At 44.8% G+C, this 127,365-nt stretch overlaps 1 protein-coding gene across 1 annotated transcript; it reads left to right on the forward strand.

The window, feature by feature from the left end:
* The first annotated feature begins 4,292 nt into the window (after positions 1-4,292).
* Positions 4,293-63,837, forward strand: LOC138638522 (galactose-3-O-sulfotransferase 2-like). The gene is made up of 4 exons (XM_069727894.1): positions 4,293-4,546; positions 6,429-6,536; positions 55,544-56,030; positions 61,240-63,837. Exons 1-4 carry the CDS (start codon positions 4,518-4,520, stop codon positions 62,077-62,079), a joined length of 1,464 nt encoding a protein of 487 aa, XP_069583995.1. The 5' UTR covers positions 4,293-4,517; the 3' UTR covers positions 62,080-63,837.
* The last annotated feature ends 63,528 nt before the right edge of the window (positions 63,838-127,365 follow it).

Consider the following 127,365-nt stretch of genomic DNA (forward strand, 5'->3'; position numbering starts at 1 on the left):
ATTATCGTTAGGGTTAGTGATTAGGATTATGGATCGGGTTGGGATTAGGGTTAGGGGTGTGTTGGGGTTAGGGTTGGAGCTAGAATTGGGGGGGTTTCCACTGTTTAGTTACATCAGGGGGTCTCCAAACACGACAGCCAATTTTGCGCTCAAAAAGTCAAATTGTGCTCCCTCCCTTCTGAGCTCTGCCGTGCGCCCAAACAGTGGTTTACCCCCACATATGGGGCATCAGCATACTCGGGATAAATTGGACAACAACTTCTGGGGTCCAATTTCTCCTGTTACCCTTGTGAAAATAAAAACTTGGGGGCTACAAAATCTTTTTTGTGGAAAAAAAACTATTTTTTTTATTTTCACGACTCTGCATTCTAAACTTCTGTGAAGCACTTGGGCATTCAAAGTTCTCCCCACACATCTAGATAAGTTCCTTGGGGGGTCTAGTTTCCAAAATGGGGTCACTTGTGGGGGGTTACTACTGTTTAGGTACATCAGGGCCTCTGCAATCGCAACATAACGCCCACAGACCATTCTATCAAAGTCTGCATTCCAAAACAGCGCTCCTTCCATTCCGAGCTCTGCCGTGCGCACAAACAGTGGTTTACCCCCACATATGGCACATCAGTGTACTCGGGATAAATTGGACAACAACTATTGTGGTCCAATTTCTCTTGTTACCCTTGTGAAAATAAAAACTTGGGGGCTAAAAAATCTTTTTTTGTGGAAAAAAAAATATTTTTTTTTTCACGACTCTGCATTCTAAACTTCTGTGAAGCACTTGGGCATTCAAAGTTCTCACCACACATCTAGATAAGTTCCATGGGGGGTATAGTTTCCAAAATCTGGTCACTTGTGGGGGGTTTCCACTGTTTAGGCACATCAGGGGCTCTGCAAACGCAACATAATGCCCGCAGACCATTCTATCAAAGTCTGCATTCCAAAACGGCGCTCCTTCCTTCCGAGCTCTGCCGTGCGCCCAAACAGTGGTTTACCCACACATTTGGGGTACCAGCATACTCAGGACAAATTGGACAACAAATTTTGGGGTCTGATTTCTCTTGTTACCCTAGTGAAAAGAAAAACTTGGGGGCTAAAAAATCTTTTTTGTGGAAAAAAAAATATTTTTTATTTTCACGACTCTGCATTCTAAACTTCTGTGAAGCACTTGGGCATTCAAAGTTCTCACCACACATCTAGATAAGTTCCATGGGGGGTTTAGTTTCCAAAATGTGGTCACTTGTGGGGGGTTTCCACTGTTTAGGCACATCAGGGGCTCTCCAAACGCGACATGGCGTCCAATCTCAATTCCAGACAATTCTACATTGAAAAAGTAAAACGGCACTCCTTCTCTTCCAAGCTCTGCAGTGCGCCCAAACAGTGGTTTACCCCCACATATTGGGTATTGACGTACACAGGAGAAATTGCACTACAACTTTTGTGGTCTAATTTCTCCCGTTACCCTTGTGAAAATAAAAATTTGGGAGCAAAAAGATCATTTTTGTAGAAAAAATGCGATTTTTTTTATTTTCACGGCTCAACGTTATAAACTTCTGTGAAGCACATGGGGGTTCAAAGTGCTCACCACACATCTAGATAAGTTCCTTAAGGGGTCTAGTTTCCAAAATGGTGTCACTTGTGGGGGGTTTCCACTGTTTAGGCACATCAGGGGCTCTCCAAACGCGACATGGCATCCAATCTCAATTCCTGCCAATTCTACATTGAAAAAGTAAAACGGCGCTCCTTCACTTCCAAGCTGTGCGGTGCGCCCAAACAGTGGTTTACCCTCACATATGGGGTATCGACGTATTCAGGAGAAATCGCACAACAACTTTTGTGGTCTAATTTCTCCTGTTACCCTTGTGAAAATAAGAATTTGTGGGCGAAAAGATCATTTTTGTGTAAACAAATGCGATTTTTTATTTTCACGGCTCTACGTTATAAACTTCTGTGAAGCTCTTGGGGGTTCAAAGTTCTCACCACACATCTAGATAAGTTCCTTAAGGGGTCTAGTTTCCAAAATGGTGTAACTTGTGGGGGGTTTCCACTGTTTAGGCACATCAGGGGCTCTCTAAACGTGACATGGCATCCGATCTCAATTCCAGGCAATTCTGCATTGAAAAAGTCAAACGTTGCTCCTTCAATTCCAAGTTCTGCGGTGCGCCCAAACAGTGGTTTACCCCCATATATGGGGTATTGGCATATTCAGGAGAAAATGCATAACAAAATTTATGGTTACATTTCTGTTTTTACACTTGTGAAAATAAAAAAAATGGTTCTGAATAAAAATGTTTGCAAAAAAAAGTTAAATGTTCATTTTTTCCTTCCACATTGTTTCAGTTCCTGTGAAGCACGTAAAGGGTTAATAAACTTCTTGAATGTGGTTTTGAGAACCTTGAGGGGTGTAGTTTTTAGAATGGTGTCACACTTCATTATTTTCTATCATATAGACCCCTCAAAATGACTTCAAATGTGATGTGGTCCCTAAAAAAAAAAGGTGTTGTAAAAATGAGAAATTGCTGGTCAACTTTTAACCCTTATAACTCCCTTACAAAAAAAAATTTTGTTTCCAAAATTGTGCTGCTGTAAAGTAGACATGTGGGAAATGTTATTTATTAACTATTTTTTGTGACATATCTCTCTGATTTAAGGGCATAAAAATACAAAGTTTGAAAATTGCAAAATTTTAAAAATTTTCGCCATATTTCCGTTTTTTTCACAAATAATCGCAAGTAATATCGAAGAAATGTTACCACTATCATGAAGTACAATATTTCATGGAAAAATAATCTCAGAATCAGCGGGATCCGTTGAAGTGTTCCAGAGTTATAACCTCATAAAGTGACAGTGGTCAGAATTGCAAAAATTGGCTCGGTCATTAAGTACCAAATTGGCTCTGTCACTAATGGGTTAAAGAAAACCGAAGGAAAATGGACAACTGTTCTAGGTAAAAAAAATAGTAATTTTTATTCACAAAGTATTATATAAATAAGCAAATGCAATCAAGACAGCAACAATTAAAAACAGGAGACGACACCATAGTGCCACGTCCGTGCAGGAAATAGATAGCAATTAGTTGAAAAACAGTCTATCTATAACACTAGGCAACTCAATCAGAATAAATATAAATAGTAGTATTTCCATACTGGAAATATAAGAGATATTGGAGATAATATTCCATAAAAAGTTTTATAGGAAAATATATAGTATCAGTGACATAATGCTAGTCAATATACAAGTGCAAGAAATAAAACAAATGTAGGAACCTTGATAGTAAGAATGAGCTCAAAAATGCCACTATCTCAAGAACTTAGGATAAAGTGCCTAATGCCATAGTGCAAAAAGTAATAATGTATATAAGCATAAATGTGGGTGTCCAATAGGCAAATACAGAGTTCAATAATATATAAATGGCGCTATAATAATAAATAATAATAATAATATAAGCCACACATACAAACATTGCTGCACCAGGACAAAGCATGCACATAGATGGCCAACAGTATAGATCAGAATGGTGAAATAGATAGACCGACCTGCTGAGGACGTGGGAGAGAGGAACCCCAACGCGCGTTTCGCACTCTGCTTCTTTCCTGCACAGACGTGGCACTATGGTGTCGTCTCCTGTTTTTACCTGTCTATAAGGGGTTGCTCCTGCTCCCACCACGCCGGCGTTCTGACACCAGCATGTCTCAAGGTAATATCATAACATCATTTACAGCATGCATACATTTTTCCTAGGACTTGGGGTTTGCTGGTGCCAGTTACATCTTTATGCTCTGGATTTGTACACAGCTATTCATCTCTTCGGAGATATTTTTATTTTGCTGGGCTACCTCTTTGGGCATGTTATTGATTATTTTGTATCTTAATGCCCTCCTGTAGGGCGGCCCATTTGTTATTCTCCTCATATTTCCTATTTATGAGCATATTCTGGTGTGTTGGTGTAGCTAGGATGCTTGGATTTCCTGTGTCTTTCCCCAGCAGTTAGTTTAACACCTCATATGCTGGTGGGGTTTTTCCTGCTTTTTCCAATCGTTTTTTGTCCACGTGTATTTATTGCTATTTTTTGTATTTGACACTTTAATAAAATTGTTTTTGATACCTCTACCGCTTGGTTGTGGATTTTGGGATATATTTACAGCTTTGATAGGTTTTGCATTTCCTCATCCTTACCTTACCCTACAACCTAGTGTGTGTTTATAGGTTTACATATAAGGGGTTGCTGTTTATTGACCATTCATCAACAGTGAAACATTCAGTATAGGTGTATGTTACATTTCAACTGCTGGTCCATGTACAGAAGTTACTCATTAATTTTAATATTGACGTCTTGGTTGGTCAGTGATAATGGCATTATGACAAGGTGTAATCTTCTATCTGACAGTAAAAGGGTGGAGTGATCCAAAGGAAGGTACATGGAGATATAAGAATAAAGTTCAAAAGATAATATAAAGGTCACTCAATTTTTCTGAGAGACAACAACAGCATAAGAAGAACTGAAATTTTCTAAGGATACCGTTATGGGGCATGGCTGGAAAACAAGACTCAGGTAAATGTATTAAATCCTTATCATCTTTTGATCACACAGCAGAATCGTTACATCGGTAGCTACAGCATTAATCTCAATGACATTTTCAGAGATCCATGCACTTACTGCAGAAACAACACAAGATTTATGGAAACGCTATACATGAATCTTTAAGACTCACTTCTGGGAAAAATTCTGGGGCTTAAATAGATATGCAAATACATGTCTTGGTCATAGAGCCAGCTGTACTGACAAACATCAATAAAAGACATAAAACACCCTCTTTACCAAGGCAGTTCTCATGATTATAGCTTGGGAGTCAATGTTTTAAACAAAGTGTGCTAGAAATTTGCTTGTTTTTAAAAATGCCCATGGAATAGAATGTGTGAACAGCTCTGCAGACTGTGCCCACTTGTAGTTCCCCAAAGTCAGTTGGGTGGTTGGAGAGTTGTGACGCGGGGGGAAACAAGGGTATTTGGGGTGCCAGCTCTGAGGATTGTATTCTGTGTGATGTTAAGGTGGCAGAGGAAGAGGAGGAGAGGCCACTTGATACAGCCTTCATCTACAAGGCGTACCGCTGTGCGGCTGCCAAAGAAAGGGAGTAGCCGGTCCAGTAACAGATGTTGTCAGCGGTCTTTGGATAGGACGAGACGCTGTTTGTTCAGTAGAGCCTTCAGTAACATTACTACCCAACTCACATACACGTTGAACACCAAGCCTATTCCCACTTCCACCATGACCTCGCACTTACACTGGATGTACCCTTCCCCTCTTTTAACCAGCTGTTTCACAACCCTAGGCCCAGACCTGTCAGTCACTAAATTAATAATCAGTATGTATTAGCTGAGGTAGTGTGTCTGGACCTCACTATTAATAGAAAGGATTTAGAATCTGAAATGTGACCACACTGTTAGTACAAACCATTTGGATCCTATCTATCTGAAGTATCTGACTACTTGAAGCAGCAGGAGTAGCCTCTCTGCGCGGTTACACTGACAACATGGTGCAAAAATAACATATGCGTTTTTAACATGGAGAGGGACATGTGACTTCAGCAGCCAGCGACAGCCCTTGGGTCTGGACGTTGTGGATGGCTTCTGCGCCCTGATTTATTGCTGGAATGTCCACACATTAAAGGGAACCTGTCACCTGAATTTGGTGGGACAGGTTTGCGGTCATATGGGCGGGGTTTTCGGGTGTTTGATTCACCCTTTCCTTACCCGCTGGCTGCATGCTGGCCACAATATTGGGTTGAAGTTCATACTGTGTCCTCCGAAGTACACGCCTGCGCAAGGCATTGCCTCTCTATTGTTCCAAGAGTATAGAGTAAAGTTAAAGGGGTATTCCCAGCTCCAAGATCCTATCCCAGTATGTACTATAGTAGGTGTACATACTGAGATAGGTAGCTTAGGTATCCATGGTTACGACCACTCAGAACTGTCTTATCTAATTAAATGTCACTATATGAATGGTCATAACCATGGATCTCTAAGCTACTGCAATGCTCTGCACAAGGGGTAAGCGACATAGCGAATCAGAAGAACTATACTACATTTCTAAATGGAGGTATTTTTGCTAATATAATTAATCTTACACATACTACATATTGGGGTAGGATCTTGGAGATGGGTATACCCCTTTAACAGAGAAGCCTTGGGGGATAACAAGGGCTTAATACAAACAAACATTTATAATGCACTTTTCCTAACAATGGACTCAGACAGCGGAAGAATAAATTAGTTTTGATAATGTCCGATGTAATGGCAGGTTTGATATTTGTCTTTAATCTCTTTGATTAATCCAGGTAAGGCATGCCAAAGAGTGGGGTCTGTGCAACAAAAGGGTTTGCTGGATCCTGGGTATGCACACTATGGACATTAATACATTTTGGTTTGTCTTTCAGGTTTGCTCATAGTAACAATCAGCATCTGAAAATCTTCGGTGTCCTTTTACTAATAACAATAGTATTTTTTTTTACCTTGCAAGTGTTGAAAAGCAGCGAGTCAGAAAGGTGAGAGAACAATTGTATATAAAAGTCTAATGTTAAGATAAATATATACCACAAAGATAACACAACTATCTACTATATAATTGTCTAAGGGTCATTTCCCTCTGTCTGTCTGTCACAGATATTCATTGGTCGCGGCCTCTGTCTATCATGGAAATCCAAGTCGCTGATTGGTCGCGGCAAAACAGCCACGACCAATCAGCGACGGGTACAGTCCGATAGCAACATGGCCGCTCCTTCCTCCCCGCAATGCACTCTTTAGACCGGAGCGCGCGAGGACTCAGCGTCGGTAACTGCTTCGCTTGGATCCGGGGCTCCGGAAGGTGAGTATATAACTATTTTTTATTTTAATTCTTTTTTTTAAACAGGGATATGATGCCCACATTGCTATATACTACATGGGCTGGGCAATATACCACATGGGCTGTGCAATATACTATATGGGCTGTGCTTTATACTATGTGGGCTCTGCAATATACTACTTGACTGGGCAATATACTACGTGGCTGGGCAATATACTACGTGACTGGGCAATATACTATGTTACTGGGCAATATACTACGTGGCTGGGCAATATACTACGTGACTGGACAATATACTACGTGGCTGGGCAACATACTATGTGGCTGGGCAATATACTATGTCACTGGGCAATATACTAGGTTACTGGGCAATATACTATGTACCTGGGCAATATAGTACGTAACTGGGCAATATACTACGTGGCTGGGCAATATACTACATACTACGTGACTGGGCAATATACTACGTGGCTGGGCAATATATTACCTCACTGGGCAATATACTACGTAGCTGGCCAATATACTACGTCACTGGGCAATATACTATGTCAATGGGCAATATACTACGTAGCTGGGCAATATACTATGTGACTGGGCAATATACTATGTGGCTGGGCAATATACTACGTGACTGGGCAATATACTACGTGACTGGGCAATATACTACATGGCTGGGCAATATACTACGTGGCTGTGCTATATACTACGTGGACATGCAAATTCTAGAATACCCGATGCGTTAGAATCGGGCCACCATCTAGTTAATACATAATAGTTACCGTATGTTTATGAAGAGATATAGGGTGAAGCTATTAGGCAAAAATCTGGGGCAGTGGAATTAATAACTGCTAATGTGGAAAATTATTCAATTATTACAAGTAGGGTTGAGCGAAACGGGTCGTTCATTTTCAAAAGTCGCCGACTTTTGGCAAAGTCGGGTTTCATGAAACCCGATCCGACCCCTGTGCGGGGTCGGCCATGCGGTACGCGACTTTCGCGCCAAAGTCGCGTTTCAATGACGCGAAAAGCGCCATTTCTCAGCCAATGAAGGTAAACGCAGAGTGTGGGCAGCATGATGACATAGGTCCTGGTCCCCACCATCATAGAGAAGGGCATTGCAGTGATTGGCTTGCTGTCTGCGGCGTCACAGGGGCTATAAAGGGGCGTTCCCGCCGACCGCCATGTTACTGCTGCTGATCTGAGCTTAGGGAGAGGTTGCTGCCGCTTCGTCAGAAGCAGGGATAGCGTTAGGCAGGGTCCATTAATCACCAAACCGCTTGTGCTGTAGCGATTTCCACTGCCCAACTTCACCTTCGGTGTGCAGGGACAGTGGAAGCTACATTTTTTTTTTTTTTCCCCCTCAGCGCTGTAGCTCATTGGGCTGCCCTAGAAGGCTCCCTGATAGCTGCATTGCTGTGTGTACGCCGCTGTGCAAACCAACTGCTTTTTTCAAAGCACAAATCCTCTTGTTCCTTCCTTTCTGCACAGCTATCTTTTTGGTTTGTACACACTTTTTATTTAATTTGTGCATCAGTCCACTCCTTATTGCTGCCTGCCATACCTGGCTGAGATTACTGCAGGGAGATAGTAATTGAAGGACACTCCCTGTTTTTTTTTTTTTTTTTGTGGGAGATTAAGATTGACATTTCTGCTAGAGTGCCATCCCTGTCTGTGTCATCTCGCACTCAGTGGGCCATAGAAAGCCTATTTATTTTTTTGCTTGATTTGGGTTATAAAATCTACCTGAAAAAATCACTACATCAATCAGTGGGAGAAAAATATTGGCCTCAGGGCTTGTGTGCCACTCTTGACTCCTGTGTGCATCATCACTCACTCAGTGGGCCATAGAAAGCCTATTTATTTTTTTGCTTGATTTTGGTTCTAAAATCTACCTGAAAAAATCACTACATCAATCAGTGGGAGAAAAATATTGGCCTCAGGGCTTGTGTGCCACTCCTGACTCCTGTGTGCATCATCACTCACTCAGTGGGCCATAGAAAGCCCATTTTTTTTTTTTTTTTTGCTTTATTTGGGTTCTAAATTCTACCTGAAAAAATCAATAAATCAATCAGTGGGAGATTAATATTGGCCTTTGGGCTTGTGTGCCAGTCCTAAGCGTGCCATCTCTCTCTGTCTCTCAGATAGTGGGCCATAGAAAGCCTATTTATTATTTTTTTTATTGGGTTTATAAATTTTCCCTGGAACAAAAAAAAAAAAGTGGGAGATAAATATTGGCCTCTGGGCTTGTGTGCCATTCTGACTCCTGTGTGCGTCATCTCTCACTCAGTGGGCCATAGAAAGCCTTTTTTTGTTTTATTTGTTTTCTAAATTCTCCCTGAAAAAATCATTTTATTTTCTTTGGTTTCTAAATTCTTCCTGAAAAAATCATTTTATTCTATTTTTTTTTCCTAAAGTCTCCCTGAAAAAAACAAAAAAAAAAAAACAAATCAGTGGGAGATTAATATTGCCCTTTCTGCTTGTGTGCCAGTCTTGACTCCTGGGTGTGCCATCTCTCTCTCTCTCTCCAATTGTGGGCCATAGAAAGCCTATTATTTTTTTTAGCTTGATTTGGGTTCCAAAATCTACCTGAAAAAATCACTACATCAATCAGTGGGAGATAAATATTGGCCTCTGGGCTTGTGTGCCACTCCTGACTCCTGTGTGCGTCATCTCTCACTCAGTGGGCCATAGAAAGCCTTTTTTTGTTTTATTTGTTTTCTAAATTCTCCCTGAAAAAATCATTTTATTTTATTTGGTTTCTAAATTCTTCCTGAAAATATCATTTTATTCTATTATTTTTTTTTCCTAAAGTCTCCCTTAAAAAAAAAAAAAAATCAAATCAGTGGGAGATTAATATTTACATTTGTGCTTCAGTGACAGTCCTGCGTGTGTGGCATCTCTCTCATTTGTTGCCACCAACAACAGAGTGTGTAACATTGTGCCTGATTTTCGTTGTGGTCTCACTCACCTGTAAAGGGGTAGCTAAATCATACTGAAGTTATAGCTCACCGTGTAATTTGTGTGACAGCAACAAATACCGTTAGTTTGTTTACGTTTTTAAAACAATGAGGAAGTATGGTGGAAGAGGTCGTGGCCGGGGGCATTCATTGTCAGCTGGTAATGAGGGTAGTGGTAGTGGTGGAGCATCAGCTGGTCGTGGGAAAAAAAATATTGCACCTAAGTCTGGAGCTGTGGAGCCAGGTTCGTCGTCTGGCCACACAAGGCCTCGAACGCTCCCTTTTCTGGGAGTAGGAAAACCGCTTTTAAAGCCGGAGCAGCAAGAGCAAGTTTTGGCTTATCTTGCTGACTCAGCCTCTAGCTCTTTTGCCTCCTGTCGTGAAACTGGTAAATGTCAAAGCAGCGCGTCGTTAGTGGATGTTCACGGTCAGGGACAAGTCGCTTCCTTGTCCTCTTCAGCAAAAACAACAACAGAGAAGAATGCAGCAGGCGACACAACGGGTTACTCCATGGAGCTCTTTACACATACCGTCCCTGGCTTAGAAAGTGAAGCAGTTAACAGTCCATGCCCATTACAAGTTGAATCTGACATGGAGTGCACTGATGCACAGCCACAGCCAGACTACTATGCTGGTCCTTTGACTCAGACCACAACATTGCCCTCGCAGGGTGCTGATCAAGAATCAGACCCTGATGAGACTATGTTGCCCCATCACGAACGCTATACCACCGACCGACACGGTGACACAGACGAAGTTGCACACGAGCTACAAGAAGAGGTAATAGATGACCCAGTTCTTGACCCCGATTGGCAGCCATTGGGGGAACAGGGTGCAGGCGGCAGCAGTTCTGAAGCGGAGGAGGAGGGGCCGCAGCAGGCATCAACATCGCAACAGGTTCCATCTGCCGGGCCCGTATCTTGCCCAAAACGCGTGGCAAAGCCAAAACCTGTTGGAGGACAGCGTGGCCATCCGGTTAAAGCTCAGTCTGCAATGCCTGAAAAGGTATCCGATGCTAGAAAGAGTGCAGTCTGGCATTTTTTTAAACAACATCCAATTGATCAGCGCAAAGTCATCTGTCAAAAATGTTCAACTACCTTAAGCAGAGGACAGAATCTGAAAAGTCTCAATACAAGTTGCATGCATAGACATTTAACCACCATGCATTTGCAAGCCTGGACTAACTACCAAACGTCCCTTAAGGTTGTAGCACCCTCGGCCAATGAAGCTAGTCAGCAACGCAACATCCCTTCCGGCAGTGTAGGGCCACCATTTTCCGCACCACCTGCAGTATCTGTGCAGGTTTCTTTGCCAGGCCAAAGCAGTCAGGGTCAGGGAATCACCAGTTTCGTAGTAGGAAACACTGCATCTAGGGCACCGGTGGCAACAATACCATCTCCCACCGTCTCTCAGTCTGCCATGTCCACCGGCACCCCCGCTAGTTCCACGATCTCCAGCTCTCCAGTCCAGCTCACCCTACATGAGACTATGGTTAGAAAAAGGAAGTACTTAGCCTCGCATCCGCGTACACAGGGTTTGAACGCACACATAGCTAGACTAATCTCGTTAGAGATGATGCCCTACCGGTTAGTTGAAAGCGAAGCTTTCAAAGCCCTGATGGACTACGCTGTACCAAGCTACGAGCTACCCAGTCGACACTTTTTTTCCAGAAAAGCCATCCCAGCCCTCCACCAGCATGTTAAAAAGCGCATCGTCCATGCACTCAGGCAATCTGTGAGCACAAAGGTGCACCTGACAACAGATGCATGGACCAGTAGGCATGGCCAGGGACGTTACGTGTCCATCACGGCACACTGGGTAAATGTGGTGGATGCAGGGTCCACAGGGGACAGCAAGTTTGGGACAGTTCTGCCTAGCCCACGGTCTAGGAAACAATTGGCTGTAGCCGTTCGCACCCCCTCCTCCTCCTCTTCGTCCTCCTGCAGAAGCGAGAGCTCGTCCACAGACCGCAGTCGCACAACCACTCCATCCGCAGCTGCCACTGTTGCACACCAGGTCTCCCATTATGGGGCAGCTACTGGCAAACGTCAGCAGGCTGTATTGGCTATGAAGTGTTTGGGCGACAACAGACACACCGCGGAAGTTCTGTCCGAGTTCTTGCAGAAAGAAACGCAGTCGTGGCTGGGCACTGTAGATCTTGAGGCAGGCAAGGTAGTGAGTGATAACGGAAGGAATTTCATGGCTGCCATCTCCCTTTCCCAACTGAAACACATTCCTTGCCTGGCTCACACCTTAAACCTGGTGGTGCAGTGCTTCCTGAAAAGTTATCCGGGGTTATCCGACCTGCTCCTCAAAGTGCGTGGACTTTGCTCACATATCCGCCGTTCGCCCGTTCACTCCAGCCGTATGCAGACCTATCAGCGTTCTTTGAACCTTCCCCAGCATCGCCTAATCATAGACGTTGCAACAAGGTGGAACTCAACACTGCACATGCTTCAGAGACTGTGTGAACAGAGGCGGGCTGTTATGTTTTTGTGGGAGGATACACATACATGGGCAGGCAGTAGGATGGCAGACATGGAGTTGTCAGGTGTGCAGTGGTCGAAGATTCAAGACATGTGTCAAGTCCTTCAGTGTTTTGAGGAATGCACACGGCTGGTTAGTGCAGACAACGCCATAATAAGCATGAGCATCCCCCTAATGCGTTTGCTGATGCAAAGTTTGACGCACATAAAGGATCAGGCGTCTGCAGCTGAGGAAGAGGAAAGCCTTGATGACAGTCAGCCATTGTCTGGCCAGGGCAGTGTACAGGACGAGGTAGCGGGCGAAGAGGAGGAGGAGGACGAGGAGGATGATGGGGATGATTATATTTTTAATGAGGAAGCTTTTCCGGGGCCACTGGAAATTGGTGGCGCGGCAAGGCCGGGTTCTGGTTTTTTGAGGGACACAAGTGACGTGGATTTGCCTGAAACTGCCCCTCAACCAAGCACAACCGCAGATTTGAGAACTGGAACTTTGGCCCACATGGCGGATTATGCCTTACGTATCCTCAAAAGGGACACACGCATAACTAAAATGATGAATGATGACGATTACTGGTTGGCCTGCCTCCTTGATCCTCGCTATAAAGGCAAATTGCAAAATATAATGCCACATGAGAACTTGGAACTAATATTAGCAACCAAACAATCAACTCTTGTTGACCGTTTGCTTCTGGCATTCCCTGCACACAGCGCCCGTGATCGTTCTCACACGAGCTGCAGGGGCCAGCAGACCAGAGGAGTTAGAGGGGCAGAAATCAGAAGTGGCGTTGGCCAGAGGGGTTTTCTGACCAGGTTGTGGAGTGATTTTGCTATGACCGCAGACAGGACAGGTACTGCAGCATCAATTCAAAGTGACAGGAGACAACATTTGTCCAGTATGGTTACAAACTATTTTTCATCCCTTATCGATGTTTTCCCTCAACCGTCATTCCCATTTGATTACTGGGCATCAAAATTAGACACCTGGCCAGAATTGGCAGAATATGCATTGCAGGAGCTTGCTTGCCCGGCAGCTAGTGTCCTATCATAAAGAGTATTCAGTGCTGCAGGTTCAATACTAACAGAAAAAAGGACTCGTCTGGCTACCCAAAATGTAGATGATCTAACCTTCATTAAAATGAACCACAACTGGATTTCGAAATCTTTTGCCCCACCTTGCCCGGCTGACACCTAGCTTTCCTATGAAAAGGTCTTGCCTGTAGACTATTCTGAATGCCTTTTCCAATCTCGTAATTTTCTGCACCTGATTGTCCAGCATACGACATGTTTACACCTCACTAAATGGCCAAACTCCCCACACGGGGCCGTGGTATCGACACTTGGCGACAGCACCCGTGAAAGTGCAGTTTGTCTGAAGAGGTGGGTGAGCCCGCTTTTGGTCGACGGCACTGCCACTGGGTCCCTCCTAGTACAATAAAGTGTCTCTGGCGGTGGTGGTGCGCACCCAACGTCAGACACACCGTTGTAATATGAGGGGCCCTGGGCCTGTACCGCCGGCCACAAGACAGTTTCCCCCCACCCCAGCTCAAACAGTGCTCTCACTTGCAAAATTATCTCACAGCTCCACCAATGTTTAGTCTATGCGCTGACATCCTTCAATGCCTGCCACTGACAATACCATTGTATTGACATTTTTGTTATGTTAGGCCTTCGATGCCTGTCTGTGGTCACTCCTTCCACTAGGCCTCCACTGACCACATCACTGCTGCCCGTGTACCCCTGGAACCAATTTAAAATTGCCTACAGCCATGTGTTATTATTTTAGGCCTTAGATGCCTGTCTGCGGTGACTCCTTCCACTAGGCCACCACTGACCACACCACTGCTGCCCGTGTACCCCTGGAACCAATTTAAAATTGCCTACAGCCATGTGTTATTATTTTAGGCCTTCGATGCCTGTCTGCGGTCACTCCTTCCACTAGGCCTCCACTGACCACACCACTGCTGCCCGTGTACCCCTGGAACCAATTTAAAATTGCCTACAGCCATGTGTTATTATTTTAGGCCTTCGATGCCTGTCTGCGGTCACTCCTTCCACTAGGCCTCCACTGACCACACCACTGCTGCCCGTGTACCCCTGGAACCAATTTAAAATTGCCTACAGCCATGTGTTATTATTTTAGGCCTTCGATGCCTGTCTGCGGTGACTCCTTCCACTAGGCCTCCACTGACCACACCACTGCTGCCCGTGTACCCCTGGAACCAATTTAAAATTGCCTACAGCCATGTGTTATTATTTTAGGCCTTCGATGCCTGTCTGCGGTCACTCCTTCCACTAGGCCTCCACTGACCACACCACTGCTGCCCGTGTACCCCTGGAACCAATTTAAAATTGCCTACAGCCATGTGTTATTATTTTAGGCCTTCGATGCCTGTCTGCGGTCACTCCTTCCACTAGGCCTCCACTGACCACACCACTGCTGCCCGCGTACCCCTGGAACCAATTTAAAATTGCTTACAGCCATGTGTTATTATTTTAGGCCTTTGATGCCTGTCTGCGGTCACTCCTTCCACTAGGCCTCCACTGACCACACCACTGCTGCCCGTGTACCCCTGGAACCAACATCAGAAAATATAAAAATAAGTATTTTGCTTATAAAAAAGAAAATACTGGAGAGATATCAAATGCAGACATTTTAACATTAAAAACAAACACATACAACAAAAATCTGGTACAGTACTAAAAATGGCCACCAGCTACAATAACTTTCTCCTGCAAGTAGTTAACTGAAAGGTTTTTTCAATTTTAAACACAGATATGGCATCCACCGAGTGTTGTCCTGTCGCGTCTTCTTTATATTATTGCCAAGAAGATGCAAAACAATGAAAATAATAAAATCATTATTTACCAAAAAAATAGAGTAAGTCAAAACCACATTGCAAATAAACATTCATTACAAATGAAGAAGCAGGGCGCGTCCGAGGGTGAGTATATACCTAATAAGAATATAATCACCCTCGGACGCGCCCTGCTTCTTTCCGACAGCCTTCCTTCCTAAGAATCAGCCCTTCTGTGGTGTAGAGAGAGGGTTTGTTACACTCCAAGGTGTTCCCCAGGTTGCCTTTCCTGAGCTTCGATCTTCCGGCTCTCGTTTAGTAGTTGTTGGAAACTACGCTGCATTGGGCCTACAAATTGGGTATGGGGTGTAGAGAGATGGTGTGTTCCACTCCAAGGTGTTCCCCAGGTTGCCTTTCCTGAGCTTCGATCTTCCGGCTCTCGTTTAGTAGTTGTTGGAAACTATGCTGCATTAGGCCTACAAATTGGGTATGGGGTGTAGAGAGATGGTGTTTTACACTGTAGAGAGATGGTGTGTTCCACTCCAAGGTGTTCCCCAGGTTTCCTCGCCAATGCTTCGATCATCATGCTCTCGTTTAGTAGTTGTTGGAAACTACGCTGCATTAGGCCTACAAATTGGGTATGGGGTGTAGAGAGATGGTGTGTTCCACTCCAAGGTGTTCCCCAGGTTTCCTCTCCATTGCTTCGATCTTCATGCTCTCGTTTAGTAGTTGTTGGAAACTACGCTGCATTAGGCCTACAAATTGGGTATGGGGTGTAGAGAGATGGTGTGTTACACTCCAAGGTGTTCCCCAGGTTTCCTCTCCATTGCTTCGATCTTCCGGCTCTCATTTAGTAGTTGTTGGAAACTACGCTGCATTAGGCCTACAAATTGGGTATGGGGTGTAGAGAGATGGTGTGTTACACTCCAAGGTGTTCCCCAGGTTTCCTCTCCATTGCTTCGATCTTCCGGCTCTCGTTTAGTAGTTGTTGGAAACTACGCTGCATTAGGCCTACAAATTGGGTATGGGGTGTAGAGAGATGGTGTGTTACACTCCAAGGTGTTCCCCAGGTTTCCTCTCCATTGCTTCGATCTTCCGGCTCTCGTTTAGTAGTTGTTGGAAACTACGCTGCATTAGGCCTACAAATTGGGTATGGGGTGTAGAGAGATGGTGTGTTACACTCCAAGGTGTTCCCCAGGTTTCCTCTCCATTGCTTCGATCTTCCGGCTCTCGTTTAGTAGTTGTTGGAAACTACGCTGCATTAGGCCTACAAATTGGGTATGGGGTGTAGAGAGATGGTGTGTTCCACTCCAAGGTGTTCCCCAGGTTTCCTCTCCATTGCTTCGATCTTCATGCTCTCGTTTAGTAGTTGTTGGAAACTACGCTGCATTAGGCCTACAAATTGGGTATGGGGTGTAGAGAGATGGTGTGTTACACTCCAAGGTGTTCCCCAGGTTTCCTCTCCATTGCTTCGATCTTCCGGCTCTCGTTTAGTAGTTGTTGGAAACTACGCTGCATTAGGCCTACAAATTGGGTATGGGGTGTAGAGAGATGGTGTGTTACACTCCAAGGTGTTCCCCAGGTTTCCTCTCCATTGCTTCGATCTTCCAGCTCTCGTTTAGTAGTTGTTGGAAACTACGCTGCATTAGGCCTACAAATTGGGTATGGGGTGTAGAGAGATGGTGTGTTACACTCCAAGGTGTTCCCCAGGTTTCCTCTCCATTGCTTCGATCTTCCGGCTCTCGTTTAGTAGTTGTTGGAAACTACGCTGCATTGGGCCTACAAATTGGGTATGGGGTGTAGAGAGATGGTGTATTCCACTCCAAGGTGTTCTCCAGGTTGCCTTTCCTGAGCTTCGATCTTCCGGCTCTCGTTTAGTAGTTGTTGGAAACTACGCTGCATTAGGCCTACAAATTGGGTATGGGGTGTAGAGAGATGGTGTGTTCCACTGTAGAGAGATGGTGTGTTCCACTCCAAGGTGTTCCCCAGGTTTCCTCGCCAATGCTTCGATCATCATGCTCTCGTTTAGTAGTTGTTGGAAACTACGCTGCATTAGGCCTACAAATTGGGTATGGGGTGTAGAGAGATGGTGTGTTCCACTCCAAGGTGTTCCCCAGGTTTCCTCGCCAATGCTTCGATCATCATGCTCTCGTTTAGTAGTTGTTTGAAACTACGCTGCATTAGACCTACAAATTGGGTATGGGGTGTAGAGAGATGGTGTGTTCCACTCCAAGGTGTTCTCCAGGTTGCCTTTCCTGAACTTCTATCCTCAGGCACTCATTAAATTGTGGTTAAACGGAACAACTGCATTTGGCGTACTAGTTGGTTTGGGGCCTACTATCGGTGTCTGCCGCTCCTTGCTGTTCTCCTGGTTTCCTGTCCTGAAATTCCGTTTTCAGGCGCTCGTTAAGTAGTTGTTAATGTTAGACTGCATTTGGCCTACTAGTTGGGTTGGGGCCTACTATCGGTGTCTGCCACTCCTTGCTGTTCTCCTCCACTGAACAAAGCTGTGCCGCCTGTTTACTACTGTTGCCAATTTTGAACTGCATTTCGACTACTTACTGATTTGGGCCTACTCTCTGTGTCAGCCTCTCATTCCAGTTGTCCTCCACTGCAATGCCCCCTGATTAGTCCTGTGTTACCAATTTTGAACTGCATTTAGCCCACTTTATTCTTTGGGCCTATATCTGTGTTTCCTCCTCATCCTGCCCATTGCCCAGCCAGTGATAGATGAGTCTGCTGGTACATTGACCCATAACGCAACATTTCCTGTGCACGCTACACTGCAAGATTGTGACCCTGCTGAAAGTCAGGTCCCCCTTCCCGCATACCATACCACATTACACGGGGACAAACAGGAAGGTGCAGATGAAAGTGCAGGTTCCTTCATCAGGTGGGGGGAGGAATACTAGTTGGCGACGTCACTGGCACAGGGCCTCTCATGGTACGCAAAAGTGTTGCTGCCGGTGGGAGGCGCCCCCGCCGTGCAAACACACCGCTGTACTTTGAGGGGCCCTGTGCCAGTGCCAATGCCAACGAGTGGGCCCCCCCTGCTTGCTCAGGTTCACAGCACTTGCAAAGTTGAAAGACTTACCTCTCCCTGCTCCACTGCCGTGACGTGGTCCAGATTTCCTGGGCCCACTAATTACTTGAACCAGCCCTACCCACCACAACTTTAGCCAAATGACCCCCAATTTCAAATGCCTTCCAATTATTATAAGGTAAATTACGCTTGACAAGCTTCATTAAGAAGAATGGATGGTTTTGACATTAAAATGGGCACTCTAGGTGTTTTCCTGGCCCCCACTCACTGCCGACTATGCTGCCCCATTGACTTGCATTGGGTTTCGTGTTTCGGTCGATCCCGACTTTACGTCATAATCGGCCGATTTCACTCGACCCGACTTTTGAGATAGTCGGGTTTCGCGAAACCCGGCTCGACTCTAAAAAGGTCAAGGTCGCTCAACTCTAATTACAAGTAACAGGAAGCACAAACCTTTACAATGTAAAGTAGCATGTACAACAAATAAATTAGGCTATTAATGATTGTCTACATTTTCTGCCATGCTGAATGCACTTTGACAAATCATCAACAGCCACTGCTGGCAGCTCCCTTTGCTATTCTAGACTGATAACATCCTAAGACTATGTTCACACATTGATTTTTATTCTTCAGCCAAAACCTCATCTCTTGTCAGTAAAAAAAAGCTACAGACAAAAATCAGGTTTTGCTGGATTTTTTGCTGATTTTCTTTATGAATTTTTTGCTGAGTTTTTGAAGATCCCAAAGATTAGCTTTGCTTCCACAATTAATGTTGAGTGAACCAAACACTGTAACTGTACCTAACACCTAGTGTCCATGCACAAACCCCGATCTCAGACTATATAAAGATGTAATACCCTATGGATAAGAAATAGGATACCGATAAATTTTGAACAAGTTTTTTGAGCCTTTTATATCAACTAAATGTACCCAAGAATAATTAATACCCTATGGGTGATCAATATAATACTGATAAATATTTTACCAAGTTTTTGAGGCTTTTCTACCAACGAAATGTAATCCATACCACATAATAGTCTATAGATGAGAAATATAATACCGATAAATTTTGATCAAGTTTTTTAAGCCTTTTATATCAAGGAAATGTACTTAAGAAAATGTAAGATCCCATGAGTGAGCAATATGATAAAAATAAATTTGAAGCAAGTTCTTTGAGGCTTATATACCAACTAAATGTACCCAAGAAGATGTAATACCCTATGGGTGAGCAATATAATACCGACACATTTTTTGAGTTTTTTGAGGCTTTTATACCAACGAAATGTACCCCATACCACGGAACAGTCTATGGATGAGCAAAATAATACCGATAAATTTTGAACAAGTTTTTTGAGCCTTTTGTATCAGCGAAATGTATTTAAGAAAATGTAATATCCCATGAGTGAGCAATATGATAAATATAAATTTGAAATAAGTTCGTTGAGGCTTATATAGCAACTGTATGTACCCAAGAAGATGTAATACCCTATGGGTGAGCAATAGGATACAGATACATTTTGATCAAGTTTTTTTTAGGGTTTTATACCAAGGAAATGTACTTCAGACCAAGGAATAGTTTATGGGTGATCAATATAATAACGATAACATTTTGAATACATTTTTGTAAGGTTATATACCAAAGAAATGTACACAAGAAAAACTTAACCCCTTTACCCCCAAAGGTGGTTTGCATGTTAATGACCAAGCCAATTTTTACAATTCTGACCACTCTCCCTTTATGAGGTTATAACTCTGGAACGCTTCAACAGATCCAAGTAATTCTGACATTGCTTTCTCATGACATATTGCCCTTGAACCCCTCTACCCCCAAAGGTGGTTTGCGTTAATAGCCAGGCCAATTTTTACAATTCTGACCACTGTCACTTTATGTAGTTATAACTCTGGAATGCTTTAACAGATCCTGGTGATTGTGGGAATGTGGGAAAAAAATAAACATTTCACTTTTTTTTCACAAAAAATTTACTTCAGATCCAATTTTTTTTTAGAGTAACCTCAAAAAATGTAACCCAAGATTTGTTGCGTAATTTCTCCTAAGCATGTCAATACTCCATATGAGGGAGAAAACTACTGTTTGGGTGCACGGCAGAACTCGGAAGGAAAGGAGCACCATTTGACTTTTTGAATGTAAAATTTCCTGGAATCATTAGCAGTCGTCATATCCCATTTGGAGAGTCCCTGATGTACCTAAACAGTGGAAACCCCCCCCCTACAAGTGATCCAATTTGGGAAACTAGACACCTCAAGAAATGTATTTAGCTGTGTGTGGTGAGCAGCACCTTGAACCCCCAGGTGCTTCAGAAAAGTTTATAAAGTTGAACCGTGAAAATAATAAAATCACATTTTCCCCACAAAAATATTATTTTAGCCCCAGATTTAGAATTTTCACAAGGGAAACCAGAGAAATTGCACCATATAATTTGTAGATCAATTTCTCCTGAGTACGCCGATACTCCATTTGAGGGAGAAAACTACTGTTTGGGCACACTGCAGGGCTCAGAAGGGAAGGAACATCATTTGACTTTTTGAATGTAAAATTTTCCTGAAATGAGTAACGGATGTCATGTCCTGTTTGGAGGCCTCCTGATGTGCCTAAACAGTGGAAACACCCATAAATAACCCCATTTTGGAAACTAAACCACACAAAGAATGTATTTAGATGTGTGGTGAGCACCTTGAACCTCAAGGTGCTTCACAGAAGTTCATACCACTGGGCTGTGAAAATAGTAAAATCACATTTTCCCCACAAAAATGTTATATTAGCCCCAAATTTTGCATTTTCATAAGGGTAACAGCAGAAATTGCACCATACAATTTGTTGTGCAGTTTCTCCTGAGTATGCCGATACCACATATGTGAGGGGAAAACTACTTTTGAGGCACAGTACAAAGCTCAGAAGAGAAGAGGCGCCATATTGGAGTTCAGATTTTGCTGGAATAGTTTGAGGGTGCCATGTCAAGTTTGCCAGAACAAAAGAAACCCCCTATATGTCATTTTACAAACTATACTGCTCAATTAATTTATCTAGGGGTCCACTGATCATGTTGACACCACATGTGCCTCACAGAATTTTATACCATTGAGTGGTGAAGAAAGAATAGTTAAATTTCTTCCGCTAAAACAACCCAAGTTTTTAATTTTTCTAAAAGCTAATAGGACATTTTTTACAACAAATTGAGATCCATTTTTTCATGAGTGCATCGACACCCTACATGTAATTGGGAAATATTTTTCAGGCACAGTGCAGAGCTCAGAAAGCAGAGAGCACCATATTTTACTGTTATGGTTTGCAGGTGCCATGACCCAATGGAAGAGCCCATGAGGTGCCACAACAGCTAACCCCCCATAAGTGACCCCATTTTACTAACTATACCTCTCAATGAATTCACCTAGGGGTGCAGTGATCATATTGACAACACGGGTGTGTTACAGAATTTTATACCGATGGCAGTGAGGAAAAAATAACTACATTTTTACCACCAAAATATTGTTTTAGCACTAGATTTTACTTTTTCACACAAGAAGTGGGTAAAAATGGCACCAATATTTGCACTACATTTTCTACTGAAAGTGACAATACCCCATATGTGGCTGTACAGTACTATTTAGCCATATGGAGAGACTCAGGAGGAACAGAGCGCTATTTGCTTCCTCGCGATTTTTCTAGAACAGTTTGAGGACTCCATGTACAGAACCCCTAATTGCTAGAAGAACAGAATTCCCCCTCAAGTGACCCCATTATGGAAATTATACCATTTTGGGAATTTATCTACAGGTGTAGTGCCGATTTTGACTCCATGGGTATTTTTCAGAAACAAGCATCAATGAATGTTGACGAGTGAAAATTGCAAACTGACATTGTAATGACCAATTTGTTGTAGTAAGCAGTACGTTGCAGTCACCAGTACGTTATGCCCTGCCCGTGCTTCTGGAGGCATGCCCCCGTAAGATAGATGGGCTCTCATCGCTACAGAAATGCCAAACATGTGGACGCTATATGTGGTTTAGCTACACTGTGGGGCTCAGAAGGGCGGAGGCATTTGGATTTGGGAGCCGAGAATTTGCTGAATTTCTTTTGAAGGGTGAGGAGCCATATCACTTTTCCATAGCCTTTCTACTACCAGTAATGTCGAAGCCCCCTATTTATCCATTAACAGATGACAGACCTGAGTGGGGACTTGCTTTTTCTGTGAATTGAGTTGAAGCTTTTTGGGGCTAACATTTTAGTTAACATTTGGGATCACATTTATCCGGCGCTCTACACTGAGCACTTATTTTGGGGTTTCCATCTAAATCTCTGAGTGACGTGATTCAGATGAAACCTCCAAGGGATCCATTCACTATAATGAGGCAGCAGAGTTACTCTGGACTCCATCTGGCCTCTGTTCAGTGGTGTCCTTCTTTTCAGAAATGCATAAAATTGTGGCCTACAGCAATTCTATGCAATCCTAAAAAGACAGACACCGCCGGATCACAGGTCAGACGGCGTCCACAGTGCCTCCATCTGCCTCATTATAGGGAATTTTCTTCCAGTGGTTCCATCAGAATCACGTATTTCAGAGGTTTACATGTAAACCCCGGTGTAAGCGCTCAGCGCACAGCGCAGGATAAATATGCGCTGAGCCTTACTGCGATCTTTGGGAGGCAGTATGAAAAAATCAACAGCAGGTGAAGTATTGCTTTTATTTATTTTTTACGATGCTTCTCGTGCGGTATAAGTGATTAGGCAAATTTATTCTTCAGGTCGGTGCGATTACAGTGATACCAGATTTATATTGGGTTTTTACGTTTGGCTGCTGTCACGCACTAAAAGATGCTTTTTATTGCAAAAACTAGTTTTTTGCATCACCTTATTTTGAGAGCTACAATTTTCCATATTTTGGCAGACGGAGTCATGTGATGGCCTGTTTTTTGCTGGATGAGTTGATGTTTTTATTGGTACCATTTTCAGACATTTTTTGATCGCTTTCTATTCTGATTTTTGAGAGGCAGAATGTACATTTTCTTTTTTGGGGGGGTTGTGTCATTCCGCGTGTGGTAAAATTGATAAGGCAGTTTTATCATAATTAGTTTTGCATCGCTTTATTCTTAAAGCTATAACATTTTTATTTTTCTGCTGTTGGAGCTGTATGATGGGTTTTTTTGCGGGACAAAATTACATTTTCAGCAGTACCATGATTATTAATATCCTTCTTTTTTATCGTGTTTTATTCCACTTTTTGTTTGGCAGTATGATTATAAAGCATTGTTTACTCCCTTTTTTTTTTATGGTGTTTACTAAAAAGGTTAACTAGTGGGACAGTTTTATAGGTCAGGTCGGTCTGGATGCGGCGATGCCAAGTATATGTACTTTTTGTTTGTTTTTTTCATACAAATGCAGCTCTGGTAAAAATGAAGAGACCACTGAAAAATATTCAGTTTGTCTGATTTTTCATTTTATAGGTATATTTGTGATCTTTTATTCTATAAACTTCTGACAATATGTCTTTGAATTTCCAAGCAATAAATTTAGTATTTTTTTCTGAAAAAGAAAATTGATCAAAATTTTTAAAAAAATGCTTTCAGACCTCAAATAATGCAAAGAAAACAAGTACATAATCATTTAGAAACAACGATACTAATGTTTTAACTCAGGAAGAGTTCAGAAATCAATATTTTGTGGAAAAACCATGATTTTTAATCACAGCTTTCATACGTCTTGGCATGCTTTCCACCAGTCTTTCACACTGCTTCTTTTAATTTAAGCAGTTCTTCTTTGTTTGCTGGCCTGTGACTATCCATTATCCTCTTGATTACATTCCAGAGGTTTTCAATGGGGTTCAGGTCTGGAGATTGGGCTGCCCATAACAGGGTTTTGATGTGGTGGTCTCTTAATTTTTGCCAGAGCTGTATTTATTTATGGGTACAATATTTTTGATTTTTTTGGTACAAGGCAGGGGCACAACACCGTGAGAAAAAGTGGTGGCTGGGGACCGAGTACCAAGAGATGGCTGTCGTCAATCATCAGCAGAAATCCTCCTTGTCTACCAGCCTAAATGAACATTCCACTACCACCCTCCACTACTCTTCTGTTGTTTGAGGTGCACTTCGTCCGCATCTACTCCCCCTCCAACCTCCAGCTGGCTGACATCTACCAACCCCCAAAACTAGCCATCTCCACCTTTCTTGACTACTTCACCACCTGGCTACTTCATTTCCTTTCTGCTGACATGCCCACTATCGTCATGGGTGACTTCAACATCCCCATTGACACTTTCACCTCACCTGCTTCTAAACTTTTATCACTGACTGCCTCCTTTGGCCTCACTCAATGGTCCTCCGTGGCCATTCACAAAGATGGCCATACACTGGACCTTATCTTCACCCGCCTCTTTTCCCTTAATAATCTCACTAACTGACCCCTCCCCCTGTCTGACCACAACCTACTGACATTTTCTTCCCTCTCCTCTCCTAGTGCGCAACCCCCACTCCATAAACTCACACTTGCAGAAATCTCAAGCACCTCAATTTACACTTACTCTCTGAGTCCCTTCTCCCTCTTACAGACATTACTTCCTTACACATATGCTGCTGCCACTATATATAACACCACAATAACAGCAACATTTGATTCGGCTGCCCCCCTCATGCACAGCAAAACTCGTACAATCAACAGACAACCCTGGCTGACCAGCCTGACCAAATAACTGAGATGGGCTTCTAGGGTTGCTGAGTGGAGATGGAAGAGATCCTGTTCTGCCAAGCACTTTATCGCATACAAGCAGTCCCTCGCCAGCTTCAAATCCACACTCACCGCCGCAAAACAAACTTCTCAACTCTCATATCTTCTCTGTCTCACAACCCTAAGCAGCTTTTCAACACTTTCAATTCTCTACTCTACTAGGGGAGAAAACATGCTATATATCAAAAAAAGAGGGGCTATACAAACTCCTTAAATTGGTGTTGGTGCTGTGTGGTGGCCATTGTTGCTGTGGTTTTGTGCATTGCCTATGTGACCTTGGTCGGCGTACGGCTCCGCTCCGGTTCGCCGTGAAGTGGCAGTGGGCTTCATACAGTCTGATCAGAATATTAAACTAAAAACCTCATGTTCAGTTATATATAAATTTTTGCCTAGCGGCTTTAGATCAATGTATGATTTTTGGAGGTACGGTTCATGCTCTTTTTTGGGTTATAAATATTGTGAAAAAGTAATTGTTAAAGTGCTGGGGGGAGATAGGTTTCACTGACGCAGTTAGTTTCAGTGATCTGAAGACGTTTGTTCCATTACCCTATGTGTTGAGAGGGTTTAATTGGCTATTTTAAGCACTTGGTTTTTGTGGACAACTATAGAGTAGGTGGGAGGTTGTCCACCTTATTGCCACCCCAGGGTGTGGTCTGGGGTTTAAATAGTGGGACTCCTGAGGCATTCAGTGTTCAGTGTGTCTGGAGGGGCTAACTCCAGAGAAGTGTTCGTGCTAACCTGAACCATGTGTTTTGCTAACCATGAGCGGGCTGATCCCAACTACCACAAGCACTGTACTTTGTTTTGTTTTCCCCGTTTTTGCTCAAAGGGCCATGTTTATTTTTTATGCCGCATACATAATAAACCAGTGACGATCTTAGAGACAGTGTACCGTGTTTACCTTCGTGTACAGCTGAGTGAGACGATCTACCACTATACACTATGTTCCAAATAATTATGCAGATGACATTTTTCTCGGATTTTCCTAAATGGTCGGTGCAAATGACAGTCAGTCTAATAAAAGTAATCACCCATTAGAGTATACATCGAATTTTATTGAAGAAACCTCCCAATGATAACAGTATAATCTCCAAAATGAATAAAAACTCAAAATGCACTGTTCCAAATTATTAGGCACAGTAGAATTTCAAAACATTTGATATGTTTTAAAGAACTTAAAATGCTCATTTGTGGAATTTGCAGCATTAGGAGGTCACATTCACTGAACAAAAAAGCTATTTAACTCCAAAGCATCCTAACAGACCAAGTTAAGGTACCTTCACACTGAGCAACTTTTGAACGAGAACGATAGCGATCCGTGACGTTGCAGCGTCCTGGATAGCGATCTCGTTGTGTTTGACTTCGGCATCATTGGTCGCTGGAGAGCTGTCTGTGTGACAGCTCTCCAGCGACCACACAACGACTTACCAACGATCACGGCCAGGTCGTATCGCTGGTCGTGATCGTTGGTAAATCGTTTAGTGTAACGGTACCTTTACATGTTAACATAGGAACCCTTCTCTGATATCACCTTCACAATTCTTGCATTCTTGAGTTTTTGGAGAGTTTCTGCTTGTACATCTTTGCATGAAGTCAGAATAGCTTCCCAGAGCTGCTGTTTTGATGTGAACTGCCTCCCAACCTCATAGATTTTGTGCTGGATGATACTCCAAAGGTTTTCTATAGGGTTGAGGTCAGGGGAAGATGGTGGCCACACCATGAGTTTATCTCCTTTTATGCCCATAGCAGCCAATGATTCATAGGTATTATTTGCAGCATGAGATGGGGCATTGTCATGCATGAAGATGATTTTGCTCCTGAAGGCACGTTTCTGCTTTTAGACCATGGAAGAAAGTTGTCAGTCAGAAACGCTATTTACTTTACAGAGGTAATTTTCACATCTTCAGGAACCTTAAAGGGCCCCACCAGCTGTTTCCCCATGATTCCGGCCCAAAACATGATTTCTCCACCTCCTTGCTGATGTCGCAGCCTTGTTGCGACATGGTGGCCATCCACCAACCATCCACTACTCCATCCATCTGGACCATCCAGGGTTGCTCAACACTCATCAGTAAACAAGACTGTTTGAAAATTAGTCTTCATGTATGTCTGGGCCACTGCAAACGTTTCTGCTCATGAACACTGTTTAGGGGTGGCCGAATAGTAGGTTTATGCACCACAGCAAGCCTTTGAAGGCTCCTACACCTTCAGGTTTGAGGGACTCCAGAGGCACCAGCAGCTTCAAATAACTGTTTGCTGCTTTGTAATGGTATTGTGGCAGCTGCTCTCTTAATCCAATGAATTTGTCTGGCAAAAACCTTCCTCATTATGTCTTTATCTGCATGAACTCTGTCTGTGCTCTGTTTCAGTCACAAATCTCTTCACAGTATGACAATCACAAAGTTTTTGTGAAGTATCTAATTTTTTCATACCTTGTCCAAGGCATTGCACTATTTAACGCTTTTCAGCAACAGAGAGATCCTTTTTATTTCTCATATTGCTTGAATCCTTTGGCCTGCTTAATAATGTGAAACATCATTTTTAAGTAGCTGTCCTTTAATTAGAATCACCTGGAAAACTAATTATCATGTGTTCCAGATTGATTTCAGTTATCTATTGAACCCTGGGACACAATACCATCAACAAGTTTATTTGAAAAACAAAACAATTAAATCTTTATGACACTTAAATTCAATTTGCATAATAATTTGGAGCACAGTGTATATATATATATACAGTGCCGTGCAAAAGTATTCGGCCCCCTGGAAATTTTCAACCTTTTCCCACATATCATGCTTCAAACATAAAGATACCAAATGTAAATTTTTGGTGAAGAATCAACAACAAGTAAAACACAATTGTGAAGTTGAACGAAATTTATTGCTTATTTTATATTTTTGTGGAAATTCAAAAACTAAAAAGTGGGATGTGCAATATTATTTGGCCCCTTTACTTTCAGTGCAGCATACTCACTCCAGAAGTTCATTGTGGATCTCTGAATGACCCAATGTTGTCCTAAATGCCTAATGATGATAAATATAATCCACCTGTGTGTAATCAAGTCTCCGTATAAATGCACCTGCTCTGTGATAGTCTCAGGGTTCTGTTTGAAGTACAAAGAGCATCATGAAGACCAAGGAACACAACAGGCAGGTCCATGATACTGTTGTGCTGAAGTTTAAAGCCGGATTTGGATACAAAATGTTTTTCAAAACGTTAAACATCCCAAGGAGCACTGTGCAAGCGATCATATTGAAATGGAAGGAGTATCATACCACTGCAAATCTACAAAGACCTGGCCGTCCCTTCAGGGGGACGAATACTTTCGCAAGGCACTGTATATATATATATATAGAGAGAGAGAGAGAGGGAAAGAGAGAGATAGATAGCATAAACACTGTTCGCTAAATAAGGGGAACACTTAAACAACACAATGTAACTCCAAGTCAATCACACATTTGTGAAATCAACCTGTCTAGTTATGAAGCAACACCGATTGTGAATCAATTTCTCCTGCTTTTGTGCAAATGGAACAGACAACAGATTGAAATTATAGGCAACTAGCAACACAACCCCTATAAGGGAGTAGTTCTGCAGGGGATGACCACAGACCATTTCTCCATTTCTCTGTTCTCATCCTGTTTGGCTGTTGTTTTGGTCACTTTTGCATTTTGGCATTGATCTCACCCCTAATTATACTGCACAGTAGCATGAGGCGGTGTCTACAACCCAGAAGTTGCTCAGCTCATCCAGGATGGCACATCAATGTGAGCTGTGGCAAGAAGCATAGCAGTGTCTGTCAGCACAGTATCCAGAGCATGGAGCAGATACCAGGAGACAGTCCAGTATACCAGGAGATGTGGAGGGGGCCGTAGGAGAGCAACAATTCAGCTGCAGGACCACTACCTCCTCCGTTGTGCAAGGAGGAACAGGAGGAGCAGAGCCAGAGTCCTGCAAAATTACCTCGAACAGGCCACTGACATCCATGTGTCTGCTCAAACTGTCAGAAACAGACTCCATGAGGGTGGTATCAGGGCCTAACATCCACAAGTGGGTGTTGTGCTTACAGATGTAAGAAAGATAAAATAAAATCCAGGTCACCATGATTGCAACTTGAGGGTGTTCGGAGCCCAGAAGCACCTTATTAAGATGTGGAAAGTGTAAAATGAAGAGACTCCAGTTCCACAAACTGTGATTCTTTAGTCACATAAGCAATTCGTAGGACATACACAGTCAGCGATACAAATTCACATTACCAGCATCAACGCGTTTCAGGTGTCTGCGCATGCGCACCCTTAATTGTGCAATCTGATTATAATCGGATCATAAGTATAGTTGTTTGCTCAAGCCTGAAAGGTGTAAAATGATCTGAAATGAATAATTCTTAATATGACTTTTTTACATGACAAAAACCTGTCATTTAAACAGGGGTGTAGAGTTTTTATATCCTCTGAATGTATGTATACACAACAGCTTTCTTTTATTATTATTATTATTATTATTTATTATTATAGCGCCATTTATTCCATCGCGCTTTACATGTGAGGAGGGATATACATAATAAACAAGTACAATAATCTTGAACAATACAAGTCACAACTGGTACAGGAGGAGAGAGGACCCTGCCCGCGAGGGCTCACAATCTACAAGGGATGGGTGAGGATACAGTAGGTAGGGTAGAGCTGGACGTGCAGCAGTTTGGTCGATCGGTGGTTACTGCAGGTTGTAGGCTTGTCGGAAGAGGTGGGTCTTCAGGTTCTTTTTGAAGGTTTCGATGGTAGGCGAGAGTCTGATATGTTGTGGTAGAGAATTCCAGAGTAGGGGGGATGCACGAGAGAAATCTTGTATGCGATTGTGGGAAGAGGAGATAATAGGGGAGTAGAGAAGGAGATCTTGTGAGGATCGGAGGTTGCGTGTAGGAGAGTACCGGTACGAGTACGAGGTCGCAGATGTATGGAGGAGACAGGTTGTGGATGGCTTTGTATGTCATGGTTAGGCTTTTGTACTGGAGTCTCTGGGTGATGGGGAGCCAGTGCAGGGATTAACAGAGGGGAGAGGCCGGGGAATAGCGGGGGGACAGGTGGATTAGTCGGGCAGCAGAGTTTAGAATAGATTGGAGGGGTGCAAGAGTGTTAGAGGGGAGGCCACAGAGCAGGAGGTTACAGTAGTCAAGGCGGGAGATGATGAGGGCATGGACTAGGGTCTTTGCGGATTCTTGGTTTAGGAATGTGCGGATCCGTGAAATATTTTTGAGTTGGAGGCAACAGGAATTGGAAAGGGTTTGGATGTGTGGTTTAAAAGAGAGATCAGTGTCAAGTTTCTTTTGACGTCTCCTAAACCCCTACTCCCCATTAATAGTGCCCGAAAACCCTCCCTCTTTCTGTGCATGTGTGCTTTTTCACTATACTGCACTGCAATGTTCACAGATACATTAACCCTTAATTTAGTGATGGGTTGTGTGTAAGAAAATATTAGCAGCTGCAATGTTCTCACCTTGTTTGCTAATATTAGATTACGCACCATCATACCTCGCTGAAATAAAGGCTGAAAGGAATGGGTGCATGTAGGTACCTTGCTCTGCACCTGTGCCCCACAAGATAGAGAAGGTCCCGCCCACTGGGGGGGGCATTTTTAGCACAGGGATATAGGGGAAAGTTGGTTCAACTACCAATGAATTCGCGTCACTGGCATGGTCACAGCAGTACATCTAACAAATAAAGCCTCCATCCATATTTAAGTAGTGCGGTAGATCAGTTCACTCAGCTGTATACTGAGGTAGACATGGGAACACTGTCTCTTTAAGAACTTTCTTTGGTTTATTAGCTCTTCCATGCTGTCTGTTGTCAGTTCCTGGCTTATGACCGCCTTTATCCAGGACATGCAATTTGATCACCGCTGCTATACGTGTTCCTGGAACACTTCCATATGCAAATTGCCTCTTCTGAGAAAAAGAGGACTTAAACTCTATAGCGCCACCTATTGGAAGTAGCAATCCTACAAGTCACAATCAACTCTTTAACAAGTCGTGCAATATGACTTAGGATTAAAGCCAAATCAGTATCTCAATTCGCAGACACGGTGTTTTGGGCTGTTGGCCCTCGTCAGTGCGAAGCATGAGAACTGATTTGGCTAGGTGAGAGGCTCTGGACTGGGGTCTAAGGGGTATCGTTTCTCCTTGTGGAGAGTGACATACCATCTCTGGCTTGTCAAGGTAAGGAGGCTTATTCACCATGCAACGCTCCTCTGGGAAATTAAATATGCAAATTGCCTCTTCTGAGAAAAAGAGGACTTAAACTCTATGGCGCCATACAGTTTAAGTCCTCTTTTTCTCAGAAGAGGCAATTTGCATATGTAATTTCCCAGAGGAGCGTTGCATGGCGAATAAGCCTCCTTACCTTGACAAGCCAGAGATGGTATGTCACTCTCCACAAGGAGAAACGATACCCCTTAGACCCCTGGAACGCTTCCCGCATTTGAAACACCACCTGTGGTAGATCGGCTCACTAAGAACTTCCTTTGCCTCCAGCGACCACAGGAGATATGGTCCTTAAAACTTGACGTTTATTTAGCCATCATGTTAAAAAGCACAGACATTCAGAGATGAGCAATCCCAGTGCAGGGAACGAATCCTACGCAATCTTAATCATGGATAGAACTTCCTTTGGATTACTATATGTGGCATAAACCAAGGTGAAGTAAAAACAAACACGGCCATCTGGGCAAAACAGTAAAATACAACGAAATGGTAGCACAAATCACAGTCCTTGGGGGATCCTCCGGCTCACAGTTACCAAAACAAACAGGCTAGTTAGTTCAGTTAGTTTCAGGTTAGTCCCAACACAAAACACTTCTCTGGAGTTAGCCTCTCCAGTCACACTGAGCAATGACTGCCTCTGGAGGCCGACTATTTAAGCTCCAGACCACATCCTGGGGTGGAAATAAGGTGGACCACCTCCCGCCCACTCTATGGTTGTCCACAAATACCCAGCCCTTCAACAAAATGGCTACTTAACTCCTCGCAACACATAATGTGCTGGAAGAAAAACTTCTGGGTCTTACATCACTAAAGCCATTAGCTTCAGCGAAACATATCTCCACTCCGGCACTTTGCAAATGAATTTGTCACAGTAGTTCTTATATTTAAAGGAATTTTCCATCCTAATCCAATGTATAGTAGGTGTAATAATAGTAATATTAGCAAATATCTCCAATTAGAAATTTAGTATAGTTCTTCTGATTCGCTATGATGCTTACCTCATGTGCAGGGCATTGCAGTAGCTTAGGTATCCATGGTTATGACCACTGATATAGTTGTAAGGAGGTTGCTTTCCCTGCTCCTTACCTGGAACCACTTAGTCGGACAGCTGGGTTGTTGGGGGGAGGACTTTCTGCCCTGGACAGAGGGGACCATGTGACTGCTGGGGGCAGAGAGGAAAAGAGGGGGTGTGGTCAGAAAAGAGCGGAAGAGCAGAACACTTGAGACGGAGGGGACAGCGCACCAGAGAGAAAGCAGGCTGCAGCGCCGCGCTCCCCAAGAGAGAGTGCTCCCCGTAAGGGCACTGAAGCTGAGATACCAGCCGTAGTGAAGGCTGGATGTGAGGGTGTGGACTTGGAAACCTCCGTAATCAGAGAAAATGTATTCCCTGAAAGTGACCTAAGAGCGCAGCCCCGGTGACCGCAGTGACAAACCAGGACCCCTGAGTGTGACAAGTAAACTGTTCAGTGTGTGTGTAGCATTGCTACTGCAGAAAGACTGCCAGGGTAATATACAGAGACTGTGCAGCAGAGTGGCTGTGTTACAATACTTCCTGCTTGCAGCTTCACTGGGAGAAAATACTGCAAAGACTTAACCCCAGAGTCTCCAGTTCCCAGGAGACAGAGGAGAGACTTCAGGATCTCAAGCACTGCTGGTGATTGCACCCACGTTGGAATAAGGACCCTCCAGTCAGGACCTCTCTGGACTGATCAGTTACAAGAACACTTGTTAACCATTTAGATTCCGCTAAACTGTTTACTGTTTGCTTTATCTCTATTAACCCCCTGTTTACTCCCTGCGAGGAGAATCTTACTCCTGTTAATAAATTCCCCTCAACAGTTGGTCTGTCTGTTCCGTGGTGACATACTCAACCCTGCACCCTATTACACTTGGCGTAGTCAGCAGGATGTCACATGGTAGCACGGAAAGGGCAGACCAAGCAGTTGGGGGAGGCCCCAGGTCTAGCATCTCCCTGGGAGCCATGTTAGTTAACCTGCCAAAATTCTCGGGGAGTGATGCCATGTTGTGGAGTTGGATGGAGCGTATTCGAGGGATGATGCGGATGCATCCTATGATGCCGGCTCTACAGGCGGAAATAGCTGTGATGGCCCTAGAGGGGGATGCAAGGGACTCTGTTATGCTCAGACCCCCCCCCCCCAGGCGAGAGATACCCTGGACAAAGTATTACGTATACTTGAGGAGACACATGGGGACCCCACTGACATAGGGGAGCTGCGCATAGTTAGTAAGTAAGTAAGGCCGTAAAAAGACATTTGTCCATCCAGTTCAGCCTATATTCCATCATAATAAATCCCCAGATCTACGTCCTTCTACAGAACCTACTAATTGTATGATACAATATTGTTCTGCTCCAGGAAGACATCCAGGCCTCTCTTGAACCCCTCGACTGAGTTCGCCATCACCATCTCCTCAGGCAAGCAATTTCAGATTCTCACTGCCCTAACAGTAAAGAATCCTCTTCTATGTTGGTGGAAAAACCTTCTCTCTTCCAGACGCAAAGAATGCCCCCTTGTGCCCGTCACCTTCCTTGGTATAAACAGATCCTCAGCGAGATATTTGTATTGTCCCCTTATATACTTATACATGGCTATTAGATCGCCCCTCAGTCGTCTTTTTTCTAGACTAAATAATCCTAATTTCGCATGCGACTGTTTCGCCGGTTACAAAGAGAGAGGGAGACCGTGACGCAATATATGAATGCACTGCAGGAGCTTCATGCTGCCATTATATGGAAGGATGGCGTAGGTGTGGGTCAATTGATGTTGTGCTGCGAGACCAACTTGTGACAGGCTTGCGAGATGTGTTGATGAAACAGGCCCTGCGAGAGCGCATGCGCGTAAAGCCAGATATGACCTTCTCTGATGTAGGGAGTGAGGCACGCACACGCGAGCAAGAGCAAGGGGTGGTAGTGCCAGTGGGGAAGGTATGGAGCGGGGAGGTAACAACCCCTCAATGGGTAGAAGACTTGAAGAAGGATGTTAAGCAGGTCCGTGAGGAAGTGACTGAATATAAGAAGACCCCTGCTGCAGAGTCCAGCCCTCCGGTGCGAGAAAGAGAGACCGCCCCCCAAAGTGAGACTAGTACCGCTTGGCGAAGAAGACTGCCAACATGCTACAATTGCGGAGTGCATTTGAACAGCAAGGTTGATTGCTGTTGAGGGGAAATAGAAAAAAAAATCTATAAATCTTCAGCATAGCGAGTGTGAGCGAGCTGAGTGTGACCAGAGCGTAAGTGTGGACGGCGGTAAGTGTGACTTGTGATTCAGTGACTTTGAAGTCAGGGAGTTTCCAAGGGAGGAATTACTGAATTGCTGTCTGTTTTGTATTAACACTTTGTATTTATTTATTTATTTATTTATTATTTAACTTTTCTGTCTGGTGCAATCCCCATTAGGAAATGTGCTCCACGATTGTTAATGCCATCCAGTGCACATCTTGCCACATGTATGCAGTCCTTGAGCAGCCGATCGAGGGTGCATACTGCTGTGCGAGATGTGAGCACGTTGTGCATTTGGAAACCCAGATTCTGACTCTAAATGTGCAGCTGGCAACACTGAGATCCATAGACAATATGGAGAGGAGTCTTCTGCTCACGGAGCAGACGCTCAATGGGACAGATGAGGGGGGGGGATGGTAGGATGGAGCTGCAGGATGGTGAAGTAGCAAGCTGGGTGACAGTTAGGAAGCGGGGTAGAGGGAAGAGTGCTAGGGAGGCTAGTCCTGATCTGGAACACCCCAATAAGTTTGCTAAGTTGGCAGATGAGGGGGGTGCCAGTACAGGGGTAGCACTGCTGCAGCCAGGCATGTCCTCTGAAAGCCGGGGGAGTGACTGCTCCAGTAAGGAGGGAAATAGGAGAGCAGGGCAGGCCAGACAGGTGCTGGGAGTGGGGGACTCAATTATTAGGAGAACAGATAGGGCAATCTGTCACAAAGACAGGGATCGTCGAACGGTGTGCTGCCTACCTGGCGCTCGAGTCCGACACATCGCTGATCGGGTGGACAGATTACTGGGAGGGGCTGGTGAGGACCCAGCGGTCATGGTGCACATTGGCACAAATGACAAAGTTAGGGTACCGTCACACAGTGCCATTTCGATCGCTACGACGGTACGATTCGTGACGTTCCAGCGATATCGTTACGATATCGCTGTGTCTGACACGCAGCAGCGATCAGGGATCCTGCTGAGAATCGTACGTCGTAGCAGATCGTATGGAACTTTCTTTCGTCGCTCGATCTCCCGCTGTCATCGCTAGATCGGTGTGTGTGACACCGATCTAGCGATGCGATCTAGCGATGCGTTCGCTTGTAACCAGGGTAAACATCGGGTTCCTAAGCGCAGGGCCGCGCTTAGTAACCCGATGTTTACCCTGGTTACCAGCGTAAAAAAAAACAAACAGCACATACTTACATTCCGGTATCTGTCCCTTGCCGTCTGCTTCCCGCACTCAGTGACTGCTGGCCGTAAAGTGAAAGCAGAGCACAGCGGTGACGTCACCGCTGTGCTGTGCTTTCACTTTACGGCCGGCAGTCACTGAGTGCGGGAAGCAGACGGCAAGGGACAGATACCGGAATGTAAGTATGTGCTGTTTGTTTTTTTTTACGCTGGTAACCAGGGTAAACATCGGGTTACTAAGCACGGTCCTGCGCTTAGTAACCCGATGCTTACCCTGGTTACCCGGGGATCTCGGCATCGTTGGTCGCTGGAGAGCTGTCTGTGTGACAGCTCCCCAGCGACCACACTACGATTTACCTACGATCACGGCCAGGTCGTATCACTGGTCGTGATCGTAGGTAAATCGTATAGTGTGACGGTACCCTTAGCGGTAGGTGGAAGGTCCTTAAAGATGATTTCAGGGAATTAGGCCGCAAGCTGAAAGCAAGGACCTCCAATGTGGTATTCTCCGAAATACTGCCTGTACCACGTGCCACGCCAGAGAGGCAATGGGAGATTAGGGAGGTTAATAAGTGGCTCAAGAATTGGTGTAGGAAGGAGGGGTTTGGGTTCCTGCAGAACTGGGCCGACTTCTCAGTTGGCTACAGGCTCTACGCTAGGGATGGACTGCACCTCAATGGGGAAGGTGCAGCTGTGCTGGGGGAGAAAATGGCTAGAAGGTTGGAGGATTGTTTAAACTAGGGATTGGGGGGGAGGGTATTCAATTTATAGGAGGGGAAGATAGTGCAGACAGAGACCTGGGCACAAATAAGGAAGTTGGGGGTGGCGGTGGCATGGGGGGTGGGGTTAGAACAGTTAATAATTTAAGAAAGAGTAGAGGTACAGAGAGGAACATCAAGTGCATGTAGACTAATGCCAGAAGCCTCACCAACAAAATGGACGAATTAGAACTAATATATAAACAGAACATCAGCCAAAAATTGTATATACTATCCACATAGAAAATGGCGACTCAAAATCATAATCAAATTACAAAGGAGAACCAAGAGTCAAATAAACTGCCAAAAAATTATATAACCAATAAAAATACTATTTATTGAAAATTGTACTTAAAATTCGTACCACATATGCAATTACAGGTGATAAATCCGTGAGTACATAAACACAACAGATCCTGGATCGGATCACCATCAGGTATACAGCGTACAACCAATGTGCTCCACTAGTAAGTATAACTCGGCTGGCAAGCCGCGGCATGAAGACTGTCCATTATAGTTCATGTATAAATTGACAATAGTATATGGCAACAGTCAGAACGGCACGCCGGTCAGACATAGATTCATAACAATGCACATTAAAGTAAGTTACAAGGATTTATTTACCCATAGTTGGTGTGGTGAATCTCTTCCTGGTCCGTTGTGAGCTACCCCAACGCGCGTTTCGCGTCTGGTGATGACCGCTTCCTCAGGGGGCGCCCCCTGAGGAAGCGGTCATCACCAGGCGCGAAACGCGCGTTGGGGTAGCTCACAACGGACCAGGAAGAGATTCACCACACCAACTATGGGTAAATAAATCCTTGTAACTTACTTTAATGTGCATTGTTATGAATCTATGTCTGACCGGCGTGCCGTTCTGACTGTTGCCATATACTATTGTCAATTTATACATGAACTATAATGGACAGTCTTCATGCCGCGGCTTGCCAGCCGAGTTATACTTACTAGTGGAGCACATTGGTTGTACGCTGTATACCTGATGGTGATCCGATCCAGGATCTGTTGTGTTTATGTACTCACGGATTTATCACCTGTAATTGCATATGTGGTACGAATTTTAAGTACAATTTTCAATAAATAGTATTTTTATTGGTTATATAATTTTTTGGCAGTTTATTTGACTCTTGGTTCTCCTTTGTAATTCGATTTGAATTAGAACTAATGTTGTTGGAGCATAATTATGACATGGTGGGGATATCTGAAACGTGGCTGGATGAGAGCCATGACTGGGCTGTTAACTTGCAGGGCTATAGTCTGTTCAGAAATGACCGTACAGATAAGCGAGGGGGAGGGGTGTGTCTATATGTAAAATCGTCCTTAAAACCCATCCGGCGTGATAATATAGGTGAATTTAATGAACATGTAGAATCCCTGTGGGTGGAGATAAGGGGAGGGGGAAAAAATAATAAATTACTGATAGGGGTTTGTTATAAATCTCCAAAAATAATGGAAGCAATGGAGAATATCCTCGTAAAGCAAATAGATGAAGCTGCGACTCAAGGAGAAGTCATTATTATGGGGGACTTCAACTACCCTGAAATAGATTGGGGAACAGAAACCTGCAGTTCCAGCAAAGGTAATCGGTTTTTGACAACTGTGAGAGACTATTACCTTTCACAGCTGGTTCAGGGTCCAACAAGAAGGGGGGCATTGCTAGACCTAATATTAACCAACAGGCCAGACTGCATAGCAAATATAAGGGTTGGGGGTTACTTGGGAAATAGCGATCACAAAATAATAAGCTTCCATGTATCCTTTAAAAAGATGTGTAATAGAGGGGTTACAAGGACACTAAACTTCAGGAGGGCAAATTTCCAACGGATGAGAGAAGATCTTGGTGCAATTAAATGGGACGATATCCTGAGACACAAAAATACACAAAGAAAATGGGAGACATTTATTAGCATCCTGGATAGGACCTGTGCACAGTATATACCGTATGGGAATAAACATACTAGAAATAGGAGGAAATCGATATGGCTAAATAGAGCTGTATGGGGCGCTATAAGTGACAAAAAGAAAGCATTTAGAGAATTAAAGGAAGTAGGTAGTGAGGAGGCATTAAATAAATACAAAAAATTAAATAAATTCTGTAAAAAGCAAATCAAGGCAGCAAAGATTGAGACAGAGAGACTCATTGCCAGAGAGAATAAAAATAATCCCAAAATATTCTTTAACTACATAAATAGTAAGAAACTAAAAAATGATAGTGTTGGCCCCCTTAAAAATAGTCTGGGTGAAATGGTGGATGAGGATGAGGAAAAAGCCAATATGCTAAATTACTTTTTTTCATCAGTATTTACACAAGAAAATCCCATGGCAGACAAAATGACTAGTGATAAAAATTCCCCATTAAATGTCACCTGCTTAACTCAGCAGGAAGTGCGGCGGTGTCTAAAAATCACTAAAATTGACAAATCTCCGGGCCCGGATGGGATACACCCTCGAGTACTGCAGGAATTAAGTACAGTCATTGATAGACCATTATTTTTAATCTTTAAAGACTCCATAATAACAGGGTCTGTACCACAGGACTGGCGTATAGCAAATGTGGTGCCAATATTCAAAAAGGGAACAAAAACTGAACTCGGAAACTATAGGCCAGTAAGCTTAACCTCTACTGTGGGTAAAATCCTGGAGGGCATTCTAAGGGATGCTATACTGGAGTATCTGAAGAGGAATAACCTCATGACCCAGTATCAGCACGGGTTTACTAGGGACCGTTCATGTCAGACTAATTTGATCAGTTTCTATGAAGAGGTAAGTTGCGGACTGGACCAAAGGAACCCAGTAGATGTAGTGTATATCGACTTTTCAAAAGCTTTTGATACGGTGCCACACAAAAGGTTGATACATAAAATGAGAATAATGGGCATGGGGAAAATATGTGTAAGTGGGTTGAGAGCTGGCTCAGGGATAGGAAACAAAGGGTGGTTATTAATGGAGCACACTCGGACTGGGTAGCGGTTAGCAGTGGGGTACCACAGGGGTCAGTATTGGGCCCTCTTCTTTTTAACATATTTATTAATGACCTTGTAGAGGGCATTCAGAGTAGAATTTCAATATTTGCAGATGACACTAAACTCTGCAGGGTAATCAATACAGAGGAGAACAATTTTATATTACAGGATGATTTATGTAAACTAGAAGCTTGGGCTGATAAATGGCAAATGAGCTTTAATGGGGATAAATGTAAGGTCATGCACTTGGGTAGAAGTAATAAGATGTATAATTATGTGCTTAATTCTAAAACTCTGGGCAAAGCCGTCAATGAAAAAGACCTGGGTGTATGGGTAGATGACAAACTCATATTTAGTGGCCAGTGTCAGGCAGCTGCAACAAAGGCAAATAAAATAATGGGATGCATTAAAAGAGGCATAGATGCTCATGAGGAGAACATAATTTTACCTCTATACAAGTCACTTGTTCGACCACACTTAGAATACTGTGCACAGTTCTGGTCTCCGGTGTATAAGAAAGACATAGCTGAACTGGAGCGGGTGCAGAGAAGAGCGACCAAGGTTATTAGAGGACTGGGGGATCTGCAATACCAAGATAGGTTATTACACTTGGGGCTATTTAGTTTGGAAAAACGAAGACTAAGGGGTGATCTTATGTTAATGTATAAATATATGAGGGGACAGTACAAATACCTTTCTGATGATCTTTTTAATCATAGACCTGAAACAGGGACAAGGGGGCATCCTCTTTGTCTGGAGGAAAAAAGGTTTAAGCATAATAACAGACGTGGATTCTTTACTGTAAGAGCAGTGAGACTATGGAACTCTCTGCCGTATGATGTTGTAATGAGTGATTCATTACTTAAATTTAAGAGGGGACTGGACATATTTCTGGAAAAGTATAATGTTACAGGGTATATACACTAGATTCCTTGATAGGGCGTTGATCCAGGGAACTAGTCTGATTGCCGTATGTGGAGTCGGGAAGGAATTTTTTTCCCCAAGGTGGAGCTTACCACACATGGGTTTTTTTTGCCTTCCTCTGGATCAACATGTTAGGGCAAGTTAGGTTAGGCTATGGGTTGAACTAGATGGACTTAAAGTCTTCCATCAACCTTAATAACTATGTAACTATGTAAGATGACATGGACCCAGGATTCCCGGTTGAAGATAAGAAGAATCTGGGAAGAGATTGAGAGTCTACTCTGGGGAAAGCCCTGACTGCCGTTTTGGGGACCAGCGGCATACCCCGAGGTAAAGTGCGGAAGCAGCCAGAAAGAGATAGCAGAGAGGTGCGTAGCATGAAGAAGGCTTCAGTGGTGGCCCCAGAGTGTAACTCAGTATCCTGGGGTGAAGAGCAACCGCAGATGAGAGATGTCTCCCGCCAAGGTCGACGTTGCAGACTGAAGCGCCCTCCAGACAGACGCAGACGTGAGTGCTGGTCATGCAGAAGGGTGTGGCACATGTCCAGAAATTGCCCTACCCGAGAAGAGCGGTGGCAGAGATCCACTCACCCCTCTGAGGGTTCTGCTAACTAGAGGGAATGTCGCCCCTGGAGGGAGTGGTACGGCAGGAAGAGAAGAGCCCCACCTAGAGCAAGACAGTACCACAATGTCAGATGCCGTTGGAAACTCTAATGTGACAACACAAAATTCGTCTGAGGAACTTTCTTCTATGGCTGCCGACGAAGTAGAGGAAGAATAGCTCAACCTCACTGATGAACAACTCCTAGACCATTTAGTTTGGCAGTATGTGAAAGAAGGAAGGCAGAAGGAGATGTGAGAATTGCAAGTATCTGACTCCCCTCAAAAGAAGAAAGAGATTCATGAAGAGTTCTCGCGCGTGGAATGGCGAGCTTCAAGAGAGGGGGAAAGTAAGGCGGTTGCTTTCCCTGCTCCTTACCTGGAACCACTTAGTCGGACAGCTGGGTTATTGGGGGGAGGACTTTCTGCCCTGGACAGAGGGGACCATGTGACTGCTGGGTGCAGAGAGGAAGAGAGAGGGGTGGGGTCAGAAAAAAGCGGGAGAGCAGAGCACGCGAGACGGAGGGGACAGCGTGCCAGAGAGAAAGCAGGCTGCAGCGCCATGCTCCCCGAGAGAGCGTGCTCCCTGTGAGGGCACTGAGGCTAAGATACCAGCCGTAGTGAAGGCTGGATGTGAGAATGTGGACTTGGAAGCCTCCGTAATCAGAGAAGACGTATTGCCTGACAGCAACCTGAGGGCGCAGCCCCGGTGACCGCAGTGACAAGCCAGGACCCCTGAGTGTGACAAGTAAACTGCTCAGTGTGTGTGTAGCATTGCTACTGCAGAAAGACTGCCAGGCTAATATACAGAGACTGTGCAGCAGAGTGACTGTGTTACTTCCTGCTTCCAGCTTCACTGGGAGAAAAGACTGCAAAGACTTAACCCTGAAGTCTCCAGTTCCCAGGAGACAGAGGAGAGACTTTAGGATCTCAAGCGCTGCTGGTGACTGTACCCACGTTGGAATAAGGACCCTCCAGTCAGGACCTCCCTGGACTGATAAGTTACAAGAACACTCCGCTAAACTGTTTACTGTTTGCTTTATCTCTATTAACCCTCTGTTTACTCCCTGCGAGGAGAATCTTACTCCTGTTAATAAATTCCCCTCAACAGTTGGTCTGTCTGTTCCGTGGTGACATACTCAACCCTGCACCCTATTACACTTGGCGTAGTCAGCAGGATGTCACATGGTAGCACGGAAAGGACAGACCAAGCAGTTGGGGGAGGCCCCAGGTCTAGCCTCTCCCTGGGAGCCATGTTAGTTAACCTGCCTAAAGGCGTATAGGAGAGCAAACCTGCACCCAGGGACCGGTAACCCTGATGAAGGAGGACGGAGTTCCTCTGAAATGCGTTGGTTAAGTCTGGTCTCAGTGCCGCTCCGTAGCTGTGACGTCACACGCTGAGTCTTCTGTCGGCCATCTTCCCCCCGCTCGTATCCAGGGACGCCACCGGCCTGGGGTTTCCCTGGCTCTACGTAGCTACTGCACAGCGTCCCTGTGCCCGCTTCCCTGCAGGTTCGCCCGTGTTTCTATCCCTTCCCTGTAATCGGGGCTTCCCTGCGCAGCATCCACGTGTATTTATCCATTTATCCTGTTGCACCTACCTCTCGGTGCACCGCTGTGCTGCAGCCCCTTGTAGGTTTGCTCGCCTATACGCCTTTTCATCTTCCTGGTGCTGGGCTCTCCACCACAGAACCCCATGTGCGCCCACCTCGTTGACACTGCTGCATCTGTATTCTGGTAAGTCCACCTTTTTCACACATTTGTGCTTTTATCTGGATGTATCATCTGATACTTTAGATCTGGTAGGGGGCCCGCCACACTATCATTGCAGGTCATTGGGTCGCTCCTTAGCAGTGGTCACGGGTGGACCCTTGGTGGTTCTGTCTGCTTCTTGGTTGGTTCTGTCCAGCCTCTAGAAGCCCCCCAGTTGCCATTTCTATTGTTTGCACGAGTGTTTGCATATTTTCACACTTGTTTCTGGTCCCTTTATGCGCGGTTTCAGCTGTAATTTTTATTTTTAGTCACTCCGCTAAACTGTTTACTGGTTGCTTTATCTCTATTAACCCTCTGTTTACTCCCTGCGAGGAGAATCTTACTCCTGTAAATAAATTCCCCTCAACAGTTGGTCTGTCTGTTCCGTGGTGACATACTCAACCCTGCACCCTATTACATAGTGACAGTTTGTTAGCTGTTAGTTGTTTTAACCATGGCAGTAGCTGTCATCTATAAGTAGCTCACCCATTGTTTCTCATTTGGCTAAAATATGAGGAAAGAGTTTACTTTTGACACTTTTAGCCACTGTGCAATGTTATAGCTTCACCTCAACTACACTGAAAAGCTTGCTTGACTGGATTTATTTTTTTAATAGGACTAACTGGTGAATAAATATTATTATTATTATTATTTATATAACACAATTAATTCCATGGTGCTGTACATGAGAAAGGGGTTACATACAAGGTTATAGATATCGTTTACACTAAACAGGTTTACAGTGACAGACTGGTACAGAGGGAAGAGGACTCTGTCATGCGGACTTACATTCTATGGGATAGTGGGGAAGAGACAGAAGGTAGGGGTGAGGCGGCGGCGGCTCTGGCAGCGGTGGGGCGGCGGCTCTGGCAGCGGTGACTCTGGCGGCGGTGAGGCGGCGGCTCTGGCAGCGGTGGCTTGGTTATTGTAGGCTGTAGGCTTTTCTTGAAGAGATGGGTTTTCAGGTTCCTTGGACGGGGCCTCTGTCATGATCCCAATGGCAGGGGATCACAAAAGGACAAGCACAAAAAACAAAACAAGCTCTAGGGTGATGGAAACTGAGCTGACCGCGATCCTGAACCTCAACACACAACTAGCTGTAGCCGGGGAACGTGCCTACGATGATTCCTAGACGTCTCGCGCCAGCCGAAGAACTAACTTTCCCTATTAGAAGAAACACAGACCTCTCTTGCCTCCAGAGAAACACCCCACAGAAATAGCAGCCCCCCACATGTAATGACGGTGAAATGAGAGGAAAGCACATACGTAGTTATGAAAACAGATTCAGCAAAATGAGGCCCGCTAAAGCTAGATAGCAGAGGATACAAAAGTGAACTGCGCGGTCAGCGAAAAACCCTACAAAAAACCATCCTGAAATTACTTGAACTCATGTTCCAACTCATGGAACATGAGGAGTAATATCAGCCCACTAGAGCAACCAGCAAAAAGGAATCACATATCTGCAAGCTGGACTAAGACAAAAATTAAGCAAAACATGGAACAGGAAAATCAAAAACTTAGCTTGTCCTGAAGAATACAGAAGCGGGAAGCAGAGGTAACAAGACACACTGATTACATTGATAGCCGGCGAGGAAATGACAAGAAAGCCAGGTTAAATAGGAAACTCCCATATCCTGATAGAACAGGTGGACACCAGAGACCGCAGAGAACACAAGTCACCCAGTACCATCTGTAACCACCAGAGGGAGCCCAAAAACAGAATCCACAACAGGCCTCCCGGCGTGGTAATCAACAGGATACGGTATTATTTGTATATAAGGCTGACACTTAACGTTGCTGCTTATTCCCTGACGAAGCTGCACAGAGGCAGCGATACGCGTGGGATTTCTTTCCACTCCCTCCCCCTGATGCTTTTTGCTCCCTAACTTGTTGGAGGCTTCCCGCATTCTTTATGGCTTTTAGGGTATGTCTTTGAGCTCTAGGCATTCCCGATAATGGCACATTGATCGGATTATATCTTATACGGATTTGGGGATCCTATAGCACCCTTTTGGGTAGCACTATTTACTCACTACACTTTGGAACCCATATCCTCTCTTTTTGTGGATGTATTTTCATGCTCAGCTATATATATATTTTTTGCTGCTGCTATTTTTAGCAACAAATATTCCTGTATTTAGGGTCCTTCAGGCTTATATCTTCTTTATCTATTGTTATCATTTATTCCCTTATGGTGTATTATTGATTATGATTATTATATTGGGGACGCCCAATTTGTGCTATTTTGCCTGATAGGTATTAGTTATATGTAATTATATTGCATTTGTCTACATCCATATGTTATAGTGTGTTATTTTGGTATATACTTTTGTATGCGGGATTAGACCTTATTTTTGGTCATATTATTCTCTCAGGGGGAAGGGTGGTTCTTTCCACATGGTTTTAATTGATTTTAATGGATTTATGTGTCTTTGTCCTTGTTTATGTTTATAATAAAGATTGTGTTTTTCATATATTTAGGTGTGCGCTTATTTATGCATAGGCTATTTTTCTTCTTGTTTCTATGCGTTTTGGCAGCACCCTATAGGATTTATTTAGTTGTATATTTTTCTTTAGATATATGATTTATATATAGGCAGTGCACCTGTGATCCTTTGATCTGTGGGTTTTCAGGTTCCGTCTGAAGGATCCGAGGGTGGTGGATAATCGGACGTGTTGAGGCATGGAATTCCAGAGGATCGGGGATATTCGGGAGAAATCTTGGAGGCGGTTGTGTGAGGAACGAATAAGTGTGGAGGAGAGTAGGAGGTCTTGGGAGGATCGAAGATTACGTGAGGGAAGATATTAGGAGATTAGTTCAGACATATAGGGAGGGGACAGGTTGTGAATGGCTTCGTAGATCAGTGTTAGTAGTTTGAACTGGATTCGTTGGGGAATTGGGAGCCAGTGGATGGATTTGCAGAGGGGAGAAGCAGGGGAGTAGTGAGGAGAGAGGTGGATTAGCCGGGCAGCAGAGTTGAGGACAGACTGGAGAATTGCAAGAGAGTTAGCGGGGAGGCCACAGAGGAGGGTGTTGCAGTAATCGAGGCGGGAGATGATGAGAGCATGCACAAGAGTTTTGGTAGATTGTGGGCTGAGGAAGGAACGGATTCTGGCAATGTTTTTGAGTTGAGCATAAATATCATTGTATACCTGTATTTGGTGGACTGCTTTGATTGGTCCTGCTAAATATAATGGTCAAATCAAAGTGTGAATCTCGCATTACTACAAATAAAGTAAAACTGTTTTCCAAGACCTATTCAATAGGTCATTAATGTTTGATCATGGAAGTCACATCCAAGACAATCATTAATCGAACCCACATTGACAAACCAATGATGTTGTATGCTAAGTATAAGACATTATTGGTTATATCCCAGAAAATGATTTTAATATTCTTCATGCTCTAAATTCTGAAAACAGATCCAAAAGTTTTGATTATAATTTTACAATGATAAAAAAATGAAATTCAAATACCCCCACATTTGGGGGGAGGGTATTATTCTCATTGTGAGGAAGAATGAAAATAAGGTGTCCTCCAAGAGGAACAAAATATTGATCTCTAGTCCATCCATTGAAGAAAGTTAGGCTATGTTCACATTTGCGTTGTGCGCCGCTGTGTCGGCGATGCAACGCACAACGCAAATAAAAACGCACGCAAAAACGCTGCATTTTGCGACGCATGCGTCCTTTTTTGCCGAAATTTGGACGCAAGAAAAATGCAACTTGTTGCGTTTTCTGCGCCCGATGCTTGCGGCAAAAAAACACATGCGTCGCACAACACAGCACAACGCATGTCCATGCGTCCCCCATGTTAAATATAGGGGCGCATGACGCATGCGTCGCTGCTGCGTCGCCCGACGCAAACACGCAAAACGCTAATGTGAACGTAGCCTAACTCTATGAGTCACAGTCGAACCCTTTAACCCCTTCCCGACCCATGACGCCACGTAGGCGTCATGAAAGTCGGTGCCAATCCGACCCATGACGCCTATGTGGCGTCATGGAAAGATCGCGTCCCTGCAGATCCGGTGAAAGGGTTAACTCCCATTTCACCCGATCTGCAGGGACAGGGGGAGTGGTAGTTTAGCCCAGGGGGGGTGGCTTCACCCCCTCGTGGCTACGATCGCTCTGATTGGCTGTTGAAAGTGAAACTGCCAATCAGAGCGATTTGTAATATTTCACCTATTATAACGGGTGAAATATTACAATCCAGCCATGGCCGATGCTGCAATATCATCGGCCATGGCTGGAAATACTAATGTGCCCCCACCCCACCCCACCGATCGCCCCCCCAGCCCCCCGATCTGGCCGGTACACTGCTCCGGCTCCCCTCCATGCAGTGCTCCGCTCCCCCCCGTGCTCTTGTCCGCTCCCCCCGTGCTCCAATCACCCCCCCGTGCTCCAATCACCCCCCCTGCATTCCGATCCACCCCCCCGTGCTCCGTTCCACCCCCCCGTGCTCCGTTCCAGCCCCCCGTGCTCCGTTCCACGCCCCCCGTGCTCCGTTCCACGCCTGCCGTGCTCCGATTCCCCCCCTGTGCTCCAATCCCCCCCCCCCCCGTGGTCCCTCCCCACCCCATCATACTTACCGATCCTGCCGGGGTCCCGTCCGTCTTCTCCCTGGGCGCCGCCATCTTCCAAAATGGCGGGCGCATGCGCAGTGCGCCCGCCGAATCTGCCGGCCGGCAGATTCGTTCCAAAGTGCATTTTGATCACTGAGATAGATTATATCTCAGTGATCAAAATAAAAAAAATAATAAATGACCCCCCCCTTTGTCACCCCCATAGGTAGGGACAATAAAAAAATAAAGACATTTTTTTTCCACTGTTAGAATAGGGTTAGGGTTAGGGTTAGGGGTAGGGTTAGGGTTAGGGGTAGGGTTAGGGGTAGGGTTAGGGTTAGGGCTAGGGTTAGGGTTAGGGGTAGGGTTAGGGTTAGGGGTAGGGTTAGGGCTAGGGTTAGGGTTAGGGTTAGGGCTAGGGGTAGGGTTAGGGCTAGGGTTAGGGGTAGGGTTAGGGTTTCGGTATGTGCACACGTATTCTGGTCCTCTGCGGATTTTTCCGCTGCGGATTTGATAAATCCGCAGTGCTAAACCGCTGCAGATTTATGGCGGATTTACCGCGTTTTTTTCTGCGCATTTCACTGCGGTTTTACAATTGCGATTTTCTATTTGAGCAGTTGTAAAACCGCTGCGGAATCCGCACAAAGAAGTGACATGCTGCGGAATGTAAACCGCTGCGTTTGCGTGCAGTTTTTCCGCAGCATGTGTACAGCGATTTTTGTTTCCCATAGGTCTACATTGAACTGTAAACTCATGGGAAACTGCTGCGGATCCGCAGTGTTTTCCGCAGCGTGTGCACATACCTTTAGAATTAGGCCATGTGCCCACACTGCGGATTGGCCGCTGCGGATTCGCAGCAGTGTTCCATCAGGTTTACAGTACCATGTAAACATATGAAAAACCAAATCCGCTGTGCCCATGGTGCAGAAAATACCGCGCGGAAACGCTGCGTTGTATTTTCCGCAGCATGTCAATTCTTTGTGCGGATTCCGCAGCGTTTTACACCTGTTCCTCAATAGGAATCCGCAGTTGAAATCCGCACAAAAAACACTGGAAATCCGCGGAAAATCCGCAGGTAAAACGCAGTGCCTTTTACCCACGGATTTTTCAAAAATGGTGCGGAAATATCTCACACGAATCCGCAACGTGGGCACATAGCCTTAGGGTTAGGGTTGGAATTAGGGTTGTGGTTAGGGTTGTGATTAGGGTTATGGGTACAGTTGGGATTAGGGTTAGGGGTGTGTTGGGGTTAGTGTTGGAGGTAGAATTGAGGGGTTACCACTGTTTAGGCACATCAGGGGTCTCCAAACGCAACATGGCGCCACCATTGATTCCAGCCAATCTCGTATTCAAAAAGTCAAATGGTGCTCCCTCACTTCCGAGCCCTGACGTGTGCCCAAACAGTGGTTTACCCCCACATATGGGGTATCAGTGTACTCAGGATAAACTGCGCAACAATTACTGGGGTCCAATTTCTCCTGTTACCCTTGTGAATCTAAAAAAATGCTTGCTAAAACATCATTTTTGAGGAAAGAAAAATGATTTTTTATTTTCACGGCTCTGCGTTGTAAACGTCTGTGAAGCACTTGGGGGTTCAAAGTGCTCACCACATATCTAGATAAGTTCCTTGGGGGGTCTAGTTTCTAAAATGTGGTCACTTGTGGGGGGTTTCTACTGTTTAAGCACACCAGGGGCTCTGCAAACGCAATGTGACGCCCGCAGACCATTCCATCAAAGTCTGCATTTCAAAAGTCACTACTTCCCTTCTGAGCCCCGACGTGTGCCCAAACAGTGGTTTACCCCCACACATGGGGTATCAGCGTACTCAGGAGAAACTGGACAACAACTATTGGGGTCCAATTTCTCCTGTTACCCTTGGGAAAATAAAAAATTCTGGGCTAAATAATTATTTTTGAGGAAAGAAAACGTATTTATTATTTTCACGGCTCTGCATTATAAACTTCTATGAAGCACTTGGGGGTTCAAAGTGCTCACCACACATCTCGATAAGTTCCTTTCGGGGTCTAGTTTCCAAAATGGGGTCACTTGTGGGGGGTTTCTACTGTTTAGGCACATCAGGGGCTCTGCAAACGCAACGTGACGCCCGCAGAGCATTCCATCAAAGTCTGCATTTCAAAACGTCACTACTTCACTTCCGAGCCCCAACGTGTGCCCAAACAGTGGTTTACTCCCACATATGGGGTATCACCGTAACATAGTAACATAGTAACATAGTTAGTAAGGCCGAAAAAAGACATTTGTCCATCCAGTTCAGCCTATATTCCATCATAATAAATCCCCAGATCTACGTCCTTCTACAGAACCTAATAATTGTATGATACAATATTGTTCTGCTCCAGGAAGACATCCAGGCCTCTCTTGAACCCCTCGACTGAGTTCGCCATCACCACCTCCTCAGGCAAGCAATTCCAGATTCTCACTGCCCTAACAGTAAAGAATCCTCTTCTATGTTGGTGGAAAAACCTTCTCTCCTCCAGACGCAAAGAATGCCCCCTTGTGCCCGTCACCTTCCTTGGTATAAACAGATCCTCAGCGAGATATTTGTATTGTCCCCTTATATACTTATACATGGTTATTAGATCGCCCCTCAGTCGTCTTTTTTCTAGACTAAATAATCCTAATTTCGCTAATCTATCTGGGTATTGTAGTTCTCCCATCCCCTTTATTAATTTTGTTGCCCTCCTTTGTACTCTCTCTAGTTCCATTATATCCTTCCTGAGCACCGGTGCCCAAAACTGGACACAGTACTCCATGTGCGGTCTAACTAGGGATTTGTACAGAGGCAGTATAATGCTCTCATCATGTGTATCCAGACCTCTTTTAATGCACCCCATGATCCTGTTTGCCTTGGCAGCTGCTGCCTGGCACTGGCTGCTCCAGGTAAGTTTATCATTAACTAGGATCCCCAAGTCCTTCTCCCTGTCAGATTTACCCAGTGGTTTCCCGTTCAGTGTGTAATGGTGATATTGATTCCCTCTTCCCATGTGTATAACCTTACATTTATCATTGTTAAACCTCATCTGCCACCTTTCAGCCCAAGTTTCCAACTTATCCAGATCCATCTGTAGCAGAATACTATCTTCTCTTGTATTAACTGCTTTACATAGTTTTGTATCATCTGCAAATATCGATATTTTACTGTGTAAACCTTCTACCAGATCATTAATGAATATGTTGAAGAGAACAGGTCCCAATACTGACCCCTGCGGTACCCCACTGGTCACAGCGACCCAGTTAGAGACTATACCATTTATAACCACCCTCTGCTTTCTATCACTAAGCCAGTTACTAACCCATTTACACACATTTTCCCCCAGACCAAGCATTCTCATTTTGTGTACCAACCTCTTGTGCGGCACGGTATCAAACGCTTTGGAAAAATCGAGATATACCACGTCCAATGACTCACCGTGGTCCAGTCTATAGCTTACCTCTTCATAAAAACTGATTAGATTGGTTTGACAGGAGCGATTTCTCATAAACCCATGCTGATATGGAGTTAAACAGTTATTCTCATTGAGATAATCAAGAATAACATCCCTCAGAAACCCTTCAAATATTTTACCAACAATAGAGGTTAGACTTACTGGCCTATAATTTCCAGGTTCACTTTTAGAGCCCTTTTTGAATATTGGCACCACATTTGCTATGCGCCAGTCCTGCGGAACAGACCCTGTCGCTATAGAGTCACTAAAAATAAGAAATAATGGTTTATCTATTACATTACTTAGTTCTCTTAGTACTCGTGGGTGTATGCCATCCGGACCCGGAGATTTATCTATTTTAATCTTATTTAGCCGGTTTCGCACCTCTTCTTGGGTTAGATTGGTGACCCTTAATATAGGGTTTTCATTGTTTCTTGGGATTTCACCTAGCATTTCATTTTCCACCGTGAATACCGTGGAGAAGAAGGTGTTTAATATGTTAGCTTTTTCCTCGTCATCTACAACCATTCTTTCCTCACTATTTTTTAAGGGGCCTACATTTTCAGTTTTTATTCTTTTACTATTGATATAGTTGAAGAACAGTTTGGGATTAGTTTTACTCTCCTTAGCAATGTGCTTCTCTGTTTCCTTTTTGGCAGCTTTAATTAGTTTTTTAGATAAAGTATTTTTCTCCCTATAGTTTTTTAGAGCTTCAATGGTGCCATCCTGCTTTAGTAGTGCAAATGCTTTCTTTTTACTGTTAATTGCCTGTCTTACTTCTTTGTTTAGCCACATTGGGTTTTTCCTATTTCTAGTCCTTTTATTCCCACAAGGTATAAACCGCTTACACTGCCTATTTAGGATGTTCTTAAACATTTCCCATTTATTATCTGTATTCTCATTTCTGAGGATATTGTCCCAGTCTACCAGATTAAGGGCATCTCTAAGCTGTTCAAACTTTGCCTTCCTAAAGTTCAATGTTTTTGTGACTCCCTGACAAGTCCCCCTAGTGAAAGACAGGTGAAACTGCACAATATTGTGGTCGCTATTTCCTAAATGCCCAACCACCTGCAGATTTGTTATTCTGTCAGGTCTATTAGATAGTATTAGGTCTAAAAGTGCTGCTCCTCTGGTTGGATTCTGCACCAATTGTGAAAGATAATTTTTCTTGGTTATTAGCAGAAACCTGTTGCCTTTATGGGTTTCACAGGTTTCTGTTTCCCAGTTAATATCCGGGTAGTTAAAGTCCCCCATAACCAAGACCTCATTATGGGTTGCAGCTTCATCTATCTGCTTTAGAAGTAGACTTTCCATGCTTTCTGTTATATTTGGGGGTTTGTAACAGACCCCAATGAGAATTTTGTTACCATTTTTCCCTCCATGAATTTCAACCCATATGGACTCGACATCCTCATTCCCTTCGCTAATATCCTCCCTTAAAGTGGACTTTAGACAAGACTTTACATAGAGACAAACCCCTCCTCCTCTCCGATTTTTACGATCCTTTCTAAACAGACTGTAACCCTGTAAGTTAACTGCCCAGTCATAGCTTTCATCTAACCATGTCTCGGTTATTCCCACTATGTCAAAGTTACCTGTAGATATTTCTGCTTCTCCGTACTCCGGAGAAACTGGACAACAAATATTGGGGTCAAATTTCTCCTGTTACCCTTGGGAAAATTAAAAAATTCTGAGCTAAATAATTATTTTTGAGGAAAGAAATTGTATTTATTATTTTCACGGCTCTGCATTATAAACTTCTATGAAGCACTTGGGGGTTCAAAGTGCTCACCACACATCTAGATAAGTTCCTTTCGGGGTCTAGTTTCCAAAATGGGGTCACTTGTGGGGGGTTTCTACTGTTAAGCCACATCAGGGGCTCTGCAAACGCAACGTGACGCCCACAGAGCATTCCATCAAAGTCTGCATTTCAAAACGTCACTACTTCACTTCCGAGCCCCAGCATGTGCCCAAACAGTGGTTTACCCCCACATATGGGGTATCAGCGTACTCAGGAGAAACTGGACAACAACTTTTGGGGTCAAATTTCTCCTGTTACCCTTGGGAAAATAAAAAATTGCAGGCTAAAAGATCATTTTTGAGAAAATAATTTTTTTTTTTATTTTCATGGCTCTGCGTTATAAACTTCTGTGAAGCACTTGGGGGTTCAAAGTACTCACCACACATCTAGATTAGTTCCTTTGGGGGTCTAGTTTCCAAAATGGGGCCATTTCTGGGGGATCTCCAATGTTTAGGCACACAGGGGCTCTCCAAACGTGACATGGTGTCCGCTAATGATTGGAGCTAATTTTCCATTTAAAAAGCCAAATGGCGTGCCATCCCTTCCGAGCCCTGCCGTGCGCCCAAACAGTGGTTTACCCCCACATATGGGGTATCAGCGTAATCAGGACAAACTGGACAACAATATTTGGGGTCCAATTTCTCCTATTATCCTTGGCAAAATAGGAAATTCCAGGCTAAAAAATCATTTTTGAGGAAAGAAAAATTATTTTTTATTTTCATGGCTCTGTGTTATAAACTTCTGTGAAGCACCTGGGGGTTTAAAGTGCTCAATATGCATCTAGATAAGTTCCTTGGGGGGTCTAGTTTCCAAAATGGGGTCACTTGTGGGGGAGCTCCAATGTTTAGGCACACAGGGGCTCTCCAAACGCGACATGGTGTCCACTAACAATTGGAGCAAATTTTCCATTCAAAAAGTCAAATGGCGCGCCTTCCCTTCCGAGCCCTGCCGAGTGCCCAAACAGTGGTTTACCCCCACATATGAGGTATCGGCGTACTTGGGAGAAATTGCCCAACAAATTTTAGGATCCATTTTATCCTACTGCCCATGTGAAAATGAAAAAATTGAGGCGAAAATAATTTTTTTGTGAAAAAAAAGTACTTTTTCATTTTTACAGATCAATTTGTGAAGCACCTGAGGGTTTAAAGTGCTCACTAGGCATCTAAATAAGTTCCTTGGGGGGTCTAGTTTCCAAAATGGGGTCACTTGTGGGGGAGCGCCAATGTTTAGGCACACAGGAGCTATCCAAACGCGACATGGTGTCCACTAACGATGGAAATAATTTTTCATTCAAAAAGTCAAATGGCACTCCTTCCCTTCCGAGCCTTACCATGTGCCCAAACAGTGGTTTACCTCCACATGTGAGGTATCGGCGTACTCAGGAGAAATTGCCCAACACCATTTAGGATCCATTTTATCCTGTTGCCCATGTGAAAATGAAAAAATTGAGGCTAAAAGAATTTTTTTGTGAAAAAAAAGTACTTTTTCATTTTTACGGATCAATTTGTGAAGCACCTGGGGGTTCAAAGTGCTCACTATGCATCTAGATAAGTTCCTTGGGGCGTCTAGTTTCCAAAATGGGGTCACTTGTGGGGGAGCTCCAATTTTTAGGCACACGGGTGCTCTCCAAACGTGACATGGTGTCCGCTAAAGAGTGGAGCCAATTTTTGATTCAAAAAGTCAAATGGCGCTCCTTCCCTTCCAAGCCCTGCCGTGCGCCCAAACAGTGGTTTACCCCCACATATGAGGTATCAGCGTACTCAGGACAAATTGGAAAACAACTTTCGTGGTTCAGTTTCTCCTTTTACCATTGGGAAAATAAAAAAATTGTTGCTAAAAGATAATTTTTGTGACTAAAAAGTTAAATATTCATTTTTTTCCTTCCATGTTGCTTCTGCTGCTGTGAAGCACCTGAAGGGTTAATAAACTTCTTGAATGTGGTTTTGAGTACCTTGAGGGGTGCAGTTTTTAGAATGGTGTCACTTTTGGGTATTTTCAGCCACATAGACCCCTCAAACTGACTTCAAATGTGAGGTGGTCCTTAAAAAAAATGGTTTTGTAAATTTCGTTGTAAAAATGACAAATCGCTGGTCAAATTTTAACCCTTATAACTTCCTAACAAAAAAAAATTTTGTTTCCAAAATTGTGCTGATGTAAAGTAAACATGTGGGAAATGTTATTTATTAACTATTTTGTGTCACATATCTCTCTGGTTTAACAGAATAAAAATTCAAAATGTGAAAATTGCGAAATTTTCAAAATTTTCGCCAAATTTCCGTTTTTATCACAAATAAACGCATAATTTATTGACCTAAATTTACCACTAACATGAAGCCCAATATGTCACGAAAAAACAATCTCAGAACCGCTAGGATCCGTTGAAGCGTTCCTGAGTTATTACCTCATAAAGGGACACTGGTCAGAATTGCAAAAAACGGCAAGGTCTTTAAGGTCAAAATAGGCTGGGTCATGAAGGGGTTAAAGGATCCTGTCACCAGAAACAAAAACGCTGTTGACCAGCAGATATGGGTTAATTACTAACCTGGCCTGGAGCCTGCACAGAGTCAAACGCAGTGGGGAGAAAATTAACTTTATTCAGTCACATTGGCGGCTGAGAATAGAGAACGGTATTTGTAACAACATCCCTGACCCTGATTGTCAGCCGGTCCCAATATAACGCCAGTGTCAGCCAGGTCCAGGGGCACAGTTACAGCCACACTTCTGTACTCTCAGGGCGGTGACCGAACCAGTGCCAGTGCTGCCCCTGTTAATAACGTTTTTTAACATGTCAGGCACTGGCTGTATGATTTCAGGCAGGTATGTTTGACAATGAGACACTGAAACATTTCTGAAAAAGAACATACTTTAAAAGCCAGAAGGGTGAAACTTCGGTCATTAGAGAATTCTCCCCACCCACTCCCCTTGAGCGATGGGTCTCTTCTTGAGTACATGTTAAGGGAGAGACCTGTCAGTCATTGACTGAGGGCAGGGAGAAGCCGAACAGAACCGACCTTTTCTTCTCTATAAGTAAAAGACACAATCAGCAAACCTGATTTTAGAGATCTATCAACTGAGAAGTGTGGATAAAGTTTTAACAGTATGCTTAATTTAAAGAGTAAATGTATCAAAATTATTAATTTATATGACTATTACTGTTTTAATAATTAGCCTCAAAGGTTATTTTATTCTCATGCAGGTATAATATACGTGAGATTCCTTTCATCTCAAAGCTATTACCTTTCAATAATGGAGACAGAGTTACTTATGGACTCGAAAGAAGTGACAACAATTACATCAGAGAACAAGATATTGCATCTGAACTTTTGCGTTATTTGCAAAAAGATCAATTGTCTGAGAGATTAAAAGGGCCGAGGTGGAAGGAAGTGTTAATGGCTTTAATATCAAGAATAAGAAGTGAAACCGTTTTAATTCAGGAATCTGAATCTTGTCAACCCAAGAACAACATCTTCTTCCTAAAAACTCACAAGACGGCCAGCAGCTCAATTATAAATATTCTGTTCCGTTATGGAGAATTTCATAACTTAACCTTTGCCTTCCCTTTCCGCTCTGCTCAATTCTCCTATCCAAGTTATTTCAAAGCCGCTTATGTGAATGGATTCTCTGAAAAAACAAAAAATATTTTTAATATTATGTGTCATCATATGCACTTCAAGTTTACAGAGGTGAGTAATGAATGATTCAATAATTATTTAAAGGAACAAAAATAAGTAGACTTCATTTATTATTTCAACTCTTAGCTCTGGTTGCTTGTTGACTAAGGGTACGTTCACATTAGCGTTGCGCCGCCCTGCGTCGGCGACGCAACGCGCGACGCATGTTAAAACGCGCGCAAACGCGCGCAAAAACGCGCGCGTTTTGCGACGCGTGCGTCGTTTTTGACAAAAATCGGACGCACAGAAAATGCAACTTGTTGCATTTTCTTGCGTCCGACGCTAGCGTCGGAAACGACGCACGTGGCGAAAAACGCCACCCAAAAAACGCACGCGTCCCCTATGTTAAACATAGGGGCGCGTCGCCGCTGCGTCGCCGCTGCGTCGCCGACGCAACAGCGGCGCAACGCTAATGTGAACGTACCCTAACAGAGCAAATTTTATTAAAGTGATTGTACGAAGTTATGCCCTATGCATCTGATAAGGGCCAACTTCCCAATCGCTAGGAATCTTATTGCTGGGACCTTCATCAATTCTAAGAATATGAGCTTTGAAGATCTTTGTGTGAATAGAGTGGTGGTTGATCATTCTTGCTCCTGCTTCATTTTTTCTTATTCTGACCACTGGAAATAAGGGAGCGCAGCATTCGGGTGATCTTCAACATTCCCATTAAGAATACATTTAATGGCAGTACAAATGGTTGACCACCATGACCACCATTCCATTCACAAGGTGCTCTTCAGAGCCCAGGTTCCCAGTATCGATGGGCGTTTAAGTGCTCCGACTCCTAGCGATCAGGGCGTTATCCCCTTTTCAAAGGATAGGACAACCTCTTTAAGCTTGATGTTTCCAGTTTTATTTGGCTCATTTAGAAGATTTGCCATATACTGAGGGCTAAAATAAAGATTGACATTAACTTATCAAGATTGATAAAAAAAAACAACTCTTTTGATGCTGGAGACCTAGATAAAGTCCAAATCTTCTTGAATAGTAGCTTAAAGCGAATTCAAACGAACACTATATTACCTATACAAATGAACACTCGGCTTGGCCATTACAGTGAACCTGTTGACTGATACTTGTTGCCGAATCCGTGGGCAGCATGTATCAGGCACTGGCTGTATGATGTCAGCCAGGTATATCTCATGTTTTGACACTTAAGCTTCCATGGAGGGTTGTGGGATGTTGCTTAGCATGTTAGTATGACAGGCTTCCACAGCCCATAATTGTGAACCAGACGTCTTCTGTAGAATTGGGTCTTTTATGAGTTGCTCAAGGCCAGTTTTCTTAATTTTTAATCAGTTACATTTTTACATTTAGTATAGGACTAGCAAGAGTGTTCTTACATGAAAAGGTCAGTGACCGGCACACTTTAACCTCCCTACAGAGATAATATTTTAACATTATGTGTAGTTGGAATTTATTAGCTGTCATATATTTTTTTTTATTTGACTTTAAATGGACAGTATATATTTCATTATACTTTTAAAAATTATCAAAACAACGCAACAGGGTCACTGAAAAATTTTGGCTCAGCTATTAGCCTTTCTCAAGCTTGTGATTTGTGGAAAGCGAATTGCTGAGCCGAAATATTGCACACTATGTGTTGCTAATACATCCACACTTTTTCAAAGTTCCTGTTGTCTTTTTTTATATTTTTTGGATTACTGTCAAGGTGGTACACCCTTATGCCAATGTGCAGAGGACATTCTGGTTGATACGAGATATAGGGGAGTGGGGTCTCCATTATATGGTTGATCATTATGCTTTAAATGTACAGAAATGTCTTTCTGCCAACAATTAACTCACTGTAAGCAGTAATCATTTTTGAGAGTTACCATGTTGACAGCTATACCTTTTATACATCCTGTACCAACCCTTTCAGATGAAGTCCTGAGTTACATAATTTTTGCATTCTTGTTTTGAAAATCTTCAGAGTGGCCTAAAAAAGCAGTCACATTCTGACCTTGCACTTAGCTATATACTCTACTCAACATAGAAATTGCAACACCAATAAGGAAAAGTCATGGAATTATGGAAATCACAGGACGGATAGACATGTACTATTAACATGTCTATGCTGAAATGTATTAACATGTCTAACCTGTATGTATATGCTGAAAAAATGGAAACAAAATATCCAAAACATCTTGATTTATTCAGTATCGACTATGAGCTCCAAATCTAGAAATACATGCACTTACAGTGGGGAAAACAAGCATTTGATATACTGCCAATTTTGCACGTTTTCCCACTTACAAAGAATGGAGAGGTCTGTAATTTTTATTGTAGGTATACTTCAACTGTGAGACACAGAATCTTATAAAAAAAAAATCCAGAAAATGAAACTGTATGATTTTTACATAATCAATTTGCATTTAATTGCATGAAATAAATATTTGATACAATAGAAAATAAGAACATAATATTTGGTACAGAAACCTTTGTTTGCAATTATTATGGTCAGACATTTCCTGTAGCTCTTCACCAAGTTTGCACACACTGCAACAGGGATTTTGGCCCACTCCTCCATACAGATCTTCTCCAGATCTTTCAGGTTTCAGGGCTGTTACTGGGCAACATTGAGTTTCAGTTCCTTCCAAAGATTTTGTATTGGGTTCAGGTCTGGAGACTGTCTAGGCCACTACAGGACCTTGAAATGCTTCTTACAGAGCTGCTCCTTAGTTGTACTAGTTGTGTGTTTTGGGTTATTGTCATGATGGAAGACCCATTCACGACCCATCTTCAATGCTCTTACTGAAAGAAGGAGGTTGTAGGCCAAAATCTCGCGATACAAGAACCCATCCATCCTCCCTTCAATTTGGTGCAGTCGTCCTGTCTCCTTTGCAGAAAAGCACCACCAAAATATGGTTTCCTTTTTTTATAATTTGCAGATCATTAACATGTCTAACGATCCTGTGATTGTGATAATTCCATGTCTTTTTCTAGTATTGAAATTTTATAGTTATCGACAATGTGACAAAGTTACTGGTAATGTAATAGAGGGGAGATATGTGTCACTGCGCTTAATGGCGTCAGAGATATGAAGCCAGAGTATTTTCCTCCTGCACACTACGTGTTGTGAAGGTTAAGTTATGTTATGGGCTGGTTTTAGTGGACCTTCATGGAGCGGGTGGGAGGAGGTCCACCATATCTCCACATGCAGAGTCCTGACAGGACCTGTGTGTTGTCAAGATTAGGGTTGAGTGACTTTTGTTTTTATAGGATCGGGTCAGATTTCACGAAACCCGACTTTTTCAAAAGTCGGGTCGAGTGAAATCGGCCGATCCTATAGAAAAGTCGGGGTTGGGGTCGGCCGAAACACGAAACCCAATGCAGTGCATTGGGTTTCTAATGGTTCCCAGGGTCTGAAGGAGAGGAAACTCTCCTTCGGGCCCTGGGATCCATATTAATGTGTAAAATAAAGAATCAAAATAAAAAATATTGAAATACTTACCCTCGGACGCACCCTGGTTGTAACCGGGAGCCTTCCTTCCTAAGAATGAGCGCCTGAAGGGCCTTCGATGACGTCGCGGCTTGTGATTGGTCGCGTGAGCGGTCACATGGGCGTCACGTGGCCAATCACAAGCCGCGACATCATCGAAGGCTCCCGGTTACAACCAGGGTGCGTCCGAGGGTAAGTATTTCAATATTTTTTTATTTTGATTCTTTATTTTACACATTAATATGAATTCCGATACCGATTCCCGATATCTTAAACATATCGGGAATCGGTATCGGAATTCCGATTCCAGTTCAGAAGATCGCCGACCTCATGGCCGACCCCACACAGGGGTCGGGTCGGGTTTCATGAAACCCGACTTTGCCAAAAGTCGGCGACTTCTGAATCTGGCCGACACGTTTCGCTCAACTTTAATCAAGATCATGTGATCAGTCACATGATGGAGGAGTCACATGGTCTTGGGTTTAAATAACTGAATTCTAGAGGCAGTCTTTGGTGAGCAAGACTGGAGAGAGGATTCTCCAGTGGTTTGTGTCTTGTGGAGGAAAGACTGAATCCGTGTTGCTCCAGAGCGGGATGTTACCCATATAAGTATGGACTGTGTTGCAGTGTTCTGTTTTTCTTTGTTGTTTTTCCTGTGTTAGCTGGAAAGGCTGTATTTATTTTCCTCTATTGTTGGTTTATAGCCGCATAATAATAAGCCAACCGAATATTTAAAGAGACAGAGTTCTATTTTCTACCTCCGTATACCATCATGTGAGTTGAACTACCACAATCTTCTATATATATAATTGTCTAAGGGTTTTTCCATCTGTCTGTCTTTCTGTCTGTCTGTCTGTCTTTCTGTCTGTCTGTCTGTCCTGGAAATCCCGCCTCTCTGATTGGTCGAGGCCGCCAGGCACAGCGACGATGATGTCATAAAGGACGTAGACATCTCACGTTTCTGATTCAGCGACGGGCACAGTATCGACGTAGATGTCATAATGGTTGCCATGGCGACGATGATGTCATAAAGGTTGCCTCGACCAATCAGCGACGGGCACAGTCTGCCGCGAATTCTGGAATCATCATTGTCCATATACTACGGGGACATGCATATTCTAGAATACCCGATGCGTTAGAATCGGGCCACAATCTAGTAGTATATAATCATCTACAGGAACTCAGCACTTACATCAGAATTCAGTGACTTACTGCTGAGTCCATAATTTCCATTGGTTGTTTGCAAATACAGTAGACAGAAAATCAGAACTAATCAGTGATCGCTGTTGCTGTAACCAGCAATTTTATTTGAAATAAAATATTTGAAACATTAGACGTAGTGCAGTCAAAATGTTCATGGATCTTTTTAAGTGAAAATGTATTTTCTGTGCTGTTTATTTTATTAGTTATTTAAGCTAATTCCTTCCTTTTTCTCACCCCATTTGTTATCAGCTGGTATTCCCTCACACCCTCATAGGAAGAACTACAAATGACATCTTGCTCCTTCCTGATTGATAAATTACGGTTTAATGGCTTTGATGGCTGTGCCTTTTGTGTATCACACTATGGCGCACAAGTTGTGTTATCTATGAACACGTTGCGTGACAGCTGCATAACTTTTTATTTTAGAACACAACCACAACACACATGACTTGTGTTAATTTTCAAGATCCACAATGGTAAAATCCACAGCAAATTGTACAACTTTTGTTTTGGAAATACTTTTGAATATATTTTTGCCAAGAATTAATTACCTAATTTATCAATTTTGAACAGGTAGAAAAAGTGATGCCAGAGGACACGTTCTACTTCACTATCCTGCGCAATCCAATCTCTCAGATGGAATCATCTTTTTCCTACTACAAGGGCTATGGAGATTTCAAAAAGGCTAAAAATCTAGAAGATTTTTTAAACAATTCTAAAATATTTTACACAAATACAGACAGGTTGACCAACCTCGCAAAGAATTATATGACTTTTGATCTTGGTTTTGAGCTTAATGGTTCCCCTGAGCAATCAGTATTAACATGGCACGCAATGGATCACATATTCGATCTGGTGCTGATCACAGAATATTATGATGAGTCTCTTATTCTCCTGAAGGATGCTCTCTGCTGGTCTTTTTATGATGTCCTGTCTATCCCTCTCAATAGTAGAAGCAACAATAGTAAGAAAACACTAACGCTGGAAACTCAAGAAAAGATAAAATCATGGAATAATTTGGACTGGGATATGTATGTCTACTTCAATCATTCTTTCTGGAATCGTGTACAGACATTTGGAGTGGAACGTATGGAAGATGAGGTTAAAGAGCTACAGAAAATAAGGACTTTGATGTCTGAGAAATGTCTGGAGGATGAGGTTGAACCCAAAAAAATAAAGGACAAGTCAATGAAGCCGTATCAATCTGGGATGGCCAGGATCCTTGGTTACAACCTAAAGGTTGGACTATCAGAAGATGATGAGCTGCTGTGCAAAAGACTCGTCACTCCAGAACTTCAGTACAATAGAATTCTACGAAATATGCAGAGTAATAAGCTCATACCAAGGACAACAACTGCACAAATTTTAGGAATTCCAGTGGAGAATGTTACTAGGTCAACATTGAAGACATGAGCCATTGACGACATGTAACCTTGTTATAAAAACTGTGACATCTAATGTGTCCATCAAACAACCCTCATTCCACAAGCTCTAACAAATATTCACTTACAACAGTAAAGGTTTGCATGGAAACACTGACAAAAAATAAGGGACTTGCCATTTTAGTCAATAAAATGCTAGAAAAAAAATGCACCTAATTACGGTGGCTCAGTGCCTTGCAGCGCTGGGCACAGCGCTGGGCACAGCAGCCTTGCAGCGCTGGAGTCCTGGGTTCTAATCCCACTCAGGACAACATCTGCAAAGAGTTTGTATGTTCTCTCCGTGTTTGCGTGGGTTTCCTCCGGGTTCTCCGGTTTCCTCCCACATTCCAAAGACATACTGATAGGGAATTTAGATTGTGAGCCCCATCGGGGACAGTGATCATAATGTGTGCAACCTGTAAAGCGCTGCGGAATATGTTAGCGCTATATAAAAATAAAGATTATTATTATTATTATTATTATTAATCAAACAGTCCATCTGGTGCTGCTGGTGTCCTAGATGCAGGGGGGATCAGCTCTTGGTATTTTTTTTACTTTTACTCCTATACAGGTTCAGAAATAAGAATACAGATATGATCATAGCCTTAAACAAACAATACAATATCAACAATATCATCCTTATTGGCACTTTCTATGACTTCAGAAATATGCAAAATACATAAACTATGGCAGGCCGCACTACAAATCCCTCTCGTTTCGCTGTAGTTTTATGGTGTGCAGAGGTAGTAGTCTCAAATCACCCTATAGCCACATTAGAATATTAAATATGGGGTTCACATCTCTCACGCAAGTAACATAATTTCTTGTGAAACCCAAATATTATGAATAAAGCCTACTCAGTATATAAATTAAGTCAGAAGTGCAGTTTCTTTGCTTTATCCTATTTTAAACGGAAACTGTCATGTGATTGTACGGGGGTGCATTATGCCCTTGCATTTTTCTTGCCCGTCCCGGTACCGTATGTTATAATGTTATGTTTTACCTTTGATTACTGCTATTGGGTATGTTTCATAATGTACATATTTATTACTGCTGCTTTGTATAAGAAGATGTTCATTGTTTATCATAGGGAAAGCGTAGTACCCTGTTTGGCCCACTAGATGGGGATATAGTGATGCTCAGAGTGTAAATAGTTAACGTAGGAGGCGCTAGCTGTGGTTAAGCTGAGGAGCATCTGGCATTTTTGCCAGTTGGGCCAGGGAGCCCTGACAGGGCAGTCAGCCCTGTAACGTAAGACAGGAACCCAGCCGTTCAGGGCCTGAGATCCACAGATGGCAGCACAGATTACAGCAGCGAAGATTATAACAGTGCAGATTATAACAGCGCAGATAGTAGCGAGACAGCTAACAGCAGGACAGCAACACAGGTCGCTCATCATGTGGCAGCTTGCTACGTGGACAGATGCCCTTTTGTCTGGTGCAAAGCGGACGGGGGAGTGTCTGAGTGTGATGAAGCTAGACAGAGAGGTCGCTGTGTTGCCGGATGGGTCGGGATGACCCGGGTACATGCTGAAGGACGACAGGGAGAGCACAGGGAAAGTGAAGGAGACAAACTGTGTGGAACCTGAAGTGTATGCTGTAATTGATGTGAACTGACTGAGAACAGAAAATAGTAAAGTTACCCGTTTAAAGATTGAACTGGACTGTGTCTCTGTTTCTGAACCTGAGTCTGGAGGAACGCCTCACCCACCTAGAGCAAACTCTAACGGTGTGAAGACTGGAGCAGTAGGTATGCTGACCGAGAATCGTGAAATGCATGTGACGGGAGACCACTGCGTGTTAGAGCCGTTTACCTCAGCTACGACTACAGCCCTAGTCGACCCTCACATGATTCATGTGCTCAAAGCACAAGCAACATGAATCAGAGCCTGCCTGCCCGATTGCAGCGAAGCATATTTCAGAGAAAATATACTTTGAAGGTCTGACCATAGCCAGAGACAAGGCCAGTCCATCTCCCCTCTGTGCTCTGCCATGTGCATTTGCTTAATGGCAGAACACAAGAACTGAGTTTGACATCAGCAAATGTTATCCAGGCGGCAGTGCCAGCCCAGTGCAGCAGTGAGCTTTGTGGCATGAGAGAGTCTCAGTCTGCAACCTTACATCACCTACTAAAAGCGGATCTAGGTTTTCTGGCATCCGGGGCAAACATTCAGTTTGGTGCCCCTCCTATGCACAGTTTAAGTGATTTGAGTTTTCATCATGTGGCCGCTCTTATGCGGTTTGGACACTTACAGTCACGTGCAGACTCGCTGCACTTCATAAGTATCTCAATGATCAGTGAAATACTTCATTGAGATAAGCAGTGAAAGTTGCTAATTGGCATGTGACCATAAGTATGAAAATCGCATATTAGTGATGATCACTGGAACTGGCAAACAAATCCTAACAGTAAGTGTATTACACACTGTTAGGATCAGCAAGCTACAGTGGTAATTTTTATAATTAAAGGGATTGTCCAGGTTTGCGATGAAAGTCTGCAGTCATTCTATGTGACTACACACTTCTGAATCCTCATAGTGCGCGCCCTGCATACTGTCAGGATTTTCACATGAAGTCGGCAAGAGTGGTTGGTCATGAAACCACGTTAATGCGATTTGCATACTGTTGGACACATTATGATTAGATGTTCATGGGTCTCTCACTACAAGACAGTGTACGTCTAGTTGGCACATTGGCACATTGCCACATGTATGCAAATCGCATACTTGCGGTTACATGACACCTGCTCTCACCTCAGGCATTAAAGAATCCTGATAATGCACAATGCCCACACTGTCAGAACTCCGAAGTCTGTAATAAAATAAAGTGAAAGCAGACTTTCATCACAATCCTGGACAAACCCTTTAATGCTCCATAAATGCAATTGTAGTAACCCTTAACTTGTCACAGCACAATACTGTATTAATGTACCAATGTATCATGTAATCTTACAAGTTATAGTTTTCTACATGTGTACAGGATGAGAACCAATAATAGCACACAAATATATCACCAGAACCACCAACAGCAAAGAAATACATAACCAGAACCACCAGTAGTACATAAATACAGCACCAGAACTACAAACAGTGCAGAAATACATAATCAGAACCACCAGTAGTACATGGATACATCAACTGTACCACCATGAATACAGAAATACATCACCAGAACCACAATTAGTACATAAATACATTAACAGAACTACCATCAACACAGAAATACATCACCAGAACTACCATCAGTACAGAAACGTATCACCAGAACCACCATCAGTTCAGAAATACATTAGCAGAACCACCATGAATACATCACCAGAACCCCGTCAGTACATACATCACCAAAATCAGCATCAGTACAGAAGTACATCCCCAGAAATGCCATCAGTACAGAAATACATCACCAGAGTCACCATCAGTACAGGAATACATCACCAGAACTACAGAAACCAGGGATTCAAGCTTGAGGAGGCTAATTTGCATATTCCAGGTGCCTTCTGGGAAAAGCGAAGAGTCTCCCTAAGCTAGAAGATCGTTGGGTACAGCCGGGACCAGCTGCTTGGAAAGAATCACCAAACCAGGGATTCAAGCTTGAGGAGGCTAATTTGCATATTCCAGGTGCCTTCTGGGAAAAGCGAAGAGTCTCCCTAAGCTAGAAGATCGTTGGGTACAGCCGGGACCAGCTGCTTGGAAAGAATCACCAAACCAGGGATTCAAGCTTGAGAAGGCTAATTTGCATATTCCAGGTGCCTTCTGGGAAAAGCGAAGAGTCTCCCTAAGCTAGAAGATCGTTGGGTACAGCCGGGACCAGCTGCTTGGAAAGAATCACCAAACCGGTTTTGCCTGTAGGGCATTATTGCAAGAGAGCTTGGCTGAGTAGATTACACAAGAAGAAAAACACACAGCAAGTCAGCAGGATCTAGGAGCAACATGGCAGATGTGACAACCTACATGGTGAGCTGCAGCATGTGCTACATGTTCACAGATCGACCAGAAGAAGAATTAAATTTCACCTGTCAGAAGTGTAGACTAGTGGCCCTTTTAGAAGAAAAGGTGCGGGGTCTGGAAGAAAGAATAGCAACTTTGAAACTCATCAAAGAGAATGAAGACTTTCTAGACAGAACAGAAGCATCTCTACTGGTCACAGAAGGTGAAAAAAGTGTCAGAGAACCTCCAAAAGCAGATGAGTGGAAGCATGTGACCAAAAGAAGCAAGAAGACCATGGAGAAATCACCAACCACACAACTGAAGAACCGATATCAAATCTTTGTAGAGGATGAAGATGGCACACCTAAGGATGAAGCAATACCAGCAAGCAAAAAAGAAAAGGGCACACAGCAACAAGTGACAGCAAAAAGTACAGCCAAGAAGCAACGAAGAGTGGTGGTGGTGGGAGACTCACTACTGAGAGGCACAGAAGCAGCCATCTGCAGACCGGACATAACTGCAAGAGAAGTATGCTGCCTTCCAGGTGCGATGATCAAGGATGTGACCGATAGGATACCAAAGCTCTTCAACTCCAAGGACGTCCACCCATTTCTTCTGATACATGTTGGCACCAATGACACGGCAAGGAAGGACCTACCGACAATCTGCAAAGACTTTGAAGAGTTGGGGAAGAAAGTAATGGAACTGGATGCACAGGTAGTTTTTTCTTCTATCCTTCCAGTAGACGGGCATGGCACCAGGAGATGGAACAGGATCCTTGATGCAAACAACTGGCTAAGACGATGGTGCAGACAACAAGGATTCGGATTCCTGGACCACGGTGTGAATTACTTGTACGATGGACTCCTCGCCAGAGACGGACTACACCTCAACAAACCTGGGAAACACACATTTGCCAGAAGACTCGCTACACTCATCAGGAGGGCGTTAAACTAGAAGAAGAGGGGACGGGAAGAAAAACATTAGACTTGAACAAAGAAGATCCAGGAAAACATACTCAGAAGGGAGGTAAGAACATTTCTAAAACAATCCACAGCGAGGAGATTGGAACAAAACAAAATCCTCTAAACTGCATGCTCGCAAACGCCAGAAGCCTGACAAACAAGATGGAAGAACTAGAAGCAGAAATATCTACAGGTAACTTTGACATAGTGGGAATAACCGAGACATGGTTAGATGAAAGCTATGACTGGGCAGTTAACTTACAGGGTTACAGTCTGTTTAGAAAGGATCGTAAAAATCGGAGAGGAGGAGGGGTTTGTCTCTATGTAAAGTCTTGTCTAAAGTCCACTTTAAGGGAGGATATTAGCGAAGGAAATGAGGATGTCGAGTCCATATGGGTCGAAATTCATGGAGGGAAAAATGGTAACAAAATTCTCATTGGGGTCTGTTACAAACCCCCAAATATAACAGAAACCATGGAAAGTCTACTTCTAAAGCAGATAGATGAAGCTGCAACCCATAATGAGGTCCTGGTTATGGGGGACTTTAACTACCCGGATATTAACTGGGAAACAGAAACCTGTGAAACCCATAAAGGCAACAGGTTTCTGCTAATAACCAAGAAAAATTATCTTTCACAATTGGTGCAGAATCCAACCAGAGGAGCAGCACTTTTAGACCTAATACTATCTAATAGACCTGACAGAATAACAAATCTGCAGGTGGTCGGGCATCTAGGAAATAGCGACCACAATATTGTACAGTTTCACCTGTCTTTCACTAGGGAGACTTGTCAGGGAGTCACAAAAACACTGAACATTAGGAAGGCAAAGTTTGACCAGCTTAGAGATGCCCTTAATCTGGTAGACTGGGACAATATCCTCAGAAATAAGAATACAGATAATAAATGGGAAATGTTTAAGAACATCCTAAATAGGCAGTGTAAGCGGTTTATACCTTGTGGGAATAAAAGGACTAGAAATAGGAAAAACCCAATGTGGCTAAACAAAGAAGTAAGACAGGCAATTAACAGTAAAAAGAAAGCATTTGCACTACTAAAGCAGGATGGCACCATTGAAGCTCTAAAAAACTATAGGGAGAAAAATACTTTATCTAAAAAACTAATTAAAGCTGCCAAAAAGGAAACAGAGAAGCACATTGCTAAGGAGAGTAAAACTAATCCCAAACTGTTCTTCAACTATATCAATAGTAAAAGAATAAAAACTGAAAATGTAGGCCCCTTAAAAAATAGTGAGGAAAGAATGGTTGTAGATGACGAGGAAAAAGCTAACATATTAAACACCTTCTTCTCCACGGTATTCACAGTGGAAAATGAAATGCTAGGTGAAATCCCAAGAAACAATGAAAACCCTATATTAAGGGTCACCAATCTAACCCAAGAAGAGGTGCGAAACTGGCTAAATAAGATTAAAATAGATAAATCTCCGGGTCCGGATGGCATACACCCACGAGTACTAAGAGAACTAAGTAATGTAATAGATAAACCATTATTTCTTATTTTTAGGGACTCTATAGCGACAGGGTCTGTTCCGCAGGATTGGCGCATAGCAAATGTGGTGCCAATATTCAAAAAGGGCTCTAAAAGTGAACCTGGAAATTATAGGCCAGTAAGTCTAACCTCTATTGTTGGTAAAATATTTGAAGGGTTTCTGAGGGATGTTATTCTGGATTATCTCAATGAGAATAACTGTTTAACTCCATATCAGCATGGGTTTATGAGAAATCGCTCCTGTCAAACCAATCTAATCAGTTTTTATGAAGAGGTAAGCTATAGGCTGGACCACGGTGAGTCATTGGACGTGGTATATCTCGATTTTTCCAAAGCGTTTGATACCGTGCCGCACAAGAGGTTGATACACAAAATGAGAATGCTTGGTCTGGGGGAAAATGTGTGTAAATGGGTTAGTAACTGGCTTAGTGATAGAAAGCAGAGGGTGGTTATAAATGGTATAGTCTCTAACTGGGTCGCTGTGACCAGTGGGGTACCGCAGGGGTCAGTATTGGGACCTGTTCTCTTCAACATATTCATTAATGATCTGGTAGAAGGTTTACACAGTAAAATATCGATATTTGCAGATGATACAAAACTATGTAAAGCAGTTAATACAAGAGAAGATAGTATTCTGCTACAGATGGATCTGGATAAGTTGGAAACTTGGGCTGAAAGGTGGCAGATGAGGTTTAACAATGATAAATGTAAGGTTATACACATGGGAAGAAGGAATCAATGTCACCATTACACACTGAATGGGAAACCACTGGGTAAATCTGACAGGGAGAAGGACTTGGGGATCCTAGTTAATGATAAACTTACCTGGAGCAGCCAGTGCCAGGCAGCAGCTGCCAAGGCAAACAGGATCATGGGGTGCATTAAAAGAGGTCTGGATACACATGATGAGAGCATTATACTGCCTCTGTACAAATCCCTAGTTAGACCGCACATGGAGTACTGTGTCCAGTTTTGGGCACCGGTGCTCAGGAAGGATATAATGGAACTAGAGAGAGTACAAAGGAGAGCAACAAAATTAATAAAGGGGATGGGAGAACTACAATACCCAGATAGATTAGCGAAATTAGGATTATTTAGTCTAGAAAAAAGACGACTGAGGGGCGATCTAATAACCATGTATAAGTATATAAGGGGACAATACAAATATCTCGCTGAGGATCTGTTTATACCAAGGAAGGGGACGGGCACAAGGGGGCATTCTTTGCGTCTGGAGGAGAGAAGGTTTTTCCACCAACATAGAAGAGGATTCTTTACTGTTAGGGCAGTGAAAATCTGGAATTGCTTGCCTGAGGAGGTGGTGATGGCGAACTCAGTCGAGGGGTTCAAGAGAGGCCTGGATGTCTTCCTGGAGCAGAACAATATTGTATCATACAATTAGGTTCTGTAGAAGGACGTAGATCTGGGGATTATTATGATGGAATATAGGCTGAACTGGATGGACAAATGTCTTTTTTCGGCCTTAATAACTATGTTACAATCAGTACAGGAATACATCACCAAACAGACAGAGATAAGTTGTAATGTCAGGTCAGCCCAATACACAATTGTTTTGTATAAAATTACAACTCAAAGTATATCCCTAATAATGTGGAATCGGGCAGCCAAATTGCGCCTTCCTGCCGACTATGTCTGGGGAAAATTCCTCGCCTGCCCCATCTATACATGCAAATGCCTACTAACTTCCCCACTTCTCACCATAAGGGGCAACTTAGGATCAGAGTGTTTTAGAGGCCCAAATACAGTCACATCATAGAAGTTATCAAAAGATATCCTGCAATGTTTAAATTCTGACCATTTCTTTTTTTGTAAGTGATTTTTGGCATACACATAATTTTAAATAACCTCCAATTACTATTATGTTGTTTATTATATTTAATTTCACATATTATAGGTGATATTTTTTAACCAAATTGTCCTGTTTCTGTTTTGTTTGCTAGATCAGTTTGCAGTTAAAAGCTATTAAAATATATTGAAAACTACAGTGGCATGATAACATTATTGAGTGAAGGTACTTTCCTGCCAACTAATATCAAGAAGATTATGAGAGGTGCTGTGACTTTGCGCTGCATATATACTTTCTACATATGCCCCAACCTAATTTGTTTGATTGACAAGGAGTACAAATTAACATTTGAGCACAATACTAAACAAATTCCGAAGCTTAAACTCAAAACCTAAAAAACAGTCCATGTACCACATCCCAAATTAATACAGACCCCAGACGACATTATAGACTAAATGCAGACCCCAGTTCTTCGTGGGACAAATGGCGGACAGGTGAATTGCGTTCTCAGCGGACAGGTGAGGAATACGGTGATTTATTATTATTTACTTTATATTAATAAATGGGTAAAAGAGGGTGGGGAGTGTTAATTACAAATAAAAGAGTCTATGTCTTTCTTTCAAATAAAGGACTTTATTGTGACTGTATTTTTAACAATATGATTATGGGACTAGTAATGGGAGTGACTTATAGACGCCTCTACAATACTAATCCCTGGCATTGATGTCAGCTACCAATATAAAGCTGACATCAACCCCAACCCTATTACCTCACTTGCCACAGCACAAGGTCAAGTGGGAAGAGCGAGGCTAAGAGCCGGATTTGGCGCATCTTATGGTTGCACCATTTCTGGAGCGGCTAAAGGCTGATGTTCTTAGTCTGGCTAATCAATAAAGATCAACCCGCAGCTGTCTGCCTAGCCTTCGCTAGTTATTAATTATTGGGGGGAGCCCACATCATTTTATTTTTGGAGTCCCCTATTTTAACCCCTTAACCCCCGGAAGTATTTTCGTTTTTGCGTTTTCGTTTTTCGCTCCCCTTCTTCCCAAAGCCATAACTTTTCTGTCAATATTTTTCAACATTTTTCTGTCAATATTGCCATGTGAGGACTTGTTTTTTGCGGACAGAGTTGTACTTTTGAATGACATAATTGGTTTTAACATATCGTGTACTAGAAAACAGAAAAAAACTCCAACTGTGGTGAAATTGCAAAAAAATGGGAAATCCCACAGTTTTTTGCTTTGCTTTTTTACTATGTTCACTAAATGCTAAAACATGGCTAGGTTTCTTTTTATCTAAGTGGTGAAAAAAATGTCAAAGTTTGTTAAAAAAAAATTGCGCCATTTTCCGATACCCGTAGCATCTCCATTTTTCATGACCTGGGGTTGGGTGAGGGTTTAATTTTTGTACATTGAGCTGATATTTTTAATGATATCATGTTGGTGCAGATATGATCTTTTGATCACCCGTTATTGCATTTTAATGCAATGTCAGGGCGACCAAAAAAACATAATTCTGGCATTTTGACTTTTTTCTCACTACACCGTTTAGCAATCAGGTTAATCCTTTTTTTGTTGATAGATCAGGTGATTCTGAATGCGGTGATACCAAATATGGATATGTTTGATTTTTTATTGTTTTATTTTGAAATGGGGGTGATTTGAACTTTTAAATATTTTTTATTTTGTTTTATTTTTATAAACATATTTTTTTCTCTTGGCATGCTTTAATAATTTCTATAGGAGACTAGAATCTGCCATAACCCGATCGGCTCAGCTATATACAGGCGATGGTCAGATCGCCTGTATGTAGCAGAATTACTCACTTGCTATGACTGCTGACCACCGAGCTCATAGCAATCTGGCAGTGACAACCATAAAGGTCTGCAGGAGACCTCTGGTTGTAATGCCAACCCATCGGTGACCCGCGATCACGTGACAGGGTCACCGATGGGCGGATTGCGTGAACGATTGGCGAAAGCGCATGTTAAATGCCGCTATCAGAGTTTGACAGCAACATTTAATGGATTAATAGTCGGGGTGGATCATGATTCCACCAGTGGCTGTTCCGGGCACATGTCAGCTGTTCAAAACAACTGACATGTGCCGGGAAAGATGCGAGCTCATCACCGGAGCCCACATCAAAGGGAGGGTGCCCGACATCGGTGTACTATTGCGCCCAATGTCAGAAAAGGGTTAATAACCAGTAAAGGCTAAGTACACAGCTGTGAGTTGTTATTAATAGCCTGGGAAGCTCCATGTTTATTACCCCCTTCCCAGGCTATAAACAACAGCCCCAGCTGTCCGCTTTCCTTCAGCTGATTATTAAATATTAGGAGGACCACATGCCATATTTTTATATATATATCTCTTCTGTTGTATTTGGACGGCTCACGCTGTGAATTTACTGTATTCGGCTGATAAAACGATGGGTTGTCTATGAGATGGGTGCGTAAAAATCTCACGGCACATGCATTATCCGTGTGCAGTGCAATTTTTTTTGTGCACCCATTGACTTTCATTAGTGAGTCTCGGCCATTTCACTCGGCCTTACTCAGCATGCTGCAAATTTTTCCTCACCCCAATTCCAGGTGAGGAAAAACTCGCAGATGAGCACTGCCTCATTGACGAACATTGTGGCGAGTGCAATGCGAGGTTTCTCACATTTCACTCGACGAGTTTAAACGCTGATGTGAGTGCACCCTTACTTTATTCTCCATGCACTCACTGGTGTAGTTCTTTTTTCTCGTGCACTTTCCCGCAGCCATGCTTATCATGGAATTTGGGAGGACTCTCCTCCAGTTTTTGAAGTGTAGGAATTAAAGTATATTTTAGTGATAGGATTTTGATTACTTCATGTGCATGACATTTCAATCAATTTCCAGATGATCAGGTTAATTAAACGCAGCTGGACTCCAATGAAGGAGTAGAACCATCTCATTGAGGATCACAAGGAAATGGACAGCATGTGACTTACATATGAGTGTCTGAGCAAAGGGTCTGAATACTTATGACCATGTGATATTTCAGTTTTTTGGTTTTTTTATAAATTTGCCCAAATTTCTACATTTCTGTTTTTTCAGTTAAGATGGGGTGCAGAGTGTACATTAATGAGAAATAAATGAACTTTTTTGAATTTACCAAATGGATGCAATGAAACAAAGAGTAAAAAATGTAAAGAGATCTGAATACTTTCCGTATCCACTGCAGCTGTCATTTTAGTGCTATTGTAACCTAATCCAGTGATATTGATGGAATTTGAGTTTATTTCTGAGTTTTCTTTTCTTTTTTTCAGCGCATGCTCAAATGGGGTTTTTCATGTGGATTCTGCTTCGAAAGAAGCATAATATCCATGTAAAAAGCTCTGCAGGGACAGACCAAGCAAACTTTTAATATATATGTCATTGCTTTTTACCCTCTAACACAATATCATGTACATGATTGGGTGGCTAATCTCATGTGGAGAGGAATCTAGAGTTGAGCTCCCTCCACACACAGCAGATACCGGCCATAATATACAGCTCTGGCAAAAATTAAGAGACCACCACATCAAAACCCTGTCATGGGCAGCCCAATCTCCAGACCTGAACCCCATTGAAAACCTCTGGAATGTAATCAAGCCGATGATGGATAGTCACAAGTCATCAAACAAAGAAGAACTGCTTACATTTTTGCCCCAGAAGCAGTGTGAAAGACTGGTGGAAAGCATGCCAAGACGCATGAAAGCTGTGATTAAAAATCATGGTTATTCCACAAAATATGGATTTCTGAACTCTTCCTGAGTTAAAACATTAGTATTGTTGTTTCTAAATGATTATGAACTTATTTTCTTTGCATTATTTAAGGTCTGAAAGCACTGGATGTTTTTTTTTTTTAATTTTGACCATCTTTCTTTGTAAAAAAAAAAATACAAAAATGATTGCTTGGAAATTCGGAGACATGTTGTCAGAAGTTTTTAGAATAGAAGAACAATTTACATTTTACTCAAAAATATATCTATAAAGAGAAAAATCAGACAAACTGAACGTTTTGCAGTGGTCTCTTAATTTTTTTCCAGAGCCGTATGGCCTGCATCTGGCTCGAACCTGCTGATGAGTTATGGCTGTAGATATTAACCATTTAAACAACAGCAGTATTTAAATGAAAGACGTGTTGCTGTTTGTGCTTAATGGTGACAGACATAGGCTGAGATGTCAGCACTGTTCTATGCTGTGTGACCTAGTGATTGGGAGAACAGTAATGAACTGAAATGACAGCAAGAGATGCACAGAGACGAACCTCTGCATTAGTGTAGTGGATCATCAGATTAGAAGAATGGCATGTGGTGATACATTATGTACTGCAAGTAAAACGGGAGATCACATAACATCGGATTCACTATAATTTGCCTGACCTGTGGTTCCGCCTAATGTTGTAACAAAGAATTAACAAAGGGAAATGGTTTAATTAGGTGGGTGCAAGAGGCGGTCCCTACAGTGATGCAGCACAGAGATTCTCAAACTTAAAGGGAACCTGTCACCCCGAAAATTGCGGGTGAGGTAAGCTCACCGGCATCAGGGGCTTATCTACAGCATTCTGTAATGCTGTAGATAAGCCCCCGATGTTACCTGAAAGAGGAGAAAAAGACGTTAGATTATACTCACCCAGGGGCGATCCCGCTGCTGGTCCGGTCGGATGGGCGTCTCTGGTCCGCTGCGGCGCCTCCCATCTTCATTACAAGACGTCCTCTTCTGATCTTCAGCCACGGCTCCGGCGCAGGCGTACTTTGCTCTGCCCTGTTGAGGGCAGAGGATAGTACTGCAGTGCGCAGGCGCCGGAAAGGTCAGATGCCCGGCGCCTGCGCACTGCAGTACTTTGTCTGCCCTCAACAGGGCAGAGCAAAGTACGCCTGCGCCGGAGCCATGGCTGAAGATCAGAAGAGGACGTCTTGTAATGAAGATGGGAGGCGCCGCAGCGGACCGGAGACGCCCGTTTAACCTGACCAGCAGCGGGACCGCCCCTGGGTGAGTATAATCTAACGTCTTTTTCTCCTCTTTCAGGTAACATCGGGGGCTTATCTACAGCATTACGGAATGCTGTAGATAAGCCCCTGATGCCGGTGGGCTTACCTCACCCGCGAATTTTGGGGTGACAGGTTCCCTTTAACAATTCTCTAAGATTAAAATTCTGTTAGGCTATATGTATACAAGTTCCCCCTAATGAAGTATGTATTTAGCTCTCGTTATACAGTTCTACTAGCAACCAATGTCTCCAGCTGAGAATCTCCATTTGGCATGAAACTCTTTCAAAGTCTGAATGCATGCTTCCACCAGGATCCCTGTGATGGGGCCTGAGCTCAGGACTTACCTGCCATAACCTTGACACTGATGAGACTGGCTGATTGTCTGTGCCACCATTTAGCTGGGAGGCCGAGGAGGGGATCCTGGACTTTTTTCCTGGAGCTCAGTTTAAGCCTGATAGTATAGCAAGAGGTCTTTCACATCACAGCAGATGCCTGGGGGTAATCTAACTCTGCATGCAACTGCAGTCATTTCCCCAAAGTAATTCTTTCTCTCTAAAGGGAGTCATGGTAACAGGTACACATTTCTCCAATACTCTGATCATTTTCTGGAACACAGCAAACTCTGAGCTCCCAGGATGGAAGTGGATTGTCCTCCTCCAGTCAGCTCTCTGCTCAAACTGAAAAACACCATGAGGTCTACAATATATAATCTATTCATGAGGCAACAATGAAGCATTGTGGCTGGAGTCCAATACTGCAACAGTGTATATTACTTTCCATCTCACATGACTTAGGGCTACAAGCCAGACATGCTGCTACAGGTGTTCTACTGATCTTACGTCACCACTCTCAAAGGTTATCATGGTGCACAGCACAACAAAAATGTAGGCTGGAATGGAGGTCTGTACTTTTCAACGTTGAGTCCTGCTTTTGTTTTGGATGAAATGGTAGCCAACAAAATGGTCTGGAAATCAAGTGGGAAACATCATAAAGAGGCCTTCACAAGAGAACATCACACCAATGCTACTTCTGGGATTATGGTGTTTGGTGGCATAATGTACAGTAGACAGACACTCTAGTTTTCATTCCTGGTACACTTACAGCTGAGCATTATATTGATTTTGTTGTGGAATCAGTGGTACAGCCATTTCTCCAATGTATTCTGAGTACCATTTTTCAACATAACACCAGGCTGCATGCTTCTCGTGGTACTGAGAGCAGACTAAAGCTCTGGCAAAAATTAAGAGACCACTGCAAAATGTTCAGTCTATCTAATTTTTCTCTTTATAGGTATATTTTTAAGTGAAATGTAAATTGTTCTTTTATTCTATAAACTACTGACAACATGTCTCTGAAGTTCCAAGCAATAAATTTTGTATTTATTTTCTAAAAATGTGAAATGGGCAAAATAAAAAAAAATGCATTGCTTGCAGACCTTAAATAATGCAAAAAAACACAAGTTCATAATTATTTAGAAACAGCAATACTAATGTTTTAACTCAGGAAGAGTTCAGAAATCAATATTTTGTGGAATAACCATGATTTTTATTCACAGCTTTTATGCGTCTTGGCATGCTTTCCATCAGTCTTTCACACTGCTTTTGGGTGACCTTATGCCACTCCTGGTACAAAAAATGTAAGCAGTTCTTTGTTTGATGGCTTGTGACTATCCATCTTCCTCTTGATTACATTCCAGAGGTTTTCAATGGGGTTCAGGTCTGGAGATCGGGCAGGCCATGACAGGGACTTGATGTGGTGGTCCTTCATCTATACCTTGATTAACCTATTTGTGTGGCATAGTGCGGCACCCCAGGGTCCTGGTTGTCGCAGTGGTATTGCTTTCCTCTCGGGGACAGTGATGCTATGTTTGGAGGCAAAGAGGGATAACTGAATCCAGGTATCACAAACGTGCAACACATTTCACACTCCAGGCCACCAGGGGGAGCTCTTGCTCCTATTTATTAGGTCACTCCCCACATTGGTAAAACTGGTCGCCTGTAGGGAAAGTTAGTCAGTTGGTGGCTGAGCTCCGCTCCGTTAGTTGGTCCCTGGCAGGGGTGGGATCCTGTCAGAGAGCAAAGGAGAAGGACACGGAGCTGTGCATGCCCTCAGAGCTGCAGCTCTTAGAAAGAGACATCGAAGGCAGAACTGTATTGCAGCGAGCGTGAAAGGAAGTCGTAGCAAAGGAGTGGATATCAGAAGGGGACCAGCCCGACACAGGCTGCCTACAAACCGGCAGGACTCTGCCTGCCCTGTGATCTGGTGCCCTGGACTGTGGATGCTGAAGTCTTCAGTAAAGGTAAAGAGACTGCAACCTTGTGTCCTCGTTCTTCTCTGCGCCTCTCACCATCCACCATCTACACATCGGAAAGCCCTGGGGACATATTTCACCTGTGGGAAGGTATACCATCTAGCTGCCATAACATCACCCCAGCGGACCCCTTAAATTAGCATCGGTCACCCTGACTGAATACCACAGTTGGCGTCACGAACACAAACTTTATCCCTTTAAAGACCTTTCCCTTTTACACGGACGTCCCAGGGCCACGGACCGGGTCAGCCACCGTGACATCCCCCTGTGAACCGAAGGACCCGGTACTGAGTACCCCACAGCCCCATGGGGGCGCTGCAAACTTTGGCATCACGATCAGGATCTACTAAAGTCTGAAAATCGGGTCATGTGCACCTAAGAACTATGCCTAACCGTGATTTATGCTAAAAGACTGTATGACTAATGGACTGTGATTTGCCACCAAAAATTCCCACCAAAACCGCCGTCATTACAGCGCCACGAGGAGCACCGGAGAAGAAGGGCGTGCCATCATCGGAGGAGACTACCAAAGCGGGGCCAAAAGTGATGAACGCCCCCTCCAACTGCTGCAACGTGAGGGGAATGTGCCCATCAGCCAGGGAGGTCCGCCTCCTGATTTGCAATGGCGGGAACCAGAAGGGTAAGGAGCCTCGCCCCCAGAAAATGGAGGAGCAGCGTGCATGTGCGGCCGCAGATCGAGGAGCAGGGATGGCGACCAGCGGATACCTCACGACGACGAAGTGACCCAGAGCCATCCCAGGTGACCGGAGGCGAACCCGGACTCATCGCTACAGGAGGATCCGGACTTCTTGGAGCCACAGGAGGGGGAGCTGAACTACCAACTCCTGGACACAGAGCTGACAGCGATGACGAAATGGAAGTCGGTCCTGTGCAGGAAGATCGCGCTGGAAGAATCACGGTCCGGGCAGCAGCGGACTCCAGCGTCCTCATCAGCGGAGCAGACCGGCATTGGTGGAACCACATCAGACGCAGGTACAGAAAACGCCCCTGCCCCAGTGACCGATCCCGCTTCAGCGACCGCTCTCCCCCCAGCCACTGATCCCGCTTCAGTGACAGTCCCTCTCCCATGCTACGACCGGACCCAAGCCTTTGCTCAAGCTACAGTGACTCCCCACACCACTGACGAGACACTACTCCCGCCCCTAGCTTCCGTGGGCATACCGCTGGACGTGAGCCCTGAGGGGGTGATCTTCCGATGAGATGCTCAGGGAGTAAGGTTGAATGGGTCCCTGGGAGAGGCCCAAAAGGGAGAATCCTATGTCGGAGCCCTCACCTGGGAGGAGTATAGACAATGTCTGCTCTTACAGTGGAAAGACAGAAAGGAACAGGAAGACCAACGTAAAGTGCAGTACCTTAAAACCAAACGCTGTAATAGGAATCCAGCAAAGCGAGGGATAGTAGTAGCTTTTCACCCAAAAAGGGGTTGGGGCTTCATTCAGGAACCGGGACTGCGGACAGAAGTCTATGTCACCAGCCGTGAAGTGGAATCCCATCTCCGGGAAGGACATCCTGACTGAGATTTGTGCTGAGGGGATCATGTGACCTACACCCGCCACTGGAGCAAGAAAAGCTGGTACGCCAGGAACGTTAAACGATGTGCACCTGCAGTAGCGCCACCTGGTGCCAAAACTAAGACCACCAGCACTATCCCTCCAGTCTCTGAAACAGCAACTCCTCAAACCAACACTACTACAACCGTGTGCATAATCACCACCACTGAAACTGCCGCTGTGGCAAATGCTATAGCTGAAATCCGTACTCAGACAGCTAATGACTTGACCATACATGAGAGGCGAACCAATGACGTTGATATAGCATCAGATGAGGACTCGGATACAAACCTTCCCAGGCCAGGAAGTGTTTTCGTTACCGGCTGATGCCTTGCAATTTACTATAAAAGAACAAAACAAATCTGAAAACGACTGTACATAGTTATTCTACTCTTTTTGATACTTAAACCCGACCTGGGTTATTCTTTAAAGGGGTCCCATGTTAAAGGGATCCTGTGTTTTGCACAGCTATCTTCTATTTAAAGGAAATTTGGATCACGGACAGTGAATGGTCCACAAACTTTCCGTTGCACATAGTTGGCTCCTCCAAGGTGCCCACTTGACGGCGTGGGTAGGGCTGGGCTTGCTTGTGAATAGTTTGCACCTTCTTACAGGTGCTTCCTACTGGTTTTATAAAAGGAAGCTTTTACAGAGAACTGCTTCTGAAAGAGACTGCTGCTAATCTTGTTGTGAGAACTGCTTTGTTTTTTGCAAAAACGTATCAATCAAATACCCTGTTTTTTACATCTTTTTACTAGCACTTGCGGATTACTGTGATTTTTTGAAACCGAGTGTTTTTGGTTTTACTATGCTCTTTTGTGTCTTCAAGTTTCTTGGTGGTGTGTGAACATGTTCCTACAGACTTGTTCACTGTGCAAGTAGCCCATGTGTTCCTGTTTCCACAATTGTTCTCTTGTGTCTCCAAGACTAGGGAGTTACCCACCACTCCTGGTGGGCTATCTGCACAAAAGCTGTTCCACCCAGCGTGTCCACATGGACATTTCCTCTCTGAACCCTGTTCACACAGGTAATATACAGATGATCAGGTTTGTAAATACATCAGATAAGGATTGCATACATCAGTTAGGACTGCTCTATATGGGTATACCTTGACGTTTGGTGGAGCAGCTTAGTATAAATTTTTTGCAAAAAACGTATCAACCAAATACCCTGTTTTTTACATCTTTTTGCTAGCACTTGCGGATTACTGTGATTTTTTGAAACTGAGTGTTTTTGGTTTTACTATGCTTTTTTGTGTCTTTTGTTTTACAGAGACCTGAAGAAAAACCCATTTAGCGTGGCAGGATTCCAGGTCTGGATACACGCCTTGTAGCCCGCCCAAAGCCAACATTGGAGGTTAATGACGGGTCCCTCGCCTGTTCCTGCTGTTACAAACTGACTTGAGTATTACTACTTTGCACTACCTCAATAAAGAGACTTGAGTTCACCCTTAAAGGGAATGTTTGCTTGTTGCACTTTTTCTTCCTAAAAGGTGATAGTGTTTGAAATAATTAAGAGAAGTTAAATAGAATTATATTCTTCCATAGTGAGTTGATATGCAGAATAAGACTGAACTGAGAATTTGATAAATGATGTACTTTGATGAACTGAAGACAATATAGTAAACCTATGGGGGTTGGTTGAAATTTTGCACTGTGACTTGAATAAAGAAAAATGCTTGATTTGCACTTTAAGGTTTGTAGATAGTATACCCGTGAGGGTCATTGTATTTCATAGTTAGTCAACTGTTGCACTGTTCTGTTAGATTGTTCATAGAAACGGATCCACGATGTAAATATGTTTTTGTTATGCAACGTTCAAGAGTCCTCACCTCCCATAAAGGGAAGCACCAGTTATATTAACTTGTTTTATTGCATTTAAAAATTTGTATGTCTTTTGCTAACCTGTAACTGTTGTTTTCTTTTCCAAGTCCGGGAGTACTGAATTTAACGGTGGGGGAGTGCGGCGCCTCAGGGTCCTGGTCATCGCAGTGGTATTGCTTTCCTCTCGGGGAGAGTGATGCTACGTTTGGAGGCAAAGAAGGATAACTGCATCCAGGTATCACAAACATGCAACACATTTCACACTCCAGGCCACCAGGGGGAGCTCTTGCTCCTATTTATTAGATCACACCCCACATTGGTAAAACTGGTCGCCTGTAAGGAAAGTTAGTCAGTTGCTGGCTGAGCTCCGCTCAGAGGACCCCTTAAAGCAGCATCGGTCACCCTGACCGAATACCACAGGTGGCGTCACGAACACAAACTTTATCCCTTTAAAGACCTTTCCCTTTTACACTGACATCCCAGGGCAATGGACCGGGTCAGCCACCGTGACATCCCCCTGTGAACCAAAGGACCCGGTATCGAGTACCCCACAGGCCCGTGGGGGCGCTCCAAACACACATTGTAATGCTCGAAAAACCAGTCCTCGGAGTTGGGAAACATTGCCTGAGCAGAAGGAATCAACTGTTTTTCCAGGATAACCTTGTATACGGCTTGATTCATACATCCTTCGCAAAGAATAACCTGCCCAATTCCAGCCTTGCTGAAGCATCCCCAGATCATCACTGATCTTCCACCAAATTTCACAGGGGGGGCAAGACACTATGGCTTGTATGCCTCTCCAGGTCTCTATTTAACCATTAGACGACCAGGTGTTGATCTGGGGATGCTTCAGCAAGGCTGGAATTGGACAGGTTAATCTTTGTGAAGGACGTATGAATCAAGCCTCAAATAAGGTTAGCCTAGAAAAAACAGTTGATTCCTTCTACTCAGGCAATGTTCCCCAACTCTGAGGACAATGCACCATGCTACACAGCTAGGTCAATGAAGGTGTGGATGATGGACCACCACATCAAATCCCTGTCATGGCCAGCCCAATCTCCAGACCTGAACCCCATTGAAAACTTCTGGAATGTAATCAAGAGGAATATGGATAGTCATAAGCCATTAAACAAAGAAGAACTGCTTAAATTTTTGTACCAGGAGTGGCATAAGGTCACCCAAAAGCAGTGTGAAAGACTGGTGGAAAACATGTCAAGACGCATAAAAGCTGTGATTAAAAATCATGGTTATTCCACAAAATATTTATTTGTGAACTCTTCCTTAGTCAAAACATTAGTATTGTTGTTTCTGAATCATTATGAAGTTGTTGGTTTTTTTTTGCGTTATTTGAAGTCTGCAAGCAATGCATTTTTTGGTTATTTTGACCATTTCTGTTTCAGAAAATAAATACAAATTTTATTACTTGGAACTTCGGAGACATGTTGTCAGAAGTTTATACAATAAAAGAACAATTTATATTTTACTCAAAAATATACCTATAAAGAGAAAAATAAGACAAACTGAAAATTTTGCAGTGGTCTCTTAATTTTTGCCAGAGCTGTACATGACCAAAGCGACCATTATTGCAGCACTTCCAAACTTTTCTCCAATAGATTACATCTGGGACAACATTGGTCAGAAATTGCTCAGAAAGCTGCCAGCAGCGGATGTTGCCGATTTACTAAAGTGCTTTCAGTGTGGAAGAACATTCCTCAGACAACCATTAAAATCTTCTTTGATAGCAGTCAATGTATATAGTTGGTAAGGAAAGTATTCAGATCCCTTTACATTTTTCACTCTTTGTTCCATTGCAGCCATATGTTAAATTCAAAAAAGTCCATTTTTTTCTCATTAATGTACACTCTGCACCCCATATTGAATGAAAAAAAACAGAAATGTAATTTTGCAAATATATAAAAAAGAAAAACTGAAATATCACATGGTCATAAGTACACCCTTTTGAGCTAGTACAGCCATGAGTCTTCTTGGAAATTATGCAAGTTTTTCACACCTGGATTTTGGGATCCTCTGCCATTCTACCTTGCAGATCCTCTCCAGTTCCATCAGGTTGGATGGTGAACGTTGGTGGACAGCCATATTCAGGTCTCTGCAGAGATGCTCAATTGGGTTTACGTCAGGGCTCTGGCTGGGCCAGTAAAGAGTGGTCACAGAGTTGTTCTGAAGCCGTTCCTTTGTTATTTTAGCTGTGTGCTTAGGATCATTGTCTTGTTGGAAGGTGAACCTTCGGCCAAGTCTGAGGTCCAGAGCACTCTGGAAGAGGTTTTCATCTAGGATATCGCTGTACTTGGCCGCATTCATGTTTCCTTCAATGACAACTAGTTGTCCTGTCCCTGCAGCTGAAAAACACCACCATAGCATGATGCTGCCACCACCATGTTTCACTGTTAGGATTGTATTGGGCAGGTGATGAGCAGTGCATGGTTTTCTCCACACATACCACTTAGAATTATCACCAAAATGTTTATCTTCGTCTCATCAGACCAGAGAATCTTATTTCTCATAGTCTGGGAGACCTTGTGCTTTTTAGCAAACTCTATGTGGGCTTTCATATGTATTGCACTGAGGAGAGGCTGCTGTTGGGCCACTCTGCCATAAAGGCCCGACTGGTGGAGGGCTGCAGTGATCGTTGACTTTGTGGAACTTTCTCCCATCTCCATACTGCATCTCTGGAGCTCAGCCACAGTGATCTTAGGATCCTTCTTTACCTCTCTCATGAAGGCTCTTCTCCCATGATTGCTCAGTTTGGCTGGACGGCCAGGAAGGAAGACTTATGGTGGTCTCAAGCTTCTTCCATTTAAGGATTATGGAGGCTACTGTGCTCTTAGGAACCTTGAGTATTGCAGAAATTCTGTTGTAACGTTGGTCAGATCTGTGCATTGCCACAATTCAGTCTCTGAGCTTCTTGGCCAGTTCCTTTGACCTCATGATTCTCATTTGGTCTGACATGCACTGTGAGCTGTGAGGTCTTATATAGACAGGTGTGTGCCTTTCCAAATCAAGTCCTATCAGTTTAATTAAGCACAGCTGAACTCCAATGAAGGAGTAGAACAATCTCAAGGAGAATCACAAGGAAATGGACAGCATGTGACTTAAATTTGAGTGTCTGAGCAAAGGGTCTGATTTCAGTTTTTCTTTTTTATTAAATTTGCGAAAATTTCTAAATGTCTATTTTTTTCAAGATGGGGTGCAGAGCGTACATTAATGTGAAAAAAATGAACTTTTTTGTTTTTACCAAATGGCTGCAATGAAACAAAGAGTGAAAAATTTAAAGGGGTCCGAATAATTTCCGTACCCACTGTATAAGTGTGGGGATTTCTGCGCTCATACTTAATGCTGAATAAATCATGATGTTTTGAAAATTTAGCTTTTGTTTTTTAATATTTGCACATCATTAACATGTCTATGCATTCTGTGATTTACATCATTTTAATATTTTTCCTACTTGGTGATGCAAGTTCAATGTTGAAGAGTGTAGATTACAGTTGCCTACCAGCATTTTGTAGCAAATGAATCTAATATCTTTTACTGTACCACCATCTAGTGGCTGCATGAGGAAAGTATTAAATTGCCAGGTACATAACATTATGACCTCAATTAACGCAGATTGTCCTACAGATTATGATATAATCGGATTATGGATTTGAATAGGATCAAAACTAATGAATCCTTTTATGGAAACATATTGCAAGGAAAAAATGCTAGTTCATAATGCGCAGCTAAAGTCTGCATCTCAACATTTATATTGTTATTGTGTGATATATGTAATATATAGAAAAGAGTTATTTCTACTGAAGACAATGGGGAGAACCACAATAAAGCCATAAATTATATATATCATTCATATGTCACTTATGGGTTTAATGTGGCTCCCGCATCATCAACATAACAGTAGCATGACCCTGGTATTGTCGAAGGAGTAGTCTTTGCCATTACGACACCCCCACCCATTTTATCCCCACCCGTGGCCCCCCAACTAACATTCTTAACCCAATGAAAACACAACCACTGTAATTCTTTTGGAATGATCTAGGCCACAGTAGCCTTTTTTATTAAAACATATAACAATAATACATAAATAACAATAAATAACATTTTAAAGGCTAGAAGGAGTCCTAGGAGCTCCAAGAATCTGGTGATTGACAAGCCCTACCGTGAACATACATAACACCAACTTTACCCCCAGCCGTTCAAAACCCTGGCTCGGGAGCACCAAAAACCCAAACGAGGGTTCACTGTTCACGGTAAAAAATCCCAGGAGATCCAGCCACCCCTGCCGGAACTCCCCAACCACCATTCACCAGATTCAAAATATACCAACACTAAAACAGAGGAGCCATATGCCAAAATGGATCCCCAAATCCAATTTTTACCAACTCCCAGGACTCCCCCAGCCGCCAAGGCCACAATGACCCAAAAGAAACAACCACCCCCCCATTTAATGAGCAACCTAATAAAAAAAAAACCTCCCTTCTCTTTTTTTTTTTTTTTTAAATTGTAAATAACAATAGGGCGGGAGGGCGGGACTGCTCACAATCCTCCAAGAGCGGGAAGTGACAGCCCCCACCCCAAAACTCCCATAAACCCCCGCACTAGCTCCTCCCCTTGCTGATTCAAATTAGCTACCCCTCTCCCCCCATTGTCATGTAGGCCTTCGCCTATGCCGTGGGGGGGGAGGGGCACGGCTCGCTCCGGCCTTTCCTTGACCCTGGTATTGTCGAAGGAGTAGTCTTTGCCGTTACGACACCCCCACCCATTTTATCCCCACCCGTGGCCCCCCAACTAACATTCTTAACCCAATGAAAACACAACCACTGTAATTCTTTTGGAATGATCTAGGCCACAGTAGCCTTTTTTATTAAAACATATAACAATAATACATAAATAACAATAAATAACATTTTAAAGGCTAGAAGGAGTCCTAGGAGCTCCAAGAATCTGGTGATTGACAAGCCCTACCGTGAACATACATAACACCAACTTTACCCCCAGCCGTTCAAAACCCTGGCTCGGGAGCACCAAAAACCCAAACGAGGGTTCACTGTTCACGGTAAAAAATCCCAGGAGATCCAGCCACCCCTGCCGGAACTCCCCAACCACCATTCACCAGATTCAAAATATACCAACACTAAAACAGAGGAGCCATATGCCAAAATGGATCCCCAAATCCAATTTTTACCAACTCCCAGGACTCCCCCCAGCCGCCACAGCGAAAGGCCCTTTGAAACCCTCAAAGGCCCGAGACCCCACCACTCCGAAAAAATATGGCCCGTTCAATGCCCTCCTGAATAGCGAGGGCCCAAAAGTCCATTCCTACCGCATTCAAATGGACCCCATCCGCCAACCAAAAGGCCCCCTCCCCTTTCTCCAGCTCAAAGTGCCGCACCGCCACGCCTCCGTTCCTGGCCACGAAACTGGACACCGCCCTATTAACCTTTATCCGGACTTTATTCAACTTGTCCAGTGACCTCATATTCCTCCACCGTTTCCTCGGCACAATTTCAGACCAAACAATGGTCAAACCAGGATACAGGACCCACAAACGCAGACAATCCTGCTTAATGTCTTTAATCAACTCCCTAAATGGGCGGGCCCCCAAGTCATTCCCCCCGACGTGCAGAACTAAAATATCTGGAGCCCTGTCCAGCCGGGCACCGTCATTAATTTCTTTTAGAACTCTACGCCATACCAACCCCCGAAAACCCAACCACCGGATTACCGCCTCCTCGCGATCGAAACCCAATTGCCTCCCCTCGCTCCGCACGTCGGCACGCTGCGCTCCCCAATAAACATACGAATGGCCGAATATCCACACCAACAAAGGCGAGGGACCTGAAAAAACACAAAGCAGAACCTCAAGATCAACACATGAACCAACAGCCAAACCGTCCCCGCCTCCAAAAGAGCCCCACAACTTTTACGGGCGCACATAGCTCTGATATCTATCCGAACGCCACCTCCCAATGCGCTGAATTGCCGGAGCCCCCAGGCCTCCCAACGCTGCTTCCGTCGCTGCCCCAATCCTAAAAGAGTGAGGCGCAAAACCACTGTAGGGATTCGGACAAAAATCCGAGAGTGGACCCTCTGGGTCGTGACTCTAGAGCCCCCGGGGTCGAGCGGACCAGATGGAATCACCCCCTATACAGGGAGTGTTAGGGGCAGGACCTCGGGGGAATGGAGACACAACAGCTAGAGCCAAAGGGACGACCCAAGATAAGGAAGGTGACCACAGAGCTATTGGAATGGTGGTAAAATGATAGGAAAACAGGACTTAACTGATAAAGACAGGAACACGAGACGGTGCAGGACACGGCAGGAACACAGGACTTGGCAGGACACAGGAGGAACACGGAACTTGACAGGACACGGCAGGAACACGGAACTTGGCAGGACACAGCAGGAACACGGAACTTGGCAGTACACAGCAGGAACACGGAACTTGGCAGGACACAACAGGAACACGGAACTTGGCAGGACACAGCAGGAACACGGAACTTGGCAGGACACAGCAGGAACACGGAACTTGGCAGGACACAGCAGGAACACGGAACTTGGCAGGACACAGCAGGAACACGGAACTAACACTGAGACAAAACGAGAACTAAGCTGGGAAAAGATACAGGGGAGCCTTAGGGCATAGGGACACTGACAGCAGGCAGTGCATCTACAAGGCAAAGGCGTCTTGCCTGGAAAGACGCCGCGAAGAAATAGCCGATGGGCGCCGCCATGTTGGGGCGGAGCCATCGGGTCGCGACCTCCCAGCAGGCCCAGCGACAGAGGAGACGCGACCGCGCATGCGCAGAGAGACCGGACGCCGAGAGCCGGCAAAGGAGGACGCAGCGCGGCGCGGGACAGGATCGCGAGCGCGCCGCGGGATGGAAGAAGCTGGGTGAGTATGCGCAGCGGGCGTGACAGTACCCCCCTCCTTAGTCCCCCTCCTTTTAAGGCTAGAAAGGAATCTTTTCATGATAAGAGGAGCATTGATGTTCTCTCGAGGCTCCCAGGACCTCTCCTCAGGACCGAATCCCTCCCAATCAATCAAAAAATAAGTTTTGCCCCTAACTACCTTTTTGGCAAGAATATCTTTAACATTAAAGATTCCATCAGTGGTACAGAGCTGAGGAGAAAGAGAGGTAGTGGAGTGAAAACGATTAAAGACTGCGGGCTTGAGAAGAGATACATGGAAGGCATTGGGAATGCGTAAAGAGGCAGGTAGTTTCAATTTGTAGGAAACATCATTAATGCGACTCAAGATAGGAAAAGGACCAATATAGCGAGGACCCAGTTTGTAAGAGGGGATTTTGAGCTTGATATAGCGAGAGGAGAGCCAAACTTTATCACCCGGGGAATAGGGAGGAGCATCCAAATGCCTTTTATCAGCAAATCTCTTCATATTATGGCTAGCTCTCTCAAGAGCCTCTTTAGTCTCACTCCAAATCTTAGAGAATTCCCGGGACAAGAAATCCGCTGCCGGTACCCCCGAGGAGAGAGAAACAGGAAGAGGAATGCTTGGATGTTGACCATAGACCACAAAAAAGGGAGATTTGGAGGAAGACTCACTGGGAAGATTGTTATATGAGAACTCAACCCAGGGGAGAAGGGAGACCCAGTCATCTTGATGTGCATTGGAAAAGTGTCGTAAGTAGGTAGTCAGGACTTGATTAACTCGCTCTACTTGACCGTTGGACTGAGGGTGATAAGCGGAAGAGAAGTCCAAGTTAATTTTCAATAGACTACAGAGAGCTCTCCAAAAACGTGAGGTAAATTGTACTCCGCGGTCTGAGACAATATGATGTGGAAAACCATGAAGACGGAAGACTTGGTGTAAAAAGATTTTTGCCAACTCAGGAGCGGAAGGCAGACCAGGCACCGCGATGAAATGAGCCATCTTAGAGAACCGATCCACTACAACTAGAATGACAGAGCAATCCGAGGAACAAGGTAGATCAGTGATGAAGTCCATAGCGATATGGCTCCATGGGACGGAAGGCACAGGCAGAGGATGCAGGAGAACGGAAGGAAGCTGCCTAGGAACTTTATTTTTGGCACAAGAAGAACAAGAAGCAACGAATTCGGTGACGTCTCGTCGGAGAGATGGCCACCAGTAGTGCAGAGAGATGAGGGAAATTGTTTTCTTGACTCCTACATGCCTCGCAATCTTGGAGGAGTGACCCCAACGTAAAACTCTCTCCTTGTCTTGATTAGACACAAGAGTCTTGCCAGGAGGAGCTGAAATCACTCTTAGAGGAGCGAGAGTGACGATCTTCGCAGGATCAATAATGTGAGCCGGAGAATCCTCAATGTCCTGAGGCTGAAAAGATCTAGAAAGTGCATCCGCTTTGACATTTTTATTTCCGGGTCGGAAATGAAGTTCAAATTCAAATCGTCCGAAGAATAAAGACCATCTGGCTTGTCGTGGATTTAGTCTTTGGGCAGACTGAATATAGGCCAGATTCTTGTGGTCTGTGTAAATGGTGAATGGATGAAGAGACCCCTCAAGGAGATAACGCCACTCTTCTAAGGCTAGTTTGATAGCCAATAGTTCTTTATCCCCAATGGAGTAGTTACGCTCAGGAGCAGAAAAGGCTTTAGAAAAAAAACCACAGGTCACCAAATGTCCGGACGAGGATCTTTGTAAAAGTACTGCTCCGGCTCCAACAGAGGATGCGTCGACTTCAAGGACAAACGGTCTATTAGCATCAGGACGATGAAGCACAGGGGCTGTAGCGAAGCTTTGTTTAAGGGACTGAAAGGCCTCTTCAGCCTCAGAGGTCCAAAGACTGGAGTTGACTCCCTTGGGAACTAGGGCAGAGATAGGCTTGGTCATGGAAGAAAAATGAGAAATAAATTGTCTATAGTAATTGACAAAGCCAAGAAAACGTTGGATTGCTTTTGTTCCAAGAGGACGGGGCCAATTCAAGACAGCAGAAACCTTCTCTGGATCCATCTCTAAGCCGGATCTTGAGACAATATATCCAAGGAAGGGAAGTGAAGATTGCTCAAAGACGCACTTCTCAATCTTAGCGAACAGATGATTCTCTCTTAGCCGTTGCAGAACACGGCGGACATCTCGTCTATGAGTGGAGAGATCCGGAGAAAAGATGAGAATGTCGTCAAGGTAAACCACGACTGAGGAGTAGAGAAGATCCCGAAATACATCGTTCACAAATTCCTGGAAAACCGCAGGGGCGTTGCAGAGACCAAACGGCATAACCAAGTACTCATAGTGACCGTCACAAGTATTGAAGGCGGTCTTCCACTCATCGCCCGCACGAATTCGAACCAGATTGTATGCGCCACGTAAATCCAGTTTGGTAAAAATTTGCGCACCTCGAAGACGATCGAAGAGTTCTGGAATGAGTGGCAGAGGATATTTGTTCTTCACCGTGATGTTGTTTAGGCCTCGATAATCAATACAGGGACGAAGAGAACCATCCTTCTTCTTCACGAAAAAAAAACCCAGCTCCGGCGGGAGAAGAGGACTTGCGAATGAATCCTTTAGCAAGATTTTCCTGAATATACTCAGACATAGCCTGTGTCTCAGCAGGAGAGAGAGGGTAGATTCTTCCCCTGGGCGGGTTAGTTCCAGGCACGAGATCTATGGGACAATCATAGAGACAATGAGGCGGAAGACCCTCAGCCTCTTTCTTGTTGAAGACATCAGAGAAAGCACTGTAGACGCAGGGTAAGGCGGGAAAAGAGGAAGGAGAAGAAGAAGAACCTACAGGATGCACCGGCAGCAGACAACGTTCCCGACAAAGCTCTCCCCAGCGCAAGATATTGCCATTGCGCCAATCTAAAGTAGGCTCGTGATTCCGTAACCAAGGAAGACCTAAAAGCATAGGATGAGACAGACCCGCTAAAACATAAAATGCAATTTTTTCCTTATGCAGAACCCCAACTTGAAGTTCCACCTCAAGCGTAACTTGAGTAATGGTCTCCTGTAACGGTCTACCATCCAGAGATGCAAGAATCACAGGAGCCTCTAGGGTTTTGACTGGAACGGAGAATTTCAAAACCTCTTCCAACCTGATAAAATTCCCTGCTGCGCCAGAATCCACATAAGCATCCAAAGAAATGCCCTTGCCAGAGATATGCAAAAGGACAGACAAAGTGAGGGGTTGAGAGGAATCACACACACCTAGGGAGGCCTCTCTTACCTGACCTAGGCGGAGGAGTTTTCCGGACGTTCAGGGCAAGACCGCAGCAAATGGGCAGCACTCCCGCAGTAAAAACATAAACCCTGAGTACGCCTCTCTTTACGTCGCTGTTCGGACATCTTAAGACGGTCCACTTGCATAGGTTCTGGTGCGGACGCCAGAGAGGAAGACCTAGGCTGTGGGCTGAGTGGCTTACGGGTGGCAGGGGAAGGACGAAGAGATCTCCGCTCCCGGGCGCGTTCCTGGAACCGAAGGTCAATACGGGTAGCTAAGGAAATTAAATCCTCCAAAACCGTAGGGGTGTCCCGACCAGCTAACTCATCTTTAATGCGCCCAGAGAGGCCCCGCCAGAAAGCGCCCACTAACGCCTCATTGTTCCAGCCTAAGTCAGAGGAGAGGGTGCGGAACTGAATAGCATACTGGCCCACAGATAACGATCCCTGATGGAGAGACAATAGAGCCTCAGTAGTAGAGGCCAGACGACCAGGTTCCTCAAAGACAAGACGGAAGGTCTCCAAAAATTCAGACAACCGGGAGACTAGGGGATCGTCTCGCTCCCAGAGTGGATTAACCCATGCCAAGGCGTCACCCTCCAGATGGGAAATCAAAAAGGCAACTTTGGACCGATCCGTCGGGTAATGCTGGGGCAGAAGTTCAAAGTGAAAACGGCATTGGTTCAAAAATCCTCGGCAGAATTTAGGATCCCCATTGTACCGAGGTGGTTTAGCCAAGCGGGGTGGAGGATGGGGAGCAGAAGCTGAGGTAGTAGCGGCTGTCTGGGTAGAAAGCAGCCGATCGTCTATCGAAGACATATAACTAAGGATATGAGCCTGGGTGTCACGCTGCTGAGCTAACTCTTGCTGTAAGCCAATGAGTAGAGCGGCATTGCCAGGATCAGAGGGCAGGAGCGTAGACAGGCGAGAATCCATAGCCTTCATAAAGGACATAATACGGGACTGATTCTCCCGCAAAAAGAGTAACTCTTTTTGCGCAGCAGAGGCCCCAGCGGGGTCCATGGCCTTTGCCTACTGTAGGGATTCGGACAAAAATCCGAGAGTGGACCCTCTGGGTCGTGACTCTAGAGCCCCCGGGGTCGAGCGGACCAGATGGAATCACCCCCTATACAGGGAGTGTTAGGGGCAGGACCTCGGGGGAATGGAGACACAACAGCTAGAGCCAAAGGGACGACCCAAGATAAGGAAGGTGACCACAGAGCTATTGGAATGGCGGTAAAATGATAGGAAAACAGGACTTAACTGATAAAGACAGGAACACGAGACGGTGTAGGACACGGCAGGAACACAGGACTTGGCAGGACACAGGAGGAACACGGAACTTGACAGGACACGGCAGGAACACGGAACTTGGCAGGACACAGCAGGAACACGGAACTTGGCAGGACACAGCAGGAACACGGAACTTGGCAGGACACAGCAGGAACACGGAACTTGGCAGGACACAGCAGGAACACGGAACTTGGCAGGACACAGCAGGAACACGGAACTTGGCAGGACACAGCAGGAACACGGAACTTGGCAGGACACAGCAGGAACACGGAACTAACACTGAGACAAAACGAGAACTAAGCTGGGAAAAGATACAGGGGAGCCTTAGGGCATAGGGACACTGACAGCAGGCAGTGCACCTACAAGGCAAAGGCGTCTTGCCTGGAAAGACGCCGCGAAGAAATAGCCGATGGGCGCCGCCATGTTGGGGCGGAGCCATCGGGTCGCGACCTCCCAGCAGGCCCAGCGACAGAGGAGACGCGACCGCGCATGCGCAGAGAGACCGGACGCCGAGAGCCGGCAAAGGAGGACGCAGCGCGGCGCGGGACAGGATCGCGAGCGCGCCGCGGGATGGAAGAAGCCGGGTGAGTATGCGCAGCGGGCGTGACAACCACCCACATCCAAACCCAGCAACCCGATTGCCTTCTAAAAATCACCGTAAACTGATACCGGGACAACAAGGAACCATCCATATGGCATAATAACGACCGGTCACGACAAGGTCCCAACTTCCAAAAAATTTTTAAACAGGTAACCGGGCACATAACCGACCCTGGCACCGAACCCAACACGATCCTGCTCCCCCTACCTTCCTGATCCACCTTAGACCGCCGCAGCCACAACTCGACTCTGCCCACCAATAACAGCACGTCCCGAGCCAACAAACCTCCCACAACCTTCTTGCAAACCAACTCGCCCACCCATAAAGCCCCGAAAAAGGCTAAAGAAAACGCTAGGTGAAATAAGCGCAATTCAAAACCCGACACGCAAACCGACTCCAAGACCCCACCCAGTCTTTCCAACAAGCCGAAAGATACGGGACGCCTGGTATCCATGCGCCGCGGCCCCCGCCGGAAACCCTTAATCGCTTGCTTCACCAGAAAAATCTTCGTTAAATCCAATTGACCACGCAATTTGAAACCGAAAGCCAAAGCTGACATAACCCGTGACACCTTAGCCGGAGACCAACCCGCTGCAGCTCCCCGACTCAACCAAGACAACAACACTCCCGCTTGCTCCTGCTCACCCGACCCACACCCAGCAGCCCCCAACACTTCCATCCACTCCACCCAAGTAGCCTGGTAAGCCTCCCACGTTCTGGGAGCCAATGATGACTTGATCAACGCCTCCGCGTCTCGGACGCCACAAGCCAAAGCTCCGCAGGGCATTCCAACCCAACGACCTCCGCCTCCGGAGCCAGCGACCGGAAACGTTCGAACTGTGAACGAGAAAGAGCATCAGCAATGGAATTATGAGCACCAGGAACATGCGTCGCAGTCACCTGTGCGTTCAAACTCAAACACAACAAGACCAATTGTCTCAACACCCGCACAACAGGAGGCGATGAAGCCGACAGATTGTTTATCGCACAAACCACTCCCATGTTGTCGCAGTAAAAACGAACACGCCTGTTCCGAAAAGCCTGCTGCCACAAACGCACCGCCACCAAGATAGGAAAAATTTCCAAAAGTGCGATATTCCGAACCAAGCCAGAAGAAATTCACGATGGTGGCCATGTTGCCGCGCACCATTGTCCCTCCCTCCTGTAGCAACGAACGGCCGTTGTAACTCTGCAAAAACTCACTCCACACCGTCAAATCCTCTTTATGGTCAGCTGACAACCGCACAAAATGATGAGGAGCCCTCACTCGTGCCGTAGCCATGGCCAATCGCCTCGAAAAAACTCTGCCCATAGGCATAACTCGACAAGCGAAATTAAGCTTCCCGAGGAGCGATTGCAAATCCCTTAACGTTAACTTCCGCAAACGACAAGCCCGCAACACCTCCTCGCGCAAACTCACAACTTTGTCGATGGGCAACCTGAACTCCCACTGAATAGTATCGATCACGATACCCAGAAACGACAAGCACGTGCTTGGGCCCTTCGTTTTGCCCGGAGCCAACGGAACTCCGAAGCGATGCGCCACCAATTCAATTGCTCTCAAAAGCGTCTTACAACGGTCAGACCCCGCCGGGCCGACGCACAAAAAGTCATCCAGATAATGAATGACAGAATCATACCCCGAAACATCACGAACCACCCACTCCAAAAAGGAACTAAACGCCTCAAACAGCGCGCAAGATAGCGAACACCCCATAGGCAAACACCTGTCAATAAAAAAGCGATCCTCCCAAAAACAACCCAGCAGCCGAACGCTATCTGGGTGAACAGGCAACAACCGAAAAGCGGATTCTATATCTGTCTTAGCTAGCAGGGCCCCTTTTCCGGATTTCTGAACCCATTCTACCGCTGTGTCAAACGACGCGTAAACAACAGAGCACAGCCCCGGGTCAATCCCGTCATTAACTGACATACCCCTGGGATAAGACAGATGCTGAATCAAACGAAATTTCCCTGCCACTTCGGCATGCAACAAAGCCGACTGCAAATTCTTCCTAACACAAGGAATATCATAAGGAGGGGCCGGGATTACAAAACCCTCCCGAAAACCTGCCAACAACAACTCTGCCTTTTCCCTATCTGGATATCTACTTAGATAAGGGACCATCCTTTCCCACATCACCGGTGTCACCCTCATGGGTATTACCGCTTCCTGACTTGCCTCTACCCTTTTTGAAACATTTTGCGGCGCCATGTGTGGAGCCGCTATAGTGTGAACATAAGTGTTTAAACTTGCAGTTAGCCCCAAATCTACACTGGCCTTCGTTAAACTGCCAACAGACCCCCAATTTTTGACCCCCTGTTTGACTTCCTGAACTAGAGGCGCTCGCGTTACTGGACTGAAAACCCTGGCCGGAACCTCCGACCCCCCGTGAAAGGGGTTGCCGAACTTGTACTGCGCCATAACCCGCAACCATAACCCAATATCTTTTTGCGAATTGCTGGCCGAACTGCCTTCCTCTGTCTGAACTGCTCATCATACCTGAGCCACGCCTGACCACCATAAACCCGATGAGCCTCGCTTATCGAATCCAAGTAACAGAACAGACCCGAGCAATTCTCGGGCGCCTTTCTTCCAATCACACTAGCCAGAATGACAAAAGCCTGCAGCCTATTACCAAACGTCTGAGGAATCAGGAGCCATCGCCGCTTTTCCTCGTCCTCCTTCTTACCCTCCTCCTTTTTCTTTTTATCCAAATTAAATTTTTCTAACAGAAGTAACGAGAATATCTCGACATATTCGTCCTTCGCAATCTTTTCTCTAACTTCCTTCTTTAGATGCGCCCCCAACGGGCCCTCAAAACACACATAAACTTCGCCATGGGCCCTGTCATCCAAATGCACCCTACACTCTTTTTCCTTCTCCGTCTGCACCAAAACCGATATCGGCGCCGGAGCCGCTACTGGCGCCACCACTGCCCCAAAAGCCCCCCCCTGCGGGCTCAACCAAGCCCCTAAATGCCGCTGCGCAGACATACCTTGCTCCAACCTAGATAACAAATCCTGCACGCTACCCAACAGCTCACGAACCCCTGCTGAACCTGCATCACCCGCAACCCTCTCAACACTACCAACCCCCTGACTACCCAAAAAAGCGGGCGACGCCAAACTAGGTAAACACAAACCTGGCACAGACGTATACTCACCGGGCTGCAAGGGATCTGTGGGCCCCCCAGCCGGAGTGCTGGCATCCAGACGTCCCCGACTCGCCATGTCTGCGAAAGATCCGCCCGAATCCGGCCGACCCTGATGTCCAGTGAGGTCCACTTGCGTGCCCTGTCCCGGTACAGGCACGGCCGATGATGGATCCAGACTCTGACTTCCCGGGGAGAAAGGTGCCTGCGTGGAAGAGCTGGCAGCGCACCAGCTCACATCTGTCCCAGCGCCGACCGCTGCGTCCATGAAGCCGTCCTGCCGCCCAGATGCAGGAGAGGACCCTGCCGCTGAAGATGGGGCCAGCCCGGGTCCGTCCCGCAGCGGGCCGCCCGCTCCGACGTTACTTGCCGGAACCGCCGTCCATCCAGATGCGGCCGAGGCAGGCCGCGCGGCAGGAGCCACACCGCCGCGGCCTTCCGCTGTAACAGGCCCCAGTCGTTGCCGTGCGCGTCGAGGCCCGCCCCCGCTGCACTGCGAGGTGCAGGCCTCGTGACCGCCGATGAGCCCCGACCGGCAGGTGGATTCCTCCCAGGCCGGGGCCGCGTGACCGCTGATCTTACCGGCGCCCGGCCTGGAGGGTCCCGGGAGGGGCTCCTGCGCCTTCGGGGGGCTCGAGGACCAGAGTCCGGGGAAAGACGCTCGGGGGGCCGCGTCCGCCGAGAACGCCGCTCCAGCGGCGCCGCAGCGCCAGACGAACCTGCGGCGCCTGACGATCCAGCAGCGCCGGACGGCCCTGCCGCCGACATGATGTGGGCCACCTGCTCCTGCAGCCACCCGGGGGGATGGAGCACTGCCGCCGCCCTGAGGCCCTCGAGGATCGCGTCGATGCCAGACATATCAGGTATGTCTGCTCACGATCCTCCAAGAGCGGGAAGTGACAGCCCCCACCCCAAAACTCCCATAAACCCCCGCGCTAGCTCCTCCCCTTGCTGATTCAAATTAACTACCCCTCTCCCCCCATTGTCATGCAGGCCTTCGCCTACGCCGTGGGGGGGAGGGGCACGGCTCGCTCCGGCCTTTCCTAAAACCCTGGTGGACCTATCTAGGCTGGCACAAGATTGATCTTCATATAGATCATTCATCCATTAGGTCGCCATGGCTGGAGGTCGACCCCAAGGCCGTTAAATAGGAATGAGTGAACGTGCTCGGTGATACTCGGTTATCACTCGTTACTCGGCGAATAATGGGCGTTTGCTCTATGTAAAACTCAAGTCCTCGTTCCGCATCTTTGGCGCCTGTTACGCAGGCAATAAGCATGCGGGGATTGCCTGCACATCACTGTAATGCCATAGCCATCTTTTTGTGTAGTATAAAAAAGGGAACAGTGCAACACTTTACTTATCTTCAGATGCAAGGCCCCCAGGTAATCCGTCCAATGATTACACCAATTCACAAGTACTTAAAAAAGAGGCAGCACTCCATTCCTTCAGTGATAACGTGGAAGATTTTATCAGCCCACATGTCTGGGTGACGTTTTGGCTCCATATGAACCTTTCTCATCTTTTTGAATAGAATTTTCTAAAATTTGCGATTCACTCCCTCTTTCCTGTAAAGTGTAAGCTCTTAAGGTCAGCGGTATCCCTTGTCTCTCCTGTAGACTGTAAGCTCTTATGGTGAATGGGGTCCTCTCTCTACTGTAGACTGTAAGCTCTTATGGTAAGCGGGGTCCTCTCTCTACTGTAGAGTGTAAGCTCTTATGGTCAGCGGGATCCTCTCTCTATTAAAGAATCAGCTTACTAATTTCCTCTTGACCCTTGGTACTCAATCCCCTGCTGCCATTTTTTCTCCCGGTCTGGCATCTCCGTGCAGCACCCCAGAGTCCTGGTCAGTGCAGTAATGTTATTCTTCCACCAGGGGGAGTGATGTTACGTCTGAAGGCAATGAAAGAGATCTTCTGTCCAGGTATCACAACCACAAAACACACTTCACACTCCAGTCCGCCAGGGGGAGCCATGCTTCTATCTATTAGGGCACTCCTCACACTTAGGTAAAACTGGTGGGTTGGTTAGGAAGTTAGACAGAAGCTGACAGGAGGGAGTAGGAGATAGTCAGTGAGTCCCGACCGAGTTTGGCAGAGGCTGGTTGGAGTGGGTTCCAGCCAGCTCCAGAGCTGCGCCTGCATCCCATGTGGCAGCATCCCACGAAAGAGACATTGAAAGGAATTGTGTTGCTGTGAGTGAGAAATGAAGTCTTAGCAACAGGAGAGGAACACCAGAGGGAGACCAGCTAGAAGCAGGCTGCCTCCTTCTGAAGCGCAGTACCGGCAGCCAGAACACCGAGGGAGTAAGGATCTCTATGCCGTTACTTCAGAGACTGGCAGGACAGTTGATTCCACGTTGGTTGCCCGACCATATAACCAGGAGGCAGGGTGGCAACTTGTGGGGGCTGGGGCATCTCTAGGGTCCCTATAAAAAGTCTCAGGCCACCAGTCATACGGGTTTGTCCTATCCATCAGGGGGACAGAGAGAAAGAGACTTAACATCTATAATAGTTGTGAGGACCTTACCGAGTTGCTCAGCAGGGAGGGACTACAACGCCCAGACGCTAGAGGAAGGCTATTGAATTCCACCTGGATAAGGGGACTTTGGATTTGCCTTCAGACCGGCTGGACTCTGCCTACCCTGTGGACCCTACCCTGGACTGTGGATGCTGAAGCCTTCAGTAAAGGTAAAGAGACTGCAACCTTGTGTCCTTGTTATTCACTGCGCCTTACATCATCTACCATAAACCATCTACACTCTGGGAAGCCCTGGGGATACACTTCACATGTGGGAAGGTATACAATCTAGCTGCCATAACATCACCCCAGCGGACCCCTAAGCAGCGTCGGTCACCCTGACCGAATACCACAGGTGGCGTCACGAACGCCTTTAAAGACCATCCCCCCATTTCATCAACGGACCTCCCGAGGGCCACGGACCGGGTCCGCCACCGTGAGATCCCCCACTGAGAACCGAAGGGGCCCGGCTCCGAGTACCCCACAGCCCTTGGGGGCGCTCCATCCGCATTGTACCGGCACATGTCATAGGAAACATCAAACGTGCCCTTACCAACGCACTTAGCGGAATTGTCCACTTAATGACCAACACTTGGACAAGCGCTTGTGGCCAGTGATGCTATATTTCCCCGACGGCACACTGGGTGAACATTGTGGAGGTTGAGGCCGAGTCACATCTTGGCATGGTACATGTGCTCCTGACGCCGAGGATTGCTGGCCCTACTTTGATCAGGGTTTCCTCCACTTCCTACAGCAGTTCCTGCACCCCCTCCTGCTCTTATATTTCCCATGTGCTATCTCAGAGAACATCATCCACATCAGCCAGTAACTCTCTAGTACTGCCTCAGCAAAGTGGCAACAGGCTCTGCTGAAGTGGAGAGCCCACTAGGACCATGGGATACTCGGTACCGGGTCGGCACAGTTCTTAAAGAGGAAGTCACGGCAGTAGCGACCCGGTCCATGGCCCTGGGCGTCCAATTAAAGGGGATAAAGTGTAATGGCAAATAAAGTCTAATGTAGTAATGTTCGTGACGCCACCTGTGGTACTCGGCCAGAGATGGCTGACGCTGCTTAAAGGGATCCGCTGGGGCCGATGGTAATGCAGCTTAGATGGTTTTGCTCCCCTCAGGTGGAGCGGAGGCCCCATGGCTACCAGGACAGTCTATGAGGAGTTGTAGATGTTGGGGTGCAGGAAATAATTGGAGGACACAGGATTTGCAGTCTCTTTACCATTTACTGGTGAAATTGCAGTCCAGGGCACAAGTTACAGGTGATCTTTGAAATGCGGGCAGCCTGGAAGCAGTTCAGAATCCCTCTAGCCAGGTGGGGTTGGAAGCCTTCCTTCTGCGCTGAATTCTAGGTTCTTGATGCCTTAGCTTTCCTCAAGTCCCTCTCTCAATCTGTCCCTCAGGTGGAACACTACCTGCATGGCAGGCAGCTCGAGCCTTTTTAAAGGTGTCCCTCTCTCGTGGTGACTCCGGGCTCTAGTCTGCTGCTGTGCCTTCGGATGTCTGCTGTGGCCAGGAGACCTGCAATCTCCTGCCCTCCGGTTTCTGCTGTGGGGCATACAGTTCCCACACAACCTCGTACCCCGGTGTCCGGTTTCTCCTGGGGTTGAGCTTAATTGCAGGTCCACTCCCAGTTTCTCTCTCCTTTGCTTCCTCTCCCTTCATTATCTCACACAAACTGACTCTAACTCCTCCTCCAGACCATAACTTATAGGGAAGCTAACCTGAAACCGAGTGTAGAGCCCCCCCCCCCCCTTCTGGCCTGGAGACAGGAAAGTGTTATATGCTAGAGTTACCTTCCAAGGGGATTCTTCCTCGCTTCCATGCATGGCATCGCCATCCCTGGGAGGCAGGCAAAACCACTGTGACAACCGGATTCCTGGGGTGTCACAGAAGCTAATTTGTATAGGAGACAAACCGCACACCGCAGCAGAGTTACTTAAAGGAATAACAAGCCAGACAGATCTGTGGTTTTTGCTGTTGAAACTCCAACCAGTCATGGTTGTGTAAGGCTACGTTCACATTAGCGTTTCCCGACGCTGCGTTGGGAAACGCAGCGGCGACGCACGCGTCATGCGCCCCTATGTTTAACATGGGGGACGCATGCGTTTTTCGCGTTGCGTTTTCCGACACGTGCGTCGTTTTTGACGCTAGCGTCGGAAGCAAGAAAATGCAACAAGTTGCATTTTTCTTGCGTCCGATTTTCGTCAAAAAACGACGCATGCGTCGCAAAACGTGTTTTGCACGTGTTTTTGCGTGCGTCGTGCGTTGCGTCGCCGACGCAGCGGCGCGCAACGCTAACGTGAACGTAGCCTAAGGGGTTGACTCGGTACGTCACATGCCTCCTCTTCTTTGGTTGCTATGCACATCTATATATATAATTGCCTAAGGGTTTTTCCGTCTGTCTGTCTGTCTGTCTGTCTGTCTGTCCTGGAAATCCCGGCTCTCTGATTGGTCAATCAAAGACCAGCACAGCATCGACGTAGAAATCCCGCGTCTCTGATTGGTCGAGGCCGCCAGGCCTCGACCAATCAGCAACGGGCACAGCGACGATGATGTCATAAAGGACGTAGACATCTCACGTTTCTGATTCAGCGACGGGCACAGTATCGACGTAGATGTCATAATGGTTGCCATGGCGACGATGTCATAAAGGTTGCCTCGACCAATCAGCGACGGGCACAGTGTGCCGCGAATTCTGGAATCATCATTGTCCATATACTACAGGGACATGCATATTCTAGAATACCCGATGCATTAGAATCGGGCCACAATCTAGTGTAATGTATATACTGTGATGTTAATGTAATGTGCTGACCCCTATTGTTCATGCATGTGTGTCATGCATTGTAATGTGGTGTATTCAATATGTCTAGGATTAGGGATAAGATAGGATAAAGGTTAGTATAGGATAATAGTGGGGTTAGCTTAAGGGGGGCACAATAGAGCAGGGTAAAAGCATAGAATAGGTTAGTGAGATACAAGCAGCACAAGGGTTAAGCAGTTGGGAGAGGCTACAGAGCAGAGGACCAGGGAGCAGGGAGATATATGAGAGACACTTCCTGGCTAGGGGCAGTTGTAGTAGTGATGGGCAGCCTGGCTCTTTTTGGTGATCTGGCTCTCATGGCTCCGCTCACCAAAAAGAGCTGGCTCTTTTGGCTCACAAAACGGCTCTTTTTGGATTCTAAATGGAACCCTATTAAATATCTGTTCAGGCGTCCGAAACCCTTCCCACTTACCACAGAAACTCCGCCTACTTAATAGAAGCCAATTAAATTGAAGAGTGGGTGGAGTTTTTCTCAGGTGGGCGGAGTTACACATGCCGAAGTCTGGGATTTTACGCCCAGTGAGAGCCATTCAGGGATTTTAGTGGCTCTCAATGGCGTGCCGGCTCCCATCGTTCACCGCAGGGAGCCGGCTCTTTGTGTCGGATCATTTGCGAATGACACATCACTAATGTTGTAGCCCAGGGCATCCAGCCCAAGGGCAGGGAGCATGCTGTTTATGGGACAGCCTCAGGCTGTGAAGATAGAACTACCATGGAGGAGAAGGCAGAATCAGCTGTGGAGGATATCCACTAATAAAACATAACTTTTAATATTAAATGCTAAAAACTGCACATCCAACAGGACACAAACGAAAAAAACATACAAAGTGCTCAGGTGAACCAGTGCTCAATAAAAAAGAATGGTTGGATCTCACCCAAGCTGCCGGACACTGTATACTTCCGTACGACACAGTAGAGATCCAATTAGATGAGGAGGGGCAGGGCTGAAGTAGTATGTCTACCCTGTAACCCCTCTGTAACTCCTGTCCTGACAAGCACAGGCCCCAAATGGACCTTGCTCTAAGGGACCAGCCCACCCAATATGTGTAAAGGCAGAGTCCCAAAACCACTTGAAACGTAGAATCTTCCTCCCTACGCGTTTCAACTCCGGACATGGAGAATCATCAGGGGAGTCATATGGAAAAAAGTGCCAACGGGCACAGAGATGTAAGTCCGTCTAAATTGTGGGGCCTGCAGTGGCTAGGTAACCCACGCTGGAGATGACCGTCTGTGTCCACAGTCTCTGGTAGAGTAGAAGAGGAGAAGGGCCTCAGGCCATGGAACAGTGTGGACAGGCACCAGCTTAGTGGAACTATCTCCAGGAAAGATCCGGGGTCTATGACCGGGATGGGAGCAGCTATAATAGTATTGCCAGCACCTTTTCCTATGGAAGCCAGATAAGGGGATTACAAGGAGCTGGTGATGCAGAAAGGACAGACAGGACAATAAGTGTCCACAGATGCAGCTGGGATTACTGAGAGAATGGAAGGAGAGGTCACAGGAGTATTGAAGTTCGCCTGGAAGACATGGAAAGGACAGGAGATGAAACCTTGTTTGAAATGTGCGGCCAAAGTGTTATGTGCCTGTGTTTCCAGTAAAGCTGAAATGTTTGCAAAGGACTGTGACTCTGCAGTGATTCCTGGAACTTGAAACCCTGAAGCCAGAGTAGCAGAAACTGTAAGGCTAGGTTCCCATTGCGTTAATGGGAACGCGCTAACGGACAGCGTTGCACAGCGAAATTAACGCCGTGCAACGCGTCCGTTAGCGCGCCCATTCATGGCAATGGGAACGCGCAGCACTAGCGCGTGCCATGTTCGGCACGCGCTAGCGACGCGCCAGTGTTTCCTAGCGCCGCGGACGCTGCTTGCAGTGTCCGAGGCGCGCCCGCGGTCCGTTCCCCGCTCTCGCAGATCGGGGATCTACGCGAGCGGGGACGTTACCGTGACCCCGGGACGCGGCCCCGTTAAAAACATTGCGTTAGCGCAATCCGCTAGCGCTAAACGGATTGCACTAACGCAATGTGACCCTAGCCTAAGTGTTATGTTGCATGTGCAGCAGAAGGAACTTTATATTTCACCTGTGAGGCACCAGGGTGAGGGAACGCTAACCCCTGTTGCCTCGGCTATCACCCTGGTCTCCTGACAGTTGTATATGATAGTGGGAGTAATCTGGTGGCAGCTGTGAAGTATGGTAAGCTCACACACGTACCATGCTCGAAATATATGCTCAATTTGATAGTTCAGTGGTTTCTGAAAACCTACCCAGATTTGTCAGAGCTTCTGGTCAAGTCGCAAGTCAGCTACAGCTGCAGCTGCTCACTGACTGGTGTGCGACATCACCACGTGCTGGAACTACACACTGCACATGCTGGCAAGGCTTTGTGAGCAGCAGAGGCCAGCGGTTGAGCACCAGCTACAACACACCCATTGGTAATCTGGTCAGCCTCCGTACATCACAACTGAAGAGTGGGCATGGATGCCTGACAAGACTTTGAGGACTCCACAAAGATGGTGAGCGGCAATGATGCCAAAGTCAGTGCAACTATCCCACTTCAGTGCCTACTTGAACAGTCGCTGCTCACAATTAAACTTAAAGCTTTGTATGTGGACCAGGTGTGGATGGAGCCCAGCCTCATCTCATCTGCTTAGCGCAGCGTTGGATATCAATAAGGAGGTGGACGCAGAGGGGGAGGAAGAGGAGTAGCAGTAGCTGGTGCCTAGCGCAACAGAGGCTAGTAGCCACACAACCTTCCTCACGTTTTTCCTACATGGATGGACTGAGGATGGGAATGAGGAGGAAGAGAGTGAGGAGGAGATGGAAGGTCATCATTATGTTGAGAACAGGGAAGTGTTGGCTGCATGGAGCTTGCCAAAATGCCTGTGAAGCAAATAATGATTGCAACACTGTGAACTGCTGTTCTGCCAAATGATTCCTGATTAAATTAAAGCTTTTTCAAAAATATAAGGTCCTCCCTTCTCAAAATTGTGTGACAGCCGCCTGAGGACCCTCCCAAATTTATGGTAGAGGGCGACCTGAGGACCCTCCCAAATTAATTGTAGAGGGCTGCCTGGGAACCTTCCCAAATTAATAGTAGAGGACTGTCTGGTTGTCCTCCCAAATTAATGGTAGAGGGCCACCTGAGGGCCCTCCCAAACTAATGGTAGAGGGCCCCCAAAATTTAGGATTGTATATATGATTTCTCCTTGGAACGTGGGTCAAGAAGGATGAACCAGGAATCAGTTTTGGACAAACTGCATATAACATATCAAATAACATATCAAATTTAGCAAAAAGCCTATGAGGCAGATCATGTATAGTGATTGCAACAATGTGAATGCTAATCTGCCGAAAATGATTCCTGCTGGACTTGCAGCTTTTGTATCCAAAAATGACCCTCCCAAATAAATGAGTGAGGGCCGCCTGATGGCTCCCTAAAATTCTGGTTGAGGGCCACCTGATGGCCATAATAATAATAATTTTTATTTATAAAGCATTAACACAATGTACAGCACTTTCCCAAATTTATGGGCCAGCCGACATTCCGGGTTAGGCTTAGGCAACTCAACCTGTTAGGGTTCTTTGGTTATATCTCCCCTGCTATGTCCATTCTTGTGTACATATGGAAGTAGTTGTAAAAGAAAAGTATTGTTGGTCGTTAGGTCGACATTCACAGTAACTGCGCTGGTCAGGGCACTGGTGTTGTATATATACTGTATATATATATATATATATATATATATATATATATATATGCACTTTTTTTATATATTTAATAAAGCTTTTTAACTTACAGCTTGGACTTTATACTCCATGTTTTCAGTATTCATTCCAGTTTTGGAGTGTCCATGTTGACTAATTGATTAGGTCCCTATAGTCAGGCACAGGGTCCTTACTATGCCTATATCTTTGAATATGGTTTGTGTTTTGGTGATATTGTTTCAAGCTGTTCTGTGAAGGTCTCAGAGGTTGGTTTGAGAACATTATAGATCAAACAGCATCATGAAAACCAGAGAACACACCAGAAAGCTCAGCCATAACGTTGTGGAGAAGAGTAGAGTTGAGCGACTTTTACTTTTTTCGGATTGAGTCGGGTTTCGCGAAACCCGACTTTGTCAAAAGTCGGGTCGGGTGAAATCGGCCGATTATTGCGAAAAGTCGGGGGCCGACTGAAACACGAAACCCAATGCAAGTCAATGGGGAATCAAAGTCGGCAGTGAGTGGATGACAGGAAAACACCTACAGTGCCCATTTTAATGCCAAAAACATCAATTCTTATTACTTAAGCTTGTCAATCTTAATCTATATATATATTGTCTAAGGGTTTTTCCGTCTGTCTGTCTGTCTGTCTGTCCTGGAAATCCCACGCCTCTGATTGGTCGAGGCCACCAGGCCTCGACCAATCAGCAACGGGCACAGCGACGATGATGTCATAAAGGACGTAGACATCCCGCGTCTGATTGGTCGAGGCCGCCATGATGATGTCATAATGATGTCATAAAGGACGTAGAAATCGCACGTTTCTGATTCAGCGACGGGCACAGTATCGACGTAGATGTCATAATGGTTGCCATGGCGACGATGTTGTCATAAAGGTTGCCTCGACCAATCAGCGACGGGCACAGTCTGCCGCAAATTCTGGAATCATCATTGTCCATATACTTCAGGGACATGCATATTCTAGAATACCCGATGCGTTAGAATCGGGCCACAATCTAGTTTACTTTATAATAATAGATAGGCATTGAAAACTGGGGGTCATTTGGCTAAATGGGGGGGTAGGGCTGGCTCAAGATTTGCGTGGGTCAAGGAAACGCGGAATACATCACGGCGGTGGAGCAGGGAGAGGTAAGTATTTCAACTTTGCAAGTGCTGTGATCCAGAGCAAGCAGGGGGGGGCCCACTCAGTGGCACTGGCACAGGGCCCCTCATAGTACGGCGGTATGTTTGACGGCGGGTGTCGCCTCCCACTGGCAGAGACACTTTTGCGTACTATGAGGGGCCCTGTGCCAGTGACATCGCCAACGAGTATGCCTCCCCACCTGATGAAGAAACATGCAATTTCATCTGCACCTTCCTCTTTGCCCCCGTGTAAGGTGGTATAGTATGCGGGAAGGGGAACCTGACTTTCAGCAGGGTCAGATTCTGGCTGTGTAGAGTGCAAGGGGAATGTAGTGGTCTGGGTCAATGTACCAGCAGACTCATCTAGCAGTGGCTGGGCAATGGGCAGGATGAGGAGGAAACACAGATATAGGCCCAAATAATAAAGTAGGCTAAATGCAGTTCAAAATTGGTAACAGGACTAAACAGGCAGCATTGCTTTGTTCAGTGGAGGACAACTGTAATGAGTGGCAGACACAGTTAGTAAGCCCAAATAATAAAGTAGGCTAAATGCAGTTCAAAATTGGTAACAGGACTAAACGGGCGGCATTGCTTTGTTCAGTTGAGGACAACTGTAATGAGTGGCAGACACAGTCAGTAGGCCCAAATACTAAAGTAGGCTAAATGCAGTTCAAAATTGGTAACAGGACTAAACAGTGGTAGTAGGCGCAAAGTATTAACTGGTCTAAATGGAGGCCAGGGCCCCTGTATATTTTTACTATCATCTATCATTTCAACAAATTTGTATTGGCAGTGCCATTGAAGGATTTAACAGCACAGACTACACAGTGGTGGAGCAGGGAGAGGTAAGTATTGCAAGTGGCAGACCACTGTTCGAGCTGGGGGGGAAGACTCTCGTGGGTGGTGGTACTGGCACAGGGCCCCCCATATTATGACGGTGTGTCTGACATTGGTTGTGTACCACCACCGTCAGAGACACTTCATTGTACTATGTGGGACCCTGTGCCAGTGCCGTCGCCCAAGAGTGGGCACACCCACCTGTACAAGCAAACGGCACTCGCACGGGTCCCAGCGCCAGGTGGTGACCACGGCCCTGTGGGGGGAGTCAGCCCATTTAGGGAGGTATAAAAATGGCCTATGGTGGACATTCAGCAGCTGCAAATGGAGGAATTGGAGAAGTCAGTAAGGGGAGGCCAAAAGCAAGACATTTTTCCAGCAAGCTACGTGTCAGCAGGGGCAGGTGGGGCAAAATAATTTGAAATCCATGATTGGTTCATTTTAATGAAGGTTAGATCATCAACATTCTGGGCAGCCAGACGTGTCCTTTTTTTGGTCAGTATTGAACCAGCAGCACTGAAGACTCTTTCTGATAGCACACTAGCAGCAGGGCAAGCGAGCTCCTGTAATGCATATTCTGCCAATTCAGGCCAGGTGTCTATTTTAGATGCCCAGAAATCAAAGGGGAATGACCTGTGAGGGAGAACATCGATAAGGGAGGAAAAGTAGTTCGTAACCATACTGGACAAATGCTGTCTCCTGTCACTTTGAATCGATGCAGAAATACCTGTCGTGTCAGCGGTCATTGCGAAACCACTCCACAAACTGGTCATAAAACCCCTCTGTCCAACGCCACTTCGGATTTGTGCACCTCTAACACCTCTGCCATGTTGCCCCCTACGGCTCGTGTGAGAACCATCACCGCCGCTGTGTGCTGGGAATGCCTGAACCAAACGGTCTACGAGAGTTGCTTGTTTGGTAGCCAATATTTGCTCAAGGTTCTCATGTGGCATGATATTTTGTAATTTTCCTTTATATCGTGGATCCAGGAGGCAGGCCAACCAGTAATCATCATCGGTCATCATTTTGATAATGCGGGGGTCCCTTTTTAGGATACGCAAGACATACTCAGCCATGTGGGCCAATGTTCCAGGTGTCAATTCACTGCTTGTGCTGGGTTGAGGAGCACTTTCTTGCAAATCAACATCAGTTTTGTCCCGTAAAAACCCTGTACCTGACCTTGCAAAGCCACCAGTTTGTATTGCCCCCTGAGAAGCACCCTCCTCCCATAAATATTCATCCCCATCATCCTCCTCCTCCTCCTCTTCGTCCGCCACCTTGTCAAGGAGGCTTCCCTCCTCCTCAGCTGCAGACGCCTGCTCCTTAATGTGCATCAAACTTTGCATCAGCAGACGCATTAGTGGGATGCTCATGCTTATGATGGCATAGTCTGCACTTACCAGCCATGTGCATTCTTCAAAACACTGAAGGACTTGACAGAGGTCTTGTAGCTTCGACCACTGCACACCAGACAACCCCATGTCTGCCATCCAAGTGCCTGCCCGTGTATGTGTATCCTCCCACAAATTAATTACAGCACGCCTCTGTTCACACAGCCTCTGAACCATGTGCAGTGTGGAGTTCAACCTTGTTGCAACTTCGATTGTTAGGCGGTGCTGGGGAAGATTCAGCGATCGCTGATGGTTCAGCATACGGCTGGATTGTACGGGCGACCGGAGGATGTGCGAGCAAAGTCTTCGCACCTTCAGGAGCAGGGCTGGTAACTCCAGATAATTTTTGAGGAAGCACTGCACCACCAGGTTCAAGGTGTGAGCCAGGCAAGGTATGTGTTTAAGTTCTGAAAGGGCTATGCCAGCCATAAAATTCCTTCTGTTATCACTGACTACCTTGCCTGCCTCAAGATGTGCACTGCCCAGCTATGGCTGAGTTTGTTGCTGCAAGTACTCGGCCAGTACTTCCACGGTGTGTCTGTTGTCGCCTAAACACTTCATTTGTAACTCAGCCTGCTGACGCTTACCACTAGCTGTTCGATAATGGGACACCTTGTGTGCAACTCTGGCAGCTGCGGATGGAGTGGTCATGCGACTGCGCTCTGTGGACGAGCTTTTGCTTCTGGAGGGGGAGGAGGGGTGGCGAATGCCTACAGCCAACTGTTTCCTAAACCGTGGGCTAGGCAGAACTGTCCCACTATGGCTGTCCCCTGTGGACCCTGCATCCACCACATTAACCCAGTGCGCCGTGATGGACACGTAACGTCCCTGGCCATGCCTAATGGTCCATGCATCTGTTGTGAGGTGCACCTTTCTTATGACTGATTGCATCAGTGCATGGACAATGCGGTCTTTGACATGCTGGTGGAGTGCTGGGATGGCTTTTCTCGCAAAGAAGTGCCGACTGGGTAGGTCATAGCGTGGTACTGCGTAGGCCATCAGGTCTTTGAAAGCTTTGCTTTCAACCAACCAGTAGGGCATCATCTATAACGAGATTAGTATAGCAATGTGGGCGTTCAAACCCTGTGTACGCGGATGAGAGGATGAGTACTTTCTTTTCCTAACGACTCGAGTCTCTTGTAGGGTGAGCTGGACTCGAGAGCTGCATATGGTGGAACCAGCGGGGGTGGTGGTGTACATGGTGGATTGAGAGAGGGTTGGTGATGGTATTCTTGATGTTGGCTATATACAGTGTTTTCTACCAATAACCTTGTGATTCCCTGACTGCTTTGGCCTTGCAATGATACCTCCACATTTGCTGCTGGTGGTGTCCTAACCGGTGGGCTTACAGTGAGGGAAGCAATGTAGCGTTGCTGACTACCTTCATTCTGAGCAGGTGCACCAACGGTACGGGATGTTTGGTAGTTAGTCCAGGCTTGCAAGTACATGCTGGTTAAAAGTCTAAGTATGCACGTTGTATTTAAATTTTGAAGATTCTTCCCTCTGCTAAAGGTCTTTGAGCATTTCTTACAGATAACTTTTGACTGATCATTCGGATCTTGGTTAAAAAATTGCCACACTACACTCTTCCTAGTGTAATTGCAAGCAGGTACTGAGTATGACACCACAGAACAGACAGACCAACATTTGAGGGGTTTATTAACAGGAATCAGGTTCTCCTCGCAGGGAGGAAGCAGTGGGAAATAACTAGCAATAAAACAGTGCAAAAATATGGGAGTCAAACGATGTAACAGGAGTAAACAAGATTTCTTGAGAAAAGAACACTTATCAGTCTGATGAGGACTTGCTTGAAGGGTCGACTTCTCCAACGTAGGCGCAGAGAAACAGCGGCACTTGTCGTCCCTCTGTTGTCCGTGGGCTGAGTAGTCTCTAGGAGCCTGCTGCCTGGGATTTCGGGAGTTAATGTGGTATGCACAGGCTCTGAGTCTTTAGCTTTTATAGCACAGCCAGGAATCAGGGGCTCTGCACTGTTAAGTCTCTGTACCAGGAATCACAATCTCTGTACTGATACCGCAGAGACCAGGGGATAGAAATCTCTTCTCTGTCTCCTGGAAACTGGAAACTATGGGTTTAAGCCTCTGCAGCCTGTTCTCCCTGTGCAGCTGGAAGCAGGAAGTCACGCAGCCACTCTGCTGCGAGTCTCTGGATATGAGGCCGACAGTCTCTCTCTCTGCAGCAGGAACACACACACACTGAGCAGTTTCCTTAGTCACACTCAGGGGTCCTGGCTTGTCAGTGAGGTAACCGGGGCTGCACGCTCAGGTCACTGTAGGGGGGATACGTCGTCAGATTATGGAGGCTTCCAAGTCCCCACTCTCACTCCAGCCTTAGTGCCCTCACGGGGAGCACTCTGCCATGGGGAGCGCGGTGCTGCAGCCTGCTTTCTCTCTGTGCAGCTGTCCCCTCTGTCTGGCGCGCTCTCCTCTCCCGCACTTTTCTGACAACACACCCGTCTCTTCCTCCCTGCCCCAGCCGTCACATGGTCCCTTGTGTCCAGGGCAGAAAGTCTTCCCCCCGACAACCCAGCTGTCTGACTAAGTGGTTCCAGGTAAGGCGCAGGGAAAGCAACCTCCTTACACTACTATGGAATACCTTTTCAGGCATTGCATGCTGTGCTACTTTCACCAGATGGCCATGCTGTCCTAAAACTGTTTTTGTTTTTGACAAACGTTTTTGGCCTGATATGGGCCTGCCAGATGACAGGTGTTGCGATGTAGATGGCTGCTGCGGATCCTCCTCCTCCGCTTCTGAGCTACTGGCAGCGGCACCCTCTTCCCCAATGGCTGCCAATCTCGGTCAACAACTGGGTCATCTATTACCTCCTCTTCAATGTCATGTGCACCTTCCTCTGTGTCATCGTGTAAGGTGCTATAACGTTCGGGACGGGGCACCATAGTCTCAGCAGGGTCAGATTCTGGCTCAGTACACTGCAAGGGCAATGTAGTGATCTGAGTCAATGGAACAGCATAATAATCTAGCTGTGGCTGTGCATCAGTGCACTCCATGTCCGATTCATCTTGTAATGGGCAGTTAACAATTTCCCTTTCTAACCCAGGCACGGAATGTGTAAAGAGCTCCATGGAGTAACCTGTAGTGTCGCCTGACGCATCCTTCACTTTTGGTTTGGGTGAAGGACACAAGGAAACGTCTTGTTCCTGACCGGGAGCATCCACTGACGACTCGCTGCTTTTATATTTGGAACTTTCTGAAGAGGGGGCGAAAGAGCTAGAGGCTGAGTCAGCAAGAAAAGCCAAAACTTTTTCCTGCTGATCCAGCTTTAAAAGCTGTTTTCCTATTCCCAGATAAGGGAGCCTTCGAGGCCTTGTGTAGCCAGACGATGACGCTGGCTCAACACCTCCAGCCTTAGGTGCTATTGTGCTTTTGCCACTACCACCAGATGCACCACCACCAACACCATCAGTACGAGCTGGCAACCACCGCCCACGGGCTCTTCCACCAGACTTCCTAATTTTTTGGAAAATCTAACCAAAATAACAACCGATATATATTGTACTGTAAAACAAGGTAGAAGGTGTATATAAACTTGTTGAGAATTTAAATCTCCCTTTTTCTTTTTGGGAGACTGAACCAAAACTCAGGCCCAGTGTATAAAACAACACAATGTAAGTGGCAGAAAGTGGCTGGCTGATATACGACAAACTAACAAGACTGAAGTATATCAACTTTGTGATAATTTGAATCTCACTTTTTTGGGGAGAATAAACCAAAACTCAGGCCCTGTGCATAAAACAATGCAATATAAGTGGCAGAAAGTGGCTGGCTGACATACAACAAACTAACAGGACTGCAGTAGATCCACTTTGTGAGAATTTGAATCTCCCTTTTTTGGGGGGGAGACTGTCATGATCCCAATGGCAGGGGATCACAAAAAGGACAAGCACAGATACAAACAAGCTCTAGGGCGATGGAACCTGAGCTGACCGCGACCCTGAACCTAACACACAAATAAATGTAGCCGGGGAACGTGCCTACGATGATCCTAGACGTCTCGCTCCAGCCGAAGATCTAACTTCCTCTATTAGAAGAAACACAGACCTCTCTTGCCTCCAGAGAAATACCCCACAGCAAATAGCAGCCCCCCACATATAATGACGGTGAAATGAGAGGAAAGCACATACATAGAATGAAAACAGTTTCAGCAAAATGAGGCCCGCTAAAGCTAGATAGCAGAGGATACAAAAGTGAACTGCGTGGTCAGCGAAAAACCCTTCAAAAAACCATCCTGAAATTACTTGAACTCATGTGCCAACTCATGGCACATGAAAAGCAATTTCAGCCCACTAGAGCAACCAGCAGCAGAGAATCACATATCTGCAGGCTGGACTAAAAACCAAATTAAGCAAAACACAAAACAGGAAAATCCAAACTTAGCTTGTCCAGAAGGTTCTAGGAGCAGGGAGCAGAGGAAACAAGACACACTGGATACATTGATAACCGGCGAGGAAATGCCAGCAAAGCCAGGTTAAATAGGAAACTCCCATATGCTGATGGAACAGGTGGAACCCAGAAACCCAGGAAAGACAAGTCACCCAGTACCATCAGTAACCACCAGAGGGAGCCCAAAAACAGAACTCACAACAGTACACCCCCCTTGAGGAGGGGTCACCGAACCCTCACGAGAACCACCAGGGCGACCAGGATGAGCCCTATGAAAAGCGCGAACCAAATCATCAGCATGAACATCCGAGGCAACCACCCAAGAATTATCCTCCTGACCATAACCCTTCCACTTGACCAAATACTGGAGTTTCCGTCTGGAAACACGAGAATCCAAGATCTTCTCCACAACATACTCCAATTCTCCCTCCACCAGCACTGGAGCAGGAGGCTCAAGCGAAGGAACAACAGGTACCTCATACTTCCGCAACAACGACCGATGGAACACATTATGAATAGCAAACGATGCCGGGAGATCCAAACGAAATGACACAGGGTTAAGAATTTCCAAGATCCTATAGGGACCGATGAACCGAGGCTTGAACTTAGGAGAAGAGACCTTCATAGGAACAAAACGAGAAGACAACCACACCAAGTCACCAACAAGAAGTCGAGGACCCACGCGGCGACGGCGATTAGCAAACTGCTGAGCCTTCTCCTGGGACAACTTCAAATTGTCCACCACATGACTCCAAATCCGATGCAACCTATCCACCACCATGTCCACTCCAGGACAATCAGAAGGTTCCACCTGACCAGAGGAAAAACGAGGATGAAACCCCGAATTACAAAAGAAAGGAGAAACCAAGGTAGCAGAACTAGCCCGATTATTAAGGGCAAACTCGGCCAGCGGCAAAAAGGTAACCCAGTCATCCTGATCAGCAGAAACAAAACACCTTAAATAAGTTTCCAAGGTCTGATTAGTTCATTCAGTCTGGCCATTCGTCTGAGGATGGAATGCAGACGAAAAGGACAAATCAATGCCCATCTTAGCACAGAACGTCCGCCAAAATCTAGACACAAACTGGGATCCCCTGTCAGAAACGATGTTCTCAGGAATCCCATGCAAACGAACCACATTCTGAAAAAACAGAGGGACCAACTCAGAGGAGGAAGGCAACTTAGGCAAGGGTACCAGATGAACCATTTTAGAAAAGCGATCACACACAACCCAGATGACGGACATTTTTTGAGAGACAGGGAGATCCGAAATAAAGTCCATGGAAATATGCGTCCAAGGCCTCTTCGGGATAGGCAAAGGTGACAACAATCCACTGGCCCGAGAACAGCAAGGCTTAGCCCGAGCACAAACCTCACAAGACTGCACAAAAGAACGCACATCCCTCGACAAGGAAGGCCACCAAAAAGACCTGGCCACCAAGTCTCTAGTACCAAATATTCCAGGATGACCTGCCAACGCAGAAGAATGGACCTCGGAGATGACTCTACTGGTCCAATTATCCGGAACAAACAGTCTCTCAGGCGGACAACGATCAGGTTTACCCGCCTGAAACTCCTGCAAAGCACGTCGCAAGTCTGGGGAGACAGCAGACAAAATCACCCCATCCTTAAGGATACCAGAGGGCTCAGAATTTCCAAGGGAGTCAGGCACAAAACTCCTAGAAAGAGCATCCGCCTTCACATTCTTTGAACCTGGCAGGTACGAAACCACAAAATCGAAACGAGAGAAAAACAGTGACCAACGAGCCTGTCTAGGATTCAGACGCCTGGCAGACTCAAGGTAAATCAAATTTTTGTGATCAGTCAAGACCACCACACGATGTCTAGCACCCTCTAGCCAATGACACCACTCCTCAAATGCCCACTTCATGGCCAAAAGTTCCCGATTACCAACATCATAATTCCGCTCAGCCGGCGAAAACTTTCTAGAAAAAAACGCGCATGGCTTCATCACTGAGCCATCGGAGCTTCTCTGTGACAAAACCGCCCCCGCTCCAATCTCGGAAGCATCAACCTCAACCTGAAAAGGGAGCGAAACATCTGGCTGACGCAACACAGGAGCAGAAGAAAACCGGCGCTTAAGTTCCTGAAAGGCCTCCACAGCCGCAGGAGACCAATTAGCAACATCAGCACCCTTCTTAGTCAAATCCGTCAAAGGCTTAACAACACTAGAAAAATTAGTTATAAAACGACGATAGAAATTAGCAAAGCCCAAGAACTTCTGTAGACTCTTAAGAGATGTAGGCTGCGTCCAGTCACAAATAGCCTGAACCTTGACGGGATCCATCTCAATAGTAGAAGGGGAAAAAATATACCCCAAGAAAGAAATCTTCTGGACTCCAAAGAGACACTTTGAGCCTTTTACAAACAAGGAATTGGCCCGCAGGACCTGAAACACCTTCCTGACCTGCTGAACATGAGACTCCCAGTCATCAGAAAAAAACAAAATATCATCCAAATACACAATCATAAATTTATCCAGATATTCACGGAAAATATCGTGCATAAAGGACTGGAAGACTGAAGGAGCATTAGAAAGTCCAAAAGGCATTACCAAATACTCAAAATGGCCCTCAGGCGTATTAAATGCGGTTTTCCACTCATCACCTTGCTTTATTCGTATAAGATTATACGCACCCCGAAGATCAATCTTAGTGAACCATTTAGCCCCCTTAATGCGAGCAAACAAATCAGTCAACAATGGCAAAGGATACTGATATTTTACGGTAATCTTATTCAAAAGACGATAATCTATACAAGGCCTCAAGGAACCATCTTTTTTGGCCACGAAAAAAAAAACCTGCTCCCAAAGGGGACAAAGATGGACGGATATGTCCCTTTTCCAAGGACTCCTTAACATAATCCCGCATAGCAGTATGCTCTGGCACTGACAGATTGAACAAACGACCTTTAGGAAATTTACTGCCTGGAATTAAATTTATAGCACAATCGCAATCCCTGTGAGGAGGAAGCGAACTGAGCTTAGGCTCCTCAAAAACATCCCGATAGTCAGACAAAAACACAGGAATCTCAGAAGGAGTAGATGAAGCGATAGAAATCGGAGGTGCATCATCATGAACCCCCTGACAACCCCAGCTTAACACAGACATTGATTTCCAGTCAAGGACTGGATTATGAGTTTGTAACCATGGCAGACCAAGTACTAGAACATCATGCAAATTATACAGTACCAGGAAGCGAATCGCCTCCGGATGAACGGGAGTCATACGCATGGTCACTTGTGTCCAGTACTGAGGTTTATTCATAGCCAAAGGTGTAGAGTCAATTCCCTTCAAAGGAATAGGGACTTCCAGAGGCTCCAGACTAAACCCACAGCGATTGGCAAATGACCAATCCATAAGACTCAGGGCAGCGCCTGAATCCACATAGGCATCGACGGAAATGGATGATAATAGTAACATACATAGTAACATAGTTAGTAAGGCCGAAAAAAGACATTTGTCCATCCAGTTCAGCCTATATTCCGTCATAATAAATCCCCAGATCTACGTCCTTTTACAGAACCTAATAATTGTATGATACAATATTGTTCTGCTCCAGGAAGACATCCAGGCCTCTCTTGAACCCCTCGACTGAGTTCGCCATCACCACCTCCTCAGGCAAGCAATTCCAGATTCTCACTGCCCTAACAGTAAAGAATCCTCTTCTATGTTGGTGGAAAAACCTTCTCTCCTCCAGACGCAAAGAATGCCCCCTTGTGCCCGTCACCTTCCTTGGTATAAACAGATCCTCAGCGAGATATTTGTATTGTCCCCTTATATACTTATACATGGTTATTAGATCGCCCCTCAGTCGTCTTTTTTCTAGACTAAATAATCCTAATTTCGCTAATCTATCTGGGTATTGTAGTTCTCCCATCCCCTTTATTAATTTTGTTGCCCTCCTTTGTACTCTCTCTAGTTCCATTATATCCTTACTGAGCACCGGTGCCCAAAACTGGACACAGTACTCCATGTGCGGTCTAACTAGGGATTTGTACAGAGGCAGTATAATGCTCTCATCATGTGTATCCAGACCTCTTTTAATGCACCCCATGATCCTGTTTGCCTTGGCAGCTGCTGCCTGGCACTGGCTGCTCCAGGTAAGTTTATCATTAACTAGGATCCCCAAGTCCTTCTCCCTGTCAGATTTACCCAGTGGTTTCCCATTCAGTGTGTAATGGTGATATTGATTCCCTCTTCCCATGTGTATAACCTTACATTTATCATTGTTAAACCTCATCTGCCACCTTTCAGCCCAAGTTTCCAACTTATCCAGATCCATCTGTAGCAGAATACTATCTTCTCTTGTATTAACTGCTTTACATAGTTTTGTATCATCTGCAAATATCGATATTTTACTGTGTAAACCTTCTACCAGATCATTAATGAATATGTTGAAGAGAACAGGTCCCAATACTGACCCCTGCGGTACCCCACTGGTCACAGCGACCCAGTTAGAGACTATACCATTTATAACCACCCTCTGCTTTCTATCACTAAGCCAGTTACTAACCCATTTACACACATTTTCCCCCAGACCAAGCATTCTCATTTTGTGTACCAACCTCTTGTGCGGCACGGTATCAAACGCTTTGGAAAAATCGAGATATACCACGTCCAATGACTCACCGTGGTCCAGTCTATAGCTTACCTCTTCATAAAAACTGATTAGATTGGTTTGACAGGAGCGATTTCTCATAAACCCATGCTGATATGGAGTTAAACAGTTATTCTCATTGAGATAATCCAGAATAACATCCCTCAGAAACCCTTCAAATATTTTACCAACAATAGAGGTTAGACTTACTGGCCTATAATTTCCAGGTTCACTTTTAGAGCCCTTTTTGAATATTGGCACCACATTTGCTATGCGCCAGTCCTGCGGAACAGACCCTGTCGCTATAGAGTCACTAAAAATAAGAAATAATGGTTTATCTATTACATTACTTAGTTCTCTTAGTACTCGTGGGTGTATGCCATCCGGACCCGGAGATTTATCTATTTTAATCTTATTTAGCCGGTTTCGCACCTCTTCTTGGGTTAGATTGGTGACCCTTAATATAGGGTTTTCATTGTTTCTTGGGATTTCACCTAGCATTTCATTTTCCACCGTGAATACCGTGGAGAAGAAGGTGTTTAATATGTTAGCTTTTTCCTCGTCATCTACAACCATTCTTTCCTCACTATTTTTTAAGGGGCCTACATTTTCAGTTTTTATTCTTTTACTATTGATATAGTTGAAGAACAGTTTGGGATTAGTTTTACTCTCCTTAGCAATGTGCTTCTCTGTTTCCTTTTTGGCAGCTTTAATTAGTTTTTTAGATAAAGTATTTTTCTCCATATAGTTTTTTAGAGCTTCAATGGTGCCATCCTGCTTTAGTAGTGCAAATGCTTTCTTTTTACTGTTAATTGCCTGTCTTACTTCTTTGTTTAGCCACATTGGGTTTTTCCTATTTCTAGTCCTTTTATTCCCACAAGGTATAAACCGCTTACACTGCCTATTTAGGATGTTCTTAAACATTTCCCATTTATTATCTGTATTCTCATTTCTGAGGATATTGTCCCAGTCTACCAGATTAAGGGCATCTCTAAGCTGGTCAAACTTTGCCTTCCTAAAGTTCAGTGTTTTTGTGACTCCCTGACAAGTCCCCCTAGTGAAAGACAGGTGAAACTGTACAATATTGTGGTCGCTATTTCCTAAATGCCCAACCACCTGCAGATTTGTTATTCTGTCAGGTCTATTAGATAGTATTAGGTCTAAAAGTGCTGCTCCTCTGGTTGGATTCTGCACCAATTGTGAAAGATAATTTTTCTTGGTTATTAGCAGAAACCTGTTGCCTTTATGGGTTTCACAGGTTTCTGTTTCCCAGTTAATATCTGGGTAGTTAAAGTCCCCCATAACCAGGACCTCATTATGGGTTGCAGCTTCATCTATCTGCTTTAGAAGTAGACTTTCCATGCTTTCTGTTATATTTGGGGGTTTGTAACAGACCCCAATGAGAATTTTGTTACCATTTTTCCCTCCATGAATTTCAACCCATATGGACTCGACATCTTCATTCCCTTCGCTAATATCCTCCCTTAAAGTGGACTTTAGACAAGACTTTACATAGAGACAAACCCCTCCTCCTCTCCGATTTTTACGATCCTTTCTAAACAGACTGTAACCCTGTAAGTTAACTGCCCAGTCATAGCTTTCATCTAACCATGTCTCGGTTATTCCCACTATGTCAAAGTTACCTGTAGATATTTCTGCTTCTAGTTCTTCCATCTTGTTTGTCAGGCTTCTGGCGTTTGCGAGCATGCAGTTTAGAGGATTTTGTTTTGTTCCAATCTCCTCACTGTGGATTGTTTTAGAAATGTTCTTACCTCCCTTCTGAGTATGTTTTCCTGGGTCGTCTTTGTACGAGTCTAATGTTTTTCTTCCCGTCCCCTCTTTTTCTAGTTTAACGCCCTCCTGATGAGTGTAGCGAGTCTTCTGGCGAATGTGTGTTTCCCAGGTTTGTTGAGGTGTAGTCCGTCTCTGGCGAGGAGTCCATCATACCAGTAATTCACACCGTGGTCCAGGAATCCAAATCCTTGTTGTCTGCACCATCGTCTTAGCCAGTTGTTTGCATCAAGGATCCTGTTCCATCTCCTGGTGCCATGCCCATCTACTGGAAGGATAGAAGAAAAAACTACCTGTGCATCCAGTTCCTTTACTTTCTTCCCCAACTCTTCAAAGTCCTTGCAGATTGTCGGTAGGTCCTTCCTTGCCGTGTCATTGGTGCCAACATGTATCAGAAGAAATGGGTGGACGTCCTTGGAGCTGAAGAGCTTTGGTATCCTATCGGTCACATCCTTGATCATCGCACCTGGAAGGCAGCATACTTCTCTTGCAGTTATGTCCGGTCTGCAGATGGCTGCTTCTGTGCCTCTCAGTAGTGAGTCTCCCACCACCACCACTCTTCGTTGCTTCTTGGCTGTACTTTTTGCTGTCACTTGTTGCTGTGTGCCCTTTTCTTTTTTGCTTGCTGGTATTGCTTCATTCTTAGGTGTGCCATCTTCATCCTCTACAAAGATTTGATATCGGTTCTTCAGTTGTGTGGTTGGTGATTTCTCCATGGTCTTCTTGCTTCTTTTGGTCACATGCTTCCACTCATCTGCTTTTGGAGGTTCTCTGACACTTTTTGCACCTTCTGTGACCAGTAGAGATGCTTCTGTTCTGTCTAGAAAGTCTTCATTCTCTTTGATGAGTTTCAAAGTTGCTATTCTTTCTTCCAGACCCCGCACCTTCTCTTCTAAAAGGGCCACTAGTCTACACTTCTGACAAGTGAAATTGGATTCTTCTTCTGGTCGATCTGTGAACATGTAGCACATGCTGCAGCTCACCATGTAGGTTGTCACATCTGCCATGTTGCTCCTAGATCCTGCTGACTTGCTGTGTGTTTTCCTTCTTGTGTAATCTACTCAGCCAAGCTCTCTTGCAATAATGTCCTACAGGCAAAAATTGGTGATGCTTTCGAAGCAGCTGGTCCCGGCTGTACCCAACGATCTTCTAGCTTAGGGAGACTTCGCTTCTCCCAGAAGGCACCTGGAATATGCAAATTAGCCTCCTGAAGCTTGAATCCCTGGTTTCATAATGAACAAATCAGAGTCACAGACAGAATGAACTTAGACTGTAAAGTACTAATGGCAACAGACTTATCAACCTTTTTTGTGCGTTTAGAGCATGCTGATATAACATGAGCTGAATCACCACAATAAAAGCACAACCCTTTTTTCCGCCTATACTTTTGCCGTTCACTTCTGGACTGAATTCTATCACATTGCATTATCTCAGGTGACGGTTCAGACGACACCGCCAAATGATGCACAGGTTTGCGCTCCCGTAAACGCCGATCAATCTGAACAGCCATAGTCATAGACTCATTCAGACCAGCAGGCGCAGGGAACCCCACCATAACATCTTTAATGGCCTCAGAAAGGCCATCTCTAAACTTTGCAGCCAGAGCGCACTCATTCCACTGAGTAAGCACCGACGACTTCCGAAATTTTTGACAATAAATTTCTGCTTCATCTTGCCCCTGAGAGAGGGCCAACAAAGCTTTTTCAGCCTGAATCTCTTGGTTAGGTTCCTCATAGAGCAAACCCAATGCCAGAAAAAACGCATCCGCATTAAGCAACGCAGGGTCCCCTGGTGCCAATGCAAATGCCCAATTCTGAGGGTCACCCCGCAGGAAAGATATAATTATCTTGACTTGCTGAGCAGGGTCTCCAGAGGAGCGAGATTTCAAAGAAAGAAACAACTTGCAATTGTTCCTAAAATTCAGAAAACGAGATCTATCTCCAGAAAAAAACTCTGGGACAGGAATTTTAGGTTCAGACATAGGAGCATGTACAACAAAATCCTGTATATTTTGAACCTTAGTGGCAAGATTATTCAGGCTGGAAGCCAAACTCTGGACGTCCATGATAAACAGCTGGGATCAGAGCCATTCAAAGATTAAGAGGAGGAGGAAGTAGCCAGACTGCAATAAGGCTAGGCAGCAAACTCTGAGGGAAAGAGAAAGAAAGAAAAAAAAAAAAAAAACTTCCTCAGACTACTTATCCTCCTACTTCAGCCAATACAATTAACACTTTGTGGGCCGGTTATACTGTCATGATCCCAATGGCAGGGGATCACAAAAAGGACAAGCACAGATACAAACAAGCTCTAGGGCGATGGAACCTGAGCTGACCGCGACCCTGAACCTAACACACAAATAAATGTAGCCGGGGAACGTGCCTACGATGATCCTAGACGTCTCGCTCCAGCCGAAGATCTAACTTCCTCTATTAGAAGAAACACAGACCTCTCTTGCCTCCAGAGAAATACCCCACAGCAAATAGCAGCCCCCCACATATAATGACGGTGAAATGAGAGGAAAGCACATACATAGAATGAAAACAGTTTCAGCAACATGAGGCCCGCTAAAGCTAGATAGCAGAGGATACAAAAGTGAACTGCGCGGTCAGCGAAAAACCCTTCAAAAAACCATCCTGAAATTACTTGAACTCATGTGCCAACTCATGGCACATGAAAAGCAATTTCAGCCCACTAGAGCAACGAGCAGCAGAGAATCACATATCTGCAGGCTGGACTAAAAACCAAATTAAGCAAAACACAAAACAGGAAAATCCAAACTTAGCTTGTCCAGAAGGTTCTAGGAGCAGGGAGCAGAGGAAACAAGACACACTGGATACATTGATAACCGGCGAGGAAATGCCAGCAAAGCCAGGTTAAATAGGAAACTCCCATATGCTGATGGAACAGGTGGAACCCAGAAACCCAGGAAAGACAAGTCACCCAGTACCATCAGTAACCACCAGAGGGAGCCCAAAAACAGAACTCACAACAGGAGACTGAACCAAAACTCAGGCCCAGTGTATATAACAACGCAATCTTAGGCTGGTTTCACACTTGCGTTTTGATCTGCAGCGTTTTAAACGCAAACGCATTTGGTGCAAAAACGCGTTTAAATGCTGCATTTTTTAGGCGCATGTGTTTTTGCATGTTTTAACGCAAACGTGGCGTTTTGACGCATGTACAAGCGTTTTTTCCTGCGTTTGCGTTTTTGAAACGCATGATGAGAAGTGTGTGACAGCTGCCAATCATCAAAATCAACTAGAAAACCCACTATAAACAGAAATACCTAGGGTTAGGGTTAGGGTTAGGATCCCTATTAACCCTAGGAACCCTAACCCTAAAACACAAACTCTAACCCTAACCCAAACTCTAACCCTAACCCTAACACAAACTCTAACACAAACTCTAACCCTAACCCAAACTCTAACCCTAACCCAAACTCTAACAAACTCTAACACAAACCCTAACCCTAACCCTAAAACACAAACTCTAACCCTAACCCAAACTCTAACCCTAACTCAAACTCTAACCCTAACCCTAACACAAACTCTAACAAACTCTAACACAAACTCTAACCCTAACCCTAAAACACAAACTCTAACCCTAACCCAAACTCTAACCCTAACTCAAACTCTAACCCTAACCCTAACACAAACTCTAACAAACTCTAACACAAACTCTAACCCTAACCCTAAAACACAAACTCTAACCCTAACCCTAACCCAAACTCTAACCCAAACTCTAACCCAAACTCTAACACAAACTCTAACCCTAACTCTAACCCTAACCCTAACCCTAACCCTAAAACACAAACTCTAACCCTAACCCTAACACAAACTCTAACCCTAACCCAAACTCTAACCCTAACCCTAGGGATCCTAACCCTAACCCTTAGGGTTAGGGTTAGGATCCCTTAGGGTTAGGGTTTGGGGTTGGCTTATCTGCGTGTATTCTTGTGTTTTTCTATAAAAACGCATGCATTTAAAAACGCATGCAAACACATGTGCTTAAAAACGCATGCGTTTACATAGACATCAATATGTTTTTTTGCGGCAAAAAAAACGCCGCTAAAATTACTACATGTTGCATTTCTGCAATACAACGCATGCAGAGAAAAAACGCATGCGTTGCAAAAACGCGTCAAAACGCAAGCAAAAAAAGCATGTGTTTTTAATGTTAAGTATAGGAAAAAAAACGCATGCTTTTTTGCGTTTTTTAGTGCAAAAACGCAAAAAAAAACGCAAATGTGAAACCAGCCTAAGTGGCAGAAAGTGGCTGGCTGATATACAACAAACTAACAGGACTGAAGTATATCCACTTTGTGAGAATCTGAATCTCACTTTTTTGTGGGGAGACTGAACCAAAACTCAGGCCCAGTGTATATAACAACGCAATCTAAGTGGCAGAAAGTGGCTGGCTGACATACGACAAACTAACAGGACTGAAGTAGATCCACTTTGTGAGAATTTGAATCTCACTTTTTTGGAGGAGACTAAACCAAAACTCAGGCCCAGTGCATAAAACAACACAATGTAAGTGGCAGAAAGTGGCTGGAAGATATATGAAAAAATACAAGGACTGTAGTACAATTTCAATCTCCCTACAATGATCTCAGGAAAAGTATGGCAGCAATAAAAAGGACTGCTGCACACAAAAGTTTGGACAAATAAACAAGATAACTGTGCAGAAAGGAGCAACAGGAATTTTGCTTTTAAAAAAGCAGTTGGTTTGCACAGCGGCGTGCAAACAGCAATGCAGCTATCAGGGAGCCTTATAAGGCAGCCTAATAAGCTACAGAGCTGATGCACAAAAATATAGCCTCCACTGTCCCTGCAAAAAAATGGTGGTGTTGGACAGTGGAAATCGCTACAGCACAAGCAGTTTGGGGGTTAATCTTCCCTCCCTAACTATATCCCTTCTTCTGATGAAGCTGCAGCAACTTCTCCCTATGCTAAGATCGGCAGAAGTAAGATGGCGGTCGGCGTGCACGCTGTTAAATATTAATTATTCTTATTTTTATTCTGTACCGAGCACATGGTTTCTTGCTGACACTATCAAAAGCTATTTCTGTGTATGTAGCTCAGAGTATAAGTTAACTCCATATACAGAAGACACGTGATCTGTAGAAACCATATAAATAACGTCTCTAAGGAGGGTGGGGGGCTTTTTGTCACGTGGGACGGTCACCTCCCTTCCTTCACCATCATTCTCCATGGACATGGGACAAGACACGAGGAACAACAGCTGTTAGCTACTCCATGCCGTGATGACTTCAGACTTCACACAGACAGATGACTTTTACCATTCTACCTTTTAAAGATGAGTAACAGGAGAAGCGCTGATATCTACACATGGACACTCTGTTTGTAATTGTTTCATCTACCTTTTATGTTTTTGCTGCGATGGTGGATAACTCAATAAACCACTATACTTTCGTCCGAATATCATGACATTTTTCTTTTAAGAATAACGCACCTGGTTAAGTCTTGATTAGATATTTTTGCGCAATAACGATTTTTAACATTTGGCTCAGCCAGCCAGTTTTGATTTTTTGTGCTATTTTTGCGTGAATTTCCTTCTTCTTGCACACGGGGGAAGACAGAAGAGTTCTGCTAGATTGTGCAAGTATTCAGGAATTCCACTTCAAAACTTCAAGTCACAAAGAACTCATACAAGAACCTACGAATTACGAAGACTTTAACAGGTGTCAGACGGATTGACAGCAAGCACTGGTAGTGCTGAAGATAGATGTGCTAAAAATAGCCGTGCTGAAGTCCGGAGCCCAGCGTTGTAAAAGCAAAGGGATTACAAGCTGAGATTTCAAGGTAAGACAAATGGATTTGATAAATTCATATGCTAAATCAAGTCAGATAGAATTTGTAAGTTTGTACGGATCTAGCTTAGAAATATTTTGGTCTAATTTATTTGCAGAATGCAGAATAGCGAATTCGAATTTAGATTCTAAGCTAATGTTTAAGAAAAAAGAAAAAGAGCAACTTAAAAATATCTTACATATGGTTTATGTATTTAACGAGTTTGTGACAGAGAAGTCCAAAAAAGACAGTGTAGAAAGAATTTCTAAGGAAACGAATGATGTTCCCAAGATTGACTGCAATGAGAAGAGTGAGAAAGATGTGACGCACGTATCTGTAATGACGATGACCACCCAAAGTGACATTGACTTTGTGACACAAGATGAAAAACAAGATGGAGGAAGTGAAGGAGACATGACAATTGACAAAGATGATCTACGAGGGACAGATGTACAAGGGCCACTAAAAATAGACGACTCAGAGGCCCAACTCCAACTTAAATCTAGGAAAATCCTGCTAAAATTATGAAAAATCATTCCTGCATATGATGACAAAATCCATGTGTGCAGAAATTCAGAGATATTTGAGAGTTTTGCTGATAAGTTTGATTTGACTAATGTGCAGAGAAATAATTTGTTTAAAATTTGGCTTCCGGTAATCTTCTCCAGAAGACTCTCACTAAAAATGCAGACTGATGAGTTCCACGAAAAGATGACTGATGTAGAAAGATTAAGAATTTTGATTTTCTGTGGATTGAAAGAAAATTATCCAGATCTTGATATTCTTCTAAAATTGAAGATTGGCCGGGAAGAATGTACGTTTACTTTTATGGCCATTTTTGAAAGGATTTATAAATTGGTCTGTACGAATTTGAATCAACAATCCATGATAAATTGTTTTGTAAACAAGTTTAAATTCTTAAATCCTGTATCTCGTATAATTGCTACACAGAAAAATTCTTTATACGAATGCGCCCAATCCCTTGATTTTTCTAGAAAACACGAGAATCTTGAAAGGAAAACACATTTTACTAAGTTTTTGAAACCAGTCAGAATTCAATCTTATCAAAAGCCAAAATCAAAATCTTCAAATCTGATCCAAAATCAAATCTATGAAGTACGAAGAAAATTACATATTTGTTACAAACCGTATGAAAAGATTCAGGAGTCTATTAAAGAAATTTCTCTGAAAGATTTAAAATCTGAAGGGTCAGATCTGTCTCTAAAGATGGCGGAAACTGACAGACGGAAGCAGGTGAGTATCCCAGGGGGAGCTCAGCTGAACACTCCATTATCACAGCAGTTCTTCAAAGAGTCCATAGGGTTAAAACTGACCTTACTAAATAAAGCATTTCAGATAATCGACAGAGAGTTACATTTTGGGATAGGAATTGGCTAAATATGTAATTATATTATATGATGAGTTATACAATGTATTATTTATTAATGTAATTATTCTATTTCAATATAATTCTGCAGTTACATATATTAATATAATATACAGTAAATACTGTAGCATATTTGTATAAGTAGAGATTATATTAACTGCATTTTTATATGTATAGTGAAATAATTAAAATTTACTCCAGTAATAATATTTAGAATTACAATTAAATACATTTATTAAGTATATACATATGTATAAGATATCTAAATTATTTTGTTTTGAAATAAATATGAAAATAACCTTTATCTTTTATTTTCCCTTAGAATTTTACTTTCAAAGCGAGGATTGAACAAAAAATACCTGTTTCATGAATTTATGTCTTATTCACACAGGAAGTTATATTAATTGCATGATTTTTATATATTTAACACTTAAAAATAAATAATATATCTAACAACCTAAAAATGTGTGTACTACATGTAAATTTTCTTTCTGTAATAATCTAAAACGTGTTTTTTTCTTCCTCCCACTGCATGGTGCATGACGTGACAGCTGTGAGTTAAGGAATATCATATAGCCTTGTTTTTTAATTTTAGGAATTTTCCTCAGCCTTACATTCAAAGGGTTTCAGTTACAGGCTTGTACCGAAATAGCGTTAGAACATTCAACTCAAGTTTCTTGTAAATGAGTCCAGTCCTTT

Source organism: Ranitomeya imitator, chromosome 5 (genome assembly GCF_032444005.1).
Source record: "Ranitomeya imitator isolate aRanImi1 chromosome 5, aRanImi1.pri, whole genome shotgun sequence".
Classification (NCBI taxonomy): domain Eukaryota; kingdom Metazoa; phylum Chordata; class Amphibia; order Anura; family Dendrobatidae; genus Ranitomeya; species Ranitomeya imitator.

What these genes read in the sequence shown, in the direction of transcription:
- LOC138638522 (XM_069727894.1), top strand. Translation starts at nt 4,518, where the DNA reads ATGGGGCATGGCTGGAAAACAAGACTCAG. An exon ending in GGCTGGAAAACAAGACTCAG is followed by an intron (nt 4,547 to 6,428) that starts GTAAATGTATTA and finishes TTTGTCTTTCAG; the next exon opens with GTTTGCTCATAGTAACAATC. An exon ending in TGCACTTCAAGTTTACAGAG is followed by an intron (nt 56,031 to 61,239) that starts GTGAGTAATGAA and finishes AATTTTGAACAG; the next exon opens with GTAGAAAAAGTGATGCCAGA.